The sequence below is a fragment of the Mytilus trossulus genome, chromosome 7 (genome assembly GCF_036588685.1).
Source record: "Mytilus trossulus isolate FHL-02 chromosome 7, PNRI_Mtr1.1.1.hap1, whole genome shotgun sequence".
NCBI classification, from domain to species: Eukaryota; Metazoa; Mollusca; class Bivalvia; order Mytilida; family Mytilidae; genus Mytilus; species Mytilus trossulus.
The window spans coordinates 66,784,688-66,892,647 of NC_086379.1; the positions used below are offsets into that span (position 1 = coordinate 66,784,688).

General features: G+C 31.5%; 4 protein-coding genes across 10 annotated transcripts; 2 read left to right on the forward strand and 2 right to left on the reverse strand.

Moving 5' to 3' along the window:
- The first annotated feature begins 291 nt into the window (after positions 1–291).
- On the forward strand, positions 292–18,051 carry LOC134725630 (PH and SEC7 domain-containing protein-like). 7 transcript variants are annotated; one of them, XR_010108575.1, is made up of 13 exons: positions 330–432; positions 1,945–3,361; positions 3,817–4,010; positions 4,930–4,988; positions 5,821–5,954; positions 6,491–6,590; positions 7,781–7,862; positions 8,145–8,373; positions 9,003–9,147; positions 9,494–9,637; positions 10,063–10,226; positions 11,487–13,602; positions 14,818–18,051. XR_010108575.1 is itself a non-coding variant. In XM_063589604.1 (13 exons), exons 2-12 carry the CDS (start codon positions 2,013–2,015, stop codon positions 11,521–11,523), a joined length of 2,637 nt encoding a protein of 878 aa, XP_063445674.1. In that variant the 5' UTR covers positions 330–432; positions 1,945–2,012; the 3' UTR covers positions 11,524–11,530; positions 14,818–18,051. The 7 variants fall into 7 exon arrangements, 6 of the variants coding, with proteins under 6 accessions (XP_063445670.1, XP_063445674.1, XP_063445673.1 ...); XM_063589604.1 differs by having other exon boundaries at positions 11,487–11,530; XM_063589600.1 differs by lacking the exon at positions 11,487–13,602 and having other exon boundaries at positions 292–342.
- Positions 18,052–24,908: 6,857 nt separating this feature from the next.
- Positions 24,909–29,874, reverse strand: LOC134725632 (small ribosomal subunit protein uS11). Its single transcript, XM_063589605.1, has 5 exons — positions 29,764–29,874; positions 28,465–28,611; positions 27,342–27,503; positions 25,658–25,734; positions 24,909–24,999 (listed from the first exon to the last, which is right to left on the reverse strand). The coding sequence occupies exons 2-5, from the start codon at positions 28,608–28,610 to the stop codon at positions 24,932–24,934; spliced, it is 453 nt and encodes a 150-aa protein (XP_063445675.1). The 5' UTR covers position 28,611; positions 29,764–29,874; the 3' UTR covers positions 24,909–24,931.
- Positions 29,875–39,846: 9,972 nt separating this feature from the next.
- On the forward strand, positions 39,847–71,129 carry LOC134725633 (zinc finger SWIM domain-containing protein 8-like). Its single transcript, XM_063589606.1, has 22 exons — positions 39,847–40,290; positions 41,748–41,901; positions 42,524–42,618; positions 45,813–45,985; positions 46,435–46,542; positions 47,196–47,277; positions 47,558–47,678; positions 48,260–48,455; positions 48,929–49,927; positions 50,412–50,553; positions 51,284–51,459; positions 52,010–52,196; positions 52,854–52,964; positions 54,407–54,531; positions 55,122–55,414; positions 55,933–56,033; positions 59,347–59,536; positions 59,771–59,863; positions 62,040–62,323; positions 62,807–63,922; positions 64,393–64,570; positions 65,206–71,129. Exons 1-22 carry the CDS (start codon positions 40,110–40,112, stop codon positions 65,420–65,422), a joined length of 5,322 nt encoding a protein of 1,773 aa, XP_063445676.1. The 5' UTR covers positions 39,847–40,109; the 3' UTR covers positions 65,423–71,129.
- Positions 71,130–76,053: 4,924 nt separating this feature from the next.
- On the reverse strand, positions 76,054–77,184 carry LOC134726605 (uncharacterized). Its single transcript, XM_063591016.1, has one exon. The coding sequence runs from the start codon at positions 77,182–77,184 to the stop codon at positions 76,054–76,056; it is 1,131 nt and encodes a 376-aa protein (XP_063447086.1).
- Positions 77,185–107,960: the final 30,776 nt, after the last annotated feature.

Genomic DNA, 107,960 nt, shown 5'->3' on the forward strand with positions numbered 1-107,960 from the left:
ACTACGTTTTGGCAAAGTATGAACAAATTCTATCATTTTCATTTTTAGACTCCCATACCACCTTAACGTCAACCAGGAACATATATATTAATGATAGATATACTGTTCCCAGCGTCAATGCATTCTTTATGAAAGAAATTCTTTGTTACTACGGAAAAGAAAGTTTATTATCGATATAAGATCCTCTAATATGGAGTTGTATTGGTTGTAAACGAGGCATGCAAAATACATCTTGGATGGTAACACCCAAGTAAAAATTTCGAATGCATCTAGATTTTCACTTCCGGTAATCCGGTAATCCGAATACCGTTTCTTTTATTACTCGCTCCTGGGAGGAAATAGGTGAAGTGGCTTATTTTCCTGTTGATAATATTGTGTAATTTATCCTAAATCCTGCTTAACCCAATTGAATTATACAGTATTTATGTGTCTGTAAGAAGATTTTTTTTACTAACAACAAAATAATCTAATGTAGTCACCTCATCCCATCTAAAATTCACCTTCTAAACAATGCCTTTGTCAACAAATTAATCACAGCATTCTTTTGAATAGGGACATGCCCATTGACGAAGATGATCACTTGATTAGTTACTACCTCTTATATAAGAGAAAATAATTAAGAAATAATAAAATATCTGATGTTAATTATTACATTTACTAAAGCCCACATATTTGTGTAATATGTCATATTTACAAGCATTTATTAATTACTTCTATATTTTGCTTCCTCTTTGCCAGTCTGTTAAACGAAAAATTATGACATTTTGGAGGTTACTTATTTTTTCTTGCAAAAAGAGAGAAAAAAATAGACAGTTTAAAATAGTAGAGCATTAAAAATTAATCAGGAAGAAACAAAGTTTGGCTTATAAATCATTGGTACGATCAAACCTCGAACCTCAAACTTTTAGTACAGCTTTTTTCCATTCACAGTTGTACTCTGGAATTCAATTCCACAAAACATCATTAGCGTTAACTCTTTGAATCAGTTTAAAGTACTGATCCAAAGTCAGTATAATTAGTTATCCATCCTGATTGTACATATATGAAAATGAGTTATTTTTTTAATTTTTGCACAAATTTAATTTTTGATTAATGCACTCAATAGATTTTTACTTTTTATTAAGTGTCTGTTTGCGATGCACCGACATATAGTCATCAATTTGCTGATGGATCATTGTACATTGTAGAGGACACATTAATATCACATCAATATCATATTAAACATTCAATGTTCAAACAGATACATGAATATATGAAATGATTATTTGATTTTGTATGTACGGTTTCTTGATTTATTTTAAAATAATTCTAGGTATTTGGTTGTCCCATTTGAATGGTTTGACACTAGTCTGTTTTTTGGGCCCTTCATAGCTTGCTGTTAGGTGTAAACCAAGGCTCTCTGTTGAAGACCTTACTTTGACCTGTTATGTTTTTCCTTTAAAAATTATGATTCGGAAAGAGAGATGTCTCATTGTCAGTTTGTCAATCATACCACATCTTCTTATAACTATATATACATGAAAAAGGAAACATGTTAATAAGAAATCTCCCATGAATATCAAAACTTTCTAACAATAGTTCCTTGTATTATGACCATGAGCCAAATATGTGAAGGACTTGCACTTGGTCACATAAAGTCATCAGGAAAAGCCCATGAAGTTTTCTTGGAACAATCAGAAGTGTATTTCTCAAAACTACTAAAGTTTTTACTCGTACATGTCTCCGTTTTAATTTGTTTTAAACATAGTTGAACTGATTTTTGAGTGTGTAAAGAAAGACTGAAATTCCTTGAACAAGAACATATAGACAAATAAATGTATAAATTTTACACTGTTTTATTGCTGTATTCTATATTGTAGGCCTGTAAAAGATAGATACCATGCTGTATGTACATGTACACATTTAAAAACAGTGACTTATTTATTATTGTATTCTATATTGTAGGCTAGTGTAAGGATAGATACCATGTTGTATGTAGATAAAGGTTAGACAGGACCTATGCTGTTCCTGCCATGGTTGACCGGTCTCCCCATGGTCTGTCCCGTATCCCTGTCCCTGTTAAATCCACAAATGTTGTGCAAAATGGATCCTTGGAATTAAACATCTCCGATCAAAATGTCAATGGAAACTTAGAATCTAATTTTGAAGTAGAAAATGGGAACACCTCTAAGGAGGAAAATGGGAAGAAAGATAAAGGATTTGAGACATTTCTTATGACAGGGGATATGATCATTAGAACTACTGCATCACCAAAAACGAGACGAGATGCATCAAGTAGAAATGCTTCTGACAGTTCGGATTCTTGTGTTGCCGCTGACATGGATGCTCCATCTCACTACACTAATGATTTAACTGAGGATTCTCCAAAGTTAGATAAAAAATATCAGAGGTCAGCAGAATCAGGTTTCGAAGATCAGGGACAGTTGTCTGCTTCCAGTACCCTTGAACTGCAAAGTTCTAGTAAAAACAGTGAAACAAAAAGTGCTCCTTCATTGTCAAATACTGGTTGTGATGTAATGAGTCAATCACAGTCATCTGCAGCTAGCAGTACTATATCATCGGTATCGTCAGACATGAAGTCGGACATTTCTGAACAAACTGTTATACTCAATGAAGGTGATTCAGGGTTAATTTCACCTCATGAAGAAGATGGAAAAGGTCAGGAAAATTTAAATGATAATATGAAATTCATTGATAATGAAAATTCAGATGATAGTAGTTCACCGACACCTGTAAAAGTTGAGAAATCAGAAAAATCAAAAATAGTGACTAGCAAAAGTGCTGAAAAAATTGTAATGGACAAGTCTAGTCATCAGCAGTATGTAAGACCAAGCAAAAGTCAAGAACTAAAATCTGATGGGGAATTTGCTATAGTAGATATTGACATTGATGATAATATGGCTTATTCCTTAGATCAGATACCTCAACGTGGCTCACAACCAATAGAAACAATAATAGATGATCAAGTATCCAGGAGTCTACATAACTCACCAGAACATCGCAGTAGTGACAAAGCATTTATTCCTGGATTTATTAGCATTGATATGAAAAAAGGTAGAGGAGTACAGAATGATGATTTTGCCTTAAAAACAGACGATTTGAATGAATATAATAATTCACAGTGGCCATCTGAACATTATAATGGTTCTCCACATGATATATCTAACCAATCCCCTGATAGTAGTATATCATCTAATCGTTCAGATAGAGACTCATTTGATCCTTCACGGGATCCTAACTTATTGGAATATCAACCACCTTATACAAGTGTTGATAGACCATCAGCACAAAGACTGGCCAAAAGGTTGTATCAGTTGGACGGCTTCAGAAAATCTGATGTCTCCAGACATCTGAGTAAAAAGTAAGAACATCTTTAATGTTTGATTATATTGTATTTTGAAGAGGGGGGATCTCAACTTTCAAATTTCTTCTACAGACATTCAGATTAATAAAAAATATTGCGTTGAAAAAGACACACCTCACTCATATATAAAAGTTTTGCATATATAGACCATTGTCAAAGAAATTGCTATATGTATACATGTACCAAGTAATATACATGTATACCACTTTGAAATTACCCCATTGGAAATTATGTACATGATGTAAGTATTTGCAAATACTTCATATGTGTTTAATTTCATCCAGTGTAATTTTTATAGACAAGTCAAAATATCACATGTATCATGTATATACATTGTATATAGCATAAACAAAATTAATTATTTCTCAGTCATGTCAGTATTTTCAGTAAAAGATAAAATTTAAAATGGTTTAACTTAAATATGTGTATGTTTATTTTTACTTCTTTTTCAGAAATGACTTTAGTACTTTGGTTGCAGAAGAGTATTTAAAACTTTTCTCCTTTGAGGATCGTACATTAGACTATGCTTTAAGAGAATTTTTACAGCAGTTTTGTTTATCTGGAGAAACTCAGGAACGAGAAAGAGTGCTGGCACATTTCTCCAGACGATATTGTGAATGTAATACAGGAATTTATAATTCAGAAGGTGAGTGTATTAATAGTACACCTGGTACTTTATATATTTGACCTAATATTGAAATATACCGTAATAGAAGTCCTTTCATGACTTCATGACTTAATGTTCAACTTTAAAAAAAAAAAAAAATGCCTGGGGAAAACCTAATCAAAAGTTGATGAATTTTATAGTAATATTTTTCATGGTTATATTTTTAAACCTCTTTGATACAAGTTGTTTTTATATCCAATTCACAAAAGGATGCAAGTTGTTTTTATATCTAATTCACAAAAGGATGTAAGCTCAACTCCAATCTTAATTGACTAGAATTGTCAGTTTTCCTATAAATGGATCTCTAGGCACTCTGGCTACTTCTATCAATTAAAGCTGGCCAGGCTGCCACGAAATAGCCCAAAAGTGATGTTAAAACACCAACAATTTATCAATCATACAATAACACTTAAAAAATTGAATCTTAACAATCTTTGACATAACAAGGTAGAATATTCTTAATAATTATATACATTAAGCTGTTCAGGCCTAAAAATAATAAGTAAAAACAGTATTCATATCAGTAAGTATTTAATCATAAGGTTTGTTGTTGTATCATGTGCTACCTGGTAAAGATATTTTTTGAGTTACCCAACATCAATGCTGTTGTGAAACAAAGGGACACTTCTGTTGTCTGGCATCATTTTTGTCTGTGTCATGTGTATCTGCAACTCCCTGAAAATAGAGTTCCACCGACCACCAAATATATATGTAGGCATGAAGTTGTGCACTTGGTATTTTATTTTTAATCTTAGCGATTTTGGGGGGTTTCTCATACCGACATAGACTTTGTCAATTTTGCTTGTATAATTTGGAGATCATCATCTTCCTTGGATTGTCACACATTTAATCATAAAACAATAAATTAATGATAATTTTTGTTTTTTATTTTCTACAGATTCCTGTCATACTTTAACATGTGCAATAATGTTACTGAACACAGATCTACATGGCTCAGTAAGTATATTTATTATAAGTTAATGCAAATTTGTTATATCATCAATTCATTTCATTGGACATATTGCAATTTTTTAATTTTCACTAACCTACATGTATTATGAACCTGGTTCACCCATAGCAACATGTGATAATTTTAGCAAAGAGTGTTAATGTTTAAAATTAACACCGGCCTGAGCTCAAGGTTTGCAAATTTGGAACAATTAACACCAGTCAAGGTTTACTGATTCTTATTTCTACTTCATTCCTGTTGTTTTGTTGATGTGATTGAAAAAAGTTTTAAGACAACAAGAATGACAGTGAAAAGTATATATAAGAATCTTTATACGAAAGCATATAAAAGTAACCATGGATGCAATGCTACATGTATACTGAACACTAAAGTATAAAGTTACACGCATTAAATAATAATATAGTGCACACTTAAATCATAAGGCATTCAGTATAGTAAAAACATACTGCCCTTGAATGAAGGTGTTATGGTGGTAAACACCCTCAGTGAAAAAAATATCACTTGCGACTAAAGGCCAATGATAATGTTTTCCCTTGTGTGTTAATCAACCATAACACCTTCATTCAAGGGTATTTTATATTGTTTCAGAAATAAGAAATATTGTCTTGTTGAATAGCCTGACTGTCATATAATCCTTGAAACTATAGTTCCCTTTACCATGTTTACATGACTTATCGAGACGAAAATGTCTGAAATAACGTATTGAAGGTGTTTTTATTTATATTTATAAATGGTATGGCCATTGTATTAAAATACATTAATTAACAAACTTTGGAACAGGTTTATGTTTAATAATATTTTTTTATTTATTTTTTACAGAATATAGGAAAAAGGATGACATGTTCAGAATTTATTGACAATCTAGCAGAATTAAACGATGGGGAAAATTTCCCTAAAGAATTACTTAAGACTCTGTACCAAAATATAAAGCATGAACCATTTGAGTGGGCTTTGTAAGTTTTAATGAATTTTGCTTATTTTAAACCACAACGTCTGTAGCTATCTTTAGGTTTCAGTAGTTTATATTGTTAAGATGACAAGTAAGAAGAGTATGTTTATTTCCATTGAATGGGCTCACATGGAGCATTTTACAATTTAAGACATTATTTTATACAAAGCCATATATAACGAGTTAGCATCATTGAAGTATGATAACTCTGTCTCTGGCACATACACACACACACCCATCATAAAAAAGTGCTTTTTATAAATTGGCATTTCAAGATGAATATCAAAATTAACCAAATATACAGTGATACCGGTACACTGATTTAAAATTGTAAGTAGACTTACATAATCAATTCATAAAACTATCTTTCACAAATTATTATTATTTTAAGTTTTGGGTAATTATTTCTTCTCATTCCAAAACATCATACAGTAAATTGAGAATTTAAACATTCAAACAATCTTGAAACATGAGAAATTTTATATAAAAAAGGTCTATTTTATTCTTTTTTTCTCCATTTTAATATTTTGTTGTTGACAGAGACTACCCAGAAGAAGAGACTAATCATGTGGAAGAAAAGATGGCCCCTGTGTCAGCTACCATGCCACAAAGTGCCATAGGACATAATCCATATTTAGATGTAAGTTTAAGTCACGGTGATAGTCTTTTCATAATTCAATTTTGTTCAGATGTTTTCTTAAATATTATTCAGTGAATTAAAACTTTAATTGTATTGGATATAACAACATTTGTTTGTGTATACAAAGCGAATTTTGCTACAGTGTTTAAGGGAGATACATTATTAGTTCTTTGAGCTCCTACCAGTACCTATCTTAATCAAATTTCTTAAAATCATAATTTCATGATCTTATTATCACTGTTAAGGGAGTTGGCTTCTCAGTTTCAAAGTAATTAACTTTTCAAAACACTAGCACATATTGATAGGGGATTGATAAAGGCATCAAAAGAGCCAAAAAAATATATAGGTCACCGTGCTTGTTTTCGAGATATTAGCCATTGAAATTTTGGCGGGAAAATGTTCTCTCTTGACTTTTCATAGCTTCATCATTGACAAGTTTAAGTCCTCAAAAACTATTAAAGAATAATTAAAATTTTATAAGACTTTAACAGACAGTTTGTCATTATACATGTAAAAGAATCATAAAAAGAAAAATGAGGGTCACCGGGCAAAATTTGCTAAGGCATTCAAATGGATAAAACCAGAGGATTCCTAAAACCTGACCAAAATTCCACGACATGACAAGCGAGCTTCCTTAAGTTCATTTATGTTTAGAACAGTTTCTCAGTTACTATCAGGTAATAAACAGATTAACTATATTGAATCTAGAGAATTGTTGTACACTATTTCTGTTTGCTTGTAATGAATAATATGACATTAATCTCTGTTTCGTGGTTCAATGAACAACATAAGTTTCTTGCCTTTTGTCCATTGCTCAGTGACCTTTAGTTTGGTTAACTATAGTTATATAAAACATTCTTTGTTCAATAGAAACCTTGTAAGATGATTTTCAATTACCAATGTTAACTTTGACAGTTTCTAAGTTACTAATGAATGATTCAACTATATTAGATCAATAAAATCATCATAAGATGTATATCTCTCTCTGATAGTGATCACTTGACCTTATTCTCTTTTCATGTTTTTCTCTTGCATTGTTATGAAATAGCTATGTCTTCAACTTATGGAATGCTAGCTAAACACCTTAAAAGTTGTTAGAATTGTGTTTGATCTTAATTTTTTGAAGAGATAATTTTTCAAAGCTGACATTTTTATTCATCGTACATTTTATTTTTAAATACTTTAAACAGGTACCAGATCCAAACCGTGCTACTGAATTTAAACATGGATACGTCATGAGAAAATGTTGCAAAGAACCTGATAAAAAGAAAAGTAAGTACCAAACTCTAGTGTACAAATTCAAAAAGTAATATATATGACAGTTTGATATGATGTTTTTTTTCTCAACATAGTAAGATTTGTTGTGTGAAGAATTTTACTAATAAACAGATAGTTTAGGGTTTTTGCATCTGTTTGTCATACGATGGATGCATACATGTGGCTATTAATATTTTTGATTTGGGAATGGGATAGAGTTCTTGTTTACTCTTCAGTTAAAATAGATTGGAATATGTGTGAGGCTATTTTAACAAGTCATTTTTTTTTCTATTGCAGCTCCTTTGGGTAAGAGAGGGTGGAAGATGTTTTATGCCAGTTTACAAGACATGGTTTTATACCTTTATAAAGACCAACATATGATGAAAAAAGGACAGCTACCTGAAGGTACCCAGAATGCCATACGTGTCCACCATAGCCTTGCAGTGAGAGCTGCTGATTATACCAAAAAACAACATGTATTTCGATTACAGACAGCTGACTGGGCAATATTTCTATTTCAAACAAGGTTAGTTCATCATAGAAAGATTGTAGTACAGCACAGTTAAAGCAAATTGTAAAGCTTATTTTCCTACAATAATAAATGATTATTAAAGTGAGCCAGTTTTAAGAAAAGATTCAAAATTTCATTGCTGTAGAAGAGAAGGAATAACAAAGACCAATTAACACTATGGCTAAAAAAAGATAAAAGACCAAAAGAAAATTTAACAAAACACACTACATAGAATACAAACCCCGTAAAAACCTTGGATGATCGCAAATGCTCCAGAAGGATAAGCAGATCATTCTCATTGTAGGCATCTGTGAAAAAGATATTCTATAAAAGTCACTTACTCTTGATGGTGTAAAATTAGGAAGGGATTACTTCAAATTCACCACTGTCACTCTTGGAACAAAAGCTTACTCGTAAGCAGCAATCCTCTATCAAGGAAATCATAATATGTAAAACAAGCACTGGAATATCACATAAATTAAATGTATCAAAAACTCGGAAAACATTGTCAATTCAAAATGGTGACCTCCCTTAGTTACAAACTGGAATACTATTGAAACTGCTCCCTGGTAATATATGATGTTGTCCAATCAAAATTGGGATTACAAATAAATTATATTAGAATTTGTATTTCTGTATTATAGCGACAGTAAAGAACTCCAGGATTGGATTGACACCATTAACTTTGTATCAGCTACATTATCTGCCCCTGCCTTATCTGGTGGTGTTGGCTCACAGAGAAAATTTCAACGGCCATTACTGCCTGCGACTTACACAAGATTTAACTTGGTAAGATAACATATTCAAAAGAAGATGAAGAAAATGAAATTTGTACAGTGTTGTTGTAATCTTAAAAATCAATGTTAATATTTTAAAAAAATATTCATTTCTAGTTACGTGTTTATTTGTTTTGTAAAAAAAAGAAGATATGAGATGTGTCTATGCCTCTTTGTCTTCGTATCAACCTTAAAGCACAAGTTTACCCCAAAAAACACTGGTCTTACTAGGTAATTTAAAAAAAAATTAAAAATTGACTAGTTCTCATTGGTGTAGGGAATTTGAAGTATACTGAGAGTGTAAGTGTGTTGAAGTTAAATCTATTCCTTTGAATATGAATTATAATTTATATATATAGCGAGAGCAGCTTGCAAAACATACAGAGAAAACAGAAGAACTAGAGCAAGAATTAAAGGATCATAGGCAGTACCCCCCAGATAAAAGTGCTAAGGCCAGAATTATTGCAGATTATATGGAAAAAGAAAGCTTTTTAGAATATGAGGTAAAATATAGGCAATATAGGAAAAGGTGTACTGATATAAGTGATCTCTAAACACATTAACTCCAAAAGGAGCTTTAGTAGGAGCCATATTAATTATGTGTATCAGCAGGGGGAAAATATTACAGCATAAACATGTAGTATATATGCCAATACACATATACACAGGCTGTGAATATTGGCATATATACTATATTTTTATGAGGTAAACTATAGTTTATACATATTGAACATTTATTATAATTTCAGGAATATATGTCTTTTCATTTGATATACAGTTTGATGAAGACTCTTCAGAAAGAAATATAAGTTGTGTAGAATGCATTGGTTACAAGAAATCTTTTACATTTTGGAAAAGAGATTATTGACTATTATGTGACAGTGTTTAATTTTGAAATCTTGAACTTACACATCCATTCTCATTTCAGTTAAAGAGATATAAAACCTATGTATACCTTATACATTCACGGTTATCTTCATATCCAGAACTAGAGCCTTCATTAGTGGAAACTGTGATAGGAGAGGATGATGAAACTGTCACGGTTGGCCGACCACCACGTCAACATCCTGTCCAACGCAGTCTCTCAGATAGGTACAGTTACCGTGAGGCTATTTATAATAATGAACACTCAGACTTCCAAATTATATAAATAAGGTTACTGTGGTAACAGTATTTGTAACATTGGTGCTGAAATAGTTATCACGACAGTGACATGCATGGAGAAGGGAGCATGGGAGAGAAGGCTACTAACATTCATCTATAATGTCTCTTTGCTTTAGCCAAGAAGTCTTGTTGACTAAAACATAGTAGTACTTTAGTTGTACTACTACAGAGGTGGATATCTTTGCTGCAATTTCTCATTTCTTTAATTTTTACATTCAAGTTGATAGTAAAATTATAAATACATGTTATACATGTACCATGAATAATGATTCATACATACAAACACAGAAAGCTACAGTATAAGATAAAATGTCTGGAAAAGAAAGGTTGTTATAAACAATTAATTATAACCTAGCTTTAAACCAAATAAGCTATTGCTTATGCTTTGCATCCTAATGTTAGTGTCCACTGTTTGTTGGTAACTATTTCTTAAGTAGTTTTCTTACAAAATCATAAAACCAAAGCCTGAATCTCTCATAGATTTCTTTCAAATTGAAGGTTGATGACCCTGTTCATTAAGATTTAGCACCACAGTTACAAATAATACTAAATATGATAATTGTTAAATTGTCAGTAGTTATAGTCCACCTTTGAACGGAATGTTAGAGAATTTTTTCGGAATAATGGCTCATGACCCCTCCTGGCTATCCAATGGAGTTGCTGTAATAGAGAGATCTTTGAAAAAAATCAGAATATTTAGATAAGATAATTGATTGTGTTCTATTTGAACTAGATTTTGATTTGACAATCTGCCTGGTTTTCAGTATTCTGCTCTTAGAGAGTATTGATTTGCATAGGAAGTTGTTAGATAGTACATTCAAAGATCGCCTTGAAACAACCTATGGCCAATTTAGCTAAAGTTAAGCTTTCATTATTTGAGTATCAACCCATGTATCCAACAGAAAATATTATTCTGCAGTTACTGTCATGGGAGGAACCTTGAGCTAACTTTTAAACCGTCTAAGACAATCCTGCTCACAATTTCAGATATCAAACATATATTTTTTATGAAACCTTATACACCACAAAATTTTCCTTCTTATGTTGTTCTTTGTGTAGATATAAGCAAGTGTAATGATGTGTGTATAGTTTCAGATATTTCTATTCAAGTCACACCTACAAAGGGAAGCATTGTAAGGGGGTGACTACAGAAAGTAAAATAATTGATTATTATTATTTATTTATTAGAACAGAAAACCTAACAGTGATCGGTACACTAGTGTAAATACTTGGTATGATATATTTTTAGAATGATACACAGTAAAACTGTGTGTTTGTGTGTCTGCTTGGGATTTATATGACAGGTGTATTCTGGCATGAAATGATGGAATGCTAGTCTGTGATGGGAACCTAATGCATTGTAATTTGAACATTTGATGAGTTACCAATAACTTCTATTCACCCCTTTCCTAAACTTTGCACCATAGGAGATTTAAATGGACTTATTCTTTTAAGTTTCCAATTTTATTGCTTATCAGGCTTTATTTTTTAGTTGTATGGCCAGATCACAAATGTTTTAAATCACAATCACATGTAGAAAAAATATGTTTGAAAAGAAATAAATGTGAACTATAAAAATGAATTAGGGGCCAAAAGTACTAATATTGTTCTCTTTGTTTGTAAAGATGTTTCTGTATCAAACAACATATTTAAGTGTTTAAAATGTTTTTGTTCATTTTTTAACAACACTTGTGTGCCAATGAACAGTATATTGGGGCTATGTAATTACAAATGATCTGGTTTTGTCAGGGGTTATTTATATGATTTTTGTTCTTTCTCTTACGGTTGAATTGCAGCAGGGTGCCATATTAATTTAGACATTTTATTTTTTACTAGTCAACTTTTTTTTTTAATTTAATATATATTTGTCAATTGGAAGGAATCTCAAAGATTTCAGACTTTTATGTTTCTGCTTTGATAATGACTTATGTATGAATAAGCTGCTTTAACATTAGTGCTTTTTATTATGTATTGGCCAAACATTTTCTAGTTAACTGTGCTATATGGATTTTTTTGGGCGATATACCATTGTTATATAAATATGATTTTTTAACTCTTTGTCTCATGCTTTGAATCCTATTTTTAACATTATATGGTAATATATTCAAAATGGTGGAAGGATCCTGATATTTTTAAGTAAACATGTCTCGAGGATGTTTTATTTATGTACTCAGTGTTTTTGCAACTAGTCAGATCTTTCTAACTATGAATTAAAGTATTTTAAAACAGCTAATAACTATTGAAATTTATATACACAAGGAAGCAGGGTTAATAATGATTATTATATTAATAAATCAAATAAGATATGTTGGACAGACATTAAGTTGAGGAACCTTTCCAGTAACAACTAAATTGTTGATAGATGTAAAACAAAAGTAAAAGGCTGGTTTAATCATATCTAAATTGAACTGAGAGTCACAAATTCAATTCAGATTATATACGTTAAATCAATAAAAAAATAATATATGTTTAGTTTTAACATTAGTTTTACGTTACTTTAGTGTTAGTTTCATCAGGTTGTACTGCTTGAGAATAGGAGGTCATGAATCATACTTCGAAACTATTTTATTATAGCTTATTTAATTTGCTAATCAGATAATTGTGGATTCTTGATGATTTTTTTTAATGAAAATTCATCAAAAAGCTGATTGGTTTATAATGTGGAAATAAATAACTATTTTCAGTTTGTTATAAGAACGATAAATTCCACAGATTCTGATATGGTAAATTCTGATGTAAATATACATGTATGTGCTCATTTTTATGTGAAAAGGGTCTGCTGATTATTTGTCTCATATATTTTGTTTTAAGTCTCAGTTTATGTCTCACCTTGATGAAGTCACAGAGGTATTATCTATGAAATGAAAAATGTTATAAAAAAGGCGATGTTTTATTTTAGGACATGTACACATTTTGTTCTACTTTTTAGTGTTTTAATTTTGAAATAATTTGATTTTATGGCAAAATTGGCACCAAACCATACCATCTCCTTTTCAGTCTTAAGATTTGTGACAACAAATTGTCAATAAATTATGATATTATGAAAGAAGATATCTGTTTAAGAGATGACAAATTGTCAATCTCTCAGGCCAAAATACTTTTTGATTTATGTTACTAAATAACTTTTATGATTACATATAAATAAACAATACTATTATTTCTTTATGAAATAATCAAACTACGTACTCTTAGAAGTATACCAAAAATAAGGCAAATTGTTCTAAATTTATAAATCAAAAGTATGGTATGCCTATTTAACATTTTGTTCTTGTTATTCAAATTGCACCCAATTGGTTGTTTTATGGTGAGTAATAAGTATAACTTCTTACATTAAGTCTGTTCATTTCCAATAGCCTTCCAACTTGGATTTCTAAAAACAAACAAGTTCAGAGAGGACTCAAATTATATGTTGATATTTTTGGTTATTTGAAATCATTTTTGTTGCTGAAATCCAAGCCTAATTTTGTGTATCAACAATATTAGAATGATGGGGTACCACTTCAGTATTATTTTTCGCAGTTATCTTTTGTTTCTTTTGAGTGAATGGATTTCCCCCCTTTTTGCATGATTATCTTTATCTTAACAATCTTTTGTAGTTGACAAATATTTCCACCATTTTGTTTCTAAACTGTTGCATGGTTGCTATGGACTGGAATATGACTGTCTCTCCTAAATCTATCTTTGGTGAGATGGCATACATTGCCCTTATTCATAATTTTTTTTTTATGGATTTTAATCAAAAACCGAGAGAAAAAGAATTGAAATGACTGTCTGATGTAATGTGTTTCAGAAACTTTAAATAGAAAGGAATATTGATAACATTTATACCTAAACATTTCACTTGACCAATGGTCATAACACATACATTTTGTTTACTTCTTTTTAACATGTTTTTTCAACATGACTGTCCCTCTGGTATCTGGTGACTGTTCCTCTGGTTTTTTGTCCCTCTTTTAAGCATGATATTTTAAGATATCTTTTTATCTAATATTTCTGCATGTTTTAGATACAAATTAAAATTTGATTATGTTTGATGCATGATAAATAACCTGTAGAATCACTCAATCAATGTAAGGACTTTAAAAGTAATTTTCAATTTTAAAACCATTCTTCATTTAACCTAAAACAAAGTTTTTAACATCAAAATAACACTTGTTCAAGCTGAAGAACCAAGCAAATAAGTACAGTATTAGATATTGAAAACAGATCAAATTAAACTAATCTCTGGTAAAGGAGAATTTATTCTAAATGTTGTCCTTTATGCATAAGTTCAAAATAGGTCAAGCAATGCATTGTAATACAATGTTATTGTAAACAATGTGTTCAGAATTTAAGATTTTATTGCTACTTTTAATATATTCACATAAATATTATAATAATGATTTCCACATAGTTGAGGCAAAAAGATGGAGAAAGAAATATTAGTATTATATATATTAAAATTCATCTTTTAATAAACAGAAACAAAAAAAATAATAAACCAAATACAAATTTTAACTTTTCTCTGTTTCTTCCACAGAGTTGAATCAACTACGCCAAGGAACTTTGATGATTATATCAGTCAGGAAAATGCTGTTACTTATTTGTAAACATGTCGTCTGGTGATGTTTTTTGTGTTGTCTGGTATCCAACATTTCAGAGAAAATATGGAATTCTGGGAATTTATGGCTATCTGACATAATATCTTGCATAGTTTGAGAAAATTGTAGCAAACTGTTTCTTTTTAAATGGCTAAAATTATTGTTAACATGTTTTTTTACTCAGGTGCTGTGCCATATTACAATCAAATTGTTGAAATTCGAAATTTTAAATATCTTTATCCCAGAAAAAAAGAAAGTGGTTTTAGTTCCTATACAGTGTTTTCTTTTATATTTATTAAACTTTGTGCTTAATACATTTTGAATATTTTTCATTCCATATAAAATATTTTAAGAAAGCTTTATCACAAGTATTAGTAGTGTATTTATAAGGGCATAGACTTCGAATGCACTATAGTATAGCTGTTTTGTCACTGGAATGTTGTGTTTGTTTTGAGGGGTATGGGTCCAATATAAGAGACTACCGGTAAATTTACGAAGCTCAATTATCAAGTTCAATATCAATTTCTTTTCCACAGAGAGGTAATGATTTGATAATTGAATCTCAGTCCATTTTGATGAGTTGAAAAAGTTTAAGGTTGTAAGTTGTGAATTCAAATGTAACTTTGAAGTTTCCGGATATAAATATTTTTCTGCATTTTTAAAAAAATTTCTTGACTGTACTTTGAAACAATATTTGAATAATAATTCATACTTTTTTTTATTATAGGTACGATTTACAGTTAGAAAACTGTTAATTGAATTTATGTTTTCCTTACAATGAAATGATCAAATGTCGATCTGATTTCTTTACTGAGAAATAAAAAAAAATACAAATTGAAATAATTTGATAGATTATTGATTTAATTAAAAGGGACCAGAGATTACTCAATGTCATTGGACTGAAGTTTCCTTCTATAGATATGTTAGATCTGAAATATGATGCCCACGAAATCCCATATCGATACAAATCCTTTTAATTGTAATCAATCCATAACTAAACCTTCCTTTTCCCTGTCAGTTTACTTTTAATCAAAAATATTTTATGTTAATGCAGCTTGTCCTATTGTTTTTGTATTCATTGTGCAATATTCTACGATTGTGATTTTATTTATATTCTTGTAAATAAATTGTATTTTATGTAAAAAAAAGATGGCCAAAATCCTCTCGTGTTGACAAAGAACTGAGGAGGATAAGCAATACTAACTGTTTGTACATAATTTCCATATAATTTCATATCAAGTAGAACCTTTTATTTACATTGTTTCTGTTCATATACTATATAACCAGTAAGTCAAGTGCACAATTTATCGATTATTATTTTTCATGTTTCAATACAAATATAACACTTATGTTTTTCTACTAACTTGTATAACAGAGAAATCATTACCATTTTGTCATTGTAGACGCTAGCAGAATCAATGGGTTTGAAATTTATATGGCCTTAAGACTATTGATTCCATAATACTTCCTGACCATTTCTAACAGTTTCTGAAAGTGAAAAAGTTTTTGCTAGATGACAAAGTAATTGTTTTCCCTAAAGCTCTAGCTATTCAATGGTGGATAAATAATGTGGGCTAATAAGGTCATGCATTTGTGAACCACATGGCCAGGAAATGTAAAACTGAAGTTTATTCTCTGCTGATTGGAATTTTTTAAAAAGCTAGTGTCTTTCTTACTTGTTAGCCATTCACCATTCTGGTCCCCATATGACTGATTAAAAAGTTTTGGTAGAAAAATAAAAAAAAACTTTTTACTATTGAATGAACTTAAAGTGGCAAGTAGTATTTCCCTTTGTTTCCACTGTAGATTGACTTGTTTATTACTGGTAAAGATTGCAAGATGTAGTTGTACTAAGTCATTTGTAGCAGTTCTTAAATTGTTTGGAGACATTCCATTTTAAATCTTTATATAATGGTTTTAATGTAAAATGATATGTGTTATTCAAAGTATTAAAGGGATAGCTCTGTGACATTTTTATATAGTCAGAAAACAGAATGATCAATATAATGGTAGATTTTCCTCTTTATAAAGTTTATAGGCTGTAGCATGATTTATACATAATAGAAAGGGGGTAGCAAGTAATTTGATTGAGAGAGAGAGGATGTAGAAAAAAGTTAGCAAATGTAGGGAAAAACAATTATTTTTTACTAATTTCTTAAAATCATGACATGTTAGGAAACAAATAGATTTTATAATGAGTGTTTAAAAAAAGAGAATTCTTTATAGAAATTATTGAAAGCCAAGACAAGATTCTCATTCTACCTTCTTTGAACAAATTGTGTGATTGGCTTAATTTTAAATTTTCAAATGAGAAAATCAATATGAGTGTTAAATTATTTTTTTTACTTTAGAGTTATAATACATAAGAAGCATGGTCACCATGACAACCTAGTATTATGTCATGAAAGGTAATATTTTTGTTATTTGTGCAGTATGTCAGTTTTCATGCAGGTTGCTTCTATTTATACACATAAAAAACAGAAACATTTTCAATTTGGGAGGTATATTCACTATTTTCTCAAAATACATAATACTTTGTTATTACATTTCAGGTATTGTCTTCTGTAGTATATATAAGACAATTACTTTAAAACTTAAACATGTATTGCTATATTTCTATCTAATTATTAACTTTGAAACGGATTTTTTTTGGTAAATTTTCATTCTGTTTTCTTGATTTTTAGTTTCTTCAAATTGTGCCATTTGTTTATATAATATATACCACTTTCCATCATGTAATATTTTTTTAATTGTGTTTTCAAATATTTTATATGAAGGATGATTAATGAGTATATTTCACATTTATTTGCTTTTGTTCAGGTTGAGCACAGAACCATGTTTATTCATACATTGTATTTCATTATACTTACCAACATATACGCCCAATTAGGAAAGATTCAATAGATACGATTTATCCATCACTGGATTATTTTCAATGATCCAATTTCTATGAACTTTTCTGATAATGCTCATCATAATGTTATGGGATCAGGGTATGCTCTATCCAAATCTGTCACTTTAACTGTACTGCAAAGTGTTTTAATGCAATATATCTGTTTTTTATCTTAAATGCTGTTTTGGTATGTTACAGTACTATTTTGTTTATGCTTCGTCAAACACTTAGATTATGTGCTAGTTTTATTTTGTGTGTCATTAAATTAATACCAGTTTTGTGTTTTTCTTTTGATTATATTATGAGAGAATTGTTTCCTCAAAATCAAAGAAGCCTTATGCTGAAAATTATATATACATGGAATGCAGAAACAATACAAAAAGATACACAGTGTGTTTGTAAGAAAAAAACACAACTAAGAAACGATTTAAGGGGTAACCTTTGACTCTCCTTGTTACACACTTACAACTTTTTGTCTCCTTTTATGCTTAACATCTCATTTCCCCTTGTTACTTTCTCATTTCTCAACCACCCGATAATGTCTTATACATATATATTATTTAGTTGAATTTTGGCGGCAAAATATAAAGGAAATTTGCAGATTATTTAAGCTGCTGTAGCAGGAAATGTAAAAGAAACTGTTGACTGGATCTTCACTCAACTGTCCTCCAATATTACACACATGTCCATAGTTATATTGCTGGTTTTCCCAAATGTTCAAAATAATTACATCCTTTTAATCAGCTGTCAAAACTGGGCTACAGAATAACTGTTTACCAGATGCTCCGCAGGGCGTAGCTTTATACGACCGCAGAGGTTGAACCCTGAACGGTTGGGGCAAGTATGGACACAACATTCAAGCTGGATTCCGCTCTAAATTTGGATTGTGATTAAATAGTTGACACAGCATAGGTTTCTGACACAGAATGAATGTATTCAAATGAACTTAAAATTTTTTTGTTTTCTCTTAGAGCAATTCACCATTTTCACTATGCTGTTGAATATTAATCCTCTCAAAAAAATGTTTGAAGAAATTTTCTTTTTATTTATGAAACTTCAAATGAGAAAAATTTAACCCAATTTTTTATTCACATCCCCCTTTCCCTTATTCCAAAACTAATTTCAATTAAAATATTCTAATGGAGTTTGCAACAATTACTACTCATTTAAATACATGATGTAAAAAAACTGCTTGTTATCACTGAATGGTTAAGATTATTTAAATTTATCAGTTGGTAGTAAAAAGTGAATATACATTGTATATTGTATATAACAAAGATTTAAGTTGATTCTGGACAAAGAAAGATAACTCCAATTAAAAAAAATTCTTGCAGATATTTCTTGCTTACTATACTGGACAAAGAAAGATAACTCTTAATTAAAAAAAAAATTGCTATTTCACAATATTGTGAAATTAGATATTTCTTGCCATTGCACAATACTGTGCAATTGAAAAGACTTGCTATTGCACAATACTTAAAATAATAATTTTAGATCCTGATTTGGACCAACTTGAAAACTGGGCCCATAATCAAAAATCTAAGTACATGTTTAGATTCAGCATATCAAAGAGGCCCAAGAATTTAATTTTTGTTAAAATCAAACTTAGTTTAATTTTGGACCCTTTGCACTTTAATTTAGACCAATTTTAAAACTGGACCAAAAATTAAGAATCTACATACACAGTTAGATTCGGCATATTAAAGAACCCCAATTATTCAATTTTGATGAAATCAAACAAAGTTTAATTTTGGACCCTTTGGGCCCCTTTTTCCTTAACTGTTGGGACCAAAACTTCCAAAATCAATACCAACCTTCCTTTTATAGTCATAAACCTTGTGTTTAAATTTCATAGATTACTATTTACTTATACTAACGCTATGGTGCGAAAACCAAGAAAAATGCTTATTTGGGTCCCTTTTTGGCCCCTAATTCCTAAACTGTTGGGACCGAAACTCCCAAAATCAATACCAACCTTCCTTTTGTGGTCATAAACATTGTGTTTAAATTTCATTGATTTCTATTTACTTTAACTAAAGTTATTTTGCGAAAACCAAGAATAATGCTTATTTGGGCCCTTTTTTGGCCCCTAATTCCTAAACTGTTTAAAATAAAACTCCCAAAATCAATCCCAACCTTTATTTTGTGGTTATAAACCTTGTGTCAAAATTTCATAGATTTCTATTAACTTAAACTAAAGTTATAGTGCAAAAACCAAGAAAATGCTTATTTGGGCCCTTTTTGGCCCCTAATTCCTAAAATGTTGGGACCAAAACTCCCAAAATCAATACCAGCCTTCCTTTTCTGGTCATAAACCTTGTGTTAAAATTTCATAGATTTCTATTCACTTTTACTAAAGTTAGAGTGCGAAAACTAAAAGTATTCGGACGACGACGACGACGACGCCAACGTGATAGCAATATACGACGAAAATTTTTTCAAAATTTGCGGTCGTATAAAAATATGGTTCTCATTCTGGAGGTAAGTGTGAATGCCAATGCTAACAAACACTTCTCATTATAGGTAGGGACAAACCAATCTCATTCAAACAAAAAGTACTTTGAAACTGACAGAATACTAAACTTTTGACAATATTCATATGATGCATACTTTACACAAGGATTTTTGAAGAAGATTGGTCTGACGCTAGAATTATATTATAATGTCCTCACTTACCACTTATCGACAACAGGAACATCTCAAGGTCACTCGAGTTATCTTGATTTAACTGTCGCCTGTGACAAAAGTCAAAGAATGTATAAACACATAGTGGTAATAAGTTGGCTGCACGAAGCTTTATATTTCAGAAGTTAGACCTGGATGCTTTATACCTTGTGTGCTAATGTCTTATGTTATTATTTAGAAGTTTCTTTCATGTGTCCTTATCTTTGACCTCTTTTTTCATGGTTATGTGACTTCTTTTGTTAAAAGGTTAAGTAAATTTGGTTTATAAGATTCCTGAAAGCTTAACATGTCTGTTAGACAGGGTTCATATGGCCTTCAAATTTCATAAAACTGGTCAAGGTTGTGAAAGTTTAGTACAGGTAGTACTACACACAACATGCATACTTCAGTTTTAGCTCACCTGGCAAAATGGCCAAAATGAACTTTTCTCATCACTTGGTGTCTGTCATCAGTTAACTTTTACATAAATCTTCTTTGAATCATCATTCAGAGGGCACCTAGTTTAAACAAAAAGTGCACACACTGAAATGTCTCAGCTGCCTAACTTACCATTGATTATGTTGAGTCTTATAGATAAAGGTCTAAATGTAGCCGACCGTCTACTTGAGGTAATTAAACAAAAGGCTCTCTAAATGCTTTGGTTTTTGTCGAGCCTGCAACTTTTGGTGCAGAAAGCTCGACATAGGGATAGTGATCCGGCGGCTGCGGCTAGGGCAGCAGCGTTAGCTAACTTCTTAAAAGCTTTTATATTTTAGAAGGTAGAAGACCTGGATGCTTCATATTTTGTATATAGATGCCTCGTGTTATAAACTTTGTGCCAGTCACATGTCCAATGTCCATGACCTCATTTTCATGGTTCAGTGACTACTTGAAAAAAAAGTTTAGAATTTTTGTAATGTTTAATTCTCTCTTATTACGGTATGTAATTGGATAACTATATTTGGTATGTGCGTACCTTGCAATGTCCTCATGCCCGTCAGACAGTTTTCACTTGACCTCAACCTCTATTCATGGATCAGTGAACAAGGTTAAGTTTTAGGGGTTAAGTCCATAATTCAGATACTATAAGCAAAAGGTCTAGTATATTTGGTGTATGGAAGGATTGTAAGGTGTACTTGTCTAACTGACATGTGTCATCTGACCTTGACCTCATTTTCATGGTTCAGTGGTTATTGTTAAGTTTTTGTGTTTTTGTCTGGTTTTTTTTATACTATATACAATAGGTCTACTATATTTGGTGTATGGAATGATTGTAAGGTGTACATGTCTAGCTGACAGGTGTCATCTGACTGTGACCTCATTTTAATGGTTCAGTGGTCAAAGTTAAGTTTTTTAGTTTTGATCTATTTTTCTAATACTTTATGCAATAGGTCTACTATATTTGGTGTATGGAAATATTTTATTATCTATATGTCTGTTACACTGGATTTATTTGACCTTGACCTCATTTTCACAGTCCATTGCTAAGTATTTGTGTTTTGGTCTGTTTTTCTTAATTTATAAGCAATAGGTCAACTATATTTGTTGTATTGAAGAATTTTTAGCTGTACATGACTGCCTGGCATGGTTGATCTGACCTCATTTTCATGGTTCATTGATCAATGTTTCGTTTTCTTGGTTAATGTTGAGTTAATGTGACAGTTGTAATAAAGCTTTAAATTTAGGTCTATCAACATAATATCAATGATTAGTAAAGAAGGCGAGACATTTCAGCGTGTGCACATTTTACCCCTATGTTCTTTTTAGGCAGCCATGTTTTTTGAATAAACAGAAAATAAAACACAAACGTTATTCTAGATACCCTTAGGATCATTCAGCTTGAATTTGGTTGGAATTGGTTCAGTAGTTTCAGAGGAGAAGATGTTTGAAATAGTTTACACCAGACGGATGACGACAAGTGATGGCCAAAGGAACTGTGAGCTTACCCACACCAGACTTAACATTAACAATGATGAGTACACACTGAAATGTCTTGCCTTCTTTACTTACCATTGAGATGTTGATTCCTAGATATAGAGCTTTATTACAACTGTCGCATAGACTTAACATTAACCAAGAAAACTAATCATTGACTAATGAACCATAAAAATGAGGTAAAGGTCAGATGAACCATGCCAGCTGGATATGAACAGCTAACAATTTTTCCATACAAATATAGTTGACCTATTGCTTATAGTGAAAATGAGGTCAAGGTCAAATAACACCTGCACGACTGACATAGCTCATCAAAATATTTCCATACACTTAATATAGTTGACCTATTGCATATGGTAAAAAAGACCAAAACTCAAAAACTTAACTTTGACTACTGAACCATGAAAATGAGGTCAGGTGACACCTTCCAGCTAGACATGTACACCTTACAATCTTTCCATACACCAAATATAGAAGACCTATTGCATACAGTAAAGAAAAACAGACCAAAAACACAAAAAAGTCAGATGAAACTTGCCAGTTGGACATCTTAGTCCTTCAATGCACCGAATATAATTGACTTATTGCTTATAGTATCTGAGATATGGACTTCACTACCAAAATTTAACTTTGTTCACTTATCCATAAAATGAGGTCTAGATCTAGTGAAAACTGTCTGATAGGAATGAAGACCTTACAAGGTACTCACATACCAAATTATAGTTATCTATTACTTATAATAAAAGAGAATTTAACATTACAAATAAACTTCAACTTCTTCAAGCAGTCACTGAACCATGAAAATCAGGTCAAGGACATGCGACTGACGAAAACTTAACAGGAGTCATCCAGGTCTTCCACCTTCTAAAATATAAAGCATTTAAAGAAGTAAGCCAATACTGCCGGATCACTATCCCTATGTCAATCTTTCTGCATCAGAAGATTATACCTGCCAATCAGACATAAACAGCTTACTTTTATTCCATACATCATATAAAGCTGACCAATTGCTTGCTATTAATGGTTTAAATACAGACCAAAACTTCAAAACTTTACATTGACCGAGGGACATTGAAATTGAGGTCAAGGTTAGATGAAACCTGCTCAATATTTCATACACCAAAACTTAACCAGTGAACCATGAAATTTATGTCGAGGTCAGTTTAACACTGGTGACTAATGTGCCACATTCAATATACCACATATAATTACAGTATCTAAGAAACAGACCTATTAAATTACCTTGGAATCAGGTAGATCAGAAGAACTCTTGTCTGATTCACATGTAAATGTTGAAAGGAATCCATATACCAAATAGTTATTCTTTAATTGCTTATAAGTCAGAAATACACATGAGAAATTTTTTCTTTCAAGCTGTCATTGAACCATGAAAACAAGATCAAGGCAATTGCATACAAGGTATGTAACATTCAGGTCTTCAACCTTATGTAATATAAAATTTTATACACAAGAAGTTGACGATTGACCGGTCTTGCAGGCGAGACAAAAAATGAGAACCTACTTATTAGGGTTCCAGCAAGGATTTCAAAGGGGGTGGGCAAGAATGAAAAGGGCACGTCTAACAACATTTGAAAAATAGGATGTTGTCACACCATTATTACTGGGTAAAAATAAGTGAAACTGCACACCGCTGCTCATTGATGATACACCCCATTCCTAAAAATATTTCATTTTGGTATACAGAAAGTGTATAAGTGATTATACTGAAAATGCATCAACTTTATAGCAGACTCATACAAAGCCTCAAACGAAATGTCAGAAATCCTTATACACATATAATATACGAGGAAAATGGGATGACATTTTCAACTTGGCTACTTGTGTGAAAATTGTGCAAATGTTTGGAAGTTGTTCAGCGATTCTGAAAACTCATCAAGGTGTATAGATGTATAGCCAACTTATATAAACCCACAAACCTAAATTTCAGAAATCCTTGTAAAGTAGATCCTAATAAGCCACAACAAAAATTATTCATGGGACAGACAGACAAAGGTTAAACAATATACCCCCACTTTTTTAAGCAGTTAACTAATATTGTCAATTTATTTTTATTGACAAATAATTTATGACCCATTTGAAGGTAAGTGGCTTATCTGTTATAACTTATCACACTTGTTAATCATCCAAGGAACATAAACTTGTCAGAAACATGAAGACGGGTAGAATTATAGTTTTTTTCATAAAAAATAATATGCAAACGAAGGCATGGACTTGCAAAATAGGACACAGAGCATCAGAAAGAGGGCAGCAATCAAACTGGAACACTGCAATATATACAATAAATATTGGCAAGAATCAGCTCTTAAAAAAACCATAACAGTAAGCTTACAGCATTTTCACACATTACTCATTGAAGCATATCTACATCTCCATTTGAGACATCAATAAATAGGAGAAACTTCAGGATATCTAGCATTTATTTATGCTTTGTTTCTACTGAACAAGATGTTGAGAACTCATTAGATCATGTATTGACATATAGAATATCTATTTACAATCATATTGAAACACTTGAGCCTTTTTGATAATTTATTTGCAGTTTACAAACGACGTCCTCTACGACCTCCCTTCCTTCTGGTACTGTCTGATGGGATTGGTGTAACATCCTCTGCAAAAAAGAGACAATGTTGTGTTACAATGCATAGTGATATGTTATAGAGGTTCTTGAACTATCAATTATATTTTGCAATAACTTTAATAATCAAGGAAATACATTTTTTTCTTCAGCTACAACAAAGCAAGAAAACAGCCCATTTAAAAAATGTCTTCCAGCAAGAAAATTGAGCATTAGTAAATTCTATCCACATCTAGGGGGAAATTGAATATGTATATGTCCCCAGCTTTGTATCTTATCAGCAAAGTTAAGACAGATTATCAACAGCCTTGTATAGCTGACTATGCTGTATGGGCTTTACTCATTATTGAAAGCCATACGGTGACCTATAGTTGTTAATGTCTGTGTCATTTTGGGTCTCTTGTGGACAGTTGTCTCATTGGCAATCAAACCACCTCTTCTTTTTTATATAGTCCACAAAGTTTCATTCAACAGTAAATATGTCACCCTACTAGAGAGATTATTCTGACACGTCTATATTAACATTATTACATTGCGATTGTAAATGCAGTGTTTTAGTTGAGAAGCATCAAATACAATATTTTTAATGACCTCCTGCACTCAATGCAACCATCGGAGTCACCTTTGCGAGACTTATGCCTAAAAATTGCCTACATTTTAAAAAGCCTTGCAACATCTTTTATATACTAACCAATTCTGCCAATTTTCATTCCTGATCGAGCCAAAGCTCTAAGAGCTGACTGGGCTCCAGGTCCAGGTGTCTTGGTCCTGAAATAAGAACATTTTTTTTTAAAACAGCTTCGTTAAATTTTAATTTTTAACTATGTAGCTTTTTGAATGCTTTTTTAAGTGTAATCAAGGACAAAAAATATGTTAAGGGTACATAATCCTTAAACATGTTCTTCACCTCAATTTATTCAATTTTTCAAAACAATAAAAAAAACAAGTCTGTAAAACACAATAAATGGCAAATTCAGAATTTTTTCTTTTTACTTACAATGGGACATAACTCATGAAAAGTAAAGTGAATCTACCATGTTAAAAAGTTATCTGTATTTGGAAGTAAAAAGCTTTGCCCAGGCTTAAATTAAAATATTGATTGTTTGCCCTTTACCGACCGACCCTATAAATTCGTTGCGCCTGAAGATCTTTTATTTGTATTTACCAGCAAGATTTTATTTTATTTTATTTTTTCGTTCCTACCAAAAATCTTATATTTGTATTTCCCGCTCAAAACTATTTTATCCGGAATTCTCGGGTTTTATCTTTAACGTATAAGGTCCAGTCCGTTTGGTATCACCTGAGCGTTTGACATGAACACTTGCATTTGAAGTTTCAAAGCATTTGTTTGAAATCGATATTCAGCATGTGAACGCTTCCTGAAATCATGAGATGACGTACGCTACTCTGTACCTTTATATTTAAAGAGCAGGGTTCATTTACAAATTTATAAGTTAGTTTGATACAAAATTATCAACGTGTGTACAAACTAATTTGCGAACGGACGTTGTATTATATGTAGGGATGGCCTTTTGTGATCCGCAGATCAGGATGATTATGTTAACGATGCCGCTATATTATTTATATCTGATTTGAATCAAAAGTGACAAAACCATGTAAAGTGGAGAATATCTGGCAGTAAAATCGCGAAGTTGTCCATACAGATCATTTATAAATGCGATGTGAAATACGTGACAATTGTCAGTTTTAAGTCTTGTAGCATTTTTATTGGAAACAAAGGCACACACGATGTTTTTTAACACTCTACGGACTTTTTCTACTAGTCATGTATGTCTGTCCGGACATATCTTATCAGTACGAGGTACATAGTACAGAATATAAGTGCAAGTTCAAACTCTTCAAAGTTCCAGGCATATAAACGTTGAAGATATGCGGCACAGCTCTATATTTTGATATTTTAAAACAAAATAGTACTGTGCATATGATTTAGCTTCACATTCTATGTGATATTTTTTTTTAACTAATAGTCCCAGAAAACTTATTTGCAAAAAAAACCGGACACAAATGACATTATGCAGAGTTTGTATCTATAAAATAAAATATTATACCTACCTGCCTACCCATGACAAATAATATACCGAGCCAAGTTATTTTTTTGGGGAAAAAAATAAAATATTTTACCTACCTACCTACCCTGTTTCAAAACATAGGGTCGGAAAAGGGCAAACAAACAATATTTTAATTTAGGCCCCATTAGTTTCGTTACATTTTGTTGTGTCAATGTCGAGTTAGAGAAAGGGAGGAATTTTGGAATGTATGGACAAACCAGGAAAAAACTAATCCCCCCGGCCAGAAATTCTCATAATAAAAGATGCCCGTTTTACATGAGTATAGGAACAGTTCATTTGAATTACCTATTTCCTCCAGTAGCTCTCAGTTTAATGTGAAGGGCATTGATTCCCAAAGTTTTACATTTTTCAGCTACATCCTGTGCAGCCAACATAGCAGCGTATGGGGATGCTTCATCTCTGTCAGCCTTCACTTTCATACCACCAGTGACTCTGGCAATAGTTTCCCTTTAAAGCAGAGAAAAGAATAAATTAAATGATCATTCATAATGGTTTACATATTGTCATTGTATGTGCTTTACTTGGTCATATGAAAATGTTTTTATCAATTTTTACTAAATGCATGTGTACTTGACCAGTTGAAACAATTTTCTGGTGGACTTTCCCTCAAGCTTCTATGGTTAAAGTTTTATTAAAACCGGTCACCTCAAACTTCCATTCTTGTAAAATACTTTTATATATAGGATAAACAAACAATTTTTTAACCAGGTTAGCCAGGCTGTAATTAGGTAAATGGGTTAATTAACAAAATCAAACCAATACAATAACGCTGCTATTTTCATTGATAAACATGTGTTTGTGCCACAGTAGCTTGCAGTTGCTTTCTTTTTTCATGTTTAAAAAAAAAGGCTCAATTTTTTTCCAGGTACACCTTGAAATGCTATCGAACAGTTTGGGGACAATACACCAAATTGGGAACTATTTGTCAAATGAGTATCAATCCAATATTTGAAGATTATTTGATAAGAGTTCAAAACAATTTTCGTGACTAGGTCTTTATTCCAAAAATTGCACTATCTTATAAAAATAGAACATTTAAAAAAAAAAAAAAAATATTTTTATTTTATTTGTTTATGTTAGTAGCCTTGAAGTTGTTTTTTTTTTGTTTTTTTTGTTTTTTTAAAGTTTTCATGATTTTGTAAATCAGATTGAGACTGGACATTTTTTGAAAAGCATTTCTTATGAACATCATTATATGTGCCATTTCAAGTAAAAAGATTCAGTTCAGAAAATTTCATTTTTAACACTATTGAATGATTACTCAAATAAGGGATTGTAACTTATTTAGGGAAGAAGTTCACCAATTAGTGGGAACTCTCCAACCTTATGAAATGTTGAAAGAATGGTATGCAACCTTTTGATTCAACATTGAAAGAAATACTGAGGATACCATTTCAGTTAAACTTACTTTCCAGACAGGTCAGTCACATGTACAAATGTGTCGTTGAAACTGGCAAAGATGTGTGCAACTCCAAACACATTCTCGCCTTCTTTTACTTGTGGTCCAAGCACCACTTGCTCAGTCTGCTGAGTTTTCCCCTTTCTGGGTGCCATGCTGATAAATGAAACAAAATATATCATTATTGAACATTTCTTTGAATTACATTGTTTCCGAAACAAGCAACATCACTTTCTTATTGTGACATCAAATGTTTTGATTTTTTGAATTGTGATATCAAAGTTTACGGAAACCTGTGTGATTGTAATGGTGGACAAATTTACATACAAGTTTGAATATGTCTATACACCTTGAGGCTATTTGTCCACAATTACTAGACATCACATAGGTTCTCTTAAAATTTCGATGTCACAATACAAAATTATATGACGCCACATTGAAAAAGTTATTGTAGTATGACATTTCCTATATCCCGCTGACCCAACATGAACTTGTGTGACGCCATACAACAATCACTTATCTATTGTGGAATCAGATATTATGTTTAATGACGTCAATATTTTGTAGGAACCTGTGTGATGTCCAGTAAAGGGGGACAAATACACCTTAATGCTAATCCCTAGCTGCTTGAACTTTTGACGTATACAAAAATCACTCTTCCATTATGGCGTCAGATATTTTCTTATATGACGTCAAAGTTTTACAGGAACCTGTGTGATATTCAGTATTAATGGCAGACAAATAGCGATAAGATGTATAGCAATAAGGTGTATTTTTAATTTATTTGGACAAACTAGATACCCAGTTCTACTTAAACATGTTTAAGTTGGCACAATGAAATTCTGGAAATGTGGGATATGTGACAGTGACATCTATGTGCTTGCGTTCTAGGCATAATGAGTATGGCAAAAATGCCAGGTCATAAGAAACATATCCAGCTTCTTCATTTTAGTCTCATGAAGAAATAGTTATTTTATAATCAACTGTCTTCGTGCATACATTCAGCAATTCTACGTTTAATACAGATGGTCTCAGAAAGTTTATGATCCTTTATATAACTATATAATGCTTTTAAGTGTTTACTATCTGCCAATATGTTAAGCAGTTGCAACATTTTCACGAAACTTGGAGGAACTTGAAATATGAAGTAAAAAATTTAAATTTCTACTTATGTTCAGGGCCTAGCGCGGTAAAATCGTTAAAAACGCTTAAAATACAAACTGTTGAAGACATATTCATTGACCATAGAGGAATTATGAGAATGATGGAAAAGATATTTAATGATTTAACGAGAATATTCATGCAGACCTGAGTCAAAATATTAGAAAAGACCTTCCGCCGGAAATTGTGTTTAGACTTCCGGTAGATTACGGATCATAATCAATGTCAACTTATGTGCTACCCTACGAATACGCAGGTATAATAATAATAATAATAAATTCTTTATTTAAAGAGGGTAAACTCAGTTAGTTACAATAAACTAATCTTCCCTGAGGCCCTCACATACAAATTACAATACAATCAAAACAGATATTTACACATAGTTAATTTACAGTCATGTAGTTCAATGTATTGTTATTAACATAAGATATAATGCTGTTTAAGAAGTAAAAAAAAAAAAAAAAAAAAAAAAAAAAAAAAAAAAAATATACATTACAAATGCATTGTCATGATTGTAGCAAATATTTCTTATCAGGATTGTGTTAAGTACTTCTTGATACTTTGCTTACAAGTAAAAGTGTTTTGAGCCTTACGCAGTTTGTGTGGTAGTCCATTCCATAATACTGATCCAGAATAAGCAAAGGATTTCTTAAATAGTTCAGCTTTTGGCTTAGGAACTATCAGATTACCTTGAGTGACACCTCTTAAGGAGTAAGGATTATTATCTGATTTCAGTTTAAACTTTTGAACTAGGTACATTGGTGCTTCCATACGCATACATTTATATAGAAGTAAATATTTGTGGTAATTTATTCTATTGTCAACTGTCATCCACCCAAGTTTTTTAAATAAGGGGGCTGAGGGGGATAAAGGATCTGCATCTAGAATTAATCTTGCTGCTCTTTTTTGGAGTTTTAAAATTCTTGTTTTCCCTTCATTTTTACATTCACCCCAAATAATACAGCAGTAGTCAATTAAGGGAAGAATATACCCATTGTAATATGTTTTCCTTGCATCTATATCTAAAAACTTCTTTATTTTAGAAAGAAGGTATATTCTGGATGATATATTAGCACAAACTTGGTCAATTTGATTTTTCCAGTTAAGTGTGCTGTCAATTTTAACACCTAATAATTTTTCACATGAAGAATTTTGTAAAACTTTTGAATTTATTATCAAGTTTGGTTGATAAGTCTGAATTGATAGTTTCTGTTTTGTTCCAGTAACCAAACATTTTGTTTTATTTGCATTAATGAACATGTTGTTCATTTTACACCACTCTTCAACCCTGTATAAATCTTCTTGAACATCATCATGTATGTTTTCTATGTTTTTCCCAGATTTATGAAGAGTGGTGTCATCAGCCTATAGGTCTGTTTCACAATTTTCAATACATAAGGGAAGGTCGTTTATAAATAATACAAACAATAGGGGACCAAGTATAGAACCTTGGGGGACACCAAATTTTATATGTTGTTGTTCAGAATAAACATTACAAATGTTTACCTGCTGTTTTCTGTTATTGAGGTATGACTTAAAAAAACTAACAGTAGCCTCACTAAATCCATAAATTTCAAGCTTTAAACAAAGAATATCATGATCTACCAAATCAAAAGCTTTTTTAAAATCTAATAAAATTGCTAGATTTAAATTACCATCATTCATTTCTTGCAACCATTTGTCAATGATATTGATAAGTGCAGTTTGACAAGAATGCTGTGGCCTGAAACCAGATTGTGTAGGGTGTGAAAGTTTAAGTTTAGATAAATATTTGTACATTTTATTAGAAACATGTTTTTCTATTAATTTTGATAAAGTTGGAAGAACTGATATAGGTCTGTAATTTGTTGCTAAAAGCTTGTCACCATCCTTGAAAACTGGTGTTACCTTAGCATTCTTCAGTAATGAAGGATATATACCAGTATCTATCATTCTGTTAAATATATATGTGAGAGGTGATGCAATAAAAGGGGCACTTATAATCTTAGGATTTTTGGACCAATATTATCCATACCAGATGCTTTATTTATATCAAGTTTTGCTAATTCATTAAATAGCTCATTCATATTCACTGGTGGTATAGAAAATTTTTCATGTTTATGTAATTTATTTTTAACAAATTTACTAAGATTACTAAAATCTGCTTTGTTAACAGGTGTATAACTTCCTTGTTCTCTTAGTTTTTCCGCACAGGAAGTGAAAAAGTTATTAAAAGTATCAGCTATACATTTTTTACTTTTAGTTGTATTGTTATCTTCTGTGGCCAACTCATATGGTGTATTTTTAACTTTTGGGTTCAGACTGTGAAGACATTTCCATAATGTTTTAGGGTCATTTGAGTCTTTTACCATATTTTTATAATAATTCTTTTTTGAGTTATCAATAATTTGTTTAGTTTTATTTCTCCAAAATCTATACTCACTCCATAAACCAAGTGCATTATATTTATCTCTCATATTCCTAGCGTAAATGATTTCACTATTATACCATTCAGGCTGTCTGTCTCTTTTAACTCTCTTTTTAACAACAGGAGCATGTTTATCTAAAGCCTTGTTCAACATATCATAAAACAATTGTAGACAGTCAGAGGGGTTTTCTTCAAATTCAATTTCATGAAAAGGCGTAGATTGCAGATCTAATAAAAAATTGTTTTGGTTGAAATTTTTGAAATTTCTATATGTAATTGTACTGTGTGTATTCTTTTTGCCTATGTTGACTTCTTTCCTTGTTAAACAGATAGGATAATGGTCACTAATTGCATATCTACACACATGTGATTCCTCTATCATATTTGGATTATTGACATAAATATGATCAATCAGTGTACTAGTATCTTTATTTACATTGATCTTTGTCGGACAAAGGGGGCGGGGGACTTACAGAAATGCCATGCCTAATTAAGGGCAGAAATTGAAACTTTTTTAATAAAATAAATGTATGGAAAATTAGTTTAACTTGTTTAGCTTGTTCAAATAAGTTTCCAAAAAAAGTATGTGCTTACCGAGTTTATTTTTAACCAAGGATTTGTAACTATACAAATATTAATGAAATGTAACTATACAAATCATTGTTTCAACGTCACAGTTTTGTCTGAAACAATTAATGATACACATTATTATTATGTCACATACTGCTAAACCGTGATGTGAGGCTATCCATTCTTATCCAAACTTTCAATTTCATTATATTTAAGGGAGCTACCATTTGATTGATATGGTGGTAGGGGTGGGGGCTTGGATGAAATTCGAAAAAATAGGCAGGACAGGAGTTTTAAGTAAACAAAAATGCAAGATGAGACACTTGCAAAAAAAAAAAATTCAGGACGACAATTTAGGTAAAAAAAAAAGTCAGGATAAACTAAAAAAAAAAAAGGCAGGACCGAACAGAGTGAAAAATAAAAAGGCATGACAGAGATTACAGCTAAAAAAAATGCAGGACAAAATTTTTCATCCTAGCCCCCAATATAAATCAAATGGTAGCTCCTTAAACAAACTTTGACCAAAATTGTTAACAAATACTATTGTATATGGGATTCATATGCAAGGGAGACCATTTAACTAAAAAAAAAATCTGTTACCCTTCATACTATGTGAAAAAATTATTCTGTTCAAGCAGATGACAGAAAACATCAAGTATATCTGTTCCAGACCATATGAGTATTTGGACCGTACGCGTACGGTTCATTACGAACTGACCATACATGTTATTTAATCATATTGGTTAAATTGAAACAATCTTTATTTTCAGTTTTACAAATTGTTATTGATAATTTATTACAATTATATAGATAAAATGAACATAGTTGAAACGAACAATTGAAATTAGGTATTTGTTTAATTGTATATCTGAATCCTATGTTGGTACTCTCGCCCAAGGTGACACAATTCAAGTAACGTAATAGTTTTAGCATGTTCATGTATGCAGTTCATGCATTATATAGATAAAATGAACAAAGTTGAAACGAACAATTGAAATTAGGTATTTGTTTAATTGTATATCTGAATCCTATTTTGGTACTCTCGCCCAAGTTGACACAATTCATGTAACGTAATAGTTTTAGCATGTTCATGTATGCAGTTCATGCATGCAGTTACATCTTTTGACATCGGACTCGGACTTATCTTGAATTGAATTTTAATGTGCGTATTGTTATTCTTTTACTTTTCTACATTGGCTAGAGGTATAGGGGGAGGATTGAGATCTCATAAACATGTTTAACCCCGCCGCAATTTTGCGCCTGTCCCAAGTCAGGAGCATCTGGCCTTTGTTAGTCTTGTATGATTTTTAAATTTTAGTTTCTTGTGTATAATTCGGAGTTTAGTATGACGTCCATTATCACTGTACTATTATGCATATTTAAGGGGCCAGTTGAGGGACTCCTACGGGTGCGGGAATTCTCGCTACATTGAAGACCCATGGGTTGCCTTCGGCTGTTGTTTACTCTATGGTCGGGTGGTTGTCGCTTTGACATATTCACCATTTCCTTTCTCAATTTTATGTTCTTTTTTCATTTGCATTTATTGGTAAAGTTACTAAATATTCTAAAACAATTGAACTCCTACTTTATGTTTACTTCCGATATCTTCAATTTCAGCGTTCATAATACAATTAATGTTTTACTGATCGACATCCTTAAAATGATATGTGTTTTTTTCATTATTATGCGCTTAATTGATACCCAACCAGTTCCCATGTTGTTGAACTTCCCTATATTATATACCCCTAACTGCTACCGTTACATGGCGCAAAACTGCCAAAAAGATGAACACGTGACGAGGAAAGATATTCTGAAGAATATTAGACATTTCATTATACCTAACGCAGGGGCGGATGCAGGAATTTTCGAAAGGGGGGGTGCTAACCCAGGGCAAAGGGGGGTGCAAAACATATGTCCCGATACAAATGCATTGATCGGCAAAAATAAAGGGGGGTGCGCACCCCCGGAACCCCTCCTCTGGATCCTCCACTGTAACATGCCCCCACAAACTTTCTAATGACATTCATTGTACCAAGTTTGTTTAAAATCCAATAAAGGATGTTGGTTCTAGGGCGTTTACAAGAATTGTTACGGACGGATGGAGGCGTTCATAAACGTTGGCGAGAGGGGATGAAAAAAGGAGCCATGAAAAAATGGGACGGTCTCGGGTAATCCGGAAGGGTAAGCAGTTCCTTCCTCGAGTCACTTCTGCCGCCCACTATGATCCTCGTGACTAGACATAGGTGTACCAGATGAGTTATACAACGGCTAACTAAAAAACAAGACTAAACTGCGGACACAAAACAGTCTAAGAAATAGACAAACTACCAAAGTTCAAATGAAGTGGATGTAATTAATTTAGTACAGACTTAATAAATGAAAAAAAAAATAGTGTATAGTCGGCAAAAAAGGCCTTAGTGGGCGACATAAAAATTATGCAGGAAACTTTTCAATTTCAATTAAGAAAAGTAACGGCCTAATCATAATAAGAAAGAAAAAAACAATTTACGAAAAACAAATATGACAGACATGAACCAACAACAACCACAGAACTACATGCTAATGCGGACTTGGGGCAGGCATAGGGTTGAATATGTTTGTGAGCGCTTAAAACTTATCCTGAAGCTGTGTTGTTACAGCACAACATAAAAACAAACACGCTATTTTTGAAGATAAATAAAAAAACTGCATTTTTAAAGAATACAGAAATCAACGAAGTCGACGAAAACAAGTAGTATAACGGATGAACAGACAAAAAACAAAACGACGAAAAATAGTCTACAAACCCCTACACATAAAATTGAAGACTACTCAAATCGAATTGCAACAAAAAATGGTTTCTATCAGGTGTTCCAAAATGGTACGCATATCCTGCTCCACTAGTAGTACTAGAAGGTTGCTTATTGGAATTAAAAGTTGAAAAGGTGAGCTCGTCTATGTTGGTTAATGCACAAGTCTAAAGATATTTTCTAAATGCATAGATTACATGTGCGAAGTTACTTTCGATGAATGAATTCTACATTGACATTTTTTTTACATTTTTCTATAAACCTTTTAGTCACTCAACTCTATGCAAAAAAAAAATCGAACATTTAGCACTACGAACCACACTACAAATCATGGGGATTAAATCAGGTGCCCCTGGATGGTCTTTAGATGAGACTGTGCTGATGTGCGGTAACCATAGAGGTATAACATGGTCAATACAATACTTTTATGGGTATAATAATGGCAATATAAACTAGTGGATAGGTGAATGTCTTATATGTATATTCAGCTTTAAGACATTTCCAAAATAGGGTAGATTGGCTCTACCTCTTGTCTTATATCCTTAAAATTGACCGAGTTTTCGTTTTCTTATGGAGACAGGGTTTAGTTCATCGTTAGAGTTAGTTTAGGAATTAATTTATGTTAGGTTTAGGCAAGGATATATAGATATATACAGAACAGAGAAAAACGGCTTAAGAATAAAGAAACAGAAGCGAAGGATCTCCACCCAGGCCCTCATGTATTATTGCCATCATAACACAAATGATATTTATCTAAAACTGAATAATCGAAATAGTTTTGCATGTGCACTCTATGGTGGCCGGATGCGGCCATTTCGCGTTTTCGCGTTTTCGCGTTTTCGAGTTTTCTCCTTGCACTTTCATTCGAGATAGAGAAATTGAGAAATCGGGAAATCGGGAAATCGAGGAAGCAAAATCAAGAAATCGGGAATCGGGAAATCAAGAAAAGGAGAAATTGAGAAATCGGGAATTCGAGAAAAAGAGAAATTGAGAAATTGGGAAATTGGGAAATCGGGAAATCGAGAAATCGAGAAATTGGGAAATCGGGAACTCGGAAAATCGTGAAAGCATACACGCGAAATCGAGAAATTCCTCGATTTTCCGATTTCGCGATTTCTCAATTTCTCGATTTCGCGATTTCTTTATTTCCCGATTTCCCGAATTCCCGATTTCTCGATTTCTCGTATTCGCGTGAAAGTGAGAGGAGTAAACGCGAAAACGCGAAATGGCCGCATCCCGGCCACCATAGATCACCGTAATATTCAGTTATATTTATGGATTTATGGTCTGAGGTAAGTTTGATTTCCTTGCAAACCGCGAACAATTTTATTTAGTTTTTCAACGCTATGGCTATCAATCAAATGAGTTTGTTCTAAATTGAACAATAAGGTGTTCTAAGGTATGTAAAAAATCTGGATTCAGAATCTTGATATTTGTCTGCGAGTTAATTGATCAGGATAAAATACAACTTAAAAGATAAATATTTAAATCAAGCTTTCTGCACTAGGCACGAGGTTGGCATGATGGGGTACAGGACACATCGTATAAGTTCTATTACCTTTTTGTTTGTGTTAAAAAAAATTATTGAACTGGTAATATTTTATATTTTTCGTATTTTGTGCACTTTGGCATGTCAATTAGCATTGTCCCTTGGTGCCTCTTGCAGTTGTTCAAGTGTCACTTTAAATAGTACTGACTCCTCTGCACCAGGCACGAAGATGACAAAGCAGTTATGTGCAACTTCTTACCATATCTTACCATTTCATTAATGTCCCGATATCACATTGTAATATTTACCCACCATGCCATATAGCACCGTCCCTTGGTGCCTCTTGCAGTTCAGCTAGATATATTTAGCCTTCTCGCAGTATTCTTTTTGTTACTGTCTAGAGGTGTGTCTGAGACAAATGTTTTATATATATATACTAATATGTGAAAAACTGTTGTTTCTTATTTGTGTTTTAACTATGTATACGGTATTGTTTATTATATTTGTAAAAGAATAATATTACAATGATATTATATTTTGCTCCTTGTGAGCCCATTTTTAGGAAATAATAAAGCATCTTATCTATACTAATTTATGATAGTCCCCAACGGTTTAGGGGGCTCGCGGGTATAAACCAAATTTTTCTTCTTATATAAAATTTAGAATGGAAATGGGGAATATAGATTTACCTATATTTTTTTCTATAAATGAACTTTATCTTATACTTAATAGAAAAATAAAAGTAAAAAGTGGGTCACCGTTTATTTAAGCTCACAATCTGCCTTCGAAAGAAGCATACATTTTTGTTAAATTTTTTTTTTTCTTTCTGTTGAACTAATACGGGAGAAAATAAGGTTATATCGAAAATAAACAAAAAGAACTGAATTACAGAAATCACCCAAATTTGGCAATAGTTTAGCTTATTAAAAAATATTAATTAAAATAATGGTCACCGATGAGTTGAAAACGATATTTCAATATTAATGCAATTTTTTTGGCAATAAGAAAAAAACCAAAAAAAATTCTTTAAACCCGGTATTTCAATAGCACAAATCGAAGAACACACATTTGGGATCTAGGAACTGTTGTCTGTAATTCAAACAATTGTTTAATAAGGAAACAATGGCAATTTTAAAAATGGTACAAAAAAATCCAGTTCTTTCCTGTTACCAAAGGGAATCAATTTTAAAAAGTTTCTAATGGGAATAAGGAATAAGTTTTAGACATTATTTGTGGTTTACTAGTATATCCTGCAATAGTTTATCAAATGCCAATTATTGATTTTAACATTTGCAATTGCAAAAGGTTTAGAAATATACATAAATATAGTTCGGTATGTCGGTAACATGAAAGAATCTTGAGTAACAGGACAACGGTAACAGGACAGAGTTGGTAACAGAAAGGATTTTTCTGCTTTATTTTAAAGTTTAAGAAAAATACATCATTTTAGATTGGTCACAATTGGAAGATAACAGCAAACAATGTCATTTAGTCTTTGAAACTGTATTTGCAAGATGAAAAATCTGCCTAGGTAATGAAAAATTCTAAAATAAATTCCTTTCTGTTACTATCTACTATACTTGAATTGCACAATGTTCTCTGCTGTTATCAAAAGCAAAAAACCTATTTTGTTATTCAATATACTGTATATTATTTTGAAATTTATTTGATATGGTGGTGATAACTTATATTAAATGAAATGGTTGGCATATAGTAGATTAACTCTTCGATTCTTCAGTGAAAATGTCTTGAATATCCTTCCTGTTACTAATGATGGTTATGCTGTTACTTTTTATCAGGTAACATGACAGAACGTAACAGAAAGGAGTTACGCGATAGTTTTTGTCCTTTTTATCACATTAAATGTAAGTGTATTTCCTGTGTCCTATGCCTTTTTAAAAGATGATATAAAAACACACTTATTATTGTGGTGCACACTTAAAAATATTCTAAGAAAGTGGAAGAAAAGGCTATAACAGGATGGAACACCAATAAGTATTTTTCTATAAATTCTTACCTTGGATGGGCTTGAATGTTCAAACCTGGCCGCCTTTTCAACTATTTTTTTGTACTAATGCATTCAGGAAATGATGCTCTTCACAATACATAATGGGAAAATAACTATTGGTCTTGTAAACGTTTCCACAGGTAAAAAAAACTCAGTGGTAACAGGAGGGAAATCACCTCTGGGGACAATTTTTTTTTGTCTTAAAATTTGCAAAATTTTATTACATGCTATAGTTATAATATAAAAAGACAAATTAAGGGCAAGTTTATTATATAATTTATCATATATGTGAGAATCGGACGCCTGTTTAATTAATTTGGATATTATTTGAATGATTTAGTTTTCCAAAAAACACAGGGGACAACGTGATTTTATGGGGGGGGGGGGGGGGGGGGGTGAACATTTAAATTACAATATTTTATTGGAAGAAATATAAAAATGAGTGTTTAATTGTCAGGGGTTGGTGCATTATATAATTTAGTTTATACTGAAACTTGAAATTTTCAAAAAAGATGGTTGAATAAAAAAATAATTGTTAGTGAAGTTGGGGTCATGGATATTGTCTCATATACATTTTGAAAGACATCTGGGGCCAAGCAAATTGACTTTTTTTAATGATTTTTGTTCCATATGATAAAGTAATAACTAATAAAGTAATAAATAACATTTGTAATGAAAACAAAACTGTTTAATTTTTTTCTGAAATTTTTATTCCCACGATCCTCCTTTAAGATCCTTTAACAACAGAATATTTTTTTCATAAAGGGAATCAGAATTTAGTCGTTTTTGTGAAAAAAAGTATTTGAAGTGACATTGTTCCCTAACTTTTAAATTTTAATGTTTGGAAGTATCTCCATAAAAAAATCTTCAAGCAATAACTATATTGGGCAACACAAAATGAGGATGAAGACGGACACCTGGGTAATGATCTCGCGAGATAACGGTGGTGGACGAAAACTGTCGAGTACTCCCGATCGGATATTATTGTTTTGGACAGCTGAATTTGCCCACTTGCCACTTGGGCCTAATTTCAGTACTTTCATCAAAATTTTCTTACGATATTTACAGTAAATAAGGTCTTTTAAAACACATTCAATCAAATTCTTAACGATTATTAAATAAATTACGATGCTAGTTAGCGAAAACAACACGAGAAAATACTGGGAGCAGTCGACAATGTTGGGTTCAGACTTGCGCCTTCGGGCTTGAAACAAAGAACCCTTTATCATTATGGATTTTGTGTTTGATTGGGATAACGAAGGGGATAGATTTTCATTTGATGACAGCGATCGATTTGACGAAGACTCCTTGTGTTCGTGGATAAGCGAACCAGAAAGTCTTTGTCAGAATTGGAGAGGTTGGAAAAGGCAAAATGGGGGCCAACAACCGTCCAGTATAACTAAGCCGCAGGGTGAGTAAATTGGCTAAAGAAAGCCATCCAGGCGGCTTATACAATGCAATTTACATTACTGATGAAAATACAGAACTTTTCGTACTTTCCTATGACATGAGTCAATTTTACATTCCATATGTCCATTGTCATGGGTCTTCAGTATACATTCTTTCTGTAAATACTATTCTGATTTTCACTCCCTTACATAACTTCATTTACATTCCATTAGAATTATAAATCTCTAAGAAATATGTTCAATGCTGCAAAACGGTGCATCAGGGACTTCATTAGTTTAAACAGATTTATCTATAGTGGATTGGGAAACGGGAAACAAGTTATTACAACTTATATAAATCCCTTTCCACTTTGCGGGTGCGAGTGCTGCCTTGTAGCGGCATTAGCCTACTCTTTTTCGAAATCTACAAGGATGTCTTTAATGTGCAAGAGATATGGCGCTCTCTTAACAAGGGTCAGCCATTTATCAACCCCTTCTGACGGACTATCATCGTTTCCTCAAGACCATACTCACAAATGGTGTCAAGGGAGAGCCGAAAATTGAGTTCCTGAAATTTTCATCCCGAATGGGAATCAAACCAGGAACCTTTGTGTTAGTTCATTACACAGGCACTTGTTTCTATCCATACCCTGATGATGCAAAGGTTGACTATCTATATTAATAAGCTATCCATATTAATAGCCTACTTACATGAATATGGAGTGGGGTCTCATTTGGGTCTAAGCGTGCTGCCGGATTGTCGTTTTTTTGTAAGCGTGATATATATGTGAAAGTCAAATTATTGTGGCATGAAAATGGGAAATGAAGTCTAGCGGGACACGGGAAATTACATTGTTTAGGTACAAAGTGTAAGTGGGATATGGAAATCTGACAAAACAAGTATTTGTACTAGTATCCTTACCATTGGCCTATTTTTGTACAGTTTAACTGTTGCATACAACTACTTTTTGAATCAGTGGTATAATGGTTCACAAATGTTACAATCCATTATTGGTCATCTAAGTTTAAATTACCATGAATATCTCAGTCAGATCCAAACAGATTTTCATCTACTGGAACTTACATGTACTTTTCATTTTAATGTCTCCCATGCATTTTTGCTAAGATTCTCTTAACATCAAATGTCCGTGTTCAAATGAAGCTTCTTTTGGTTGAATTAAAAAAAAAACTGTAAAGACAAACACCCTGATTTTATTAAATAAAATTAAAACAAACGATGGCTTCAGAAGTGTTAAAACATTTACAGACATTCAAACTTTATATATACAGTAATGTTGATCACAGACTTAACATAAAACATCCAGTACAATCATGACAATCATGACAATATGAATTATTACAGGATATACATGTACATGTGAAAATTGTTGTCAAGTGAAAGTTCAGGGAAAGTTAAACTGATGTATGCAATCTTGTATACATATATGCAATACAATTTATAAGCGTCTTTTTCATGTAGAAGGGAAAATCCCATCATTGGTAGAACTAGCTGCTCAAGCTGTGGCCTGTCACATACCATTTGAAGTTGTTGAACATTTTCCACAGCCCATTCCAGATGAAGTACAGCTTAGGATTGCATTTTGGAGTTTTCCAGAAAATGAAGAAGATATCAGGTATAATAAACATGATAAATCTTACCTTGATTACCAATGATTCACAGAACATCTACCTAAATGTACCCTTCTCTAAATGTTGTGAAGAAATTGGTGATTTTAGATTCAAGATTTACCAAGCGCCTTCAATTCAATTTTCAATTCAACTTATTTTATTGTTCAAACATCAAACGTACATTTAATTTCCCAAACAAGATGGATGGAATAATCTGATAGTAAATAATATTTTCTGATAATTCATAGATCATTCATTGTTGCAGTGAGTCGGGGAAGACAATCCTCCACTTCTTGAAAGATTTTATTGGGTATACATATATTGATAATGAATATGTGAACCCTTGCAAGTTCAATACTAAAAATGATGTAGATTTTTATTACACATTAATAAGTAATGGTAACAAATCAAATAGATCTACCTAAACATTGCTAAAAGATATTATATTAGTTGAAATTAACATGCAGCAGCTCCTAAATTCTTGCTGTTGATTACCCTGCATGGATTATTCAGGGGTTGGATAAGCCTTCACTGTGATAATATTGTATGTTCCTTCTTTGTGCAGAAAACATATTATCTCTCATATGCAAACTTACATGTTCATATATATAAAATATTTTCTTTTAGATTGTATTCCTGTCTTGCAAATGGCAGCGCTGATGAATTCCAGAAAGGGGAACATTTATATAAAACCAAGTCGGTTAAAGATGCCCTTCAAATAGGTAATTAATATTTCTTAAAGGACATAGATATAAAGAGATGTGGTATGAGGGCCAATGAGACAGTTCTCCATCTAAGTTAGTCACAATTTATGAAAGTAAACCATTATACAGTACAGGTAGGGACTTATTTTTATGGATGCCTTAATCCGTCTAGATGTCAGACTGGTGGACAGTTGTCCCAGTGTAATAAACACCTGCTGTGCAATATCCAAGTGGAAGGTCAGAAATCAATCTGTACCAACTTGATTAGAATTAAATTTTATCTGTACAGATATATTAGTATTTATGGAGAATAGCTAAATGTAAAATATTGTTTTGTATTCAAAGAGAAAGAATTGAAATTAAAATTAAATGTAAAAATTTAAATTAAAAATTAAATATAAGAATTTAAATTAAAAATTAAATATGAGAATTAAAATTAAAATTAAATATCATGAATGTGGGATTTTTTTTATTTTTTATAATTTGAAAATGAAATAAAGACGATTTTTAACAATATATTGTGTTGCCAATTATTACAATAGTTTTGTGCCAATAAACTATTTTATATTTGCATTTGTATTTGTAAACCGTAAATATTTCATCTAATGCTAAATAATAAGCCTAATAACAACCAAGACTGTTTTCAATCGAAGTTTAAATCAAATTGTTGATACATCAATCCCGTAAATTATACGCCATGATCATATTTCGATTCCTATTTTTTAGTTTACAAAAAAATGTTGACACTCAAGATTTTTGCCTTTCTATTTTCATGTCTCAAATATTCTATGAAAATTGCCGGTGTTTTTATTATAAATATATTTTACGAATTGTATCAATCGAAACACGAAAATCTAAATTTAACCTTATATAGTTTATTGAATAAATGCACATTTATACCCCAATGGGGTTGAAGGCTAGTCATACTAGTCGTGATTAGCTGTCTTTACTTTTTCGTCGTACTTTGAGTCATTCTAAAGCTAGCGCAGTCGGTATGAATTTTTAAATCGATGTTGTATTATTTCCGAAGTTTAAAGGAGGTCTCCAAATAGATTATTTAAATGGGAATCCGGGAAACGACTGATAAAAATAAAACAAAAAATAGTTAAAGAAGACTAAATCTTGTTTTGTAAATCGATTAAATTTCTATTCTGGTCAATCAATCAAGAGCCTCAAAACTAACGCACAATACTGTCAATCATTCCACATCAAATTTAATCATGACTGGATTTTCCCACGGTCGTTAAGTAAGGTCACCTGAGTTTACTGTTACAACATTTCCCGCCATATAAAAATCTCGTGCAGTGGACAAAATCGATCTTTAATATCTTTTATTAGCATTCAATATTATTGTGAGTGGAGTCAAGTTAAAGTTTAACCACGTGCACACGCTGTTGATCACTAATATGTGTATCATGGAATTGTCTTTTCATGGCAAATTTTTCTTAATAGATTGCTTTTAAAAATATATAACATAAAAGTTTTCTTTTTTAACATGGATTGTGTGTAAACTAATATTATGCAATTAAGTTCGGGATTTCGGGATTAACACTTTCGGGATTTTGAAATTCTTATTTCGCGATGTCTGGATTTAGATTTATTTAAATTCGGGACCTTGGGACCTCGTGATTTTAAGCCCGGGATTTCGAGATCCGGACCCTATTTACCCTCTACCCCCAAATGCAGATCAATTATATTAATTAAGCATAATGAACAAAAAAGGAAATCTTAAAATAAATGTATGCCCGGGAAGAATCAATATCTTCTTCTAGTGTTATTATTTGCATTCTATTTTACTTATACATCTCCAACTTTGAAGTTTCGGACAATATTTGTTTACAGTAAAAAGTAAAAACTACAAAGAATCATAAAGCTACTAATAATATACAAGTATTGCTCACTGTAATAATTTTTATCTCGGAACTGACCCAACACAGACTGAATATCAAATACATATTATAGAAATATTTTGCATGTGACCACGTCAAACTAACACTTTGACAGCATTCTGCTAATCAATGGATTTACGAGTAAAACAAAAAACCGTAAGCTTCCAGAAATAGAATACATAACAAAAAATAAACAACTAGGAACATAGAATAAAAAAAATTTCACGGAACAAATTAGAAAATAAATAGCAGTTGAAATATAAAAACCATAATTAATAAATAGGCTATTTTTATTAAAACAAAGTTTTCTCCAGTACTTCACCTGTAAACATATTTTATGTCAAATACGATGTAATCAATAAAGTGACTGCATGAGAGGTTAAAATTACAGGTAACCAGATTCTGAAATCAGTGAACCGTAATTCTAGCAGCACGGATTAAGATGAAAGGACAAATATCTTGCCAATCACACCTGGATCTGTTGATTAATGACCATTCTACCTACCATAAAAATGTCAGATTATTCATATCCGACTAGACGGATTAAGACATCCATAAAAATAAGTCCCTACCCGTACTGTAGGTCAAAGTACAGTCTACAACACAGAGCCTTGGCTTGTGTGAATTAATTTTATTTACGAATCAGGCAGTGTAAAAAATAAATAAGGTGCTTTTGAATTACTAGTGTACACAATAGTGTGTCAGTTATTAGTATTCTTTTAAAGCTACCAGGTATAGAGTGTTTTTATTACTATTGATCTTGAGAACAGCTTGCAATAAAGAGTGTCATTTGCTAGTGTTCTTGAGCTCATGTACTTTGTTTAGTTTGTCAGTTAGATGTGATCTTGATCTTTCAGTCTGCAGAAGATATTATCAGTTAACAGTTTACTTAGACTAATCTGCATTATAGATAGTTTTCAGATGCTAATATATTTGTTTTTTTTATGCAAATTTTCCTAAAGCTATCAGATTTAAACACAATGGGTTAGAATTGTATTTCTCTGTTACCCCTTTCACTACTCTCAAAAACTATTATTATAGATTTGTGACTGTTTAAGAAAGTGTTTTTAAAAAAATCAGTCAGCTGGCCATTTTTTTTAATTTCTTAAACTTAGGGCATTCAATCCAATCAAGGAAACAAACTAAATTCAAGTTTATTACATCACATAAAAATGTTGACTTTGAACTCTCAAATGAGTCCCCTTTTGACAATTCATTCTTGGAAGTGTGAAATGTTGGTTGACCTACATTTGTGTTATATTTTTTTTATACACACATTGATAAGAGAGTTTTCCTATGTACAAATGATTTTATGATTGTCAGGTTTCCATTTGAGTGCAACATTAACTCCACCACCAGTTATGGCACAGAATAAAGGAAGTTTTCAAGTAGCTGTTGTGTTTGATAGGAGAAGAATATCATCTTGTACATGTACATGTAATGGAGCATCTTGGTGTTCACATGTGGTAGCACTATGTTTGTACAGAATTCATCAGGTATTTTTTTACTGAATATAAAATCAATGAAAAGATATAGAACAAGTATGCATGTGTTACAAATACAATGTGCAGAAAAAAAGGTTTGGAAATAGACAATTGACCTAAATCTTATGTCGCTGAAAAACTTTCTAATTTATTCAAACAATAAAAATTTGTTTAAAGGATAATGCAACCTTTAAATCATTTATCATGTTGATATGTGCACTTTTTTTTAACTTTCACAAAACCTTAAGAGTAATATATTTGGATAGAATGTAAATTTAACTTTCTGATGGGATAAATTGAAATTGACTTCATTTGCCAAGCATGGAATACTTATTAAATGCATTGTATTATAATTAACCCTATTGTAATTTTACATTTTATAGGCAAAGGCTGTAACACTGAGGGCACCTGTTTCTGAGTCTGTATTATAATTAACCCTATTGTTATTTTACATTTTATAGGCAAATGCTGTAACACTGAGGGCACCTGTTTCTGAGTCTTTATCAAGATTACAGAGAGATCAGTTGCAAAAGTTTGCACAATATCTTATTAGTGAATTACCACAGCAGGTTTGTATTGTAAGATATTTGTATCAACAGAAAATACTTCATGTTTGACATCTGTATATTATAACATTCAGATGCATGTCATTTTGTGAAGATAATCTGAAGTTTAGATATATTCTATTATGACCGAATAGAATTTCATAGTAAAAAATTGTGCTGACTACACTTTTATACCTTTCTACAGAAGTAACATACAAATAATTGTTTTGTGTTTTTGATCAACATTGTGTTGAAAACCCCAAAAAGATAATGAAGTGATAATGAAATATGGTAAGTAACTGACAAGGTCCATCTGCAGGGACCACTTCTATCGTCATTATGTGTTTCACATTTTGTAAATACACAACACCTTAGTCCCAGCTCAAAAGAAATCAAATAAATTTGCAAAGATTCTTCTGCAGAATACAAAATGGTACAAAATGATACTTATATTTTGAGACAGGCATTAGTGAAGTTTCATGTTAATTTCTGCTTATATAATTTGAAGACAGCAGTGGACATTTCACATGTCCTCCATTGAAGACTTGCACATTTTCTAAACCAGAATAATGGACAAGTAGCTCTCCTCATAATTCACTAAAAAAAATCCTGATGGAAACATTTGCAAAAAAAGAACATTTTATTTATGAAATGTGTAACATATTTTTTATTTACAGATTTTGCCAACAGCTCAGAGACTTCTTGATGAACTGTTATCTTCACAGAAAGCTGCCATCAATACAGTCAGAGGGGCACCAGGTAAACAAATTAGATTATTGGCAATATTTTATTTATTTCTAAGCATTTTGATGTGAATCACAAACATTCATTCCAATTTCCATTTCGTTTCTAATATGAATTAACAGGATTAATTGGTTTTTTTTTCAGTTTTGTGTAAAAGAGGCTAAACAGCCACCCACTGTAATAGTTAAGAAAAAAACAGAAATGAACAATTTGTAGAAGATATGTTTCTGCACTATTCCACTGAAAACAACACTGAAATAGTTATGAATAACACACAAAACTTTTATTTAAACAGATCCTACAGCAGGACCATCAGCCAATGAACAGACATCCTGGTGTCTTGATGAAGCAACACTTCATGAAAATGTCAAGAAGACTCTTGTCAAGTTCTGTGTTCCATCACCAATGGTGTTCAGGTACTGTTTGAAATAATATAAATTCAATTATTTGTTATGGAGAAAAAAATTATCTTACAGATGTTCAAAACTGGCATATCTATGAAACCATGCACTAGTAACTATAACATTGCGATTTTGGATCTTTCAATTTAACAATTAAATCACACTTTAGCTACATGATTGCATCAATGCTTTACCAACTATATGAAACAGAAATTAATTAATCTAAAAAAATTTGAATGCAGTTGTATTTGAGTGACACTGAACTTGTGCCCAAAGGAGAAGGTCACACAACGCATATTTCACATTTTAGTAGCTTTGTTAAATTTTTTAAGCTTCATTTCTTTTAACATCAAGTTTTATGTCTAAATTTAGTTCCCTTCATTCTTATGATTAGATGTAAGGTTGCATCTAGAAAGGTAAAATATTCGTTCCAACCTTCTATTTTGATGCCATTGATAGAGTTTTAACATTCAAGTTTTGTTCTCAGATATCTATTTACCTACAATGATTTATAGGGGTATAAAGATGCATCTAGGTCAGTATTCATTTAAAATGTTAACTTTGAATCATCATGAGTAATTGTTATTCTATTTTAGTGATGTCAACTATTTGTCTGCCACTGCTCCTCCTGCTGCAGCAGAATGGCAGAGTTTACTGAGACCATTACGAGGAAGGGAACCAGAGGGAATGTGGAATCTGTTATCCATTGTCAGGGAAATGTTTAGAAGAAATGATACTAATGCCATTCCTCTTCTTGAAATTATAACTGATGAAGTTTTACAATGTGAACAGGTACGAGAAAAGAAAAAAATGTCGATGTTCAAATGAATAAATCATTTAGCCTATATGCAATGTTTGCAGAAATCAAAAAGTTTGTGTATGTTTATGATAATTGAACTATATTAATAGATGCAAAAGGATTTTTTTGTATAAAAAAAATGTCACTATAAGGGATACATAAGAAGTGAAGGAAAGCTTTGTAAGAAAATTAACTTACTGAAAGTAATAAATAACAACACCTATCAGAATGGATAATGAACTCATTACCAACAAGATAATTTTCTCCCTTTCTCAGTGTTTTTGGGTAAAACATGTCTTCCAGCAAACTGTTATGGCAAGAACTATAAGAAAATTTTGACTTAGCTTGTTGGTCTGAAACCAAAGAAAGTATTTTGATATGAATTCTTTGATGTAACACATGTAATATTTCCTACTGAATTTAGAAACACATTAATTAATCTAACTGTTTATGTTTTTAATTTCAGATCCTTATTTGGTGGTTTACAACAAAAACCTCTCCAAACAGCAATAATTCCCGGGGGAATGGAACTAATGGAGCCAATGCAACCCAGCATGCTGCCTCTAGTCTTTGTGACGAAATCGTCACATTATGGCGGCTTGCTGCTCTAAATCCAAAATTGTCACCAATACAGCGTGATGACCTTTGTACAAAGTTCAAAGAATGGCACATATCAACAGTAGAAAAAGTCAAATCAGCCAGAGGTACGAATGTTAGTGGTGCAGCAAATAATTTGAAGAAAAATGACTTTGATATATTTGTTGGTTTCAGACCTGGTATTGAGGCCTGTGGTCTGACCTGGGATGACTATAGAATTCCAGGTGTCACATACTCAGAAAATGAGAGTTTTAATCTTCATTATAGATTTAACAAATGTCATGACAGTGAAAAGAAACGATCTCGTATACAACCTGTTTCAGTGTGTTCAGAAAACTTAATCAGTACTGATAATAACACTACGCTTGCTCAAGCTCACAACATATTACAGGATCATCATTCAAGCAGCTTTCCTAGTCGACAAAATTCTAGTCCAAGAGATTCTGTAACAAATGACGGAGCATTAAGTTCTGGTTCAGAGGGTTTCTGCGAACCAGAGAGGAGTAGCTCATTATTTAGAGGAGATTCTGATTCTGGCTCTGAAATGAAAGAAGTTAATTCTCGTAGCAATTCATATGAAGAACAAGATATGCATAATTATGTCAATCATCCTTTAGTTTCCAATGGATTTAGTATTCCACCACCTAATAGTAGATTTAATCCCGATATATATGTAAACAGTCCAAACGAGTTAGAAATAGGATCTTTTCCAATATCAGAGTCAGTAACTGTAAAAGAAGGTTCTTCTGAATCTCAGCAGTCTGGTGATGAAGGACAAGTGTTTTTACCAGGCAGTTCTGCTGATAAAAAAGTCAATGAAGGGGAGTCTGAAGTTTCTCAGGGTTTAACAGAAGAAAATTTCCAGGATGTAAGATAATTTACTAATTATTAATATTTTAATACATGGATGAAAAAAATATGAAATTATTACCAATATTGGCTTTTTTTTTTATTTATAAGAGAAACATGTTTCATTTGGCTCACTTTGAAGGTTTAAAAACCTGTTGTATTTGTACTTCTCTACTGTAATTTTAGGCAACATAAAAGTTAAATTACCATTTTGAATAATGGCTATCTATGTACTATTTTGAAAATTAAATTCAACTGAATATCTTAATTAAATTGTTTGGTGTGCACATCCTGTCTAAGAACACAATTTTATGAACATGATGAAGTTGTATATTGTAAAAAAAACAAACAACATAATTTTAACTTAAATATACAACATTTTTGACAGACTAAAATACTGTACATGCATTCAATGCACACAAAACACTAAATTAGTTATGATGAATATATCAAAAAGTTTTCAATTTTTATAATTGAGTATATAGTATATCTGTTTTTTGCAGACTTTGTTTGCCAGAGCAGAAGCATTACATGCACATGGTCATACAAGAGAGGCTTGTAGACTGGCTCAAAGGCTTGCGGAAGAATTATTGACAAATCCACCAGATCTCTTAGCAGAAACTGCAAATCTTCCTTTAGTGAAAGGTATGGCATCAGTTTTTATGCCCCATTTATGGGCATTATGTTTTCTGGCCCAATCAACTTGAAACTTATTACACATGTTCTTTAAGATATGATCTTTTTAAGTTTAATGCCTAATTAGAGATTTTACCCCATTATTACGGTCCACCGAACATAGAAAATGATAGTGCGGATGGGGAATCCGTGTACTGGGGACACATTCTTGTTTGGAATAAGTTCTGAATTTTTTTTATTGTTATGGAAGGCATATTCATTTTTTCTGGAATCCACCTGAATTTGAATGCAAAGAAACTTATCTCAGATGATTTTATCAGAACATCTGAAATGATGATTTATCGTTACTTATTAGTATCCTTGGGATAACAATTTCTCATCCATTCTTTTCATATGAAGATATAGGTTTGCATTTACTAAACCATCGATAAGTTTTGTTGCTTTTAACACTTTTGTATTTGACACTCTTTTGTAGAGTTGAGGCCATGGAAAATTGATTGTTGGTTTCCCCTAACATGGGAAAATTTTAAAGACCCGGTAGGCAGGCTTATTTTTTTTTGTAACCATGCATAATTTTATATCTTTATGTTTTCTACAGCGGAACTTTAATCTTGCATATTTTCAACACTTTTTGTTGTCTCTGTAGCCGGCAGTAAAACAATGACCCGGTCGGGTTAGGGGAAATCATGAATTATTTTTCCATGGCCTGATAGTTTTAAATATTATGAATTTATTACAGGTAAAAAGAAGAAGGCTCTCACAAATATAAGTTTATTAGCCAGTTCAACATTATCTAAGGCTGCATTCTTATGTAGCGTCCTGACTGAAGAATTAGAATGTTATCATTTAGCATTCAAAGTTGGAATATTTGGACTTGAAATGCCAAGACCACCAGCATCTTGTAAATCACTTGAGGTATTGATTCATGAACAGTTATTATAAGTAAATGATATCAAGTAATATTATGATTCCATTTACAACTATACAGAACATTGAGACAGACATGTAAAGTTATACTTTGTTTTTTAAAGGAAGAAGTTTTATTAAAGATCTGATATTTCAAAAACAGTAAAATTCTATTATCCTTAATATTGTTATGATAGTTATTTTGATAAGTGAACAGGATTGAATTATTTTTCACTTTAGTACAGAAATGTAATTTGTGTGTCAGTAAGAAACACTAGAAATGTGGAAATTGCTAACTGTCAAATTAACACAATGTATTGTCAACATAGGCTGTATATTGACCTCTGAACACTTAAATGAAAGGTATGCCAATCTTATGAAATATATGATATAAAGGCAACAATATTTAGATTTTGGCCTTCATAAAGGGGTGTTTAAAATGAAAGGAACAAATAGTTTAACCAAATACAGAATTATGTAAACCATGAATGAATGAAATATTTCTTTTTTATGAAAGAAAATTCAATAAACTTGCTCACATTTATATGTTCTCTTACAGGTAAAATTGGCTTATCAAGAATCTGAGCTCATTGGTCTTCTGAAGAAGATTCCATTAGGACCTGCAGAATTAAATGCACTAAGAGAAAGGGCAGAACAGCTTCGTGATGGAACTCTCAAGTCAAGAGGAGATGCTTTACTTCCCCTCACACTTGCCAGTTTTATCTTCGACTCACTATGTTTACCTGGTATGATATATAACCCGCTTTATTGAAGTATTTAGGTATCCATGCAGTTGGTGACACAATTTAGCAGCAACTGCTTACCCTTCCAGAGCATCTTTCTCCACCTAAGATTTTTATTGGGTTTATGCTGCTGAATACTAAGTCACCTGTGTTCAGTTATGCCGACTATTATTTTACTTTTGATCTTTCACATTATATATGTGCTATTGACAGGGATTTTTTTTATCTTTCATATTATGTATGTGCAATTGACAGCGATTTTGACAAGTCTCTTGCTATCTTGATTTTGGTTGGTTTGTACAAATTAAGGAAATTTTTGATGTGGTGTAATTAAACAGTATACCCTACTTTTGTTGTTGTTGAAAACTACTCTAGAAAAATATACATTGTTATCAAAATGTAAATTGTAAACTTTATATTAAAAAAGTTGACTGTATAGTCATGATTGAATGCAAATTTATAGATATGTTTACTGTGAGTGTAGGGATTATGGAATTCTAGAGTAAAGCTATTTTCTATTCTTTGAACACACATCTATACATTTTTTTGACAAAATGTTTGTTAAGATTTGAACTTATATTTTAATTTTAAATTAAATTAAAGACAAATTTTATGTTTAGTTATGGACAATTTACAATGAATTTATACTATTTTTGACAGTATTCCCTGTTGGTAGTACTAATAGTCGTCCACCAAGCAGGTCAGTTCAAGTCACGACCAGGCTGCCGGGAGATGAGAAGTTAGGATTTGAAGGTGCTGTTGCTGCATTAGGTAAGTATATTAATAAATATTATTCAGTGTTCCAGCAAGGCCGTTTTCAGAGGGCGCGGCACCCGCCCTTTTCCGAGTGGTGCCCTGTGCCCTTTTAACAGTTTGCAGGGTGCCCTGCCTTTTTGAAGATCGATTTCATATTAATTTGTGCGTATTGATATGATAAGCTAATTACTAAATTTTACCTGGGGAAAAGTTTGACTTTGTTTACGACCCCAAGCTAATCAATGGTTACAACTGGTGTCATAATCTGTTGTTATAGGTAATCCCTTTATCGGATGGGTCATTAATGATCATCAACATTAATTCATTCAAATAGAATGGGTCAGTCAGCAGTTATCTTTGATGAAATGTGCACACAACAACTTGGGCACAATTTGCGATGTTTACTGTAGTTTCATGGAAGGAAACGTAATGACAGAAAGTTGGGAAAACCATAATAAACTCGTTGAAGACATTGTTTTACTTGTTTTCCATAAAATAAATAGAAAATTCAAACGTATTTGTCATTGACTGCCTTCATTTTTGATACGAAAATAACAAAATCGGCCGCCATATTGTGATCATATTTACATCATATTTACGTACTGTTTATAATCCTCCAAAGAAGGAGCACACCCGAATAAAGAAATATAACTCAATCTGATTTTTTCCCTAGCATTGAGTAACCCATTTACATTTTCTAAAATATGTCTCGATACTTCTTGCTTAAGAATATATATGTTTAGGTATTTATTTTGAGTTATGGGAAAAGTTAAAGGGTCTTAGTAGCAGTGTTGGTAGGGTGCCTTGGTCATCTTTTTCTGTATTCTTTATTTTTGATACAATTTTTCACTGTTGCTTTATATCCTAAAATTGTGAATTTACTGAGCACAGCTGTTTTGTGCTGTATTGCCATTAAGCACAGCAGGAGTAGAAAGGTGAAACTGGTAAAATGTGGCAGACCATAGAAACAGTATGAAACAGGTCACCTTTCAAAACATACTGCATATAAAGTTCAACTGTGCCAAGCAATGATAAAAAAACTTGTGTGACAAGCTGCTTGACAAGTTTTTCAGCCTTAAAAGTAGAAAGATAGAGTTCTATATGGGCTAATGATGTTGTTCTTGTATAACCTGTGATTCAACAAATAAACACAAATATTTGATTAACATCTTTTATTAAAATATTTCCTTTTCATATTATCATATCGCGCGTTAAATGCCCTTTTTCAGGATTGGCACCCTGCCCTTTTGAAAACCTAGCTGGAACACTGTTATTACTATTATTTTCTATGTCATATTTAAAAAAAAACGTTTTCGCAATAATATTTAAGATGAGATGTTTTTATTGAAAATATGCATTGCATTGGTATAAGATAATTAGCCAAAGACTTAACCATTACATTCCATTGAAACTTATCTGCAAAGAAAAAACAAATTATTTGTTAATTTGTTTTCTAGGTATGAAAGCAAATGTATCTGAAGCTGAACACCCATTGTTATGTGAAAGTACAAGAAGACAAAGGGGAGAACTAGCTATAGCTATGCTTGTTCAGTATAAAGATGACATGTCCAAATTAAGCAAGGTAAGAGAAATATACAAGTTTATTGGTATGTCTTACATAACAAATCCTCTCAATGCTAGAATCAAACGAAATGAGAACTGTTATACCTATGATCTATAGTCTTGTATGTCCTCTTTTTTGTCTTTGGTGAATAGTTTAATCACATCTCATATTTAATTTTGTCTAGAAGTATTTAATACAACATGAACATTCACAACAGTAATTAAACCAAAAAATTTACTCTGATTTCAACATACTTTTAAGTTTTTTGCAAAGTTCATGAGAGTTAAGTTTCACTTGTTATCTGTATTTTCAGAAATTAATTTAATAAATTTTTGCCTCGTCTGAATTTCATATTTATCTCTCTCAGTTCTTCTTTTAAACTGCTGCAATTAATAAAAAACCATCTGAAATGTAATACAAATGTTAGGGATGATGTGCTCACCTTACATATTTTATATATATTTTAAGACCATCACATTGGTTTTATTTATTTAGTTAGTAATTTCATGGTGACTAAAACTGAATGATTATTAAATTTCCTACAGTATATCAAAATTTTCTGACTCTTCTCTTTACATACATGTAACCATAACAATTCTTTTTCAAAGATAATGGAAAAGTTACTAGACAAAGAAGTACACCAGTCCTTCAAAGCCCCAAGTTTAGTTGATTTACTTGGTAGTAGATCTCCGTGTTCTCAGCCAGCAGTTCCTCTTGCATCACCAGCTACTACCACGACAAATCCTGTATCACCATATCATCAGATGCCAAGTGGTTCATCAGCATCACCTAGGATGGACCATCCTCCACGCCATGAAGAACCACTGGCTAGACATCCCAACCCTCCTGTTGCAGGTGTTGGAGCAAGGCCTAAAATTACATATCCTAGAAGGTGTAACAGGTAACTAAAGAACATAATGAAGAGTAAATTTTTTGAAATATTCATAGAATTTTTTTTTAATGATGTTACACATCAAATATAAAAGAATGCACTCAATAGTGAAAGAATGATAAAGCATGAGTATGCAGATACATAAAATTTTCCTCCCAGTTTTGTCATAATTTTTTACTTATAACTTCTTGATATGTCATAGGCTGTATATCATATCAAGCTTCATCTTAAAATGCCATTCTGACACGTTTTTAGTTCATTTGATTTTTGATTACCTGTTTACAAAAATTAATATCATTTAAACATTATTGATGTACAATTTTATAAAAAAAAAATATATATTTAGAAAACTTTTTTTGTAGCAAAAGCTCACAGTACATATTATTATATACTGTTTGATTGTTTTTGAAAACTTTTCTAAAGCTACCAGCTAATTCTGTAGAGTTTATATCATATATCTTGCATTTCTAGAAGTTCATTGTGCAATATTGCCATTTCCATTCTGACATGTTTTTTATTTTTTTTAGTGGTAAAGATACAGACAGTTCCACTGTTGAAGAAGAGGATAACTTCAGAGCTTTGGAAGCCAAGTTAAGGTGTATGGCGATCAAAAAGAAACCATCACAAGGTATCATTAGATTTTTCAAATGACACACGTAGCTACATTCTCCACAAATTAGTACTTTATGTCACTACAATTTAAAATTAGGAAGATTTTCTTTATTAAGTTTTAAACCTTTTGATACAACTATGAAACTTATTTATTCTAAATAGGTGCCAAGTTTCACAAGCAGATTATAAAAAAATCTTTATTCCCTTATAAACAGTTTAGTTTGAGCTACTTGATGTCACTTGGTGTAGAAAGTTAGTCCATCTTTGTCCGTTGAGAATTAAAAAAAAACTTCTTTACTGTTACTTGGTCCAGGATAACATGATTTCAATTAAGACTCCTTGGGGGTCATTATTTTTAATTGGTGTTGGACAGCTTTCCCAAATTTGATGATGATAATTAATTAATAATTCTTTATTGTTATATAAGTAAAATTATACTTGTGAGTTGTGACATAAACAAAAGTAACAACAACAAAAATATAAGAGTTGAACACACATATATATATATATATACAGGTAAAAGTAACTAAGAGTCCCATGTCCTCAGCTTTAAAGACTGTTTTATAATGGAACCTGTTTTTGTCGAGCCTGCAACTTTTGTTGCAGAAAGCTTGACATAGGTATAGTGATCTGGCGGCGGTGTTAGCTCACTTCTTAAAAAGTTTATATTTTAGAAGGTGGAAGACCTAGATGCTTCATACTTTGTATATGATGCCTCATGTTACGAAGTTTCCGTCAGTTACATGTCCAATGTTCTTGACCTCATTTTCATGGTTCAATGACCACTTGAAAAAAAAGTTCAGAATTTTTGTAATCTTTAATTCTCTCTTATTATAAGTAATAGGATAACTATATTTGGTATGTGCGTACCTTGCAAGGTCCTCATACCAGCCAGACAGTTTTCACTTGACCTCGACCTCATTTCATGGATCAGTGAACGAGGTTAAGTTTTGGTGGTCAAGTCCATATCTCAGATACTATAAGCAATAGGGCTAGTATATTTTCTGTATGGAAGGACTGTAAGGTGTACATGTCCAACTGGCAGGTGTCACCTGACCTTGACCTCATTTTCATGGTTCATTAGTTATAGTTAAGTTTTTGTGTTTTGGTCTGTTTTTATACGACCGCAAATTTTGAAAAAAAATTCGTCGTATATTGCTATCACGTTGGCGTCGTCGTTGTCGTCATCGTCCGAATACTTTTAGTTTTCGCACTCTAACTTTAGTAAAAGTGAATAGAAATCTGTGAAATTTTAACACAAGGTTTATGACCACAAAAGGAAGGTTTTTATTGATTTTGGGAGTTTTGGTCCAAACATTTTAGGAATTAGGGGCCAAAAAGGGCCCAAATAAGCATTTTCTTGGTTTTCGCGCTATAACTTTAGTTAAAGTTTATAGAAATCTATGAAATTTTGACAAAAGGTTTATGACCACAAAAGAAAGGTTGGGATTGATTTTGGGAGTTTTGGTTTCAACAGTTTAGGAATTAGGGGCCAAAAAAGGGCCCAAATAAGCATTATTCTTGGTTTTCGCACAATAACTTTAGTTTAAGTTTATAGAAATCAATGAAATTTATACACAATGTTTATGACCACAAAAGGAAGGTTGATATTGATTTTGGGAGTTTAGGTCCCAACAGTTTAGGAATTACGGGCCAAAAAGGGACCCAAATAAGCATTTTTCTTGGTTTTCGCACCATAACTTTAGTACAAGTAAATAGAAATCTATGAAATTTAAACACAAGTTTTATGACCATAAAAGGAAGGTTGGTAATGATTTTGGGAGTTTTGGTCCTAACAGTTTAGGAAAAAGGGGCCCAAAGGGTCCAAAATTAAACTTTGTTTGATTTCATCAAGAATTGAATAATTGGGGTTCTTTGATATGTGGAATCTAACTGTGTATGTAGATTCTTAATTTTTGGTCCATTTTCAAATTGGTCTACATGCATTAAGGTCCAATGGGTCCAAAATTAAACTTAGTTTGATTTTGACAAAAAATTAATCGGTTGGGTTCTTTGATATGCTGAATCTAAAAATGTATTTAGATTCTTGATTATTGGCCCAGTTTTCAAGTTGGTCCAAATCGGGGTCCAAAATTAAACTTTTTTTGATTTCATTAAAAATTGAATAAATGGGGTTCTTTGATATGCCGAATCTAACTGTGTATGTAGATTCTTCATTTTTGGTCCTGTTTTCAAATTGGTCTACATTAAAGTCCAAAGGGTCCAAAATTAAACTTAGTTTGATTTTAACAAAAATTGAAATCTTGGGGTTCTTTGATATGCTGAATCCAAACATTTACTTAGATTTTTGATTATGGGCCCAGTTTTCAAGTTGGTCCAAATCAGGATCTAAAATTATTATATTAAGTATTGTGCAATAGCAAGTCTTTTCAATTGCACAGTATTGCACAATGGCAAGACATATCTAATTGCACAATATTGTGAAATAGCAATATTTTTTTTTAATAAGAGTTATCTTTCTTTGTCCAGAATAGTAAGCAAGAAATATCTAATTGCACAATATTGTGAAATAGCAATATATTTTTTTAATTGGAGTTATCTTTCTTTGTCCAGAATCAACTCAAATCTTTGTTATATACAATGTATATTCACTTTTTACTACCAACTGATAAATTAAAATAATCTTTACCATTCAGTGATAACAAGCAGTTTTTTTTTCATCTTAATATTTTATGATGTATTTAAATGAGTAGTTATTGTTGCAAACTCCATTAGAAATTTAATTGAGATTAATTTGGAATAAGGGAAAGGGGGATGTAATAAAAAAAAATGGGTTCAATTTTCTCATTTGAAATGAAATTTCATAAATAAAATGAAAATTTCTTCAAACATTTTTTTGGGAGGATTAATATTCAACAGCATAGTGAATTGCTCTAAGAGAAAACAAAAATTTTAAGTTCATTAGAACACATTCATTCTGTGTCAGAAACCTATGCTGTGTCAACTATTTAATCACAATCCAAATTTAGAGCTGAATCCAGCTTGAATGTTGTGTCCATACTTGCCCCAACCGTTCAGGGTTCAACCTCTGCAGTCGTATAAAGCTACGCCCTGCGGAGCATCTGGTTCTCATATTTTATGCAATAGGTCTACTATATTTGTTGTATGGAATGATTGTAAGGTGTAAATGTCTAGCGGGCAGATGTAATCTGACCTTGACCTCATTTTCATGGTTCATAGAACTTTTATGTTTCAAGAGAGAGTAGTCCATAGTATTGGTCTGATTGTTATGAAATTGATCTTAAAATGTATAGAAATCCAGCACACTGTCTTTACACTTTTCAGAAATATGTATTATGATTCAATAGGTATGGCTAGTATAGACAGCAGCGCACCTGAAACAACTTCTAGTGATAACTCACCAACATTAGTGCGACGCCCATTTCCTAAACATCAGGGACCTGGGAGCGATTGTGGCAGTAGTGGTGACAGTGACTCACTAGGTTCCAGTAGCTCAGGAGAGAAGGGAAACAGGGTTAAAATCAGGGACAATGAAAGGTAATTAATAAAGAAAGATAGAGTGGAAATATTTCAAAAAATTAATAACTAGGAATTAAAACACACACATTTTTAGAAACTTTCTCACACACAATACTTTAGGTTTCAAAGTTTTCTTCGTGTGCATATTTTCAATTCATTCATAATTGGTTAAAATCTACACAGCCAGGTATCTTTCATAGTAAAATACTTAAGTCTTTGATATTTACCAATCTTTCAACATTTCTTTTTTAGCCCACCTAGTCAACTTGTAAACAGAGTATTACCAGTCCAAGTTTTACAGGATAGAAGCCTAACACCTTCAACATCTAATGTAAAAAATACAAGGTAAGTCTCACTAAGGCCACGGTTTTTTTAATTTGTTGGTTTACGGATTTTTCCCATAAAAAAGTCGGGTCGGTCGGTTGGAAAAAAAAAGAAAAAAAATATCTTTCAGAACAGAAAAATATGCAAAATAAATATATATTTCACCTCACTAACAAAATGTTTGTCTTATATGCTGTTTTGTCATCATTTCTTAACATTTAGTTCGATGAAATATTATTGATCAGTGATCATGAACATCGCATGACATCGTTTAATAACTTCCTGTAAAAAAGAGGGGTTGCACGGACAAAGACGAAATTAAATCGTCATTTCACAAAATAGAAAAACAGATTCGCATAGCTCTCAATCAATTCCAGAAAACTTGGTAAATAATGATCTTCAATCACAAAAACTGATAAAGAAAAAAATGTAAAAATGTTGTACAAAAATTAGTTTCAACACACATGTCCAAAAACGTAATAAACTCGTCCAGTGGAAAACGACAATATCGGGTTAATCAGTTGTCATGCAATCCGGTTTTTATTCCTAAGATCGATATTTTTTGTTATCAATGAAACAAGAAATTTCAAATGATTTGTTAATATTCAGTACTTTATTTGATGTATTCCGCCTGTTCACATTTGGACAAGTCTATTTCTCTGAGATGATGCATCTTACGGACTGATGACAAATAAGGGAAACGAACTTATTTTGTAATTGGTTTTAAACACAGGTTTCGTTCCGCAAAATTATTTGCGCAAAAGACATTTCAAGGTCAGTTATAATTGATTTGTCTATTTTTAGAAACGTAAATTGGAAGTTTTATTTTTCACAACAGAACTTTGTTAATGATTAAGGTGGCTCGTGGGTACAAAAATTTTAGCAAAAAATTAAACCTTTATTTTTTCATTACAAATTTTATTTATTACACTATCAGTTGTTACTTTATGATATGGTACAAAAAACAACCCCAAAAAATGATTTGGTTTGGCCCCAGATGACTTTAAAAATTGAAAAAGCTCCAAATTATCTCCCTTTGGTGCAAAAATGCCATTTTTTGGCCTTAAATTTGAAATATCTTTTTTTACTCATCGGTGACCTATATTTTTTACTATTGTTTTCAAATAAGCTGTACATAAACTAAATAATTGTAAAATTTAAGCGATTTCTTATATTAGGTTAATTTTTTTATTTCGATATTTCCTCTTTTTCTCCTATTAGTTCAACAGAAAAAAAGGACATTAACAAAAATGTATGCTTCTTCCAGAGGCAGATTTTAGCTTAAATGAACGGTGACCCCATTTTTTTATTTCATTTTTCTTTTAAGTATATGATAAAGTTCATTTATGAAAAAATATGGCGGAATCCTATATTAGAAAAAAAAATTTATTTATACCCAGGAGCCCCCTTAATGCATCTCATTTCGTAAAAAAAGAAAATTTTAATTATTTTTTAGGAATAATGCATTGATAAGGGTTCGGCCGGAATAAAAAAGCATGAAAGTCAATTTTATTTTTATTCTGAAAATCGGCAAAATCGGGTCGGTGGATCCGTAAACCAACAAATAAAAAAAACGTGGCCTAACAAACAATATATAGAATAATTTATTTGTAATTTAGTTTTTAGAAAGACAAAAATAGTATTGTACACCTTATAATTGAGAATGGAAATTAGGGAATATGTCATAGACAATAACCTGACCTAAGAGCCGATGATAGCTGAAGACCATCAGTGGGCCTTCAACATGTTCACATATATAAAATGACTAGATAATAATCAACAATCATTGATTTCAACCCTGCACATCCTGTTTACTGAAAAAAATAGTTTTTTTTCTTTCAATGTTTTACAAGTTTGATCATTTGATATAAAGATTTAAGCGTTTGTATTCATATTTTTTTTACAAATTTAGAGAGTTGAATCAACATATGTGCCACTTGAGCTGAATTGTTAACATGAAATAAATCCATTTTTTTACTGTTTATGGGCTGTCTATGAAGAACAGACCAGACAAGCTTTACAAAGATTTTACATTTTGGTGGGTTTAGATTAGAACATAAATAAAATTTTAAACAATGAAGTTCTAAATTAAATTAACCTTTGTCAAAGCTACAAGTAAAAACTAAATTATTATTTTGCAAGATATTCCATACATCAAAAGATTTTATATGTTGATTGTAATTTTGTATATTTTTAGATTCAAGGGTAAAAATCGCATCATGCCAACACTGCCTAATCAACCAAGTGAAGCCTCTGCCCATTTCATGTTTGAGTTATCAAAGACAGTACTTGCTAAAGCTGGAGGGAATAGTTCTACATCATTGTTTACACAACCTTCTAATAATAATCAACCTACAGGTCCACATCGCAACCTTCATTTATGTGCATTCCAGATTGGACTATATGCTCTGGGACTGAATAACTGTGTATCACCAAACTGGCTTTCCAGGACATACTCCTCACATGTTTCATGGATATCAGGTAGCTTTTAGATGATATAAGATCAAATTAACAAAAGCAATTGAAGATAAATTGAAAACATCAATTGTAATGAAGGGCTTAGGGATGAAAAAAATCTATAATAAAATACAGGGACTGTCCATATTCTACAGTTCAAATAATGAAGCTTGTGTATGCATTATAATATAAAACATTTTTAATTAGTTTACCTATAAAAATAGAAAATGTTTAATTGCCAGTGAGACAACTCTCCATAAGAGACTATTTGACACAGAAATAAACAACTTTTCCATACAGCCTGAGCAAAACTCTTACCTCATTGTCAGCTATAAATACTCTGAAATGATAAATGATAAACAATTCAAATGAGACAAGAGACAACTACCAACAGCCTAATTATGTACAGTTAATACAATTCATTTACTTATACATGGTTGATTTTTACTAGAAATTGTGGTTACGCCATTTACAATTGTAAGCTAAATGATTTTTTGTTTTAATCAGGTCAAGCAATGGAGATAGGAACTGCTGCTATTAATATCCTAATAGAAACATGGGAAGGGCATCTAACTCCACCAGAAGCTGCTTCTTTGGCTGACAAGGCTGCAAGAGGTCGTGACCCTAACATGGTTAGAGCGGCTGCAGAATTAGCTTTATCATGCCTACCTCAAGCACAGGCTCTGAATCCATCAGAAGTTCAGAGAGCATTGTTCCAGTGCAAAGAACAGAGTAGAGATATGCTAGAAAAGGCCTGTCTAGCTGTGGAAGGTGCAGCAAAGGGAGGTGGCGTTTATCCTGAAGTCTTGTTTGATGTTGCCAGACAATGGTTTGAATTATCAGAAGAGGCTGCTCAATCCAATAATAACTCAGATGGTCAAAAAAGGAACTCAGCCAATGTTGAGAATAAGGAAGTTCATTCTATGTCAGTAGCTCAAACAGAACGTTGCAGTCCAGCTACTCTACCAATTATTCCATTCAGTTCACCTTCACCACATAATGCAGTCACAGTAGCCAATGCCACAATGGCACATAATAATCATATGCCTCAACAACCATTGGTTTTATCATACGCAACTTTACCACCCCAGCCAGCGCCTCATCAGATGCCACACCAAGCCTTTGTCCAGCATTACAGTTACGTCCAACAAATCCCACCATTTAGTACCCAGCTTCATCATCAGCACATCCCCATCCATCCATATGTCACCACTCTTACATATCAGGGTCAACATATAGGTATACCAAACACTACACAAGGAATGTATCCCCATGGAGCAATGCCTGTCAGACAGCTAGGACCAGCTATACAAGTGTTTCCTAGTCACACTCAGTGCCAATTAAGTACTGTTGTACAGTCACCACCATCCTCCTCAGCGAACGGACAATCTATGCATCCTCTCGACCACGATACAGATTCTCCTAGTCCTCCTCATGTTCATCCCAACGGTCATCACAACCAAGCTCAACTCAATTATCTCAATGCTGCCTTCCGTACAGGAATGTTAGCCATGGAAACCTTAGCTAGACGTGTACATGATGATAGACCACAGGCAAAGTATGCAAGGAATCCACCTTATGGAGAAGATGTGAAATGGCTGTTGAATATTGCTGTAAAACTAGGTATGTATACCACATATTTGTTTCTAGATATATTTATAAGTTTTTTGGATGTTATTTCGAATAGGTTGAAAAGTAGGAAATAACAAAAGGAATGTTTAAAGTACACTTATTTTTTTATGCTTTCAGGTATGAGAAAAATACATTCTATGAATAAACAATATTTTGAAATTGTGCAATGCTTCTTTTTATATGTTGAGAAGTTGTTGAATAATTGCTTTGCTTAAATGATATGAAGGGCAAAATTGACTTAAACCCTCTCTAAAAAAATGTTGAAATTAGTTATAAACATAGACCTAAACAGAAGACCAAAACCATATAAGGTTTTATACAATAACAAAGTGAATCTGAAATATTGAGGTCTAGAAATTTTATTTGTAGCCGGATATTTTTTCATATATTATGCCTGTCGTGCATATACCAGCCTCCCTTAGATTTACCTGCTAATATAATGTTTCCAATTTCAATCTTAGGTACAAACTACATTCAGCAGTTTTGTATGAGTTCAGTGAATGCTGTAGTGAGTCCATTTGTATTGTATGACATAGCCATTGAAGCTGCACATGTGTTGGCCAGGAACAACCCAACCATTGCACAGAACCATCTTAGATCCACCATACTTAATCCTATCATACAGAAATGTACACAAATGTAAGTACTAAAAATGAGAATGGAAATGAGGAACATGTGTTTTAAAAAGAGCAGATGTTTTAAACTATCTGATCCAAGAGATAGTTTTGAGAGCTTATTATTTCTGATTTGTCAATGTGTAGTTCCCCCTCTGTCAGTTTTCCATTCAAAAAATATGTATTCCATAAGATTAGTGCAGTTTGACATATGCCCTGTTACTAGGATGTAATGATATTAATTAGAAAATACAGGTCATGTTCTATATTCATATTTGGGATAAAATTTTAGCATTGAAAATGTAAAAACAGCAAAAAGGCATACTTTCATGAAGAATTTTCACAATTGAGTTTGTCTAAAAAGTAAATTGGCACTTTTCTTCATATATTTACATTGCTCATAGTGGAATTTTGTGGATAGCTAAATAAAAAATGTGTATGTTTTTAAGTTAAAATAAATTCAGTGAATGATGCAACATGCATTACACAGATAAAGCACTCCAAGTCCTTCTTGTACGTTTTATTTTAACTCATACACGCCTATTGATAATACCTTTTCACAAAAGGTTAGGTATCTCTTATTGAGAGGCTATTACATATTAGAAATACCTGTAATTTTTTTATGATTGTTTTCTTATAGCGCTGTAATTTTTTTTGCAGGTTCATACAATGTGCTCATCAACGTATACACCATATCAATCAAGCAGATTATGACGACTTTGTCAGTACAATTTGCAGTGCAAGAAATGCTTTTTGTTTGACTCAAGGAGGCATGATACAATTTCAAGAACTTCTCCAAAGTCTTAGGCGATCCAAATCTTGTCGTAAAGAGTTATGGACAAGAATTGTGAATGGACTGGCAACAGGGAATGTTTGATATTGGCATTGAATAGAATTTATAAAAAAATCAGGTTCCCATAATGTTTATTTTTTGACAGTTCTTTGTTTCATCTTATCATGCTTATAGACCTATAAAATACACTTTATTTTTTGCCATGATTGTAAGTTTGTACATGTTTTATTAGTCTATGTTAATTATTTAAATTTTTTGTTTTATTTATACAAATGTTAGACATTATTGTGTTTATTTTTTCCTTTTTTTCTTAATCATTTAAATGTTCTCATTAAAATGCATTATAAAGTGTACGATTCAAGTAAGTCTATCAACATGTCAATTTTTACATTTTCTAGTTTTATGTTGAGAAGTAAATTTGGTCCACAAATAGTAAACCTGTAATAAATTATGCATTGGCTTTAAACATTTTTTTTTTGGTTTAGAACATTTTCAAAGTTCTAAATAAGAAAAAATAGGATTTAAAACTTTTTCCCCCCAGTTTTATGCAAAATATATACAATGGTGCATAGTTTAGAACCGAATGATAAAAACTTACTTCCAAAGAAAGCATTCCAAATAATTTTTGAAATTCATTAAACAGAAAAGAAAATTATGCAGTTCAAGACTGATCTTTTGTATTTCTTTTTGATAAAAATAATAATGACTTAATGTAATGTTTCTACAATTTATATGTATACTTGTTATTTGAATGTCATATTTATAATTCTGTGTATAAGTTTGTGTTGCTGAAGGATTTTATATGTGAAAAAGAAAAGAAAAATAGAAAAATAAAATAATGAAAAAATATTGTTAATTGAAAAAGTCCAATAAACAACAGTACTGGAAGTGAATGTTGTAATGAGTTTACTGATGCAAATCTTTGTCTGATATACCAGGCCTTGAGATGAGAATGGTATAATTTAACTAAACAACCCTGTATACCAATGGTCTCCTTATCAGAAAATCTTGAAACAAAATGATTTGGGTACTGGTTCATATGTAGATTGTGATTGGCTTTTGAATTTGATTGAATAAAATGTATTACAATTACAACATACAGGTCACAATTGCCAACTTAACAAGAAATTACTTCTTGATATTAATATGCCTTGGTATTCTTAGCTTCATTCTTTATAATATATAAACAAGAATTTTTATTCACAATATGAAACTAATTAGTTAAGAATACATTAAGTATGATGTCTTTGGCATAGGTTAAATTTCCTACCTTAAAGAAATTCTGCAATGACGTCTACCTTTTTAATCTTTTTCTTTAAATATGAACTGTATATATGGTCATTTAAGAGTGTTCAGAATGGTAATATTGTGAAATTTTTGTTACCTTTGATATAAGTTCTATTTCTTCTTTCCTAGAAACTTCTCTAACAATGATAAAAATCTCAATTAGTATGTTGTATATTATTGAAACATTTTTATTTCCGCGTATTTATGATTTTATGTCATATTTTTATCACTTTATACCAACTTCTCGTGTTGTGTAATATACGTCTTCCACAGATTAAAGTATATATATATATATATATATGTGTATAGAAAATAATATTTATTAAAATATATAAGTATAGGCTTTCACTCGTCCTGCTTTCCTGCTTTTATTATAGAACAGTAAGATTTGATTAGATAATAGATTATCTAAAATATTTTTTTGCCTAAGTGTAGATTAAACTAAAATATTTCCATAACTAACAATGTTATTCAGTAAAAAGCTAGGTCATTTATATGCAAAAGAAGTTTTATTTGGAAACTTGATGGCTATCTAGTCAAGAAAACCAGATGATATTTATACATTAAGTAGTATACAGTTAAATTCTACGGGAAACATAACAATTACTCTTGGTCAACCATACACGATTACTGTTTTGCTTTAGCTATTCCATCAATTGGTCATGTGTCAATGACCTTCACAGGCTTCAGATATGAGATGGAGTTTTGTAAACTGTTTTTCAAGTAATTTTTTGTGCTTGCTCCTATTTTCTTTCACAATTAAGTTACATGCCTTCAAATTCCATAAATATCAATCTTCTAAAACAAACATATTGATTATACTTTATAAACAATGAACCTTTGAGCATGTTCAGATTTTATTTTCTATCAAAATAATAACTTCTTTCTAAAACAACTAAACCTTCCTTGATTATGTTAATCTTTTGATAATATACCAAAATGGCAAGTTGTTTGTTTAAACATTAGTTAATAGAAACCTGATGGACAAAAAGAAAAATATGGTAGCAAAATCTTCTTTATAGTTTTGAACTATTTCACTATCTTTCTGTTAATACTCATTTATTTGAATGCTACAATGACCTATACTAATAACCCTATTTCATTTGAACCCGGGTGGAGAGTCATCTCATAGGCAATTATACCACATCTTCTTACTTTTGTTTAAAGATAAGTTCAATAAAGATACAAGTTGAAAGTGCCATGATATCAACATTCCGTTTAAATGTAGTTATAGAAGTTTAGATTTAACTTGGTAGAAGATTTTAATTAAAGAGCAAATGAATTCATAAAAATATTTTAAAAAGTTTGACAAACAAAAGATAGAATAGTTAACACAAAGATGTGATTGTATATGAACAGATCTAGTCTGTGCTGTGTCAGTCTAATATTGTAAGCTAATGAAAAATTAAATTATTTCATATTTCGATTGTGTCAGTTTAATCATGTCATCTATTGCATCAAATTATCACAGCATTATCACAAATGAAATTGTTGAATCTAGTGAATATACTATTTTCAGTTGTAAAGTCTTGATTTATTCTATACATTTTAGAGGTCCTTTTATAGATAAATTTGTGTTGAATTAATCTGAAAATTATCATAGAACATGAACATTTATCCCCAAAATGGTAAACTTCTTGACAACGAAGGTAGACTTTTTCACATTATGTTTATTACATTTTTTCATTATTTGCTAAAACAGTGTTCCCTTTTTCATATTTTTAAATTGTTGTAAATATTCATTTTTTTGGGGAAATCTGTATTTCATTTCATCTAATCACAGGATGATGGGACTTTGCACATCTGCTCAAAATATTAAACTTCATAACTACTGATACAAATATACAGAAGTCATAAGTATGACAGTTTGTATAAATGTATATGAGAGAAGAGTGTAGGATTTCTAAAATTAGTATAGATTAAACAAAGTTTGGTAGTTTAAGAAACAAAAAAATATCAAATTTTGTTAATTACATTTGTGTGAGTATAAAAGTAAAACCATAACAGTTATTTACAAGCAGTTTTAGGTGAGTTAACTAAAATCAAATTTTCATTCATGGTAATTTATTCACCTGTCATGACATGAGAAAAAAGATGGAAGATTTATAGATTAGCATAGAAATTAGCAAAATTTTATTTATTATAGCCAAACAATATCACATGCAATCACTATGAATATGTTTTCATCACAATCATAAGCCATTGAAATGTTTGCATCATTGATTTACCCAACTGACAGCTGTGTTCATATGGAAAGTTTAGAACTTGTTTCCCCCTAATTGTCTATTTTCCCCCTAATATAAGACAAGTATTCAAAATCAAGTTTCTGCAACAATTACATGGATTGTAATATATCAACACATTTAATATATACATTTGTGTATTTAATGGAATATTTAATTTACACACACTGAAATACCTCAAGAATAAGTGGTTTGAACTTTATTGAATAGTTTTGCCTTTCAAAACTATTTATAATTTATTTTGTTTTCAAAGTTTAACTAGAAAATTTAGCATAAAAATAATCTATATAATAGTCCACTTCCACTTTCTAAATCATCATTTTTCTTCTTTAAATTATTGTGCTTGAACTTTCTTTATAGACAGCTTCAATCAGAAGACATGTTTATACCATGCCTTCATCAAGCAACATGTTTATTTACCTTTGTTTGTCTATCTCTGCTTTTGTTATCAAATTTCTCTTTAGTAATATTTGATTTATTTATATGGGTGTTAAATTTTTCTTGAAAAATATGTATGAATGATATTCCCACACTGCAGTTATGTATAGCACTGTTTTTCATATTCACTTCTACTGTTACTTTTAACTGTTTAGGTGTATACAGTTTCTTAACAATCTTTGTTTTATATTTTAATGTACACCACTTTAGTCCTCTGTCATGGTACAACATTATCCAGTAACATATAAGTCACTATAAATATTAGTGTAATTTAGGATATTCATTCACCATCTAGGATATGAAGAATATTCCTGAAATTCTTTCAGTCAATTGTTGACTCTTTAATATTATTTTCATATGATGAAAGGGAAAAGGAAAAATTTGAAAAGATCAGTTTAAATGAAATATAAGTAAATATTACAATATATGACAACAATTCTTGTGAGCTGTTACTGATAATTGATTAATTATAGTGTGAAAAGTTATGTACTTTCCAATAGATGTTTTCCCTTACTCCTCTTAAAAAAAAAATCAGAAAAAAGCGAACCATCTATATCTATCTCTATTTATTTATTGATTATTATATTATAAGTAATGTTTTAAATAAAACTGTAAATAGAAAATGTTAAGTCACATGATAAAGTATTCTTATGAGTAAAATTTCATGTTCTTTTGGCTCCGACATCTTGTCCCAGAGTTCTTTATATATACATAGAATTGATCAAGATTTTAGCATCAAATCATATGTTAACAAAAAAAGAATGAGACTTTCATACCTTAGGAATTGTATATAATATTCAGCGAGGTCATGTCAGTTTTACCTTGTCAATAATTCATTATTCCTCAACAGGAAATTACTGTTGTATCACCATTTATAAGAACTGAAATATCATGAAAAGCGTAAAAAAGAATGTTTTGAACAGCAAAGAGATATAAGTTAAATGACACCATCATTACTGCTGATTTGGTCTTCATAGAGAAAGCTATTTTGAACTTAGTTATTGCATGTGACAATTATTGTAATGAATTATTGAAAGAATAACAAATAAACAAATGTGATTAACTCTAACAGCATATGTGAACGTATGGTTAGTAATTAGCAGAGCATTCAAAATTACCAAACATTTATACTTTGTAATTGCTGTTTTCTGCATTTGTAGGGTAACATCCAGTTTCTTTATTGCAATTATCCATATAATAATGCATAATAATAAGAATTATATTTATTCAAAAATCAAATACTGCTTATTGACGTTTAACTACTGTTGGAGCATTTTCTGTTATACCCATAATTGCCTTCATATTTTAATTAATTGTAACCTTTTCATTTGAAGTAAATAGGAAGTGTTGCCAAAGACGGTGAACAGCAGTACAGAATAATTCATATTAAAAATTTAAACAAACTATTTTTTTGTATTAGTCCAGTCATCAATATGTGAAATTAAAAACACATTAAGAACCTTGTAAAGTTGTAAGATTGTATGAAAAGGAAAAACAGATTTGCACAGCCTTAGACATTCATATAAAAATGTGACCATACCATAACAAATGTATCATGATTGTATTAAAGAAACATCTGAGTGAAAATGCTTGTATTTTATGTGTGAAATAAGTTAAATATTCATTCTAAAAGTATTTATAAATATCTATACATACATTTTATATTTTCAAGTGCCAGTTTGTAACTGGTCTGTGAATGTTAGAGCTCTTGTCATATTTGTTACCAGCATTCTTTATATAGCATTATTAACAACAGAATAAATTATGCAAAGGTATGGAGGTATGAATGCCAGACATCAACAAAATAAATGATATTATGAAAACTGTGTATATTTTGAATAATTGCCAAAATACTTCATAACATTCTATGATTTATCTGCAATCTGGAAATTATTTTCACTTAAATTATGTGTTCCGTTATTTATCTAATACTGCCTAGGTTGTCATGTGGTAGGTTGTTCATCTTGAGGTTATGGGCTTGAACCAATTATAAAAGTTGTTGTTTTAGTGCTTCTGTGCTGAATAGTAAAATAACAAAGACAATTCAAATAAAAAACTCCTTTATCAAATGGAAAAAATCAAAACGAATGGGAATAATTAATGAAACTGTTATGATCCCAAATGTGTATAACGATAGCTTTCTTATCACCCCTTAAAATTACCATCAGTGAAAATTAATATGGAAACAAGGAACGAGAACTCTTTAAACAAGAGTAAAAAAATATTGCAAGAAAGTATAGGCCTTCAACTATGAGGAAACACATTAATCCTATAGAAATCTCAAATGACCATGTTAAAAAAAAGATAAAACAGCTCAAAAGAGAACAAATACATGGGGTTATGCTGATTAAAACCATTTTGGTAGACAGCAACTATGCAATAAGAACCATTGGATAACATACACTGTGTCAGGGAAAATGTTGGGGAGTGCAAAACTCCATCTTTAAACGGGATTGATTAAACATCTGAACATTAGAACAACAAAAAAACCCAGTTGAATAGGGCTTGAATCATTATAACCGATAGTTTTGCCATCAATCATTGATTGTATTTTGGTATATAAGCTACTTTCAGCACTTTTGTTATATCGTGGTGACAAGTTTTTATTAGTGGATAAAGACTGGAAATCCTTATCTATTAATACTTAAGTCGAATGTACTTGCTATGTGCTGGGTTGGAATTGACAACCTTGGTTTTGACAGTTCAATGATACAGTCGATCAATTACAATCAAATGACAAAAGATGCAACAGCCCATCTGAGAGTACTTACAGTTACTGAAAGCTTAGTCGATGCACTAGTCGCCCCCAGATTCTGTAATTTATATATAAATATAAAATTTTGTATTCCATTAGATACAAATATTAACATAAAATGGATAAGATGATTAAGCAAGATTGTACTCCTTAAACACAAAGTACTGCTCCAACAGTTATGAAGACGAAAAGACTGAAGTGAATACAATATATGTCTGCTTTTACGTAACAATAACACAACACCTGGTATATTATACAATTTTAGCCTTTTTTGAGGTGATACAAGGATATATTGACCTGAAAGAAGTATATTGACCTCATAAACAAGGTATATAAAAAAGAAGATGTGGTATGATTGCAAATGAGACAACTATCCACAAATGACCAAAATGACACAAACATTAACAATTATAGGTCACCGTAAGGCCTTCAACAATGAGCAAAGCCCATACCGCATATAGTCAGCTATAAAAGGCCCCGATAAGACAATGTTAAACAATTCAAGGGAGAAAACTAACGGCCTTATAAATGTAAAAAAATGAATTGTTTTATTATTAATTTCCGACCTTAATTGAATCAAAATCGTCATTTGATTTTGTTGGAATTTTGTAGATATCAAATTGTCTCCTAGACAATAATAACATATTTGTTGTTATTTCATTTCAATTTTTTTACATATATCTTTTATATTTGAAGATTTTGTTTATTCAAATAATCGATCATATTTTTTTTAAAACCTTTTAACAATATCATGAGATTCATTACATGACGTCACACAGAATATCGCTTTCTAGATATTCTAAACATAACCGTGCAATATTCACAAGATATTCTAAAAATATCCATGCAATATCCACCGTTTTCTTTCTACTTTCGAAAAGATAGTTTAACGTGTGACTATACCTGAACGAATCAAAGAAGTTAAACTGTACGAATTAATAACATTCGATGATGTTTTACAACCACGAGGTTACCACTGGACCAGTAGTCAGCACTTTTGTGTTAACATGAAATATCATTGACTTGTTCATCTTCTGTAAATACTGGTTATGAAATGTTGAATAATTCGCAACTTATGTTGTCTCCCACAGACATATTTTGGTTAAACCGTATTTGGCACAAGTTTATTGGTTTTTAATGTTGTTCACATTTTTGTTTTTCATTCGGCCTTTTACAGTGACTTGACTGTTAGTGTTGCTATCCACCAATTGTAACTCATTCAAAATGTTGACCAAATTGCAATTTGTTTTATAAAATCAAATTGTTCAACTGGTCAGAATATTGAACAAATTGTTCAGTCAAAATGTGAAAGTACAAGGTTATAAAATGAAATATACTTACAATCCTATAAGACTTTAACTCCACTGTATTGATGTAGTAACTAAATCAGTCTGTAAATCTGTATAGTTATATTATAGCCATTACCATACTTAAGGTGAACTGTTTTATTTTGAATTGCTATAAAAATGTCCAAACTAAGCTTTTATATAATTTTTCTTTCGAAAATGATTTTATATTTATAAGAATCAGATATCATTTAGAATAATTCATCATATATTCAGTAAAATACGTGTGAAATACCAATATGCTATTGATAAGTTTCCTTGGGGAGATAACCTAAAATACTATTCTTTTGAATAAAGACTTTTTGAAACTAAAAAAGATTATCTCCCCTTCCTACAAACATATTGCAATTTCACAAATATTTTACTGAATATGAAATGTTTTTATTCACATGTGTGATTCTTATGAATATAGAATACTTTTCGAAAGAAAAACTATATAAAAGCTTAGTTTGTACATTTTTTTAGCAATTAAAAATAAAACAGTTCACCTTAAGTATGGTAATGGCTATAATATAACTATACAGATTGATAGACTGATTTAGTAATAACATCATTAAAGTGGAGTAAAAGTCTTAAAGGATTGTAAGTATGTTTTATTTTATCACCTTGCACTTTCACGACTTGACTGGTTTTCTACAGCAGTTGGTTCAAATTTCTGACCAGTTGAACAATTTGGTTTAATAAAACAAATTGTAATTTGGTCAAAATTTTGAATGAATTGTAATTGGTGGATAACAACATTAACAGTCAAGTCACTGTAAATGTTTAGATTCGAGAGTCACTGACGAGTTTTAAGTAGACGAAACGAGCACCTGGTGTACATAATTATAAGCCCGGTGTCTTTAATGACGTCATGAATATGCATGAAATATTTGCCACTGGACGTTAAGCAACCAACAATCAATCAATCAATCTTTAATGAGTTGTAGTCACCATCACGAATTGGTTAACATGACGAAGTTTCTATATGTCTTAATTTAATGGCGATATATTAAAACGTGCTTGCTCCTTTCCCTAAGTTATCATTAATTTCGTGTTATCAGTAGTGTTATCAACTGTGTCCAACTCCTGATTATGACATTTAACTGAGTGAAATTGCATGGTGAGGGATGCATGGATAGGAGAAGACGTTTAATTGTCTATGCATCGTTATGTCGAGAGTTCATGCGATTCTATTGTTTGTTGCCCTGATTCTTTGCTTTCTAATCGCTTTACGAGATAAGAATATCGTTAAACTGCCATCGGCTGTTACTCATTTCTTTATGTGAAGAAAATGAATTCTTTAATTTTATTCTATTCTCGAAAAATAAACCAAACCACGAATACAATTAATAAGCGATATTATCAGGTCCTTGTAGACTTGGTTGTTAAATCAGGGGCTATTATACTAATAATATAATATTTCCAGGAAAAATGCTCATATCTAAGCTTAAACAAGTGACATATGAAATATCCATATCAATATAAACTTCCTCTGATTACACTTGGGAGATCTGTCCCATAATCGTCTTTTAAAGTAACGATAACAATTAGCAGAAAAACTAATTCTAGTTTCAATTCCATTATTGTAGCAATCACTTTTTAGTATAAAAATATACTACAACTTCCATCCATATATAAGTTATCATTTTCAGTAAAAAAAAACCATAATGAAGATGTGAACAAGTTGTACTTTTGATATAATTGAAATACAAGAATTTACCCCAATATTGAGATGTTCAACATCTTTTGGGAGTAAAAGAAAATAACCTTTAAAGTTATATTATGGAAATGAAAAATGAGTACAACTATTCATCTCTAGAGTCGTAGTTCTTTTTAATCAAAATTCCCCGCTAAGTTAGAAAAGTTGTTAACCATTATGTTTGAATGTAGAAATACTAAAACAAGCTATCATTTACCCTGTAAAAAAGAATTGGTGGTGATAATTGAGTATTGAGTGTTAAAACAAAGGAGAATCCATTACAACGCTTTGAAATTAAAAAAAACCCAGCATTACTTTTTATGAGTAATTTTCTAAATAAAGCATAACTAATCGGAAAATTTAATTGTGCAAAATCTCATAATCTAACTTTTTCTATTTTAACGAAAATTTTGTGATGATTCCTCATATATGTTATGATAATGATTATCATTAGTTTAGTTGTCATGATTGTCAGGTTCATGAAAATGTGTCCTTGTTTTCTTCATAATCAATTCGCTTCGTTCTTGTAGAAAACAATTTATTCATGAAGTATTATTCTAGATATTGTTTCAACCTTAATTGATGTCAGATCTGCCACGTTCTGGATATTTTAGAATTTCCCCGTGAGAAATGTTTACCTGTCTTTTAGAACAAAGATTTTTAGAAAACAAACACATCTGTGGTAAGGGGGAATTAGGTATTTATCCATCCAAACATATTCTTTTCAAGCAAAATAATTGTATTTGTTTTGTTGTCTCTTTGACAAATTCCCAATTTCCTTTCTCAATTTGATTGAAATCGAGTTTCCAATTAAAGTTCCTGTATAGTATATATTTAAAAGAAGCTATAACAGCTAATATATTACATTAAAATCAGATCGTATTTTTTTATTACGATTTTATGTCACATTAACAATTTAAATGTACATGTGTAAAGTTTAAAAAAATATGTATTTCCACCCAAAGTTAATATCCTATTATGCTCATCTTGTATAACTTTCTGCCATGAAGACATCCAAGATATAATTCTGCTACTGGTCCTTCTGTAGAATTAATGGCTAGAGATCTTGGATATCTAATATGAATGTCCATGGTATCGTAGATGGTCAGTAGATGGCCAGTATTGTCCAGTATGTGCAGTGTATGATTGTCACAGTCCGCCATAATAACATTGTCCAATGGCGTGGTTACAATTGACATAGGATGAAACCTGTCAGTGATGTTAATAGAAGGATGTCCTGTGTAGATACTGATGAGATCTGACTTGCCTAATACAACCACTCTTGGATTATCGATAAACTCTATGACAAAAATATTGCCATAAAGAGTACTGGTTATAGACCAAATAGTTCCTTCAAATAAAGGTGTATTGTTCTTATCATTTTCATACCTTGTGAGATGGTTACCTTCTGTATCCATTACAATAACAATTTTCGTTCCACCCGCTATCACTGTGCCATCTTTGGTTACATGTACACTAAAGAGATTGGACGATTCTGCACAGAAGACTGAGTCTGTTATTTTTCTGGATCCAGCTTTTATCTGCTTCAGTCTTGGTTCTTGTATGGCGAGAAGGAGGTCATTGTTAGGTGAAACAGCTATATCTGATACGTCGATGTTAAAACTGGACTTGACCTTCACTTTATCTCCTTTAAGTTTAAAATTCTGCAATGCTGTAGGTAATGTTAAGGGATCGAAACCTTTCTTATACCCATCACCAACCCATAATGAATCGTTCAAGGAAACTGCCAACGTATTCATGAAAATCGTGTTGGTCTGATATTCTTTTATGTTCATTAGTTTCACATTAGTTGAAGAATTGCTTACTTCATCATTGCGCTGACCAAAAATGGACACTACTTTGTCTTGTTGTCTAACCACACTGCCTTGTTTGTTTTCTTTAATGTCTCGTCGGCCAACTTCCTTTATGTCAACAATTATATGTTTCTTTTCAGACTTGAATTTAGAATGTACTTTATCTTTGCATGTTCTACACATAAATAATCCACAATCTAAACACTTCCAATTTACTTTAGGATCTCCTTCACATAACTGACATTGTATGGGACATTGTCCTTGTGGAAGAGACATTGCCATTTTTATTAAACTCTGCAATTTTTCTTTCTCAACTATAAATCAGTAGCAACATACAAATAAATTCAGATAAGATAATTTATGTTTGTCATAAGATTTTGTAATTTTAATCCATATTAGACCAGATGTGATGATATAATTTTTTATCATTTATTTTATAGATAAATGTAGAAGTAGGTACATGTCAGTTAGCCAAACTGTAGATTAAGATATTTTTTTCAAGTTTCTCTGGCGCCGAATATGAAGGCGCAAAAATAAAACACATCAAAATAGAATATCATCTGTATGAAAATGCAAGATTTAGAATAATAATGCGTGAAACTTTTGGAGCAATGACAATATTTAACATTAACTGTAATATAAAGTCTGTCGAAATTGATTGATAAAGGAGAGATCCGCGGACTAGTCGGTTCATCTATATGTTTATCAGCACTCGGATGACGTACTAAAAGATTGCTTCAGACGATTTCCATTTTTTTTAATTACTTTTTTTTTTTTTATAAAACGCTTATTTTGTGAAATATCTTTTTATGCAAGAATAATAAGATATATATTTATAATTATATTAATTAAATGATATGTTTGATTTGACCTTAATATTCTGAAATCGGCCTTAGTAAAATGCAATTCAAAAGATCAACTCATATGTACCATACGTTTAATGCGTTTGATTGGCCCGGTTAAAAAGTTTTCCATACGGACCAGATGCATGTACTTCCTGTCATACGAACTGGCAATACGGACCAGATGTATTTTCTTCCTGTCATACGAACTGGCCATATGGACCAGATGTATGTACTTTCTGTCATACGAACTGGCCATACGGACCAGATGTATGTACTTCCTGTCGTACGGACTGGCCACACGACCAGTCGTATCTACTGCCTGTCATACGGACTGGCCATACGGACCAGCTGTATGTACTTCCTATGATACGAACTTGCCAAACGGACCAGCTGTTAGTATTTTCTGTCAAACGATCTGGCGATACGTACCGTACCTAATGTTTCTATCCCCGTCATACAGAATGGCTATACAGACTAGTCATATTGACTGTTTTGATTATTTAATAAAAGTGTTATGAAGTTGTTGATTCTGTATTTGGCCGTTATAAATGCTCGGTCAGCTGTATTGGCCCTCGTTCCTACGGCCCCGAGACCAAATACATATCTTGAATCAATACATTGACCAATACAGAATAACCAAGCTAATAACGCTAAACTTTTTGTGCAATTCGGTATTTGCAGAAATAAAAAATATTTTTAATCAAAACGATTTGTCCATAGTAAACGTTAGAAATGCGCTACCATGCATCGTCAGTTATGTGAATCAACTGTCATCATCAGAAATTTGACAAAATTGGTCAATACATATTTGAATATGATGATGGTATCTAAACGCTGAAACCGTGAAAAAATGTATCTAGTAAGTTGGAACACACATACATCGTATCGGTCAACATTTGCGACGTTGACCTTAACACTTATATAGTTTCGGTTTTTGTCGGAAGAGATTGTTTGTAAGAAGCACACATCTGTATAGTAATTGACAATTGAAAACAACATATTAAAACTTTTTTGCGTCCGAAGCGCTTTTCTGGATTTACCTTCACCAGGAACGCTCAAAGTCAAACATTTGAAATCTAAAGATAGATAAGTACCAAAAATCGTTGAAGAGCTTTATGTCAAAATTACCTAAAATACATAGCCAAATTCATCTAAAGCCAACTTCGCCTGAGGGAGTTGAAACCTTAGTTTCACATTAATTTCAAAATTTATTAACGGACAATTTTAATAAAGTTTGTTAAATCCGAAGCACTGACTACTGATGTGATGATACTCTCGGGAACTGATCGTCCAACAGCAGCGGTATCGACCAAGTGATGTAAACAATTGAAAACAACACGTTTAATATGTGAACGTTATAAGATAGAGAAAAACTGTATTATTTCATGAAAAGGTCCTCGATTCTATATTATTTTTGGATTTTAATTTATTGAGAATCGGTGTTGGTGTTAGATATTTGATTACCTTTCATGGTATATTTAAAGCTTGTTGAAACTTGTTGAACCTTGCATTCTTCAGATGTATTATGTGGTTATATAATGCAGGACAATTTATAAACAGACTACTTTTTTTTATAATGAATTTTCTTTATTGTAACAAATAGACTAGCACAACATGTATGAACAAAGGTGTACAGAATGGCATTTTCACACAAAAGAAGTATTAGACAATAAAACAACAATTGAATATATATGATGGTACAATAGTAGCTTGAAAATAAATAAATATCTTATAACATTGAAGTCTTACTTGTTCTTGCGATATGCATAAGTGGTGTTTCAATCAAATTTTAACATTTATTATTTATTCTATGATAGGGGCCCAGGGACTCCAGTATTTGTTATATTCTCCTACAGAGAGGTTTTTAAATGAAATGTATTTTTTTAAATTCAAGTGTTCCTTTAAATAGTTTTTTAAAGCATTTAAATTTGGCAAAACTTCTTGTAGTTTTGTTCGGTAAATGTAGTATTTTGAAAAAAGAATAATCTTATTTTTAACAAAATTCAATTTAACATTTTCTAAGATACCAAATAAAATAATCATAATATTCAAAGGCAGTTCAATATTTGTCATTTCAAAAATCCAAATGTTTAGTGCATGCCAGAGACTGGCGACCATCGGACAGCTCCAAAATAAATGTTCTATGGTCTCTGGTCCTTCTTTACAAAATGTACACATGTTGTTACTATTTATTTTCATCTTGTAAAGTAGTGAATTAGTTCCCAAAATTCGATGGATAATTCTATATTGGAACCAGCTAAGCTTAGTGCTTTTACTAAATTTTGTACACGAAGTGTGTATTTTTTTCCAGTTAATACCAGTCATATTAAGATGGTTCTCCCATTTTTCCTTTGCAGCAAATGTAATATATTTTTCATTCAATATGTTGTACATGTCCTTTGAACCTTTTTTTTGATTCAAAAAAGATACTTATGTTAAAAGGTAGTATTGCATGAATTTTTCTCTCGTTTACTTCAATATTTATCGTGTTTAACCACTTATTAAGCGAGTGTGCTATTCCATAATAATGTAAAATATTTGGCCTAAATTGATATAATTGTTGGAAATTTTGAAATGACATAACTTTGTCCTGGTCATCTAACAAATCTTGCACTGTCCTAATTCCCGCATTTGCCAAGTTTTTATAGTAGACTCTTGAACCACCAATTTTAAAGTTTTCTACCTCCCATAAAGAATAAGATAGAATTTCATCAACACATCTTGGTTTTCTAATTTGATTAGGGGTTTTCCAAGCATCAAAAACTTCTTGCCAAAATTTATTTGATGACCTTTTAATAGGCCCAATATAACTTATTTCAATAAAATTTATTTGCTCCACAATAGAGACTAATCTCACCCACTTTGAATTCGAATTATACAAACGTCTCACCCATGTAAGTTTTAGTCCATATATAAATGCTTTTAAATTTAGCATTTTTAAACCACCCTTATAATAATCTTGAGTAAACAGACTACTTACTATTTCCTTCTTCGTTTATTAAACTATCCCTTTCCTAAATACAATCGTCTTTGAAAGGTATAAAGGTTGAGAAAGAAGACCACTGTATTTCTTTCGAGATGGACGTATTCCTACGTTCGAAAGAAAAAAATAATAACAAAAATACCAACTTCAGAGGGAAATTCAAAACTGAACAAAAATGATACATTTCCAAGGTAGAATAAGAAAAGGGAAAGTCCATGAAATTAATAAACACTATTGGCAAAAACAAAAATCTACACAGTGTGCTACAAATTTTACTCTGTACCTTTTGGACCATGTCCCCCCCCCCCCCGCTTTTTCGATTATGACAATTGAACTGAGGTATACTACATTTACCTTTATTTTACAAATTTCTTTCAACAAACAAGTAACCCACTAGATTAACAAACTTTTTCCCTGTGTAACTTCAAACAAATAGTGATCAATGGAAAAGTAAAAAAATGGTATTTTGAAATCATTTTTGTTGAAAGATATGAACAAATTGGTGGGTCATCGTGTTGGTACAGGCATTTTCTCATAAGGAAATACCTGTACCAAGGAATATGACAGTTATTGTCTATTCGTTTGACGTGTTTTATCATTTAATTTTGCCAATTCATTATGTACTTTCCTTTTTGAATTTTCCGAGGAGTTCAGTATTTTTTATAATTTTACTTCTTATCGTATACTCATTTGCTGTCAATATAAAATATGATTTGTAAAAGTAAAAACATGAAAATCTGTAATTTAAACATTTCAAATAGGTTTTCTCCTGTTTTGCGCATGTTCACTTCTTATAATCATTTTTGCTGATTTTTCTGTTTCATCTTGTCTCTAGAGATATTTTGACATTTCAGAAAGTATGATAATTAATATGCAAATATCGACAAAACAAATCGATCCATTCGTATAAATAAATAAAACTTTCAACAAATGATGCAGTTAGTTGGATAAATGTATTCATGTTAAAACGATGATTTTTTTTGTCTTATTTCAATGTATCTGTTTGTCAAAGTATACATATTCTTTCATTGTGCCATCAGCTTCAGAACCAGGTTAGTTTTTTTCAATACTTCAATTATCATGTTTCTTAAATACAACTATTTGCGGAGTACATAATTTTACTGAATAACATTAGAACTAAACGAATTTGAAAAGATCTTAAATTGTCTCGTTGATGATGTTTCAAAAACACACGAAATCTACAATTTAAATAATGTTTGAATTTTTTAGTATAATCACATTATGCATTAACTTAAATTCTGATGATTTATATCTATATTTGAACGGAAAGTCCGCTAACCGTATTGAGAATATTGTGTTAGATTCCCAGACAACATTATTCATTGTTATCGTCAATTTTCTTTTTGTATTCAATTAACTAAGAATCAAGTTTTGTCTGTCCCTGCAACGCAAAGTATGTGTATATAACAGAGTCGGATATCTTACGAAAATGGCCACAACCCACAACGACTATCAGAAAATAGACAAATTTCTAAGAATGTAAATGTCACATTATTTTGGTTCATCGTTTTCATAAATGAAAGGTTAATTCATTATTTTGTTTGTTTTCAAGAAATCAAACTATCGGATTTTAATGATTTCCTTCTCTTGATATTATTGAATTTTCAAGTATATTCTCTACAGAAAAAAGTCAACTAGCAAAAATACAGAACTCCATGAAAAAAACCCCGAAAAGTCCTTTATCAAATCGCGAAATAAAAATCCCCCACATTAAACGAATGCCAAATTCCTGACTTGGTACTTGTATGGACAGGTACAAATAATTCCAAGGAACTTGTGTGTTACCTATAAAATATCTACACTAGTTATCAAAACTTGAATTAATTTTTAACAAAAAACCCTTCCTTAACATATAACCATTATGACAAAGTAACTATAAAAAAGAGATTAAATAGTAAGGAAATTACCATTTAACAGAAAAAATATCCCTCAGTCTATAATGTTAATAAGGGAACAGTCATTATTTCATTATTATTATTATTATTATACAATATTTATATAGCGCATTATATAATTTGAAAAATTACCCTAAGCGCTTAACATGAATAAACAAAAAAATAAGATACATAAGGTAAAAGCAAAATATACAATCACATAAATACAATTTCTGAGCAGTGGCGTGTAAAATGAAAACATTGATTGTCGGTTAAATAGAATAATATAAAAGAATGTACAACCCAGATAAAAAAATATCAAATTTTTTTTTTAAATTAATCAAAATGAAAGAAAAGTAAAAAGTTTAAAAAAAATAAAAAAAATGAGTTAAGAAAAGTTTAAAATTTCATCAGCTGAGGGGGTTGGTGCATTTTAGGGGGGGAGGTCATTGCCAAAAATATCACACAGCCTGGGGGGGGGGGTGCCATTAACAAATTTATTTTAAAAGGGGGGTCACAAAATGAAAATTTCTATGTCTGTCAAGTATATAAATTGGTGACGATATTGAAGTAAGCAAGCAATCTCTTATATAATTTCTGTCACTTTTAAATCTTTGATTTGCAGGATGTCCAATCTTTTAAGTATTAACATCTATTTTATCAGCAATCAAAGACGGGCTTCAAAGTTATTGTTAAACTGCCTTTTCTAGAGGTGGCGTGAATCAGATGTGGATACTTAAAAATTCCAAAGATCTTTTAGAGAACCTACAATCTAACTCTCTTTCATCTTGTAAAAGTATTAAAACATTTGACTTTTTTACTCTTTACACAAGTATTCCACATTCCAAACAAAAAGACAAATTGAAAGAGTTGGTATTGCTTTGCTTCATAAAAAAAAAAAGACCAATGTAGATACAATTTTCTTGTCTTAGGGAGGGATAAATCATACTTTGTAAAGGATCACTCTGATTCAAACAAAAACATTTCTGAAACTAATATTATTAAGATGCTTGATTTCTTGATTGAAAACGTATTTGTTACGTTCAGAGGACGTCTTTTTCAACGGACTGTCGGCATTCCAGTAAGAACAAACTGTGCCCATCTACTGACTTACATCTAGAAATTGACAATGAGGGGTATACATCTCACAATTGATACGATATTCCCGTGCTTGCATTTCCTGTCATGATTTTCTTGATAAAGGGTTGCTGCTCACAAAGAAGCTATTAGACCAAGAGTTTAAAATGGTCAACTTGAAATCATCCCTTCGTAACTTTTATGGACGCCATCACGAGTTGGTTGACCGTTAGGGAATAACCGTTTCACAAATGATATCGGATATATTCCTTACGTCGTAACTACAATCCTCTTCCCTTTCATGAATATGACCTACCGAATTAGACTATTTACCGGATTTGTAATCACATAAGCAACACGACGGGTGCCACATGTGGAGCAGGATCTGCTTACCATTCCGAAGCAGCTGAGATCACCCCTAGTTTTTGGTGGGGTTCGTGTTGTTTGTTCTTTAGTTTTCTATGTTGTGTCATGTGTACTATTGTTTGTCTGTTTGTCTTTTTATTTTAGCCAGGTCGTTGTCAGTTTATTTAAGATTTATGTGTTTGACTGTCCCTTTAGTATCTTTCGTCCCTCTTTTAAGGGTATTGTATCTGATCACTCATCTGTTATGGGTTCATTATCCGCAGAATGTGAAAATTTGCAACCCGACTTATCTTAAATTTTTAACATTAACAACTGTATTAAACATGAAAATTAAACGGATCAAACAAAAATTATGTTTTTACTTTTTACTTCATTTCATTAACTTCAGCCTAAATTCATGTATATAAACAAATTTGGCTTATTGTGCCTTTAAAACCTTTACTTTTTAAAGAATGTCATTTCAAAATCAAAGACAATTAGTATAAGTATGACTTCATTCTGTATATGAACCTTCAAGTGAAATTGCTATCTATATTTTTTTCATTTAAATGCGTGTTTTGTCTATTTTTCTTCATGCATGTGTCAGATATTCATGTTTCAGAAAGAAAAAAAAGTAAAATCAGGTATTTATTTTGTTCTCAAAACTGAATAAAAATGAAAAATGTTGACCAAAATCAGTGCCATCAGCTTTAAAGCAAAGAATATGGAAGGTCATGTAGAACATTAAAGCGATATGATATTTGTTTTAAACAGTTTATCAAATTAATTAGTACAAGCTACTGATATAAAATAATAGCACTATAATGTAGAATATATTATAAAAAATCTGTACATACTTTAGTAATCAAAGAAAAGACTGCGATCAAGGAAAATCTCTTTCTGCCATACCCTGTAACTGACTGTGTCAATGTCAACATACTTCTAATAGCTATTTGTAACTATGTAGCCGGCAGTCATCATCTTCTTCTCACTGTTAATCAATCAAGATTTTTTTGGAGGGGGTCATAATAAGGAAACATTGTTCTAACGGGTTTCATTATGTGATTTTTTTAAAATTATTGGGAGTTGCCAACAAAACTTTTTGAAATTAAAATTTGAACCGATCCCCTCAGCTGATAAATAATGACCATTCCCTAACAATGAATATAATAAAGCCAAAAATGAAAATTATCAATTCTGACTTTTAAAATCTGTAGAGTCAGAATATCATAAAATTTAAAAGGAATTCTAAACTTAAATCTGAAAGGCTTATGAAAGCCAGTCCATCAAAACACAAAAGATTAAAGAACACACATACAAATGAATGTTAAAAAACCACCAACGCATTAGAAAACATTACTAAAAAAGTTGCCACACATCTTCTTTTTTATATAATTATAAGTAGTATAAAAAGAAAACCATGTACTTAGTAAATTCGATTTAAACTGATTATTCCTTGTGATTCACAAAATATTTTTGCAGTTTATTTCAAATGTAAATATATATCGGTAACCTCTAGAAGTTAACATTTTAATGGTTGCTCCCTTGTGGATTATTGTCGTTTTAATTATTACGATCTCTACATTTTTGTTTACATTTTAGCTGTTAATACACATTTGAATTTCCTCTACAAATATTTGTGTTGATGTGAACATTATCAGGAGTATTGGAATGATTAATTGATTAAACATTAAGGAAATGAAGAGTCATAAATGTTAAATATGTGTAGCATATAATTATAAGTGACTTTATGGTACAATGAAAGACTAAATTTCAATTGTATTCAGTCTTGTGTTATCACGTGTTGTAAATTTTAGAAATATGTAGAAATTAGTTATGTAAGGTACATATGTGATTATCTAACTTGAAACTTTTTGAAATTTTGTATTTGATAAGGGGGCGCTACTACAAGCACATGTTTTAATATCCAGCCTCTTTTCCAAATTATCTGCCAAAGGATTATTCCTTGTGATTCACAAAATATTTTTGTAGTTTATTTCAAATGTAAATATATATATATCGGTAACCTCTAGAAGTTAACATTTTAATGGTTGCTCCCTTGTGGATTATTGTCGTTTTAATCATTACGATCTCTATATTTTTGTTTACAATTTAGCTGTTAATACACATTTGAATTTCTTCTACAAATATTTATGTTGATGTGAACATTATCAGGAGTATTGTACTGATTAATTGATTAAACATTAAGGAACTGAAGAGTCATAAATGTTAAATATGAATTACAGTGAAAAGAATACTCACCCGGGACACATACACTCATGTAATCAGATTTATATTGACAGAGGAAAGTGTATCAACTGATCTGGAAAACAAATAAAGGCATACATTGATTACAATTGATATCAGCTGTTAAAGGAGAAAAACAAATCGAAAGCTGAAATAGTAAAAAGTAAAATGCTTAAACACTCCGAGGAAAATTCAAAAGGAAAGTCCCTAATCCAATGGCAAAATCAAAACATTTCATTGTTCGCGACGTCAACATTAAACATTTTGGGAAGAGATGCATTTTTCAACTGAAATGATCATTTATTGAGTACATACAAACATCTTACTTGAAATAGGGGCAAACGAAACCAGAGGGACATTCAAACTCATAAATCGAAAAAAAAACGACAAACCATGTCTAAAAAAGGCAAACACAGTACACAAAACACAAAATAGAAAAATAAAGACTAAACAACAGCAACCCCACTTAAAGCTGGGGATAATATCAGGGGCTCAGGAATGATAAGTAGATGCTGTTCCACATATGGTACCCGTCGTATTGCCAATGTTAGTACAAAACCGGCAATAAATCTAATTCGGTAGGTTAAATTCGTGAAAAAGGAAATGAATTGTAGTTACGGCATAATAACGTGTACGCTGTCATGTCACATAAAAACATCTACTTGGGGTATATGTATATAATAAAGTGCATATGATATCAACCCTCAACTAATATAATACCTCGAGCAGAGCTCTTGGGATTATATTGGTGTCTCGGGTTGATACGAATGCGATATTGAAAACGCCATACGATATATTCTATTTACATTGCACCAGATGTGCATTTCGAAGTGTATCTTCAATTTTGCTGTGTTTTTTTTAACTTGATAGATGTTTTTGTGGTTTTTTTTGTAAATGTTTGTTTGTTTTGAGATTGTAAATAGTTATCAAAAGTACCAGGATTATAATTTTAAACGCCAGACGCGCGTTTCGTCTACATAACACTCATCAGTGACGCTCAGATCAAAATAGTTAAAAAGCCAAACAAAGTGATGACTGATGTAACCATATTTTGACTATTTTACCGATTATGTCTGTTTTGTTCACTCATCGTTGTAAAAATAACAGAATTTGATAGTTTAAACATATTTTATTGTTCAGAACAAATGGATCAGACACAAGTTTTTCAACTTAGTTCCGTCTTCTCCATAATTTTCTCTTGAAAATGCCCGTTAGTCAGGAATATGACATGCCAGTTGTTGTCCATCCGTTTGATGTGTTTTATCATTTGATTTTGTATTATGGACTTTCCGTTTTGAATTGTCCTCAGAGTTCACTATTTATGTGATTTACTTTTTGTTTAATAAAACGTTGAGAAACTAATAAAAGCAAGATAAAACAAAATCTGTATCTTCACTCCAATACTGAGGTACTTGCTACTGTCCAGTTAATATCATGTAGTTATCTGTCCAACAGCAAATTTATAACTTTCGAGCATCGGTAAACTACTGTTGCCTTTATGTATTGACTTAGTTGTATTAATAAAAATAATCATAAAAATAAAAGAACCCGTTGCGGATCTCAAAAATCATTTGTTTTTTTTCTTAATGTGTAGCATCATTCCAGCAGCGCCTGCATACGGAGTATGTAACTCCCAATTGATACGATATTTTCCAAACTGTACTTCCTATTATGATTTCCTTGACATAGAGTTGTTGCTCACAAACCAACTGTTCCGAAAGGTGAAGTTGAGTTTGTTCCTTCGTAATTGTTACGAACCCTATCACGAGTTGGTTGACAGTAATGAAGAATCCGTTTCACAGATTTCATCGGATATGCTCCTTATGTACAATCCGGTTACTTTTTCACGAATGTGACCTTCCGAATAAGACTTTTTTCTGGGTTTGTAATAAAATGAGCAACACGACGAGTGCCACATGTGGATCTCCGTACCCCTACAGGTCACATGAGAACACCCCTAGTTTTTGGTGGGGTTGGTGTTGGTTAGTCTTTAGTTTTCTATGCTGTATCTTTTGTACTGTTATTAGTATGGTTTTTTTTCTTTTTCGCCATAGTGATGTCAGTTTAGATTCGATCTATGATTTTGAATGTCCCTCGGGTATTTTTCGCCCCTAATTTAATGCCTGAGATCTAAAATTTATTAATGAAAATAAATGAAAATTTAATTATAACAAAGCTATATATGTTAATAAATGTTATCCTGATGTTTTATTTAGCCTGTCCAAGCATACAATGCTCGTTTGGTATGGAGGTGAATATTTCTACCTGTAGGTGTATCTGCAGCGGGAATGATGGACCGTTTTGTGGAGGTTTGTAGCACGTTACTTTGTTATCTTTTTCTTTTGGTATGTTCATGTGTTTTTATGACTATTGTGTAAGGTCTTAAATCTGAAAGTTATTATGTTCAAAAAGGCTAAAAATATTTACAAAACATGAGGTTGACAGAATTGGCATTCATATGTGATTTGACGAAACTCCTAGCACATTCGAGAAGTAACAATCATTTTTATGGAAGACATATTTTTCAAAATTACATATTTTCATTATAATTAATAATAATTTTCTTGGGTCTGTCCATACTTTTCCTTTGCAAAAATTATGTAAATATTATTGTGAAAAACGTAGAATAATTCGAGAATATTCACAATACGAAATTTTATTTGTTGCTTAGAAATGTTAAGGTTTTCCTTATTTCTGACACTGGTATTTAAATAAGTTCCAATCTCATAAGATACAATTTATTTTGATTTATCGTGTGAAAAACTATACAAAAAAAAAATTGATAATTTATCCTTGATGTACGAAAAAAACAACAATTTTGCAGTCCTGTCTGAACTTGGTCGGTTTTCACTGTTCTTTGAATTAATTAGATCTATTTTTTAATGATTGACTAGGACTAGGATATGTAGACCCATTTTCTTTATAACATGCTGCTTTCCAGCATTAAAACTATTTATTTTCTTAGTAGAAATCGTCAAAATATGGCTCTCTTCAACAAATTTTTAAATATATTACAATGATAAAATTAAGGATCAACTGTTCAAGATTTTAATAGGAAGCTATGCATCAATGTAAAATTTAAGAATAAATATGAATATCATATCATATGCAATTTAAGTTTATGAGTTTAGGGTGTCCTGATACCTTAATTTATGTCAGCAGTGTAAGTCAGGGAATACAGGTTATCATAAAGCACCGTCTTTTGGTGTTTCCTGCAGAGGAGCGAATATCAATCTTTGCAGATGATTTTTTTAAGTACGTTTTTTATTTTTTGGGCGTGTTGATAATCTGCTTTTGACACAAGGAAGAATACTTTTGAAGCTTTTACCATAGTATATACATAAGCGTCGTCCCTTTTATTCATATCAACCTTATAAATCTTAAATGATAATTGTGCTGATGTGAACCCGTGGTACACTGCTGGGCAAATCATTCAAGAGTACTTATAATGTTGTATTTTTATAAATACTATTTGCATATGTCTATCAATGTATCTGCCAGATTGTATGCTGTACAATATCTCATGTTTGTTGTTAATAATGTCATATTTCATTATAATTATTAATTGTAAATGACCACTGTCGTAACATGATTTGAATAATAAAATAGTTTTGAAATCTGAATTGGTTTATGTCGACTCTTCTATTTGCATCATATACAGGGTCACGTAAGGGTTTATTTAACTGTTCTCACATTAAATTTGGGACATTGCATTGCTTTATCTCATTCGATTGAAGTAGTTGATATGTTTTCCCTCGTTTTTTTGTTTGTATTCCGGATTTTTTTTCTAAATCGATTTATGACATTTGAACAACGGTATAGTAATGTTGCCTTGACGGCTTCATTTTAATAAAATTGGGAATGGAGATGGGGAATGTTTCAAAACGAAAACAACCCGCCCAAAGAGCTGAAAATAGCCAAAAGCCACCAATGGGTCTTCAGCACACCGATAAAATATCGTACCCGGAGGCGTGTTTCAGTTGCCCCTAAACAAACAATGTGTACTAGTATAGTGAAAATGGATGTCATAGGCTCCTGACTTGGGACAGGCGCACAATGCGGCGGGGTTAAACATATTTTTGTGAGATCTCAACCATCTACCTCTAGCAATGTAGGGAAAAACCCACATAGCAATATGCATAGTAAAACTCAGTTTCAAGGAAGTCCCAGTTCGATATTCAGAATAGATAACAATAGAAAGTACACAAAATGAAAATGATACATAAATCAACAAAGGACTACTAGCAGTTACTGACATACCAGCTTTAACCCTCATTTAAAATGGATGTTTAAAAGAATGGTCTTTTATTACGATCGCACATTGAAACTAAATAAATATATTGCAAAAAGACAAACAAATTAGTAGCGGAGGATACAGACACGTTCACATAGTTATCAAAGGTACCAGGATTATAATTTAGTACGTCAGACGCGCGTTTCGTCTACATAAGACTCATCAGTGACGCTCATATCAAAATATTTAAAAAGCCAAACAAGTACAAAGTTGAAGATCATTGAGGATCCAAAATTCCAAAAAGTTGTGCCAAATACGGCTAAGGTAATCTATGTCTGGGAAAAAAATCCTTAGTTTTTCGAAAAATTCAAAGTTTTGTAAACAGGAAATTTATTAAAATGACACGATTTATTCCATATCTGCTTAGATCAAACAACTTTTGACAGTAATGACATACGACGGACGGTAGCAAAAGTTCCCTGGTATAAAAATGATGTATGGTCTTACTTTTACAGGTATAAAGCCTCCACCTATCTGGCCCACAGGAAGCTACGCGCTACCAGCCAGTATGTATGGATGTCCTGAAGGTGACTGGGACACTAGATATATAAACTTGACACTACCAGTGTCATCAAATGATATGTACTGGGAAAGTAGTGGAACAGTTTACATAGTAGGTTATGGGCGCGAAGTATTCCATAGACCACATTCGAAAGATTTGTATATTTTGGGGCCTTATTCGAAGAGAAGTGTCCAACTGAATTTTTGTGTTCAAGATGGTAATGATTCTTCTAGACTACAAACAGCACATGGAAATTTTTGTATGTACGATATCGGAAAAGGATGTGCCAAAGGTAATTTATTTGGTTAAGATCTTTTTATATCTTCTATTTTAAGTACTCATTTGTTTTTGTCATATGATAGTAAGGCCACATTTCATATTTGTTATTATTTTCGAGTATGTTTTTCATTATTGAGTCTCATTAAGATGTGGTATGATTGCCAATTAAAAAAACTTTGCATCAGAGACCAAATTGCAAAGAAGTTAATTACTAAATGTCAAATGTGGCCTTCAACTATGAGCAAAATGCAAATCACAGGACGAACTTTAAAAGTCCTCGGGATAACAAGTTAAAGTAACAAACTAGAAAACTTATTTTAAACAAAAATCAAAAAATAATCACAGATCTGATATTCAGCATTTAATGACACCCATTAAATAAATGAATTCGTTATCCCATTTTTCTGAAAATTCATAATCAAATCACTTTAAGTATAGTTTTTTTTAAAGAACTGTAGGAGTAAGTAATAATTTAAATGAGATAACATGATACTCAATAATTAACAGAGCATTATACAAACATTGGTAGGTTTCAAACGAGGCAACATGACTATAAGTGGCTATACTATTGACATGGTGGGATTCGGTATTCATCCAGAGAATTCAACTAGTGTGACATTTTGCTGCAAGGAAGACAGTAACAGCACTTTGTCTGAAGTATTCCCACATACTTACCCGTTCGTATTATTGAAGGTATAGTAAATCTTATAAAACATTTTTAGTATATAAAAATGCTGTTGGTGTACCGTCAATTCAACCTGTTTAAAAGTAGCTAGAGTGTCGTCATAGCTTAATTAAGTTATGCTTTTTTGTGAATTGTCAGTGTCAAAGCCAGAAACAAGACACATCAGTAATTAATGATTAATACAAAAACAAAAGTATATTTTTTAAAAATGTCTTCTCTCAGAAATAGAAATAATAAATCACCAAAAGAAGTTTTGGCTTGTATGTCAATGCTGTTTGCGAAATGTAGTTTTTTAATCCTTTAAGAGGATATGCTATGATAAATCTTTTGGACCTCGAATTATAAAAAAAAGTAAAATCACAAAAATACTGAACTTAGAGAAAAATCAATTCGTAAAGTCCAAAATCACATGGCAAAATCAAATTACAAAACGCATACAAAAAACCAATTTAATGTAGATATTCTGAATTTCACCATTCACTCAGATGTTACTTCAACTTGTTTGGCTTTATAACTATTCTAATCTGAGAGTCACTGATGAGTCTTATATAGACGAAACGCGCGTATGGCGTATTAAACTACTTAGTAGTATACTGGTACCTTTGATAACTATTTACTGTTCGAATAAAGTACATTTTTGCATTTGCTATCTACTTACACCGTTTTTTTTTTTTTATAATAAAACGATGATAACTGCTTGAAATTTAATTTCAATGTCCTTCGGCCGATTTGTATTGTACCTTTGTTTGATACAATATGTTTTTGGAAGGAGTATAAAACATATCGATGATAATGATAGAACTTGTTTTTCTATTGCATGCTATAGGGTCCAAGTACAGAAAGTTGCGAATCTATGGACGACATGACTGTAATCGAAGACACACTGTACATGTCAAGACGGGGGATCTATTGGAACTTCCATGGAACTATCCCTAATTTGACCATAACAGATACACATGTCGGAATTACCTTTTGTTTCTATCAACCGGACAGCTACAATTATGCCTTTTATCCTTTAGGTTGGTAGTAAATCTTTGTATATGCACGTATGATGCATATCAAATGTTTACGATATTTTGACACAATTTTTATTATCAAATGTTTCTTGCTTTAGGCTTACGATACAAAAAAAACCCAGACGATTTTAAAATCAAATTTTATAACTTGTAACACGAACAATAGTACACATACGTATAAGGTTCTACTACCGGTATCACATAAACTTAGTATACTCAATGATCCATGAATATGATTTCAAGGTCACAGAACCCCGACAGAGTAACACATATTCCTCGCATTTATTACTTACACCATGTAGAAAACAGTTTTATCGCAGCCGTTGAACCATCAAAAGTCAAACAACTATATATATCTATAAAAGATAAATGTGTAAACATGTTTTCATTTCGAACCCTTCTGGGTCATCTGAGTTAAACCTCGGGCTTTGATTGTGTTCCGAATTTAGAAAGTGAAATGTGTTTGGGATTGTTGATTGTCTTTTCGTTGATTTTCTCTCACTCAAGTCCCCTTTGTATCATACCCTGTTTCAGAACACGGACATACATAAAAATTTCATATTCAATAGCTAAATCAAGGTCAAAAGTCATCATCAGTCTTAAAATAAGACTAGTAATAATTTTGATTTTGAAAAAAAATGCAAATTACATAGATATAAGAAGATGTGGTATGAGTGCTTATGATATATTTCCATCTAAGTCACAATTTATAAAAGGAAACCATTAAAGTTCAAAGGACGATCTTCAACACAGGGTCTTGACTCACACCGCACAGCAAGCTATAAAGGGCCCCCAAATAACTAATGTAAAACCATTCAAACGGGAAAACCAACGGTCTTATCTATGTAAAAAAAGTATGTTTTATACCCCAAAACGATATCTCATGAGCAGTGAAAGATATTGATGAATGTATAGTACACAAACACATTATTAAGAAACGTACCAGGATTATAATTTAGTACGCCAAACGCGCGTTTCGTCTACTTAAGACTCATCAGTGATGCTCAAACAATACGATCTCTATGAATAAATAATGCAATATCTCTTCTTATTTGGAAAACAGAATTATAACTTTTAAAGGATTTGGCGTACTGCATGCTCTTATGTTTGGAATGATCGTTTTCGAAAAACTAAGTTTTTATATAACATCTGACTAAGTTCACCCGAGAAGGTTCCTGTTGTTATATTTTCAACTTTTTGTTTGCCTAACATGTTTTCTAGTATATTTCTGTTCATTACACACTTCAAGCATTTTATAATTTACCTTTAATGTCATACACATTGAATTATGTACTATCGATGCAATATTTTATTCGTTTTTTTCTTTTATATTTAATGAATGATGACCAAGTATCTTCGCTAATATTCAGGAAAGAACAATAATTCGGATTTTTGATTTCTGATTTGCATAACTTATTCGCGATATTTTTCTAGGTGGACAGACTTCCACTTGGTTATCAGGTTCGTACAGTCTTGGAAGACCAGTTTACTCATCGCTGTACGTGAAATCACTAACCAACAACCCCAACTTTGTGGTTGATGAAGGTAATGTATTTTCAAAAGTGAGATATATGTTTTTTTTTCTTTTTTAGCCATGGCATTATCAGTTTATTTTCGATGTATGAGTTTGACTGTGCCTCTGGTATCTTTCGCTCCTCTTTTATATGTTAGACATTATTGGTATCAATAGTCCCAATATTACAAAAAATGTTATATAATACTTTAAACATGTTAAAGCATAACAACTAAATCATAAGCATCATTATAAAGTACTTGGAATTTGTCAAATTTGCTTTAGTATAGCAATACTGAAAACATTCAAAGTTGTAGTGCGTCATTGAAATAGTTACCAAAGGTACCAGGATTATAATTAAATGCGCCAGACGCGCGTTAAGTCTACATACGACTCATCAGTGACGCTCAGATTTAAATAGTTATAAAGCCAAACAAGTATAAAGTTGAAGAGCATTGAGGACCCAAAATTCCAAAAAGTTGTGCCAAATACGGCTAAGGTATTTTTTTTTTAAAACATGCAATCCTTTTGCATGCTTTTAAATTATATATAAGATATATACATATATATTACATTTTCTTACCTTTATTGTTATCTGAATCACCGGGACGAGTAAAGGTCAGGTAACCACCACACTTCTACTTTCATTCTATCCGTTTGATCGAAACTTATAAAATGCACTTTGTTTTTGTCATGCGTAAATACAACAGCTTTCTTTTCTGAATAGGAATTGCTAGATTGTGAATTAAAGGACGTGAAATGTATGTTTAAAATGTCATACTGGTATTATATCTATTCGAAACAAAGAACATATCTATGGCACAACATATTTCTATAGGTATATACAATTGACACTGACTGTTTTACTCATTGTTTTTATTTTCGCACAGTGGATCAACCAGGTGAAGTGTTTTATACAGAACGCACATATAGACCATGGATTCAGATTGATCTTCAACAGTTTATCGCCGTCACGCATGTTATTAAGCGCGATTTGAGAAGTAAGTCTTATGTAAATGCGGGACATGAATATTTTATTGTTACAGTTCTGTTGATCCGTTGTTTTGCTCTTATAGTTGATGTGTTTCCCTCGGTTTCTGTGTCATAAGTTGTTATCTATTTATCGATTTATGACTATTGAATAGGATATACTGCTGTTGACTATATTTATGTATTTTTTTCAATTCTTATATTTTACTTCTATCCGATGTTTTATGTGACTTTTCAAGTGGCCCGCCAAGAAGTTTCATTGCGTCTTTTCTTTAATTCTAATTTACAAGAGTATACCAATCAGTTGAATATTGTCATGATTCAAGTGATTATTTTTTTAACTTTATTATATGCTTCGCAATAAAAGAATATGCTGACATACTTCATATTACACTACAAAAAACAAAGTTTTTTACTTGTTTCTAAATAGATATGCAGTATGCAGCTTTTTGAGTTAATTGTATTTAAAGTATCGCGTAAAATAAACATTAGACTTTCTGCAATAGAATTTAATTCCCAATTTACCTAACGGATAAGTATATACCTCATTTTTAGATTGATGGGGAATATATTTGATATGTATCTTTACATCAATTTCTATAGCTCTGTTATTATATATCATTACATGTGTGTTTGTGTTTTCCATCAAATCCAACTATTTATTAGATCTACAACTGCATGGGTGTGTCACTATAACGGTGTTAAAAATATTCGGTTATTGTTTGGGTGATATCTTTGTGTTATCTGAGTTTATCGTGTGATCTGTTCTTGATGCTTTTCGTTTTCCCAAATTTAGTTTACGGTGTTCTGATAAGAAATGTTTTCAAAGTTACATCCAATGAAACAAATTTACTACTTGTATCAAGCATTTACAATAACTGTCTACAATTTGGTTTACAAAAACACCAACAGGTAAAAATGTAAAGGTTCGTTTCAAAACTATTTGTTTACGGAATAGTGAAAATTCTTCCATGCATGATAAAAGTTGGTTTTGAAGTTTGGTTGACCATGTAGAGACCTACTTGTAACGGAATACCACACCGAACTTTTAAGGCGTTTTTCTTTAGATAAGGCAAATTTACTGACTATTTGAATAAATGTATCCTAAAAAGTTATCAGTAACATTGTTGTAACATTGTAGTACTATTTTCGCATATTGGATTTATCATTACACTTATTGGTTTTGTTTTTTTATTGAATTTATATATAATCATATGTGAATGACTTCCTTTCGAATATAAACATCCCGTCGATAATTATATCTTTGAGTGGCACTAATTTTGACGTGTTTACATTAAATGCCTTTTTTATGGAATGAGTTATATTTAAGTCGTTAAAACATTGTTATTGATTTGTTTTAATTGCCTTTGATCTAGCTTTCAGTAAATGCATCCACTTATATTACCATCTTGTTTTTTTATTTTTTAATTAGTATTTGTAATGTGACATTTTTTAATGCCTGTGCATTTTGTGTGTGTATGCATCAATAAGAAGCCTGCGTTTCAGTGGTTGTCGACATACTATTTTAAATTAGTTAATATATCAAGCATTTATTAGGCTGACTGTTTGAACTTTGTTATGAAAGGATTTATTTTTTTAATATCTAACGGCAGGAATTTAGTCATTGGTGAAGGCCGTAAAGTTTCCTATAACTGTGTACATTCACCTCACTTGCAATCATACAACATTTCTTTATGCTCTATTTTATTACTGTAAAATTAAATATAAATATGAATAAGTAATGTTATTATTGAATGATTGCATCATTGAAAACATGGTACTTGACATAGAAACACATCGCGTTAATTGATTAGAACTATCACTGAGACTACATAGAAATTATATTAAGTTTAAGTGTTAAACATGCTATATCTCTACAGGTCCAAAAGTTCCTCCTCAGGACTTATATGGAATGTACGTTAGTAAAAGGCAATGGGATTTTGTAAACAGAGGAGCCAGGGCATGTTTCTTTGGTCTTACAGAGAACGAATATAACTGTCGTCGTCCAATTACCGGACAGTATGTGACACTTACACTAGAAGAAGATTATTACATAGATGCTTTAATGGATTTAAAGGTCTTTGGTCTTCGTAAGTATTTAACATGAAGCCGTTTAACAATTTCGACAGTCCTATCTAAGAATGTAATTTTATCATCAAACAAATGTACTATATAGTTTTTCGCTTAAACTCCATTTATATGAATTGACAATGAGGGGGTGAATTTTCATTTAGTCTAATCAACCTCAATTTCAGGGAAACCATGAAAACAGATTACAACTCATCGTCCTTCATGTGTGTCTAATAGTTTTGTCTTTAATTTTCTCGTTTTTTCTATATTGGTTGTGTTAATTAAGTTGAACTCAAAATGAGAAATATTGGGTGGTCATTTTCAATGTTATATAATTCAAAGAGCAAGATTTACACGATAAAACCTATTTATATTACAATTGAATAGTAAGGTAACAATGCCCACTTACACTTATGTTTCTCAAACAATTAACTGTATTTAAAATGTTTTCCCCTTTCTTATTTATTGTCTCTTAAACGTTATACTTTACTATTATAAACATTATAAACCCCCCGGTGCATTACAATATTTTTCAGCGACAGGATGTGGGCGTAGTCTTGGGATGACGACGGGTGACATAAAGGATTACCAGATAGAAACATCATCAAACTATAAAGATATTCATAAAAGCAGAGCAATGCAAGGAATTGAGGGCTGGTGTTCATCTACTACAGACATGGATAGGTGGTTAATGGTTAGTTTAGAAGTCGTTGTTACAGGACTTCAATCTGATGAAATTACAACCAAATTTAAATACATTTTGGCATTACAAGTTTAACTTTGAATTATAATCATGATAAAATGAAAAAAACTTGAACTGATGATTAAACTGACTTGTTTAACATGCAGATTTTCATTTTATAGTCAGCACAAAAACACAACAACACCAACATATTAGCAAAATAGCAGTGTTTAAGGGATTTCCAAATGAAATACATTAAAGTTCTGAAAGGTTTTAAGTTATCTTCACAATACTGGTTATCAATTATTTTCTCTTTCATTGTCAGGTTGATCTCATTGTACCTACAGAGGTCCAAGGAGTAATACTTCATGGGTGGTATCAGATGAAAAGGATGTTTATTTATTCCTTTGCGGTAGAGTTTGGTCTTCAGGAACATAATCTTAAACTGTATGGTGAAGATGGTCTTGATGCAAAGGTAACGTAGTTGAAACTTATTCATAATACTGTGGATTCATTTTTATACGTTGGATACCAGTTTTCGTGGTTTTCGGGTGTACAGATGAACCACGATATTAAAAGTTCAACGAATTATAAATTTTCAGGCAGTTTGCAGACTTTAGCAAAACAACGAAATTACATATTCACAAAAAGGCAAGTTTTCACGAAAATTGGTACCCACGAAACTAAATGAATCCACAATAGGTGTTTTCTCAAATGTTATGTTAGTCGTCATTCACAACGGCGGATATCCTGTAATGAAATTAACTGTATCAATTTTACTGCACCAATAAATATCTCTTATTTACTGTAAAGTCACAAAATCAAAGGGCTAATAAAACAATAAGTACAAAAGGAGAGCCAAAAGTCAAATGAAGAACAAAAAGAAGGACCAAAAGGCGAAAAAGGAACAAAAAGAGGAGCCAAAAAGCAAAATAAAAAGAGGCAAAAGCGGCTAATAAAACAATAAGTACAAAAGGAGAGCCAAAAGGCAAATAAAGAACAAAAAGAAGAACCAAAAGGCGAAAAAGGAACAAAAAGAAGAGCCAAAAAGCAAAAAAAAAAAAAAAAGAGCCAAAAAGCAGACAATCTCAAAATCCTATACATATGGAATTTTAATTACTTGCGTTACTTTAGTGTGATATTCTTCTTAAACAGTTTTGTTATCTATATAGCACTCTGAACCGCAATGGTACTGCGAACTGTGATGATCCGCAATGGGTTTTTTTATCACAAGGAAGTTTGATGGTGGCATTATGACGTTATCTTGTTGACAGTTACCACGAATTGTTTTTGTGGAAACGCTGAGGTGCGATGTTCAACAATAACTACATCATTAATGTCTTTTTCGAGATTTGCAAATGACGCTATTTTATGTGTGATGAAGCATGACATTCTGTATATACATACCAGTCTGCAAATAGACTCTCATCCTCAGTATTAAAATAGCTATCTAAACGATCTAAAATGTTAATGCAGAATTATATACACATGTAGAAAACCAAAGAGGACAATCTCTCATTTAGTATATACTAGTACATCTGTGATTAAGGACGAACATCGCCAATAATGAGTGGAAATCTATTCATATATTAACTATTAAAAAAAATCATGTACTTCTCTTAATAAATACACATCTTTAGAATTTAAACTAGCCGTCACGCGTCTAAAAGACTCGCACATCAGCAAACTGCGGCGAAGACTATCCAACTTCAGCGTGACCATCGCACGTCATTATCCCCACGAGACCAATTCGTATATTTTTGAAAAATTTGGAACAGTACTTTGTTTCTGTCATCTGATGATTAAGAAAAAATACCAACTTTTTGTTGACAAAAATTACTTTGAAAAGGATCGGCATGTTTACTTATTTTTTTTTCTAAATTCATTGTGCTTTTGACGCTATCTGTCAATAAATAAATATACCAAGTGTTATAGAATGTGAAAAGAAGTGAGAAAGGTAAAAAAACTATTTCTATTCAACCAGTACAAGATATCGTTCTCTGTCAAGTAATTGTTTTGTAGATTTTCACCATTGATACTTCCCAAGACGTACACATTCTACAAAAGTTTATGTTTTTACAAAACATACTGACAAGATACATAAAGATCAGAGTCATAGACCCAAGTAACGACATTGCTTGTTTAAAGGCAGAATTTGTCGGATGTCAAGTATATGGTAATAACTTTAACAGTTTCAAATGACTTAACAGTTTTGTTAAAAGCTAATGTAATCAATAGTTTAGAAATTAGAGGCAAAAAATCCCAAAGAGTCATTCAAACTCATAAGTCGAATTTAATATTGATAAATACAATCTTCTACGTTTTATAACATTTTCAGACATTTCCAGAGCTTATGAAAGTTCAAGCAATTCAACGAGACATTTTTTCTTTTATTTAGATTCCTTTTGATCATTAAGATCCTTATGTTTCTTAGTATATATTCATTTTTGCCTTTTAAATGTTAAGAGTGATCCTTGCATAATCAAGGTAAATCGACTCGAAAAATATACATGAGTTTATTATTTATTTAAGTCTTACTTATTATAATCCTGGTACCTTTGATAACTATTACCATATCTTTGTTGTGCTGTGTAGTCTCCATTTAGGTCTATAGAAACAGTCACACCAGTCATCTTTATATTAATTGCTTTTAGTTTCTATTTGAGAATCGAATATTTTAGCCTAGCTTGTCTAAATAATAATATTTTACTATTGTTTCATATTATTTTAAGCTTCCCGCAATATATTGTGCAAAGAATCGAGTGGTAGCATCCTAGTTAGTCCTAAGAAAAGCATTGACATGGGTTTTGCTTCTGTTCGATACATGGAAACAAATGGTTTTTGTGATAATGACTCAAGTATCACCTTGGAAGATTGTCAGCAGCGCACTATCGATAAAGGATACATTGGAAATGTTTATCAGGAAACAAATTTTCCACACTGCTGTTATTATAATACAAGTAGCACCAATAGACATTATAAACATCTGTGGAAAAGAGAAGACAATAAAGATGTACTTTCATCCGAAAGACTATGTTTCTCGGGTAATAAGATAATGTTTAAATTTCCTTATTTTCAATGATGAAATATATCCATCACATTTATATTGAATACTGTACCACATACAAAAAGCTGTGACTATATAGAAAATGTTTTCGTATTGAATTATAACCCTGGAACCTTTGACAACTATTATCGGCTTAAGCAGACTCGTATTCTGTATATTTAAACGACAAATGAAAATACATTCTGCACACCAGCAAACACGCGAAATCAAAATTTATATATTTATATAGATATTAGAAAAGTAAAAATTAAAGAGATCTTTCAGGTATGCATTAAGAAAAATGGCAGTTGTTATCTTATAGTTCGTTCTGTGTGTGTTGTATTGTTGTTCATTTTTTGTTGACCTTTTATTGTTTCTGTTGATTCGTTGCTTTTCTCTTGATATGTTTTCCTCGGTTTCAGTTTGTAACCCGGATATGTTTTCTCTTAATCGATCTATGACTTTCAAACAGCAGTATACTAGTGTTACTTTTATTTAATGTCATATAATATTATATCGAGGTTGCCCGAAATGTGCTAAAATTGAATAATTTGAATTCTGTATCTTATTTTAAACGGTTTTTGTATTAAGGGACCATAACCATAACACCCTTTGTTTAAACTTCGACAATCCTTTATTGCAAGTGCAACGGAAAACCATGATTAAAGGAAAAGTAATTAAACGTGAAAAAGGGATATTAACAGATTCTGGCATATAAAAAATAATAATACACCAAACCTTTTTTTCACTGTTATGACATTCGTGATGTTTTCAGAAGAAGCCAAATAATTTAAAAATGATTTTGTTATATTATTTTGCCAGAATCAAATAAATAAAGCCGTCATTGGCTATCCGAAAATTTAAAAGCATAGCTTGTTTTCATCTGGATGTGAATGCGAGTTTTGGATAATTGATCAAACTCTTAAATAAAGTCAACAGTAGTATATCACTGTTCGAAATTCATAAATCGATTGAGAAAGAAACAAATCCAGGTTACAAACGAAAACCGAGAGAAACACATCAAATATAAGAGAACAACTACTACAAAACAGAAACACAACACTAAAATGTAACACACGCAGAAACGAACTACAAATGGTGGTTGAACCTGGTTTTGTGGCTAGAAAACCTTCTGCTTTTATGTCAAGTTAAATATAACATTTAAATGACAACATTACATGCCATTACTACATTACAAATAAATGGGAGAACACATAGGACAGAGAAACACACAATAAATAGCTATCAAAAGGTATCAGGTTTATAATTTAATACGTCAGACGCGCGTTTCGGCCACACAAGACTAATCAGTGACGCTCAGTTAAAAAAAGTTCGAAAGCCAAAACAAATACAAAGTTGAAGATCATCGAGGGCCAAAAGAAAAAAAAAAGATGTGCCTAATACGGCTTTAGTTTTCTGCCTTGCACAAGAACATCCTTAGTATTTAGAATAATTCATACTTTTGCAAACAGTAAATGTATAAAATTGACTGTATAATAGATATACATGATAACACCGAAGCGGTGACAGAATAACTACAGAATAAAAACTAAAACATAAAAAAACCTCAACCAGCACATAAAAAGTCATAGCCAAGTTAGCCAAAGAGATCTAAAACCAATCTAAAAGGAAAAACAATCTAAAAGGAAATTCTGTAAAATGAAGACAATTAACAGCAGTTAGCTCTTATCCGACCTTTACTTTCGTATTGATTCTTAGAAAAAAATCAAGATTTAATGCAAAAACTATGTTCAACTTCTTTTCTTTCCAATCACATATCATGCCTACGTGTGTAGTACATCTCCACAATTATTGTAATACTATTGCTAACAATTTAATCTTTTTGAAAGACTTTTATAGACCATCGTTTAACGGTGCTGGGGGAATGATGTTTCCTCCTTCACACGGATATACTGATTATATAGACTCTCCAATGTTTCCATCGAATTACCCAAAGGGAATAAATGAACATTTAACGATATGGAGCTTTCCAGGAAAGTACTTAAAACTGACCATTCTCTATGCGTCATTTGCCCAGACTGCCACAGAAGCGCAGCTTAGTCAAGTAAGTTGACTCTTAAGTTTTTAATTGTAATTTCTACATTAAATTTCCCAAAATGATTAATTCTTACGCATGACAATAATCTTCTCTGTTATTACGCATGACAATAATATTCTCTGTTTTTACGCATGACAATAATCTTCTCTGTTATTACGCATGACAATAATATTCTCTGTTATTACGCATGACAATAACCTTCTCTGTTATTACGCATGACAATAATCTTCTCTGTTATTACGCATGACAATAATCTTCTCTGTTATTACGAATGACAATAATCTTCTCTGTTATGTATAATTTTTTGATGACATTATTATATATAATAAGAAAGTCTTGAGATGTTTTTCAATTTCAATAAAATTTCATTACTTTAAGCTTTGAATATATAAATTGCAGCACCATAGTAGTTTTATAAAGAACCTCAACTTTTCTCAACTACTATGCCAATTATATGCGAATGGATGAAAGTTCTAACTAAACAAGTTTAATTATCTGATTTATATATCTCGATCACGGTAATTATTGATTTAAATTTTGATTCTTTTCTGTAGAGTGCTCATTCGTATATAAATCCAAGTTCATGTAAAGACACATTATCAATAGACATGGGAACAGGAGAGAAGATAAAAATAACAAATGACAACCAAAACAGATACAGATATGCGTCGTTCATGGCATCTGGAGATACTGTCAACATATATTTCACATCGTGTTTTCAGTATCTAATGGCAGATAACTTAATGTATCAATTAGAGATTGAAAATATAGGTAAACGTTTGTTCTTCAATTCTTACCTCATTTTGCCTTTAGATATGTTTGCTTCGAGCCTCTATGACGAGTATGTTGTTGATCATCTGGCGTATAACATTATAAGCCTAGTACTTGTGTATGCTAATGCGTTTTTTACTTGTAACACGAAAATGTTTACCGTATAAAGATATGTAGGTAAAAGAGAGCATATGCTGAAATTTTGGGCCTGAATTGGAATTTCAAGTCTTAATTTTGATTTCATTGTCGAGTGGTTGTCTTATCGAAGAATATTTCAAGTTCAATTCAATTTAAAAGCTACACTTTGATCACTTGACTAAACGTGATTACATTTCATAATAAATTTTTCAACAAAAGAAATCAATCAGGTCCAAAAATCGTTAATCCGAGTCATCAAATTGAAAATCAAATATTTTAATTTAATTGATGTCTCCTCGCACATAAAAAAATAATATTTTAAGTTTGATCTTGTTTGCATTTTATTTCATCTTTTCTGTTTGTATTTTTTGACTTTGCTTGAGGCGTAGCATTTTCTCATTTTCGAGGTCTGTAAGATAATATTTTGTGATGTTTTCCTTCTTCTGTCATTAATAATTTTGCTCTGACAAAAACCCAACAAAACAAAGACATTAATATTAAAGTGTCACTTACATTCTTGAAGTTTATCAATTCATCTAAACAACCACACGTTTATGACGTCGTTGTCACATAACTAATGACATTCTTATAGTTAGTTATTTAAAATCAATTTGAATATATTGAAAAAATAGTTTTGAGGTTTTGTAACGCACATGTTTTTCAACAATATCATTACATAAAGGCAGTATACAATGATTTGGTTATCTGATTATGTGTTTCTCTTATTTTTGTGCTATTTTCACAGTTAGATTTTAGTTATTTCAAGAGCTCGGAAAGCCTCGCGCTTTGAATAATAAAATTTAACTGTCTCAAGTGGAGAAATATCGTAATACAATTGTTGCAGTGTACGAATCTATATATATCTTATACGTGGCAAATGATAAATTAACATTCCCCATTTTCATTCTCAATTTAATATGTCTTTTTTTACATTTCTTGAATTACATATTTACAGATTATCCTGGATGTGGAGTAAATGCTACACGATTTGCAACATGCACTGAGAAAACTGCATATATAGCATCTCATTTATATCCCTCCTTATATACAGCGTCTGAAACAAATATGTGGAAAATCAGAGGACGATATGGACAATACATTGAACTTCAATTCATAGAACTAGATGTCAACATTTTAGAATTGGTTGATGCGTTTGTTGAAGTATTTGACTTTGATATCGTGGGTGAAAGATCTGAATCTCTTGGACGATTCACTAAGGCTACGAAGCCACATTTTAGATTAGTATCAAGTTGGCATATGATGGATGTAGAATTTCGTGTCGGAAATGACTTAACTGGTAGAGGCTTTCTGGGTTTATATACGATAAAAGATAATGTTATTGATACCGTTTCGAATGACTCAGGTAAGTTTTTTCAAAGTGTCGTTTTACTTGTGTTTGGTATGATTTTTAATTGCCCATAAGTCTTTTCTTAACACAACTATTTTCGTCCTAATTTGCAGTAACAGCTAAACACTTAAGAATGATCTGCAACAAACACTCATATTTGTACTGCATTCAAACATAAAGAATTTAATACGGACATTTAATAAGATAAAAAAAAACACTAGTAATTATTACTAGATTTATTTCACATGACTGGGCGGGTGACAAGTTTGTCATTATTGAGAGCCAATACATCATACAAATATCTAAAAGTATTGTTAAATTTTTGTATCAGATGTTGTTTCGATGGGTGTTTGTTGATATAAGTCATAAGTTAAAACTCATAAAAATACAGAAACATAAGTAAATCCCATTTGAATTCCGATAACTTAAGGATATACGGCATGTTCAAAGCGAAAAAAAATGTTATATACTAAAAATCAAAGGGCAGTTATAGTGTCAAAGCATGTTCAACTGACATAGTTCTTTGTTTGTTGCATTAAAATAGGACCTAAAAGAGTTTGAACATATGTATTTGCATTCTTACTTTTTAAATACCAATTTAATTAGGTATGTGATTTTTTTCTTAATAAGAACATGGGACAAAGTAGTATATGAGGTAGAAAAATCAAAACTTTGAATAGATTCAAAATCAAAAATATAAGCATGTAATTTATCCATCACTTCCAACGATTTTTTGACATTCTAAAAGTAATTAATTCCATTATTTTCAAAGGCCTTATTTGAATTATTTATCATTAGAGTTTTGATTGTACAAGTCCATAGGACGTCTTGCAATCCTACTAGAGCTTGTTATTCTAACTCTGAGTCGATCATTCTTTGCTCCTACATATTTATGCACATACACAAAACACAATGGTGTCTGCTGTACACTTTACTTTATCATTAATACATATCATGTCTGTGTGTCTTGTTCACACATACGATTGAGAAGTTTAGCTAGCAACAAAACCGGGTTTAATCCACCATTTCTATATAAGGTTACGCCTGTACATGTCAGGAATAAGACATTTGTTTTATATTGGTTTGAAGTTTTTGGGCTTTCGACTTTGCCATTTAAAAAAGGACTTTTCGATTTGAATTTTCCTTTGAGTTCTGAATTTTGTAAGTTTATTTTTTACGGAAGAAATAGCAAGTACTTACTTAAAAGTGTTCTACCTGAACAGGTCGGATACCTATAGAGCGAGAGGTATCCGACCTGTTCAGGCCGAAAACTTTCAAGTTAGTACTTGCTATTCCTTCCTCTTGCTCGAGAGGTAAACACTCCACGAAAGTGTTATCTTTTGCTTGAAAAAGTGGCTATGAAATTGTTAGTTTGTACTTTAGTCATTTCTCAAAGTAGTATCGCTATTGCATCATATGTTATAATGTGGGGAACACTTTCACCATTAACACTTTATAAATAAAGTATAAATATCTATTTATAAACAACCCTTTTTTCAGATTGTGCTCAAACATGGGCTCACTTGAAAGCAAGTTGTTATAAACTATTTCACAACAACAATACAAATCAGCAAAAGGCTGAATCTGCATGTGTGAGAGAAGGGGGCCACCTTGTCAGTATCAACTCTGAAGAAGAAATGGTATTTGTTCATCAACTGTTGTTTACCATGGCTGAAACGGCAAGTGCTGACAAAGTATACATAGGCATGTTAATTCTTTTTTAATCTAATTTATAGATTCTCATTAGGACCGTAATATTTTATTCCTTATGCAAATTTACAGAATGCATCTATCAATTCAAAAGAGTTTTCGGACTGTAACATCGATTTAAGATACACACCTGAAACAATTGGACACGTGAGTTAAAGTGAAATGAACACCCTGAGGAATATTTGATGTGAAGAATAGTTATATAAGTTTTGATTTGTCATGAATGAAGCCGTAAAAAATATACTTCTCTTATAAACATAAACCTTTCACAATCATATATAGCTATCCCAATTTGATTTAGGAGACTTTCCATTTTGAATATTTCCTCGATTCTTCTTTTAAAAAAACCCGCTTATCATCAATATATTATATCTTCGAACAGTCACTTTATACTATGACCAGATTATTTACATGGCATTTCTACATAATTTTTGATAAGTTGATTATACCATGGAAGTTTTATATTGTCAATATAATACTTCCATGATTATACAATGGGACGATGCCGAAACATATTTTTTATTAATATATTCCCTAACAAATATATTTCTCCGCCCCTTATT

What these genes read in the sequence shown, in the direction of transcription:
- LOC134725632 (XM_063589605.1), bottom strand. Translation starts at nt 28,610, where the DNA reads ATGGCACCCAGAAAGGGGAAAACTCAGCAGACTGAGCAAGTGGTGCTT. An exon ending in AGAGCTACTGGAGGAAATAG is followed by an intron (nt 25,735 to 27,341) that starts GTAATTCAAATG and finishes TTCTTATTTCAG; the next exon opens with GACCAAGACACCTGGACCTG. An exon ending in AATGAAAATTGGCAGAATTG is followed by an intron (nt 25,000 to 25,657) that starts GTTAGTATATAA and finishes TCTTTTTTGCAG; the next exon opens with AGGATGTTACACCAATCCCA.
- LOC134726605 (XM_063591016.1), bottom strand. Translation starts at nt 77,184, where the DNA reads ATGGCAATGTCTCTTCCACAAGGACAATGTCCCATACAATGTCAGTTA.
- LOC134725633 (XM_063589606.1), top strand. Translation starts at nt 40,110, where the DNA reads ATGGATTTTGTGTTTGATTGGGATAACGAAGGGGATAGATTTTCATTT. An exon ending in GTTTGTACAGAATTCATCAG is followed by an intron (nt 45,986 to 46,434) that starts GTATTTTTTTAC and finishes TACATTTTATAG; the next exon opens with GCAAATGCTGTAACACTGAG. An exon ending in AGGTGCTGTTGCTGCATTAG is followed by an intron (nt 52,965 to 54,406) that starts GTAAGTATATTA and finishes TTTGTTTTCTAG; the next exon opens with GTATGAAAGCAAATGTATCT.
- LOC134725630 (XM_063589600.1), top strand. Translation starts at nt 2,013, where the DNA reads ATGGTTGACCGGTCTCCCCATGGTCTGTCCCGTATCCCTGTCCCTGTT. An exon ending in TCCAGACATCTGAGTAAAAA is followed by an intron (nt 3,362 to 3,816) that starts GTAAGAACATCT and finishes CTTCTTTTTCAG; the next exon opens with AAATGACTTTAGTACTTTGG. An exon ending in GACATAATCCATATTTAGAT is followed by an intron (nt 6,591 to 7,780) that starts GTAAGTTTAAGT and finishes TACTTTAAACAG; the next exon opens with GTACCAGATCCAAACCGTGC.